This window comes from Crocodylus siamensis, chromosome 7, assembly GCF_052110815.1.
Source record: "Crocodylus siamensis isolate JL-2025a chromosome 7, ASM5211081v1, whole genome shotgun sequence".
Lineage (NCBI taxonomy): Eukaryota > Metazoa > Chordata > Crocodylia > Crocodylidae > Crocodylus > Crocodylus siamensis.
Window position 1 is genome coordinate 90,645,106 of NC_143401.1, and position 134,738 is coordinate 90,779,843.

Consider the following 134,738-nt stretch of genomic DNA (forward strand, 5'->3'; position numbering starts at 1 on the left):
CATTACTCGACTCCCTACCTGAAATTCTTTATACCGATGAGATTCACCAAAATGAAAGCAGAGCAGGGAGCACAGATTTTCAGCAGTTCTATGACATGTTTATCTCGTGTGTCCTGAACTTCAGCATACTAAATCAGAGCGTTTTCCTGGAAATGTAAAACATGCCTTGTTTTATGAAGATGATGCAAGACAAACCAGCTTTTCTGTGTGTTGAGAAAAGTTTGGATCTATTCAGTTTACAGGAAAATTAAATTACAACTGCAAGCATGTCATGGAGTAGTTCTAAAGATGGGCCTGCTACTAAGTCAAATGTAGGATGGGTTTAGGACTTCTAATTAGATTAATTCTTAATGTTCCATTGGATGACAAGAATCTGACTTTGTACTACACAAAAAAAAGTGTTTTGCAAAGTTTGCTGTCTTTCCCTCCCTCCCTCCCCATATTTCCATATATTAAAACAATAGGGGTTTGTTTAGGTGAGAGCAACCTAGTAGTAGTATATCATCCTTTAAATCCCAGCAATGTTCATGCAGTTCATCTTTAAAGCTAAGAGCTGAATGTGTTTATTTTATTTAGGATTTTGGAAGTAATATAAACATGCCTCTGGTGCTAACAATCAGAACTGGAAAGAGTTTTTTTTTAAAACATTTCTTCATAGAAAGGTGTCAGCAAACTCAGTAAGTTTTCTTTGCTTTAGTGCACTAATTAAAATAATCTGCATGTGGTACAGAGACTTCCTGATGGACAGTTCCTCACTATTGGGTTTACAACCATGGAAATCAGAGGCAGGCCAATATGGATTCTGGAGACTCCACATCAAACCCCAACCATCCAACCTATGCCTGTAAGTGGAAAAAGTTGGCAGTCTAATCAAACACTTCAGTTTAAACTTCAGTTTTTGTTTGTTGCTTGAAGTGGTAGACTTGTCTCTTTCCTTTCCTCCACAGCTCTTCCACTCCAGGACTTTTCAGATCCCACTTGATCATAGCAGAACTTCCCCTCCCCCCCTAACAATGAGGGGGAATTTAAGGCCTGTTCCTTATGTAAATCAATATTTATGGACCCTCTTGAGAGCAAATGATCTCAAAGCTACTCATAGGTCTCAATCAGGCCAGGAAAACAGATTCCCCTGTGCCAAGGGGCCCCATCTCTGACACAAAATCAGGATGATCACAGTATCTAGTGAACATATCTCACAACAGATATGTTGTCTCCACTAGTGGGCTGGATCCTCAGCCCCTGAGTAGAAAGCTCCAGGGTTTCTACGCAGCTCCCTTTTCTCCTGCAGCAAAGCAAGTAGTCTGCACAATTTCTAAAGTAAACCTTTCACATTTCTGTCAAGAGTGGGTCAGAGACAAAAACCCACATGTATTATCTTCCCTGTGTAATTAATGCTGGTAGTGAACAAGTGGGATGAAAAGATCAGAAGTTAAACCTTTCTTTGGTTTGTCCCCTGTGGTAGTGGCTGCTGGGGTCATTTTACCTAGAGGTTTTTGGAGCCCAGTGGCTTGCCTCAGGCACATGGTGATGGGAATGATGCCTCTCTTTGTACTGAAAGTAAGATCTTCACTCTTCAGGGAAAGATTCAGGCAGCAGTTAGGTGGGGTTCAGAGCTGAGCAGAAACAAACCTTTTTTTCTGCCACGGAAAGGAGAGTCGCAATGTGTGTGTAGGAAAGGAGGAAGAGAGAGTCTTTTTCACTCCTGTATTCTTCTGGCTGGTTCTATACAGTATTAGTGCCTAAGGAAGCACCTGAAGCCATTTTCCTAGATTGAAGGCACTTGAAGATTCCCTTCCCACGACCCTGCTGAATGTTAGATTAATGGTGACTCCTGAACTAGCAGATAAAGACCTGACTGGTTCTAGCACTCATTTGGGTGCCAGCCTGTTGAGGGAGCAAGCAAGCAACCCTTTGGGCTTTAAAGAAGAAATAGCAAGCTACTAAGGAATTTTTACCAGTATGCTTGGGCTGTACAGTTCCCCAGACCAGGGAGAAGTTTTGTATTACCTTTCTGCTGTGGACAGCTAAAATGAAAAAAAGAGAGACCTCCCACCCAACATTTCAAGGATATCTGATAACTCTAGCAATATATCTTGTCCCTCAATAATTTTTGTACAAGAACTCATTACTCCCATATAAAACCCTTCCTTTCTAAGCCACCCCTTTGCAATTTTTTTTATTTATGTTTTAGTGCTGCTAGTAATCCTCACAACAGGGCTCAGATTGCAAGTTAGACATGCAGGGTGCAGGTGGAAGTGACAGTTTTTTGGGTGATCTGGCCCTTGAAAGTGCACTATAGCCATGAATTAACATACCGGCATGGCTGCAGGGAGCTTTAAAAATGGCCAATTACACAAAAACTTAACCCTGGTTAAATCAGGTATTACATTAGGATGCTCAAAAGCAGAGCATCTTAGTGAACTTGTCTTCCTTCTAGGGTTTTCACATGGGGTGCAGGGCTGGGCTGGTGCCCAGGTCTGCCACCAAGGGTGTCGGGGGGGAAAGGAGAGGGAGCTGCTAACTGTTGAATGGCCAGAGCTGGGGGCTGCTGAGGGGAATGGAGTCCCTTTATCTCAGGGGCCTGACCCAGCTCCCCCCAGTACTCCAGCCAGGGTTGCTGGGGTGAGAGGCCCCTTTCCACTGCCCCCGCTCCCTGCCACTTCCCCAACTCTAGCCATTCAGCAGCTGGGAGCTCCTTCAGTGACAGCTGCAGAGCTGAGGGTGGGGGAGGATGGTTCAGCAGCCTCCTGGGAGGCTGCTGGAGCACTCCCACCTGCTGACCTGAGCCAGTGTAGGCTGCCTCCAGTCCTTCCCCTCCCCCTCCCCCACCCCCAATCCAACAGGTGAACATCTATTGGGTTGTGGCAGGAGGGACACTCTAACTCATGGTGCTTTATGTAAAGCACCATGACTTACAGTAGGGCCCTAATACCTGTCCGCACTCGCAATCACTCTATATTTGTGCTTTGTGCACCAGCTCCGACCCATTATTATACAAGTAACGGAAGGCATCCCCTCTGCTATCTTCAGCACTGGTGAGAGTTCCCCTGGAGTGCTGTGGGCCACTGCACTTCCAGAGACATAGCAGCAAACCTCAAGAAGCACAAAGGAGAGCAAACAAATTGTGACATGAGAAATTGTAACCACCGGGATTTAGTCAAGGGCACTGAGGGGGATTAGCAAGAGTTCAAACACAGAAAGGTTGGAGAAAATGGCTCAGTTGTTCCGTATATCAAACAAGGACAGGACAACTAATAGGCTTAATATTGCAGCAAGGGACATTGAGTTAGCTATTGGGAAGAACTTTCTAGCTGTAGATGTGGTAGGCCCCTTCTGCATGTTACAGGTATCACTCAATTAACTGGCTAAATGCACTATTACCTTGGGGCCAGCTAGACCTGCAAAGTGCCTATCATGCGATAAAAAGCTCCAACCAGCTATAAAGTTGTGTACTAACTTTATAGCTAGTTGCTATTGAGTTTTTTAATTTGCACATGTAGCAGGGTCTCCCCTCAGGCTGGGAGCCCTTCAGCTGACAGTGCTTCCAGCCACAGGGGTGCGCCATGCCCTGCCGGAGCTGAGAGTTCTGCCACCGAGGGGTCTCTCAGCCCCAGCAACTGCTGATGCTGCATCTTGGCAGCACGCACAGCGTCCAAGACCAAGAGTCCAATGGGCCAATGTGATCTCCCAGCCCCAGGGTACGTTGCAGTTGCTGCAATCTCCCAGCCTTCTGATATGTGAAACATGGTATAGCAGGATGCACAATGGTGTGTATCATGCATTAGATCCCATCATGCCTTTATCTGCATGTATAGAGGGGCACATAGAGCATTTCTCATGTCCTATCACCATGTTCAAATCTGAGTCCCAAAGCCAGTACATGCTATTGATTGATCTGTAGCTTTAGTAAAGTCCCTGATGACAGTTTACCCATACGTGGGAAGGTAGTAGGTGTTCTGTAATCTAAACATTTCCCCCTGCAGTTGTGTGTTAACTTAAGTCTTACTGGCCCTCGTTCAAAGCAGTTCAGGCTTCTCCATGTTGGCTAGTCAAGCTCTTCACCTCCAGGGAGCTATTCCACACTATTGAAATTCATCCTTACTCCCTCCTGGGTCATCTCTAGTCATGACAGCCACATATTTATTGGTGTAGCTGTCCATTCTGTCCAGCGGCTGCATCTGAAAGAAAAACTTTCGGGATTTTCAACATGGTCATGTAGTGGATGATGGATGCCTCTTATCTTCACCTTGCTAGGTGCATTTTATTTTGCTTGCTGCCGTTCTCCTGATGTCTGGTGGGACAGTTTTGGTAAGTGAACACTATTGACATACATTGGTTTAAGGTACTCAGAGCTGCAATGTGCAATACTTGGCAAACCTACTGCAGTTTCTTTTGCACCATCTATGATGCCTGTTGTAGTAATTAACTTTGAATTCACTAATCCATTTAATGTAGAAATAGTTGTGGATATGAATGTAAGCTGACTGCTTTGAATAGATGATATCTGGTCTGAGGTTCTGTTACTGGACTCTGCTGGAAAAACAGACAGTAATTTCAAAATTGCTCCACTTAATGCAGAGAAAACATCTTAGGAAACCACCTAGCAAAATTGTGAGCCTTCACAACTCCTCTGCAACACCTTCATTTTCACAGGTGATTTTAAAGCTGTATTTTGCATTCATTGTTGAAAGAGACTTTTATTACTCCTGTGAAAAATGGTTTGTTTTTGCATTTTTCATATTGATCTTTTGTCAGATGAAGTTTTCTAAATGTGCAGGGGCTTAATGCACATAGTGCTAGAGTGCTCCAATTAGAATGTGGAGCAGACTCGATTAATAGAAGTTAATCGAGTTAATTAATGCAGTCCAAGTAGAATCCCAATGAGCACTTATGAGTAGCATTTCTGAGCTGTCATAGACTTTGAATTTTTTGCAACAGAGGGATTATACGGGAGGGTTTTTTTGAGTATGGAGAAAGAGCAAAAGCTAAGGAGCTGGCATTTTGCAAAAGTTGCCTTGAGTTTAGAAGGTCAAGGTGTATCTAGATAAACACATCTTTATCTCCTTCCAGCCTCAGAACAGTTGCAGGCTCACTGTAGGCTCTGCTGGCACGCTAGGCATGAAGGGCTTGTGTACACACGATGGCTTTTGTCCTTTCATGTGCTGAAACTGTGTCTGCATGAGCAGGATGTCCCAACATTTTAAGTCTTTCTTGTGCATTAAATTAAAACTCCTCAGACATAGTTCAGTTTGGCTTACTGGACCTTAAAGCACTGCATCCATACATTCATTGCATGCAAACAGGCACTTAAAGATGTGTAATCTTCTTTGTCCACCAGATGGCACTGCAACTTCTTTATAGTTCACCCCTTTGAATTGCTATTGCTTTTGAATTGCTTCCACACTTCTTTTCCTTGTGTGGTTTGCCAGCTCCTGGCTTCCACAGCTGCATGGCAGGGCATGGGCACAAGCACAGGATGCATGGGGGCCACCGCTGCACCATCCCACTCTCCTGCAGCAGAGGCCAGGGACCTAGCTTAATGAGTTTGAAAACCTAGTGTGGGTAAATACAGATGCAATGCTCCAAAATAAATAAGTTTAAATTTTATAAGCCTGTGTTGTGTACAGGCACCCTTATTAAAAGCTGTATACTGTTATAAGATGCATCAAGTTTTAAAGCAGACTTCAATCTTGTGTCTGTGTCTTGGTAACTAGGTACCACTGGGCTAGTTATTAAATTCCTTTGCATAATGGAATCTTTCAAATCTGTATTATTTAATAACCTACGATTATGTCTCTTGCCTTACACGTCACTGCTTGCTACTTCCCTTCCATGAGTAAAGAAGAGTTTCATTAACTTAAGCTGCTTGTTGTGGTGTTGCTAGTTACAGAGTTGAACTCGGGGGTCGGTATTTGTAATAGCTCAGGTAATGCAACAATGCTGTTTGTTTGGTGTATCTGACACTTTCTGGTGGCTTGAGTTGAAGGGCTGGGCTAAAGCCTCCAGCAACTAATGTCCAGTTATCAGAGAAACAAGATATTTAATCTGGTAAGTAATTTCTCCGTAGGGCTCAAGGTAGGGCAGAGGGGCACCGGTTCAGAGAAGCTTCAGCTTGAACAAAGTGACAGTCGACTTCAGGCTAACACAGCTAACTACTTCTGCTCCATTGCTTTGCAGCCCAGAGTATCATGCTTACAGTAAGCCAGCTGACAATTGATTACCATGGAAAAAGCATACATCCTCATCTTACAAGTAAAACTGAACCCAGTGATAGGAACACCCTTTTGTACAGAATGTCAAAATCTGAAATTTAATAAATTTTATAACTACATCATTCACTTTACATACAGCAATAACCTTTATAGACAACAGCTAAAGTAGTGCTTTAGGCTTACTAATAACCCATCACTTTTCAACAAATATGGCCACTACTACTTTCAAGAACAACATCTTCAGCTACTGTGTCTCAAGTGGCTCAGCCCATTGTGCAGTCAAGTCATTGCAACTTCACTGACTCCAGGCAGCTCTAGTCATTGTGCTAGAAGAGTTAATTCAGGAAGACTAGATGTGAACAATGACAGAGGCCCTGTTCAAATTTAGGACTGGTAGACTACAAAAGTGTTGGCAAGGAATGAGACCATGCCAGACTTCCCAGAAGGCATAGCATGAACTTCCAGTATTTGAGACTCCTGCTCTGAAGAGCTTCAGGAGCGTGGCAAGCTCAGAGTTCATGGTGAAGAATTTAGCCTAGCTGTCAGCATAATGCTGCCTGAACAAAACAAACAAACAAAAAAAACACACACATGCTTGCAAGTTTAAAAGTTAATCTTCCAGCCAACAGCTTCAAAAAAGTTGAATAAAAGTAGTGGAGGGCAACAAAAACTAATATAAAAGTTTGAGGGGGGAAAAAAAAAAAAAAAAAAAAAGAGATTAAATGCTTTGTGGAACCCACTCAGTTGCTTTGTAGCAAGCCTTGCCATGGGAAATTAAAAATTTACTTGTGCCAAGGGAACCAAGCAACTCCAAAATTGCTTGGACTAGTTGCGTTCCCAAGAACATTTGATCACTAGAAGAATCTAATTGAAACATTACGCCTTCATTTATGGTTATAACCATAACCAGCTTCGTAGTACAAAAAAAAATTTGGAAGCGAGTCAAGTCCTTTGCTTCCTTTCCTCCCCCACATAATTTTTTGGGAAAAATTTCACATAAGAGTTCCTTTTGCTCCCCACTCCAGTTGCTTTGAGTAGTGGACTTACTGTCCTGAGGTTACTTTGTTATTCCATGGGAATCTGTAAACTTATTGAAAACAAGCCATCTTATTCTTTAATATTTGCATAGAGGTCTTCAATTTGAGGCTTGAAGTATTTAGTAAGCTCTGCTCTTTTTGCCTTCAGTGTTGGGGTCAAGAATCCATTTTCAATGGTGAGTGCTTCTGGGTGAATGTAGATATCCTTAACCTGATTGTAGGAAGAAAAAAAAAAAAAAAAGTGTATGCCTGAGTACAATAACATCCGAGGGTGACTAGAACCAAGTCAGAGTACCATATTTACTTGCATAATAGTTGCACTCCCTCCCTCCAGAAGAGTTGCCTTTCAAAGTTGGGATGAGCCTTAAGCAGGGAAGTAGATTTTGTGTTTCTGCCCAGAGTAGCAGCTGTGACCTCTCTTTAAGCAGTGCCAAGTTCATTGGCTTCATGGCCCATTAGGAGCTGGAATCTACTGGATTTCTGTTAAAAATAGCTCTTCACTAGTGATGTTAATGCTCTTTAGTGGACATCAGGACCACTAAAGCAGCTCTTTTCGTAGGCAGTTTTGCTGAAGAATTTGCCATACAGCCACTCCTAGTCTCTTCCCTCTTTTCACAGCCCTGCAGCCTATTTTTAACTCTTTTGAAAATCCTGGATCTGTCCTTTTCACTTGAGCAAGAAAAGGAGGGCAAGTTGAGAGGCTGCATACAACAGGGACAGCCCAACTAAGGGGAAAGAAAGGTGGGGTGGGGGATAGGATGAAAAGGGGAAGTGCTTATTTTAAAGAATTGGCAGCATATGCCATGTCAGAAAAGTACAGTATTTAAAAATCAAATTTTTAATTCTGAGATATTCTGCATTGACAGCATGCTCAGGAACAGCAAGAGCTGTAGCAATGCTGGCATGTACCATTTATCTGTATAAAAGGGGCAGCACTACTTTTGGGGTCCTCATGGAGTAGCAGGCATTAAAAAGTGGACAGCTACAAATGCAGCCGCCCCCGACCTCCCACGACCACCAAGGGGTTCCATTCAGTTGGGGTTTACACTGCTTTGATCCGACCAGGAGGGCCAATGGATTCACCCAACTCATAGTTGAACTACTCACTTGTTCAAAGGATTTAAGGCCAGCTTCTTTCCCCAGCTTGACCATATCTTCTAAAATAGCATTTTTTACTTCCTAGAAAGAAAGAACAAGGTCCAGAATGGGTTGATAAGGAAATCCACCATATTCAGCCAGCACAAAAGTGGAATGGAGACATAAGAAATACCTCCCTTCCATAGCCTATAAAAAAGGTAAAATCTCATTTCCAAGAGCATTTGCAGTCCTCAATCCCAGTTTATAAACTTTTGGAGCTTGAAGCACCCTTGTTAGCACCTTGAAGCCTTTGTTACCCCTGTACAGCTAGGGAAAGGCTGAAAAGTGCTTAAGGATCCCAGTGACTGTTAGGAGCCAAGATGAGACATCAGGACCTTTTAACACCTTGAATGCAGCATTTCATTACAGATGGTGGGCTTGATAGAACCAGTTTATTTAAATGGTTCAACTCTCCCTCGTTCTTGTGAACTTTGAGCGGAAGCCGAAAGAGCCTCTAGGTCACAATGCACTCAAGATACGGATGAGGCTACTTACCAAGTTTTTGCAGATTTCTTCATAGGAGCCTTTTATTCCTAATTTTCTGGCAAATCCTTCAAGCGTCTCTGGGTCAGGAATCACAATACCCACTACAGAGCACTATGGGAAGAAAGCAAGGAAAAAAAAAGTGTCAAAACATGCAACAAGGGGATATCAAGTGTAGGTCTATTAATATCCAAATCTAGTGTAGGCATCTTAGAAGTCCAGGCCATAAAAGAAAAAAGAGTAGTTACAGCTGTGCTAATCTGAAGTTGGGCAGAAGGCTGGGAATTGCACCTCTAATTCAGTTAAAGGTGAAAAAGCCACTGTGTACAAGAGTTTATGCATCAGATTCAGGTAGTCTATAAAGTGCAAAATCTGTCCCGCTTTTTGTAAGGCATCAGGAACGCTGCACAGCACAAGTTGCCCTTTGAGATCTCAATACATACAATTAACATTATCCTTAAAAAACAAGGCTTTTTGCTTCAGAGTGCTAGAGAGAGTTGCACTAGTCATGTTATACAATAACTTTACTATTTGAATGAGTGTTTTGGTCTGGTGCTAAACATTGAAGGTAGCAGTTTTAAGCTAGCCCAAAAAGTTTAGTGAAAGTTTTATTGCTTGTATCCATTGTCATAGTTCTGAAAGCCAGTTGGTTTAGGTGATATTAAAAAGTGATCCACAAGTTTCCAGGCCGCTTATCTCCCAACCTGGAAGGGCTGGATGTTTTTAAATCTGCAGGCCCTGATGCCCTCCACGCACAGGTGTTGAGGGAGCTGGCAGGGGTCATTGCTCTACCCTTGGCCTGGCTGTACAAAGTGATTGTGGTCCATGGGCCAGGTGCCTGGAGATTGGAAACTAGCCAACGTGGTCCCCATTTGTAAGAAAGGGAGAAAGGAGGACCCAGGAAGCTATAAGCAAATCACAATCTTGGGGAAAAATCCTTGAAAAAAATTATCAAGGAGCACATCTGTGAGGGGCCAGCAGGGGAGATCGTGCCCAGGGAGGAAAAAAATAAATAAAAATCAACGTGGGTTCAAAGACAGGTCCTGCCAGACCAACCTGATGGCCTTTTATGACCAGGTAACTAAAACCCTGGATGATGGTGTCATTGTGGACGTAGTCTTTCTGGACTCTAAGGAGGCCTTTGACACAGTCTCACCCCATTCTCAATAAGTTGAGAGACTGTGGCTTTGATGCCTGCAGTTAGATGGGTCAAAGATTGGCTGATGGGGCACACCCAGAGAGAGTGGTGGTGGACAAGTTGTACTCAACCTGGCCTACACTGTTCAACATCTTCATCAGCGACTTGGGGTGGAAAACAAAAACAAACAAACAAAAAAAAGCTACGCCACACAAGTTGTCCAAGTTTGCTGATGACACCAAGATGTGGGGAGAAGTAGACATGCTCAAAGAGAGGGATGAGACAGAGTCTGCAATTAGATTTAGACAGACTACAGAAGTGGGCGGGTGGCAACAGGATGGGGTTCAATGTAGATAAATGCATGGTGTTGCATCTGGGGAGAAGGAATCCACGGCACACATACAGGCTGGGGGAGTTCCCCTCTTGAGAGCACAGAGGCAGAACGGGATCTTGGAGTCATTACAAATCAACTCCAAGATGAACATGAGCTGCCAATGCCAAACCACAGCTAGCAAAGCCAACTGCACCTTGTCATGCATCCAAAAGATGCATCTCAAGCCGGTCTAGAGAGGTGATACTCCCCCTCTGCATGACATTGGTCAGGCTTCACTTGGAGTACTGCATCCAGTTATGGGCACCACACACTTTAAGGATGTGGCCTGCCTTGAGAGGGTTCAGAGGAGGGCCACCCACTTGGAGGGCAACAGGGCAGGTCCTATGAGGAGACCCTGAGGGACCTGAAACTGTTCAGCCTCAGCAGGCGGAGGCTGAGGGGGGATTTGGTGGCTCCCTACAAACTCATTAGGGGAGATCAGCAGCAAATAGGAAGGGTCCTATTCCCCCCAGCAGCACTTGGGGTAACAAGGAACAATGGCCACAAATTGCTGGAGAATAGGTTCAGGTTAGAGATTAGGAGGCACTATTTCACTGTTAGGGTAGCTAGGATCTGGAACCAACTTCCTAGGGAAGTGGTCATCGCTCCTACCTTGGGTAAACTCAAAAAGAGGTTGGATGAACACTTGTTTGGGGTAGTGTGCTCCCAGCATGTGCTCCAAACAGTGACCGGTGGGGGTGGGGGGGGTTAGACTAGGTGATCTATTCAGGTCCCTTCTGATCCCCAACTACTGTGAAACTACTACAAGACCAATGCAAGATATCTACTGTAGCGTCCATCAGGAAGAACGGGGAACCTTTTAGAATAAAGGCTAAAAGTCAGGTTTTGTTAGTGAGTCTATTAAGGAGGATGCTATTTGGTTTCAAGGAAGAGCCACACTCTGGGAATGGAAAGGGGGCAAGAGGCCCAAAGTATTTTGGTTCCAAACACTGTTGGAATAGTACTACACAGCACTATCAGAGCAGAAAGGCAGCTTACCCTCAGGCTCTCCCCATGGACAAAAACTTGCGACACAGGAGAACTTCTGATGTAGATATTTTCTATTCTTTCTGGTGCGACATACTCCCCCTGTGCCAACTTAAAGATGTTCTTCTTTCTGTCAATGATCTTCAGAGTTCCATTCTACAGCAATGACATTTCAGCATTAGGAAGTACACAGACTATGCAGAACTATCCGACAACCACCCCCAGCCCTCCCAAGGGAAGCTTGTTTTCGTGAAAGCTAGACCTAGGTTAGAATAATTCCATTTTGTAGTTGACTCTTCCTTGCCTTGCAGCGTTTTCTCCCTGGGATTGTGAAAAAGAGTCTGATAGTTCCTTCTAATTAGCTTAGGGCAAAACTGGGAAGCAGTTTTCTTTGATAGTTATTATGATCAGTCAAAGTGAGATCATAATTAAAGAAGTAGAATCACACTAAGTTTTAATTGTATGCCTGGCAGGTGTTGTGGAGAGCCTTGCTAGCAAATTGGTCTTTTGAGTATTGTTTCTCATTACATTTCCATCATAAAAAAAAAGTCACCTAGCTCATGGCTTGATCCCAGCTGAGAAAGGGTCCAATTTGGACAGACTCAAAATGCCTCTACCTAGACATCAAATGCTGAAGTAGTATTGGAACACACTTCAGTATTAGCATTATGCAGATAAACTTCTTTCAAGAAATGTTGTTTAGTTTGGTCTAGTGACACCAAGTACTGCAAGTCTTCAACCCGTCTCCAATATTCAAATAAAGTTCCTCCACCCTAGCAGTTTTAACATCCATGTAGTCTACATCTAGTCCAATTAGGCTAGCTTAACTATATCTGCTTTCACAAGTAGAACAGAAGAAGTGGCCAACCTGCATCATCGTATGCCATAGGTGGCATGGGCAGATCAGACAGGGGGGAAATAAAAAAATAAAAATCGGTGATACTCAGGAAGGCAGAGAGTTAATTTTCAGCATGCCTGCCAAAGACACAAGCCAAGCCAGACTGTCAGTATCCAATGCATCAAAAGCCTGTCTGCTAACATTATAAGGATTCTGGTGTCAAGTTCAGGTTGGGAGTGGGGGGAAGGGGAGGGCTTCACAAAAATACTTACCGGCATCCATTTCCCAATATCTCCAGTGTGAAGCCAGCCATCCTTGTCCAGGGCTTCTGCTGTTTTCTCAGGATCTTTCAGATAACCTTGGAATACATTTGGCCCTTTGATGCAAACCTACAAGTATTAAAAAAAAGGAGAGACTGTTAGTCATCTTGTTTTATGTTGCTGCATTATCCCAGACAAAAGCTGCATTGCTTTATATGAAGTGCCTACCTCTCCTTCATTATTGGCAGAATAATAGTTCATTTCTTCAACATCTTCTAGCTTTATAATGTTACAAGCCAGAGGGGCTCCAACATGGCCTATGGAAGACATGAGTTTAGGTAGATAGTTTTGAAGCATGAAGCATTAGCAGAATCCAGGTGTCAAACATACCTGAAGTGAGGTGAACTAACAGTAGAAACTGACTTAGCCTCAAGAACCAGCTAAAGCTTTTGAGGCCCTCTATTGCTGTAGGGTGGCTCCTTCCATTTGGGGGCAAAGTATGGAGTAGTGGCAGTGAAATGATGCTTTAAGCCTGTTCTCCATAAGTCTTGATTAGTGCTGGAAAGCAGATTAGCATTGCATTCTTCAATACAGAAAATCAAAGCTAAATCTTCAGTTACAGCCATTTGTAATTGGTCCTTCCCATTAGGTGGGAGAGCAATTCTGCTCATCAAGCATCTGCTGCTCACCAAGCTCAAGCTGGTGAAGAAGTTTTTACTTGAGCACTGTGCATGCTTCAGTTCTCCACCTGGAACTCAGGTGGATTAGGCATTTTAGCAAGCGTTTCAAATGCCTCTGGGTCAAGTTTATACAATCCAGGGATATATTAAAGAATTCAAGTTTAAATAGTTTCCTGGATGTCAAGAGGTCTTGCCAGGCTTAAAACCCTCAAATTTAGGACAGTTGACCAAAGCAAGGTTCTTGAACCCCCATGGCAGTGCCCTTTTAAGATGCCAAGATGAACATTGTTGCTTAGTAAACCAACTACAATGGGAAATGGGAGGCCTTCAGAAGAAGCTGTAGCAGTTTAGTGGTGTTCAATTAAGGGGACAGTTGCAAAAAGTTCTGAGCCTAGGATTTCAGTTTTGACCATTTAGTAAACCCCTTTATTGCTCTTCAAGATAAGTCTTCCAGTGCCACAGCACCTGCTCAGCAGTCTTTTGGAGGACAGGCTTTCCAGAATAGTAGGCATTCATTCCAGGGGTGGAGGAGGGAGATTCAATATTAAATTTGTGACCTCGCCATCAGTAATTGGTATCCCGCTGTGACAGTCTCAAGCTATTTTATGCTTTTTCCCCACTCTTACATGGAAAAAATCCAAGCCATTTACTAATACTCCTGGGAGTTGGGCACCCAACTTCCAACTGAATGGAGTTTGAGATCAGAATGCCATTTGAGCCTTGGAGAAATGTTTCTCTGCCACTGCATAGCTAATGCCATCCCACCATACCTGTTGTCCAGTCTCCAGGATTTGAGACCGTAGATCCAGCTGCACATTCTGTCTGACCATAGGCTTCAAAGATCTGGATAGGAGAACAAGCATTCCTGAGTGTTGGCTTAAGCCCTTAAAAGCACACAGTAGTGATTTGAGTGCTGTCAGTCCTCAATGTTACTGCACTCTTGACACCACAATGCAGGATGTTTGCCCACTGTCCTGTCCTGGCAGTCAAAGGTCTTTGTTAGTTAGACTAGTATTAGCCTGCAGACATCTGTTAAATATGTCCAGTTTGCTTCCTAGAAGGTTGCATCCCTCAACACCCAACAAATTACAAGAGGACTGCAAAATTTTACAGCATAAACAGAAGATGCCATGGCTCAAATTCACACTACCCTAATCCCGGACTCTTGGGAAATTTAGGACTTCGTCCCTTTATCTCCAGTTTCAGAGTCCCAAATGGCTTAGTTCTTTTTTCCCCCCTTTCCAAAACCACTTCCACCTTTACTCTTGGGAAAGAGGAGTGATGGATTCCTGCTGACAAACCTTGCTCAAGAACTTCTTAAAGTTCAGTTGCCTGACAACAGGACAAAAAACCACATACACCACCACCACGCAAGACTGTAACACATTCCTATGCTGCCTTGCAACCCAGAAGGCTCACTGGAAGCATCTCTCCAGAATGGAAGGAGTTATGCTGCTTTCCATAGGTTACTGATCAGCAAGTAAAAAAGAGTTAACCAAAAGTGTATGTTGAAGCTTGTTTATACAGCTCTTCACAGAAGAGTTAACAAAAAAACACCACACACACTCTCACTACAAATGTAGTTTAGTAGTTTTAAATGCATCGATTAGCAGGTTAGGTACCCCTGAGTTCTAGATGTACCAAGGTTTTATTCTCTTCTACAAAAAACGTCAGGAGTTTTTTCTCCCCATCTGCCAGATGAGATGACTGGCTGCTGAACATCCAGGGAAACAAACATGTATGGCTCATGCAGAAAGCCATAATCTCGCCAGCAGTGCCAATATAGCTCAGACTGTAAAGTAAAATATGTGATAAACATGTTCAAGTTTGCATCGTCCAATTCCAAAGTTACCTGACACCCCAATGCTGCTCGAAGAAAGATCATGACAGTGGGAGAGATGGGAGCTGCTCCTGTTACAACCAGACGAACCTGCCCACCCATGGTTTCCTACAAGGAAAGAGACAAATGTAAAGTAGGTTCCAGTCCATGCAGGCATCAAGAACTTGCAACATCCCCTGTCTGAAGTACAGAGATTCCCCATTTACTCCTCTCCTTTTAGGAATTACCTGTCCAAGGCAATAGTAATCTACATTAGACCTCAGACTAAGCTACAGAAAGCTACTAGATCCAGATGAAGGCGGCTTGTGAAGCATGTATGCTCTAGCAGATGAGACCAAGTGGAAGATTTATGTTCAAGTACAGCACAAGAGCTTCCTGGTCCAGGCCAGTCTACTCCCACATCATGGGGAATTTGGCAAGATTCTTGAAGGCTAAAACAAATTCAGCCATAATTACAAGTGACCCTAGGGAGACCATTGCATAGAATATCTAGACTTGTAAGTTGGAGGTAGCATTTTTCCCCCATTTAACAGGGACCAATATTAGGTTGAAAGCTACATTCAGCATCTACCAAGTACTTTTCCATCCATGCCTCCTTTATACTCATTAGGATGCTTTAGCATCACGTTAATTAGCTGACTCTTCAGTAGGTATCAAATCCTGGATTGATACGGCAGAACATTTACAGTCAGAAAGTGTACTGAGAAAGTCAAGTAATCTTTGTCACTGCATGACTGGCATTTTATTTCTGTCCTGTGCCATTGCTGTAGTCTTGTTGCAAAAAAGCCTGTATTCCTTTTCCCTAGTGCTACATAATCCCTCCAGCCTTGTACTTGGCCCAGAGAAGTCTTCTAGCAGTATAGCTTAAGACCCCTTTCACCTTTGGGAAAGCTCTTTGCCTGCCCCCCCCCCCCGCCCAGCTGTAAGGTTATCCAGCCTTCTTTGAACTTTGCTGAATAGCGCACTGGTATTTGATGCTCTCACACTGCATTACCTGGACTTTTTTAAAAATCAGTTTATCCCAGATGCTGTTGTTCCGAATGATGCCCTGCTTTAATTCAGCTGTTTTTGCAGCCACAGCAGCTGCTAGCAATAACTTCTTCAGTGAGCCACGTGCACCACTTTGTATCTGTAGAGGAAGAGGAATTCCATGAGTGTCACCTGAATCTTTTGCTTGTTAAGAATACAGGAGTGGGCCAGCATCAAAATCAAGACTGTCCATCTTTAGTTGGAGATATCATAGGACCCTAAAATGTTTTTTTGCTTAGCAATAGTTTTAACTGTGACCATAAGCAAGATAGGTCTAGGCTTTGGCCAGCTGGCAGTCTCCTTAGTGTGCTCCTTTCTTGGGCATGGCTATGTCTGCACATGCATACTTGTGTTGATGCAGTTGGGTGCACATCACCCGTTTCAGGTCTCATGCATGCAGTTGGTACTCCTACATTCAAGTCTGAATTATGGAATGGGCTTGCATGCCCAGTTTGAGCTAGTTTAAGCTAAAACAGGAACATCCTTATCCTTAAAAGGATGAGCCCAGCCGAGGATCTACATTTGAGCCAGTGCAGGACTTGAGCTCCGAATTCTGACACTGTGATGCTGTTTTTAAAAAGGAGGCTAAAGGGCCAATTGAAGTGGTTGCATTTTGCAGTAGTTCTGGTACTTCTCCATTTCCTGTTAGCTTGTCTACAGAGCAGCTTTGAGTACCTTGTCATACACCCTGTTGAGCAGTCTTGGCACCACTGGAAACAGTGTTGGCTTCAAGGCTTTCATGTCATCAGTTAGCAGTTTGATGTCTCCTTGGAAGAAACCCACTTTTGCTCCACTGGTGTACAATACAGTCTAGAAAGGAGACAAAAACCACACACCATGGGCCCAATCCTGCAAATCCTTATAAATTAATCTTAACCAAATTCACAAATTTTGAGAGGAGTGCAGATAGAACAAATCAGGAAGGCTGTACTTCTGCAGCACCGTTTGAAGATGAGGGAAGCTTCACCTTAGATGATTCTGTCCTCATTATTATTGGTTGGCATCTTAGCCAATACTATCTAGCTTCGGCCTAAATTCTTAGACTCGGTTCTATGCAAGGCAACATTAGAGACAAAGAAGGAGCAAGGCCTTGCTAAAGCCAAGCTTTAAAACCAAGCCTCAGAAAGTATCCTCAATTTCAGTGCAGTAGGAATAGTTCTCCTTATAGAAGGATTTGTAGGTAGACACGAGGATTTTACAACTCGACTCAGTCATAAGAAATGCAGTGTTCAGCCTAAAAAGAAGGTTTAATCCAAGAACAATGTGGAACCCAAATTCCTAGTAGTGTAAGTTAAGTGGAGTTTTTGAATGGGATTGTTTTGGACCTGGTCTGGAACATAACACCCTCTTTCAAGAACATGCTGTAGTATTCTTCCTTGCTTTCTTATATACTACTTTTTAATCCCACCCCCCCTTGTTATGAAAAGACTTGACCTAGCGTGCTAGCATATGCTTGAGCATCAGGTAGTGTTACTTTGCTTTAACAACAGGTTTGCTCCACCTACGACAGCTAGGAATTTATAAGCGTTTTTGCAGTACCATGGTATGATACGAAGGATGCATTAGTTTGTTTTCATAACGTAGCTAGGCAAGACCTCCAAGTAAATTGGAGAGGAGGTCTTTAGTTTAGAAAGATGACAGGCCTCACATATCTTCAGATTAAGTGCTAGGGGCAGGGAACCCCAACATCCTCAAATCAGTCTTCTCAAAAGGTGCAATAAGCCAGGGAAAGAATTAAAAATTAAAACAGTACATTATGCTTAGTTTCTCCTGCGTAACACCTTGTCAGACTCCTGGACACCAGGAACAATTCTGAGTCAGACTTGGTACTATTTCTGCAGCCAAAGGCTACTACAACGCTACTGGAAGTGGTAGGGAAAAGAGTTTCCTATTGAATGCTACAGGGGCATGAATTAGTAACACTTACCTGCACTACCCTCTCAAACATGTGAGCCAGTGGAAGATAGGATATTGAAATATCTGATTCTGTTATCTCACACATACCCTACAGGAAAATAGTAAAAACAGACAAAAAAACCAGGAAAATAAAGTTGTGTTGTGAGCATGTCCTTTCTGTTGAACCAAAGTAGTATTTGCCCACTTCACCCTTTACCGAAGAGGTCTTGGAATCCTCTCCTCCCCCCTCACTTAGCCTTAAAGAGAGCACTGAAATGAGATATGCTTATTAAGCCATGCATTTTTTTATTCCAACAGTGGCAAAAAAGCTTTATTAGTTTCCCCATATTGATGTTAGAGCCAGGATGCTCTGGAACTAGATGCAACTGAATTGTTTCAGATGTCTAGGGAAGCAGTTTTCTATTGGAAGAACCAAAGAGGTTTTAGGCATCACTTCAGACCCTTCAAGTAGTGGCATCTTACTCCCACTTCAGAGCAATTCCTAGACAGTCCTAGGTTCAATATTTGGAGTCAGGACACCTTTCCATTTTGAATTTGGCAACCCCCCAGGTTGAGAACTGACCTCAGTGGTTCTCACTCAGTTAGGTGTTACCACCCCTGCCACCAAGTACTTGTCCTGTATGCTTTGATTGAAGCCAGACAAGGAAGGGCCACAGCATGCAAGTGCTCTCCTTCCTCAAAGGTGGCTCAGAGAACTCTTCCCCCAGAAACAGAGGTGAACATGGCAGGCGGAACCATCTTGCAAGACTCTTTCCAGGAGGAGCGTGGGGTGACCAGACTGGGAAGGGCTGCAGCACAAGCTGCCTCTCCTACCTGCTTTAAGCTGGGTCAGAAAGGCTTGATGAAACAGGAGAATACACCTATGCTGCAGCCCATGCTGGTGTGACTGTACCAGGTAGAAGTACCCCACGCACCTGGCTGCTGCAACACCCTTTGGGGATGGGGTGGGGAACAAAACAAACCAAAACCTTTTCAGTACAGTGGTTGAGAACTACTGTTTAGTGGCATCAGTCCAGGTATTATTTGGGGTGTCCTTTGTAGTACAGAGAGCCAGGACTCAAGGGCTTTTCCCCCAATGTGTTGCAGGTCTTATAATGCAGGCCTGCCATACAACAAGCCTGACCTGTCCAAGAGTTTAAGCACCAACATCCTTTGCCCTTTTGCTTACCTGAATAGTTCTGATGTAAGCACCAGCATCTGCTATAACATTTTCATGGGTTATCATGGCTCCTTTGGGGTCACCTATAAGGGTCACAGGCAAACTTAATTGTAGCCACCACTCCCAGGTATCCAGACTAAAAGCTTTTGTTGCATTCAGCTTAGTCACTTGTGTAATACAAGCCTTGTGTTTTCACTGTTTGGGTCAGTCTGTCATGTTCCCATTCAACACATGAAGCAGATTTTTGGGTAAACCACTTCAAAGTGACCTTTGGTTTTGGGCAAGATACTTTTTAGATCTTTATCTGCATTCTTGCTGGCCATATTTAGCTTATCTAGTCTTCAGCCAAGGTGTAGCTTGTACATAGAGGTCAGAGACCTTCAGCCAGATTCAGTAATCAAGTCATATCTACCAAAATGGATTTATGCTACACAGTGTGCAGTGAGAAGTCTGGCCTATGGTTGCTCTTTCATTAAAAACCTCCTGATCTATAGCAGTGTTAAACTTAGTCATTGGTCAGTGCTCACCAAAAGTTTAAACAAACTTCCTAATGCCAAGCTCCAAACAGGAATTAGTTTTCATTTAGCATCTTTGCATTCAACAACCCTTTTCCTTGCATGAAGGAAGGCTAAAGTATTAAGGAACCTGCATGGACATTTCCCACCCCCCCCCAGCCCCCTTTTCAATACTTGCAGTTAGGGCTGCAAGTTTAAATGCAAAAAATGTACCTGTGGTTCCACTGGTGAAACATATAATGCAAAGGTCCTCAGGTTTGGGAGGCTAGAAGACAGAGAAACAAGAACATTAAGCTTGTGTGACCACAGTATCAGAGTACACTTTGTTCTTCCCAAAACCTGCTGCCAAGCATGGACCTCTCCTGGAAGGGAGTGGGCATATTCAAATGCACTGTGGAGTCCGGCATCTCAGCTGCTGGCTTACAAACAAGATGTCTACACCCACAGCAGCCGCCGTGCACATCTGCGCCCGTAACTATCAGCCAGTTTACCAAAGTGTTTAACTTACCTTTGGTTTCTGCCAGTTGTTTTTGCCCAGCTCCTGTATACAGAAAAAGATTAAATGATTTCAGTTAGCAGCATGTAAATGCTATGCAAGCAGGTAAAAGGCATGCTTTTCTTTAGCATGTGTTGGGGTCCCTTCTTTATACTTTCTGTTGAGCCCTCCTTTAAGGGGTTGGGTTTTTTCTGCCAATTCCACCAGGCTTCCTATCCATCTTTCACATAGTGTTCTTTATTGTAGATATTCCAGAGCCCCAGGCATTTGGGAGTCTGCCTAGCCAGCTCTTTGTAGCTGTGACAGACTTTCAGGCTGGTATTCCATTTTCTGCATACCTGGACAACCATGTTTTAATTGTCCATGTCCCCAAAGTGCTACTTGTGCATTATTTGGCATTCTGTTCCTACCTACATAACCCTCTATCTAGGTGCACAGATAGGCATTATATAGAATACCAACCTACACACAAGTAGAATTTGAGGGTCTTAAACAGCCATTTAAGTGATCAAGTCTGGTCAAGTGGGTGTCCAGAAAATGCCCTTAAGACTCCGTCTCCCTGTCCTCCCACTAAAGAGGGTACTCAAAGTTGACTGGCCCATTTATCCCCTGCACAAAATGCACGGGCGTGTCCATCCTAGCTATTTTTGAAAGCCTGTTGGATTCAAAATTTAGAGACTCGGTTTTCTCCATTTAGAGTCTGCTTCCTATAAAGGCTGGAAAATCCTCCCATGCAAAGTTCACCTCCCAATAAGTTGCCAGTTCCGAGTCTTACTTGCCCAGGGGTGGGCAGGAAGAGACTTAATAGGAATCTTGTGCTCAGACATTTAGAGTCGTAGCGGCTTACGATAGCATGCGACTGAGCCAAACTAGAGGCATTTCAGATCAGAGTTCTGATCTCAAACGAGCCAAATTTTACTCCAGCGAACAGCTTAATTATCAAGCCAGTGACTCCAGTGACAAAGATACTTTCCTCAAGAAGTGCATACTTATACAGTGCATTTCATTTAACCTTTAACATGGGCTATGTAGTTAGCAAAAAAACCTATGTACAAGTGCTTGTTAAGCACATAGAATTAGCAACCCCAAATATTGACTAAGGGCCTGTCAATGCCAACTCATTTTCAAGCCTCTTCACAGCAACTCTTGGTGACCGAAAAAAAGCCCCTTCACTATCTATGCAGTTAACTGGAACAAAGTTGCATTAGGAATTAGAGTCGGTCAGTCCCAGCATCACCATCCTTAGTCAGGCAATTATTAGTTGTTTGTTATGGAAGCAGGAGGCAAGCCAAGACTGGCATTGTGTGATGCAGCCAAGAGTCATGAGCAAGTACTGGAATGACCTTTCCCCAGGAAAGGACCATGAAGCATTGCATACCTCAACTTCCTGCTGCAGCAGAATCTCCACTCCCATTTTGGCTCCTCTTTCTTTGAGTTCATTGTCAAAGAGATCCATTAGGATGATAGTCTTCAGTCCAGGAGTCTTCCCTTGCTCACAGTTATCTAGCAGGACCTGTGCCCTTTCAGACTTGTCACAGATCACAGTGGTGAGGTCAGCTGCAGAAGAGACCCACACAACCCAATACTTTAGGTTTGTTCCAATCTTGAGGTCAGTCTTCACCTGACAGTGTTAGAAGTTAGAGGACAAGGGCCTATTGGCGCTTGAGTTCAGATTTGGTAGGGGCATACATTTAAAAAACACCTTCAAAGGCTCTTAAAAGTTATGAACACTATTAACATGGATCCAAAAAAATTCTCACAGAGGAGCACATGTGAACATGAAGATCTGGGCACAAGTGGATTCAACCCAGAGTCTGTACACATTTCTGTTGCATAAAAAGAACTAATTTACAGTATATCTAGAACTCTCATTAAATGCTTCCTTTTGAGTTTTTTTCCTCCTTAAATCCAAGGTTAAGAATTCCAGCAGTAAAACACAGCCAAAAACAACTAAAACTAGCATTTAGTTTTAGCCCTAGCTTCTGTATTTCACAGAAGCTTTATATGGGTTCATTAAATTGAATGTTAGTTCCTCATTAGTGTTCTGCTGCTGAGTTATCACAACACGTTCAGGCACAAGTTAACTTAATTAAATTACAGCTTTGTCCCAAGAGACAAGCTGTTGCAAGGTTTCCATTTGATCCAATTTTAGAATATTTATTAAAAAAAATCCTATACCCAATTAGTGAATAAATCAAAGGGTCATCATCTTTACGTTAAAATTTGACAGATTAAAAAAAAAAAAAAAGTTGTGGGAGGGAAGACTTCAAGAGTGGGGATCACAGGCCTTCTTTCATCACCTTTCCTCCTCCGCTAGACTTAATAAAATGACCTGCAAGTCCTTTAAAGCAAGTAGTACTACAGGATAATAGGGCCTTAAGTTTTAGGCTCATTTTCAGCCATTTGTTATGTACTCAGCACCAGGGGATTTAAGTTAACAGTTTAGCATTTATAGCCATAAAATGCTTGCTGTAACAGGAGAAGGATGCTTTACACAGTCAGACACTGATCAGCTTCCCTCCATCTCTTCCCTTTCACATGACGGAGGGGAGCTGCTGTCCTTTCCATCTAGATGAGTGACCAGGTCATAGTACAAAGTGCATGAAAAAGAAGAATCCCCATGGTACAACAGTCGTATTGTTGAAGTCAAACAAGTCTGAGAAAGCAGCATGGGAAACAGCTTGGCACTGACCAACTGAGGATTAAGGACATTTGCAAAGATAGAAGTTAAATCTAGGATTAGTAGACAGCATGGCCCTTCTGTTTTATTAGTGCAAAATGCAACGGTGTCTCCCTCTTAGGAGGGAGTAACTAATCATGAAGGGGGAAAAAAAAGAATATACCTCTGTTAACAATAAATACAATGGACTCTGGCCCCAGAGTGTCATAGAGTGGAACAGCAACCATTGAGTAAGTGTAGCAGGCATACTCCGAAATGATCCACTGCACAAAAACAAGAGTCATAATTGCTTAATTAGTGGGGAAGGGAGGAGAAAAGAAACCAAAAAACAAAACAATCCCCCCCAAAAGAAAAAAAAAAAAAACCACAACCAAAATATGCACTTCCCTTTAGGAATCTTAAAATTGGTTACAAAGTAGCTGGTACTAGAGCAGTTTACCATCTTGCAGATTTGCCTCATGGGTATACACGTTACAAACACGCATAGAGCCTGCACAGCAGTCATGACTTAGATGACTGTCTGTTCCAGGTGAATCAAGAGCTACTTGGACTAACTATAACCAGTGAGACTTAGAAAGACAGCAAAGTCAGTCTAGTTAGTTCAGATTGGGTTGGGCTTCAGCTGATAAAATATTTAGTTTTGAGCCACCCTATTTTATTGCTTTTGGCCCCCTCTGAATGAAGTGGGCAGGCTGTTCCCCAGTGCTTACCTCTGGCCTGTTTTGAGCAAAGATACCAACAAATTGGTCTGGTGACGATTTGCATCCTTTCTGCAAGAGCCCCGATCCCAGATATTCAGCTCTTTCCGACACCTATAGGAATAGCACAGGTGGTACTTATACCAAGAAAATGCTACAACATGCAGAATTCATCTGCTTAAGGAAATAAAAGTGGAACTAACCTGTTTGTAAGTCAGCCACTGATACGGCTGTTTTGGTTTTCTATAGCCCAAGCACGGTCCATTTCCTAGCATGGGAGTGGGGAAAACGTTACAAGCATTTCATTTAAGTCACATTGCATAACAGGCCATTGCCACACTTGATAGGAGGTTCTCAAACAGCAATGAAGCCACTGGAACATGCAAACAGAACTACTCACCCATTTGAATCTTTAACCCAGATGTAGCAAAACAAGACCTTGCAGGAGATTCGCTTCAAGTGCAGCGACATAACCCGAGAGAGGCGCTTGTGGATTTTCAGTTGGGTCATATTAGGCCAAGGCTTGTGCTGGACTCTAGCAGTTTGACTAGTACGTTTCTGAACATCCCAACAAGAGACTTTTGCAGCATCTGTTTCCTGCTTAACCGTTGCATCAGTACTGAAAGGCTTCTGCTTAGCTTGGTTATGAGAAGAGGTAAAAAGGGCAATCCAAGAGGAGTCCCTCACTGCAGCAGAGAGCAGTTGCATGCTTATTTCCAAAGTGAGAAATAAAGCAAGGGCATTTCCGCCCCTTAGTATAAAAATATTCAGGCAGAGCAAGTCTTGTCATGCAACTCTGGGGACTGTTCAAAGTGTATCTCAGTTGCAAAATTAATAAGCTGATAGTTGTTCCCATGGATTGCATGGGGAGGCAGAGCATCAGCTTCAGGATTAAATTTGATTAGCCTGTCTGTTAAACCTTCCACAAACGTTAAAAAGTTGATCAGCTATTTTTTGTTTATTCAGCCAGCTAATGCAGTCTCTTAAGTCTCGTGTGTAGCATTCCAGATACATTTTATTCGATAGTTCAGTAACAAGCTTTAAGTCCAGCATTCCAGTTAGATTTGTTTTTTGGAAGCTGTATTTTAAACCATGTTCTTGGACCATCTATTCTAGTCAGGGAGCAAGATTGACAATAAAGAGATGAGACCCTGTCTGAAGTCAGTAAGGGTGAAAGTCCTTTAAGGAGATCTTGATTAATACAGGCACATGTTTAGCCGGGCAAGTTGTAGCAGTTGACCCATCATTTCTGAGAGTTTGAGGCTATAGACAGGTTTACTCTGCTTTAGTGATTAAGATCACTATACAAGTCCCCTTTATCATAGGGGAGATGCATCATGCACTTCATTCCTTACCTGGGGAACTTAGACGAGCAGTTTGTGCTCTTTGTATGCATCATGCATAACTGGTGCCCTTGCTCCATAGGGAGAGTTCTGGCTGTCAGTCTTCGGCTCAGGAGTTAACCTGTTTTTATACTAGCATAAAAGAGTTCTCTCCTCTCCCTCTCATGCCTGTATTGCAAACAGTGGTCAAATGTCTGTACCAGCCAGGCATCAAGGATGGAGAATGACCATTTGACATTGTGAAATGGACACTTAGAGCAAATCTCTTGCTCAACACCAGGAGATTTGATGAGAGCATAGACAAATCTCAAAGCCTTCATCGTAGGGAAGGTCCAAGAAAAAAAACCAAAAAAAACAAAAAACCAGTTAGCCCAAGCCAGACTAGATCAGAATAATTCGTTCTAGCCTTGGATCCACAAGTTGTAGAAACATGCTGATCAGAATTGGACCGTATACACATGCAAGCACAGCTGGCATCTTGCTTACCAGATGCATGTAGCCCCCTTTGGAAGGCCTCATACAGGGTTTTGGCATCTTCATAGATGTAACAAAGCAACTTGTTATCTGGCAAGATGGCACTTCTTCTAGCTGCTCCCTAGGGATAGAACAGAAATCAATATTAATTCAGGGAAGCCAACTGCAGAATAAGTGCATGTCCAACTATTAATTTCTCCATTGCCCTCCCCAAGGCGAGCCTTTGATTAGATCCCAGTTTTAAATCCAGTTAGTGCTGGGGGGCACAGGGGATTAGTCAAATGCACTCAGAGTAATCATTCATATGAATATTATTATAACTGGATTTAGTTTAGACATGCCTCCTTTTTCTGTACCAAGCCATGTGGCCATGTTGTTTATTTACACACCAGCATCTGAAATATTGCTCACCTTGAGGTTGGCCGTGAAGTAGAAAACTCTTGAACCAACCAATTTTTTTTTTTTTTTACATTAAAAAGGAGCAACATCCCAGAAAGACAGTAACAGCCACCCTGGTAATACTTACTGAGCAACATTACTGCTCCTCTCCTGTTGGGGAGGTAATACAGACAATACTTACTGGCAAAAAGCCCGACATTCAGTGGCTTCCATGCCACCACTCCCCCCGCCCTTAGGGCAATCACATGCCAGTTGCAGAGATCAAACAAGCTTCCTGGAAGACCCAAGGCTTCCCAGTGCCTTGATTCAGTCCATCTGAACAAGGAAAATTCTTTAGTTCGAAAGAGCTTGACCCCAAAGAAAGATTCAGTTCCACTGAAAAGCAAAACTTTTTCTACCCACTGACAGAATGAGTTACCTCAATTCCTATCGACTGCTTGTTCAAGTCAACAGGAGGCATGATAGGTTTTGGTCTGTTTGCCACCCACAGGAACATCATCACTCCAAGGGTGATAAGACCAATTAGTGCCGGTGTTGGGAGTGGTGAGAACAAGAACTGTAGCAGCCAAATCATTGTGATCAGGTTTCTGGAGCTGGAAAGAGAAACAAATAGGTCAGAAGGAAGTACTAGCTTGCACAGTTCCCATAAGCACCTCCAGTTTTTGGTTCTTACTGTTTTGAATTTAGTTGAGTACTATGAACTTTAATATGGACTGCCTCAGAACAGTCTTGGCCCCATGTGTTCAACAGTGGGCCCAAAAATATTGCACACCACCCCCATTCCACTCATGGGTAGATCTAGTGTTATGAAGAGGCAGGTGCAGATGAGGTGCATCATTACATGCCAGACATTTTTCTCTAGGAATAAACTGGAAGCTTCACTAACATGCTAGGGGCCCAGTAGGCAAGTTCCTTGGATATTGGTGCTGTGAATATTTTTCTTGCACAGCATTAAACAGCCAAGAAATTCCTTTCTAGAGTTCTGACTCTAGGACAGGTTTCACTCTGAAGCGAAGAGGAACAAAGCAGGTTCAGTACGGTGAAGTGACCAGAGTGGACCAACACTTCCACTTCCCTGTTTAGATGAGAACCACAAGGCTTAGCCAGGTGTTCACTGGGGTGGAGAAGAGGGAAGCTAGCTTAAGCAACAGCAAGAGCTAAAGACTGCTCGTTTAAAAAGTTTAAACATGGAGCAGAGATATGCTGGGAAGGCTGAGAGGTTATAGGCAAGTTTCTGGTTACAGGGACAGGTCAGCTCAAGTCTTCAGCTAAGACAGAAAGATCTGGAGGAACTGCACATACCACATACATCCTCCTAAAGAGGAGATACACATCCTCCCAAGCTCCATCTTTTTCTTTGGAAGAAAGGATCAAGGGAACCTGGCGATTTGAGTAATTCACTAGCTGGAGTATCAACCTTAAATCTCCCTGCTGGATGAATGCCAGACCAATTATTCGTTGCAGGAGCATTGTGTTGAAAGCAAACGTAGATGAGAAAGTGTCTTGGCCAAACACCTGCTAGAAGGTTGATAAGGCAGTTGTCCCAAGACGAGTCCATGTCTCACAGCAGTGAGAAAGGATGCCAGCATGGCAAGTTGTGCCATGTGTTCAGAGTCTTTCAATAGCAGGGAGGAGAAAAAAAAAAAAAAAAAGGGAAAAGGGACTCTAGGACAGCAGTTCCACACTATAAACAAGACATAGGCTTCAAAGGAAACACTTCAGAAGCCGTCAGGATTATGGACTGGGAAGGACTGGGAGCCCTAGAGCAGCAGTTTCCAGCTTGGTAGCACAGGGTCAGCTCCCCACCCCCAGTGGGAAATGGGGGGGGGGAAAAGCGCAGAAGGAAAAAAAAAAAAAAGAGAGACAGCAATATATGGGAACAAAAAACAAAAAACAAAAAAAAACACAACACTTTGTCTGTTCACAGGCTAGACACTTACTCTTACGACCCATTAAAGAAGATACCAGTACAGGGTTAATAGCTTTCTGCAGACAATACAGAACGGCACAGCCACTGTTCGTTGTACAAATGCAAAACCTGCGACAAGGCTCTGGGCTGCTAGCAAGGAGACTAGTTCCTTTTCTCAACTGCCATTACCATGGGCAGGCAATTCCTTTATTTCCCTTCCCCTCCAAAACCCGCTCTATTAAAACGGGGACACTACTTCCCTACTCAAAACAATTTCTACGCATGCAGAGAGCAGCTGGAGGAAGGGCTTGAAGTCAGAACCCAGCTTATTTTACAGCAAGCCTAGATTTTGCATGGACAAGATCTCGATGTGGACCTACAAGTACCGCTTAGCCAGCACACTTTTTATGCAACACTTCCTTCAGGAGCAAAGTGGCCAACGTCTGATTTCTCCTGATAATATTGTGAAGTGATGCATGCAGTAACGCTTAAGGTAGGTTTGTTCCCTCAAGTATACACTACCAGCCCAAATTTGTTTTAATTAGCTACTAGCTTCTTTCGGCCAAACTCTTCCTGGATATTTAATTAGTAAATCAACAGGGTTGTACATAGCTGTCTTAGTATTTGGGGATTTGCTGCCATGTGCTGTCCTGTACTTATAAACAGCATCTAGTCTCCTCCTTGGAGAAGAACTCTATTAACAGTTACTCTCTTTTGGGTTAGCCCAACTGGGTGCCGCCAGTTAGTGTAGCACTGGTCTGTAGCTTCAGCACTAGAGTTTAAAATTACCTTAAAACAACAACCAGTAGCTTGGCTACAAGCAGGCAACTGTGGCACAATTTTGAAGGGTGCAGTAGCAGCAGCACTTCCTTGTTACATCTCTGAAAGCAGCTATTGTAGGGGGAGAGGGGAGACAAGAGTTTCAGACACATTGCTAACATGCCTACTGACAGGTTTACAGCCAAATCAGATGCATTTCAGAGGTGACGTGTTTGGCTTTCATCCTCCAACTTTAGGAGTTTTTACCCTAATGCTTCTTGGAGAATATTCCAAGCCTCTCAAAGCAAAGATGCCATCAACAGGCAGGCAGTTATTTCAGGTAGAGGGCCGCTTACTGAGTTTTTGGGACACCATCGAGGGCCGCATGACAGGCAGCCGGGGCAGATAAATATCCATTTTCTAAAGTTTTAGGGGCCCCACAGGCCAGATAGAATGGCCTGGCGGGCCGCGTTTTGCCCACCCCTGCTGGCATAAACAGAGGCATTGCTACCCTCTATTGAAGCATACTTTTCTTCTTTAAAATTGACAAAAAAGGACAACTTTATGTGGTCCTCCCTCCCCACCACCTGCTTTGAGTTTTCTAGTAGATGAGGAGGGTTATTTCAACATCCACACATTCATTAATGCATCTTGCACACATGCACAGTGTATGGTGGAGCAGGACTGAATATGGGGCAAGGCAGGAAGGAGGGGTGGAAGAGAGAGACCAGAACAGAGAGTCGCCACACACATTATTAATGTTGACAGCTCGAACACAACTGTCAAAATTTGATGGAACAGTTTTGTTTCAAAGCACTTATCAACCTGCACACGTCTGTAGTAACGGCAAATTTACATGTATGAACTGATTTAATCCACATCTTTAAGAATAGCACCCATGTCATGTCCCAATTTCATATAGTAGCCTGAAATTAAGTAATTGAGGTCATTAAAAAAGAGATCCTCTCGTCAACATACCCAAGCAAAAACCAAGTTACAGAGCTTACCCTTTGGGAATTTAGTCTTTCCAAGTTAGGGCAGTACTCAGTAAGTTACCTACCAGGGGCACGTCTACATGAAATGCTTAATGCACAGAAGACCAAATCTACTGCACATTATGGCAGCAGGCAAAACCCATGCCAATGCACAGTAGATTTAGTCTAATATGCATTAACATCACTATAAAAAAAAAAAAAGGCATCCATATATGCTAATGTACAGTAGTGCCAGTTACAGCACATTAAAATTGGTACTTATTGCAGGTGCTAAATTTAATGCAGTGTAATTACCGTGCATTAATTAATGTTAAGACACACCCAGTCATCGTTAAGAGTAATCCACTGCCTTTTATTCAATTAAAAGGAAGTGATTTAGATATTGTGTTTTTTGGAACAATGCATCACATTCTGGGTCACACTTGTACAATCGTATTAGAGTCAGAGGCCTCTCACAGGCATCACTAAGGGCACACTTCTCCAGTTGCCTTAGGCGGTTAATTATGAACACCAACCCAAGTCAGACTGCAGTATTAATAGTAAATAAAGTGGAAAAAAATGACAGTAGGACTAAATTTAGTCCTCCTACATTACAGATTTTACTTTTAATAAATACCAAAATCTATTGAAATAAATGGATGTTTGATCCCTGAATACCCAAAACCTTCACTAACTGTCGCTCTAAAGATACATTGAGAGGTTTCAGCACCTTTGCTGCTCAGACTTCATTCCTACTGACATATATTGGAGCCATGCCTATAGAAGGAATAGATATAGGACATTTTCTCCATGTCCTACTTTCACTACTTATTTCTTTGGGCTAGACTTCAGTTGCAGGATCCATGTAGGCTACTTCACTCTGGCTTCCAATAAAGAGTTGCTAAGTCTGCAGCTGCCTTAACGGGATCAAGAGGGAAAAAGACCAGTTTTGAAGTGCTCCAGATCAAAAGATTATTCTAAACCACTACTTATATTGTTTCCAGGGTAGGAGTAGGAAAATAGATTAAGCTGTTGGTTCAAGGAGCCACTGTTTCATATAAAAATAAATCAGGTATGGCAAGCTAGTGCTGATGCCAAGGCAGCTCTACTAGTCTAAGCCTCCACCAACTCCACCCCAGACTCTTAGCTAGGAGACTCAGACAGATTCTCCTTGGGGACAGAGGTATGTCCAGGCAGAGGTTAACTTTTAGCCCAATGCTGAGGCCCTGGGCCAGAGATGAGAGCACTAACGATCCCAGGAGTCATTAAAATATCCCTCAAGTGCATACCTGACAACAGTAAACTCTTCCACGCTGGTGAAAGCATACAGTCAGCTTACTTCAGGCATCATGCATGGAAGAGTTTCATCCCCAAGTAGTTTGGGTCTAGCAGAACCCATGTGTTCCCTACAACGCATCGGGTGTGTTGCATGGAAGCAGAATAAGTGTTCCTGCTCCCAGATCTCCCCCAACCCTGAACAAGGACTGCTCCCTGTCGTTCTGGAGGAAAAGTTTTGAGTCTCCTGCAAAACAATAAGCACTTCATTTTGTTCTAAAGTCAGCACAGAGAAACTGGAGGCCCATTTTGTCATTAGGGGACCTTTGTGGGGTTTTGACATCAGCAGCCTGACAAGCCTCCTGCTGCCTCCATGGTCTTCCTCCTCACCAGATACCTTATTCTCCCTACCACTTGCTCTTCAGAACAGTCAGTCATGATACTGAACCTATGCTAGAGTTAAAACCCCGCCAGCTATGTAGCAGTAGAATCAAAGCCTCTATGGGCACATGCCAAGCAACATTAGATGCAGTTATTATCTGTCAAGAATTAAAGGTCACAGGAAAGTCTTATGGAGATTCCTAGCAGGACAAGGATATGACCCTGCACAAGAGGTTGAGCACCTCGAAGTCCTACTGATTTTGACACGCTGTACATTTGGACTGCCAATCTCAGATAGCGGTCTTGTGCAATAAAGGTGTTAGACAGATAAAAGTACACTTGAGGTTGTCTGGACTGATCAATGGTCAGGGATATTGCTCACCAGAGTTGGAGTGCAAAGGCTTAGCTTTTATCAGCAGTATTATTACAGTTGTACCAGTTACAACAGCATTTACAGCAGTGCATGCTCCTTTGCAACTTTACTTCATTTTAAGTGCTTCCAAGGTTAAGAGAGTTGTACTCTAGATCTGGAAGCTTGCTTTAAATACTAGCAAGGTGTAGTTGGCTCTCCTTACAACACAGCGTGTTACCGACTTGTAACCATCCCACTGGTAGATACTGAATAAGTGGTGCAGGTCATACAATACCACATAAGCTACCAAAGGGAGTCTCTTCACCTTGAATTACAAGGGGTCAGAGGTAAGCATCTATGTACTTTTATTAAAATTTTAAAAGACAGTGAGAAACTTGTTAACAGAACAATTCCCTCACCCAGTAATCTCTTGGGCAACTTGAGCCTTCGTAGAATACCTCAAACAGGAATATCTTAAACTGTAAAACCATAGTCTCCGTTCATCTTGGATTGGCCATCATGTGGCAACACATATTTGTTCCCAGTATGAAGCCCAGTAATTCTGTTGCCTAGTATCAGGGTAGATTAATACTTAATAAAACAGCTACCTGTTACACAAGTTACTTTTCTCCATCCTACTACCACTTAAGCAGGAGAGACTTTCCATCATGAGATGCAGATTTGGTCCTATTAGGTTTCTAGTATCGGGGTGGTCATGGAAGTGTACCACCAAGGAGCTTGGCAGAATGAATACAAGACTAAGACTGAGGGAGCCATAGCAAGTAGGAGAGCAGTCATTTTGCTCACCGTCCGTTTCCTGGCTGTAAAGTGACTTCCACATGTGCTCCAACATGCCCCAGACCATGTGTATAGGCACCCTGCTACCGGATCAATTGCTTTTCCCTTGAAAGGCTAGAAGTGCTCAAAGTGCAGCAGTTAATAGAGAAGGGAAGCAGTTCCTCAGGCAAGGGGAGCTTAGCTAAGGACATTGCAGTTCACATCAGTATAATATTAGCCTAATGAAAGTAAGATATTTAAAACACTTGGTTATCTCCTTCCAGACCCTTTCCAAGAGTTTTTATACAGGAGTGTCATATTTAAGATCTTAAGTCATCCATGAGCCTACTCCCATAAGAGGCTTAAGTTACTCGTCACAGATCTTTGTACTTATGCTTAGACTCTTCTTTGCAGAGTAGACGTCCTTTGAATATCATCATTAAGAGTCCTGTAAACAGCTAGGGGTAGGGGAGGTCAATGCCACCCTAGCCTTAGGAAGGGTGTGAATGCCACTTTTTTTTTTTTTCCCCTTTTACTCAGAATTTTAATGTCTAGCCTTAAGTAGTTGAGATAGCTCTTGCTGTACAAGTGGGTGCCAAGCAAGACATCTTTGACTTTATATCTTTGGGGTGTTAGACTTCAGAGTGCTAGAATGGTGGAGAAGGTTACAATGCAGATATCTTAAAGATAAGTAAAGCAGAGTACCAAGAAGCTTAGTGTTGGAGGCTATGTAGAGTGAAACAGTTTCAGGCTGAGAAATTAAGTTACCTGACTTTGAACCATATACCGTCAGTAGGAAGCTAGATTGCATTCCTTTAAACTTCTTTTTACTATGAAAGTTTACTAGTATGAAAATTCAGGTAGTAACTCATATTAGTTGAAACAAGTTTAGCAAGTTTTTAGGTACCTGGAGTTCTTAAAGAGTTTGTGCACAAGTCCATATTTCCTGAGCTTGTTAACATTATATAATTGCCTGCAACATACAGCAGTACATTCCTAAATACTGTAGTATCATCGTAAGTCTTTAGACAAGAATAGCAAAGGTTGGAGCGTTATAGTTACTGATTTTTTTTTTTATTTGTTTTAAAGTCTTCAAGTAACAGATATGTGGGAATTGTAGGAGGTTTTGTGAATGAATGTAAGACTCGAGAGAGTAATAGAGTACCTCATTTATAGACATAGAAGGATTCCATAAACATAACAGCTATTAGACTTGCAAGGCTTTGGTGCAACAAGCTGTTTTATTTAACTTTTTCCAATATGTTAGGATTTAATCTTATAAGCATAACACTTAAGAGCTCAGATTTAACAGCATAAGATAGCTATACATCTGTGGGTTTTTATTTGGGGGGGAGGGAAGGTGAAGTACCCTTAGAGCTAATTATATACACACACAGCTATTATAAGTGACAATAACCAATCACATTCTCATTAACAGAGAAAGCAAAGCATTGCTTACAAAAAAAAAAGCAAAGACCTAGACCCAACTCTCATTAAAAAACCACATAATGCCTTTATTGAACAAAACCACTTACCACAAAACCACTCACCTTAAGACTACAGTTAGCTGTCTGACCCAAGTTTAAATAATAATCAATCAGAAAAGTATTCTGGGAAAGGATCTCATAAAAGGTTGAACCTGGAAGGGAGGAGTTTAATAGCCATTAGGTAATTGCAGGAGCATTTCCTAGGGAGGAGACTGAATTTACACAGTTCAGAAGCACTAGGTGACTAATTCACTGTTTTGTTTTGTTTTTTAATGCTTTGGGTATTTGCTAGTTAAAGTTTTTTTTTCCCTCTAGTACTATTTTTCATTGACAACACCTGTTATACATTTTGAGCCTTAATTTTCTGTGTTTAAAGCTTGTTTTCCTTGTCAGACATTATCAATACAACCAAATGATAGCCTGGCAGGAAAAAGAAAACTACTTCTATTGAAGCATTCTTAGCTTAGTGTTACACTGGAAGGCAGTAGCCCTAAGCATTATCTCCCTCTCTTCCCATCTATGCTGCTGAGACTCCAGGGAAAGCTTCTTTAATTTGGAGACTTGTGTCCTTGGTGTGCTTAAAAGCAGCTGCTGGGAGCACTTCAATGGGACTTCACTACTGCATTTCTGGGTCTGGCCCATATGAACAGGAACAGAGATGTTAGGTGTGGTTGGGAGCACTTCTCCCTGAACATGGCATAGTAACATCCTGGGGAATTACGAGCATGTACTCTAATTACCAGTACAGGTGGAAGCCTGTGTCCCTTATTGTTATAGCAGTCTGTACTTGCTCTGTGCGGGCTGTTCTTCTGTGATCACCGTTTCCTGGAGGTGAGAGAACCCATTTCCCCCAGGCTCTTCAACCAAATTATTAATAGCTTGCCCCTACACTCCACTGCAAAGTGCTCTCCTGCTTTTTAGGAGCTGTGCACTTTTGAACCTTTGATCTAGCACAGCACAATAACTGTTACTGAGGGGTGGGTGGAGGTGACCCAAGTGCTGCTTTCGTGGGTGGGGCACAGTAATAGTTGCTGTCATCAGCAGTATGGCAGGCAGGGTTGCCTTGGGCATTGCAGCTGCCCTACTATGCCTGTGGCAAGACGCCCTCTTCCCCGGGACAAATTCTGTGTCTTCAAAGTGAAAAGTTGGGCCCCGTTATCTTCCCAGTGTTACACCTACCCTTTAAGTTATGGATGCCCGTTTGTTTACTGCAGCCACAAGATGGGTGGGCAGAGGGCCGTTTACTGAGTTTTGGCAAGCCATCAAGGGCTGCATGATGGGAGGCCAGGGACAGAAATATTAATTTTCTAATTTTTTTAGGGACCCCGTGGACCAGATAGAATGGCCTGGCAGGCCGCATCTGGCCCATGGGCCGCATTTTGCCCGCCTCTGTGTTACAGCAGTGGATTCACAAGAGAAAATATACCCCAGTATAGAAATCCTTGTGTTTCGCTGCCTATTCAGCCATGCTCTTAATAAAATGATCAAGTCTCATAATGCTTCAGTCACACAGCCACATAAGGCAGTGGACAGATCTCGTTTTGAAGTGCTTCAACTGCTGTTCAAGTGAGCTGTACAAATGTACACGTACATTTGAAGCACTCCAGAATAGTATCTGTTTGAATGTGGCACTATTTTAAAACACTTTGCTGCTCCTTGCGCATGTGTGTGGTATGACAGGGATGGCTAGGTCCTCCTGTATCCCATAGTGCTTCCCCCCCACAAATCACCCACGCACATACATGGAGAGGGAAAGGGAGTGGAGCAGAGTGGAGTCCCCGTCTTGTAGCCGCAGTCAAGTAGGTCTCCACTGCAAGCTGCTTGTATCCCTCCTCCTCCAAATACTGGGATTGGTGATACCAGCAGGTCCCAAAGGCCTGGGGCTTCTGGCTCTTGGGGGCATTCCTAGGATAGTGCTGTAGACCCCATATTCTCACCGTCCCACTACAACACCCCACCGCTGGAGCCAGGGCCTGGATTCGGACTCTCTGCTTGGCCAGTCCTTGTGTATCCCTTTGGGTCCACTGGGGGCAGGGGAAGGGGAAGAGGGTAGTTTCTAGTCTTCTGGCTCTGGCCAGGGGAGGCAACGCTCAGGGCGAGCAGAGGCAAGCAGCAGACCAGTTTGCTTTGCTCCCCTGCCCTTTGAGGCGAGAGGGGAGGAGGGTTGGGAGCTGCAGGGCCCTCCTAGCAGTCCCTGGACAGAAACCATGCTGCTGCAGGCAGCTGTAGAGATTTTGAAGTGCTTTGGCCAGGGAGAGTGCGACAGGGCCGAAGGTATGTCTGGTGGCTCATAATGCTAGCTTTCGAAACGGCGTCAGTCCTGTTATGCTTGGAAATGTTTCAGATGTGATATCTCTCTGCCCTAAGAAGTGGCCTGTGCATTGCAGGCTTGTGTGTCTTCTTACATCAACCTGCTAGATAAGTGATTCTCAACACGGGTGATGCCAGATCTTTGCAAGGTGCTGAGCAATGTGAGGAGATAAGCAGATAAGCTAAGCCGCGCTGAGGCTTGTCTCAGCCTGAACGGTCTCTACCCCTACTAAGGAGATTGGACAGACACCTGGCTGGGGTCATCTGACCCCAGTGCTCTTTCCTGCCCAGGGCAGGGGGTTGGACTCCATGGTCTAATAGGTCCCTTCCAACCCTAATAACTATGATTCTTGTTAGCAAAAGGCGGTAAGCCCTGTAATATAAAATTACTGGAAAGCAGGTGCTGCTCCAGTCACAGAAGTTATGGATCCAAAAAGGTTGAGAACCACTGTTCTAGATTACAAACCAAAAAAATACATTGGGCCACTTTCAGCCATCCCTCAGAATGCCTAAGTGATCAATAAAAGCAGCACAAGCCCTATTGTCTGAACTTGAAAAATCCGTGTAAGAGCGCAAAGTGGGTCAGAGACACGGACACAAACCTTGGCCTTTCACGCTTTCAATCGGGTGAATAAAATACATACTTGTGTCCTTTACAGCTGCGTGCCAGCCTTTAAAATCAGCAACGTGCACTGTGTGCATTAGGAGAACAGCTGTCTAACAGACTGTCATCACCAGAAGGGAGGGGTTCATGCGAGGAAGGAAGCATGACTAGGACCAATGTTTATGCTAAGAAACTTAAGGACACAGAGCTCTAGAAATTCAAGCAGTGGGTTAAGGGTTGCTGCATTATCTACTTAACAAAAGCAAATAAGCCAGCAGGAAGTGCTTGCTCAGTCTGTAGTTCTCTGTCAAAGTTGTTGGCACGTGAATGTTTGTACCTGGCGTGGGGCTTATCCTAAATTTTCATAGTGACACACGTGTGGAACTGGCTGAGGCCCAATACTATTGGAAACCAGGAGTCCTTCACAAATTTGAATTCCCAATTTGGCGAAAAGCTACTTATTGCTGATATAAAATCTTTCCTTGCGTATTTTCATTTTTAAGCCAAATTGGGTATTCTCTCTCTGCAATACTGGTGCCTACATGGGCAGAAACAGAACTGCTTTGTTTCACTGTTGATTCCAGATAATTTCATTTCTTCAAGACGGCAAGGTAAATGAGGCCATGGGCTAGACTTGTTTGGAAGATGAATGTTTTCTTCCCCATTTACCTCTGACCTACTTGTTGATTTGGGGTAAACCACTTTCTCTAACTCAGCTTCCCAGCCTGGCAGATGAGCAAAATTATACTTCTGTGTCCTTTGTCAAACTCTTGACATCGTGATGTATGAAAGTACATGCTATAGGAAGCTACGTGCTTACAATCTCTTCCTGCCGCTCTTGTCACTGACCCTATGGTTTTGCGCATGACCATATATTCTCTCAAAAATGCTTTTTCTAATGAAGTTGGAGCTATGACTTTGTTTCCGTGTATGTTTATGATATAAATCCTAGTGTGATAGAAATCCTAGTGTGGGAGATTAGGGAATTGTAACAAATGCTGCTGTTTTTATTACATGATTTAGCCAGATATATTTATCTGTCACTGCACTTAAAAATCTTGCAGTCCTGAACGCTTGTGCATCTACAGCAGAGGTGGGCAAAATGCGGCCCGGGGGCCAGATGTGGCCCATCAGGCCATTCTAGCCACCCCATGGTGCCCCTAAAAAATTGAAGAAATTAATATTAATCTGCCCCGGCAGCCCTCGATGGCTTGCCGAAACTCAGTAAGCGGCCCTCCACCCCAAAAAATTGCCCACCCCAATCTACAGCAAAAGCAACAGGGGTTGTATTATAAGCAGTATTGAGTTGAAGCTGAATTTGAATGGGAGCACATTATGCACTTCAGAACAGATGTAAGAATCAAACAGCTGGGAGAATGGCTTTCACACAGATTGGAATCAGGCTTCTTATTCAAGCAGGCTCGTTTTATAGCTCTCCCTCAAGCTTAGTTTTAACTGCTATAAGTTTAAGCACACGATCAGAGGCTGAGCTATTGCTTTTAGTGACATATACTGCAGGCTATTGAAATACTTCCCTACAGGAATGGCAAGCTAGTTCTTTTAAATCCCTATGTTCCAAAGAAGAAAGAGAATATTGCAAAGCTTACCTTACTTCCCACTAGAAGGTGATGGGCTGTGGGTCAATGTTTATATCCTTTTGGCTTCCCGTGCAGCTCGTAGTGAACGTTCAAGACTTGTTTTCACAGGCACGGCATGTGACAGGACTGCTGCTTAAACCATCAGTTGTGCTGTTTTAATAAACTGGGCTCCAGTGCACGGAGGTAACCTTTGCACCTACATTGCAACAGGCTCAAAGGTAAAAAAAAAATATACCTAATCAATATGAAGAGTAACTTCGACTGGCTAGAAATGTCAATGCAGCAAAAGCTTCAACGTCGGGTGCTTATGCAATGGCTGTACAAAGGAAAAGAACTCTTTATAAAATTAACACCAGCCCAGAGAAAGCTGCACGCTTAGAGTTTCATTAGGGCTCTCCTTTGTCTTGAGGGCTTGGGATATTTTATCTGGAAGACTTCATTGAGACTGGGTCCTCTTATACCGCACTTGTAACGGGGTGCCAGATTATAATGGCCTTTCCGTTACAATGAAGTGAGGGAGAGGCATAAGCATGGTGGGCATATATTGCTCTGAGCTTTGCAGAGGGGAAGGCCTCCTCTGGAGCGGAGCCTGTGCGTTACTGTTATCAGGAGAGGTAATGTCAGTCCTCTCTGGCCTCCATTCTTCGTCCCCTCCAGTCGAGATTTTGGGGAAGTGGAGGAGGCCTGGCTGCAGTGAGAAGCTTAGGACCAGCAGCTCCATGGATAATTTTATCCAGATGCGTGAGGGGACCACTTTTGTCACTGGCTTATAGTGTAAAGGATGGGTGGTCCAATGGTTAGCACACTAGCCTGGGGCACAGGAGACTTGAATTCAGTTTCCTGTTTTGTCAGGATCCCTGTGTTGACCCTGAGTGAGTCACCTTGTCTCTGCCTGGTGCTCTTGGAACAGTGTGACCCATATCCTGAAGTTCTTGTTCAGGCACAGCTTCCTTTTGATCACTGATTTCAGCACTGACTTGGCAATAGCAATGTTATACGAGATAGTAAACTTCGGTTCTAGAGTAGTTTCAATGGGTCGAGGGTATTGGGTAGAGGGTAATGGAGGTCTTGTTGGCTCAGGCCTGATTTCAAGTCTGCTGCTGAAATCGGAGTTGTCACCCTATAACCATTTCTAAACCAAATTGATTAGTGACTACTAATCCTGTTGCACTTAGGGTCTTGGATAGCATTTCCTAAAACACCCATACAGATATGATAGTGGCTGCTCCTCACTTACATGTGGAGATGCAAGAGGCAAATGTATGTAGTCTACACTGTTGTGTGGTATTCAATGGGTGCACACAGGTCTGAATTGTCCAGATGTGCTGCGGTTAGATGTGGAAGAGCTCCTTAACTTCAGAGGAGTTATAGTGATCTAGCAAACTATTTGGAGTCTGAAGTTATCTTACACACTCCCCCCTATACCTCACTTCCATATAATGGAAAAAGCAATAGCAGGAGGACATCAGATAAAGCAAGCTGCCTATCCAATGCATACACATGCTCTTTACCTTAGACGTTGCATTTCCTTCTACACCCTGTTCAACTCTGGCATGCAAATGACTGCCCCTCTGTACATCCTTTAACGCCCAAATCAATACAAACCACTTTACTTTATCATCCTTACACTTACTCACACTTGTCTTATGGCAAACATACCCCATTGATTAGTTTCCTATTGAACAAGGCCATGGTGACCTAAGTAATTTGGAACTGTAAATTTGTCATCTCTTAATCATATAGGTTATGTCCTTACCTGATGAACTGTTTAGCTGAATTATTAACACAGATTTTTGTTTTCAGTTCCCGGTTTGTAAACAGGATGAAAAAAACCTGCCTGCAAACAACGGAAGACACTTGTGCTTTTATTCTACAATGCAGGGTCTTTTGTGTACACTATAACGTATACCTCGTTGTATCAGTGTGCCTTAGGCGGTGGTTGTATCCTCAGAACAAGCACTCAACTCTTATGCATGCAATATGAGACAGAAGATAGGCTAAACTCTTAATGCGTCTAATCCCTATTTTCAAAACTGACTCAAGTGCTTTGGAGGTGAGCTGGCTGGAAATCTGTTTATGAACACGCTGATGCGTCCAACCCAAAATGTTTTGAAAGAACACCTGTTTCAACAAACTCCTGAGAAACCACAGGGTTCGTCCAGACACACACGCATGTGCAGTTTGCAGCAACTTAAAACTTTTTGAGGCATCACAAGCTACACGTGGCACACATGCAACTGTTTGCTGTGCTGCAAATTTGTAGCATGGTGTCAAAAATTGACACTGAGAACTCCCAGTATAAACACAAAAAAAAAAACCTGCTAAAAAAATACAAACAGGGGATGGAGCAACTGGAGGCTAGGTCCTCCAAGAAGACATTTTGGCATGCATCTCCACTGCTTTAGGCATCCCCCAGCTCCTCCAATACCCCAGGAGCCGGGGAGAGCAGGGTATTGACGGTTTCCCTGAAGTGGGGCATTTTGCCATGCACACATGCAGGGGAGTGTTCAATGGCAAAAAGCAGCGATACAGAGCTGTGCTGCTATTTGTGCTGTAGCAAATGCATGCCCCCACATATAGGGACATGCCCATAGAGAGAAACCTGCATGATTTTATGCCACATTACCTGGATTCTGCAGTGTAAGCGGTCTTGAAATTAGTGACCTAAGGGCTGTCTGAGGCTTGAGAACCTGGAAAGCCTGGGAGCCCTGGCATTTGGGTCATGATTACCAGGCAGTCCAGTTATGCCAGCTGCCTGGGGCTAGAACCTCAAGTTCTCCAGGCTAGTTTAGTTTCTGGGCTGTCTGATTGCTGGGCGAGTTATTTTTTTTAAATATCATGGTGGGAAGGAAATTCAGTTTCCCAGCTAGCTCTACTTAGGAGTCCATGCCTCATTGCGAATCAGTGGGACTCAGACGCTGAAAGGTCCAGAGCAGCTTTAACAATAGGACAAAGGTTGTAAAGTCAATAAAGCCCTTTTGAAAATTTTACTCTGGGTCAGATGATGTCACCTTGGCCAAGGACAGACATTACACTTTTACCAGAATAAGCCATCAGAAACTGGTCTGTACCCATTAACAGAACAGAAGTTCGGAGCACAAAATTGCTCTATGCCCATAACAGAACAGAAGTTGGGTGCACACAGATTGTTTTAAAAATGGCAGAACCTAGCCTAAGATTTGCTGTCCCGCACCAAATGGCGAATGCGTATTCTGTTCACTTCCGATCAAAACTATACCGCTTACAGAAAACCACATAATTTAGATCAATTCCTCCTTGGGCTTTTTGAATGACTGCACCTACCCCTTGGGACTGTATTCTGTGAGCTGAACTTTAAATTTGCAAGCATCTAGCTTCTGTCATATGATTAGAAAGGCAAAAGCCACTTAATGATCATTTTGCCTGAATGCAAGTTCTACTTTCAAAACAGAAAGTTATGAAGTAAAAGAGAAGCAGCAATAAACCTAAATCAGATGACTGATTGATTAGAGATATGTCATCAGTAAACCTTTCAGTAAATATATCTTTGTGTTTTTTGAGAGGAATCTGTGGCGATCATGATATTTTAGAAATGTTTCTTCTTCAGTATTAATAGGGCTTTTTGCCATCTTCTTTTAACACATGCCCAAAGAAATGGGAGCATTGCTGAAGAAACTGCATATAAGGATCAAAATAAATGCATCTTCCATGGTTTTTTTCCAACTCTGGTATTGAAGATAGTATATGTATTTACTATGAATATGAATTATGAAAGAATTCATAATGATGGAGTGCCATCACATGCTGATCCAAAGCCACCTTGCGAGGCTGAGCTCAATTTAGAAAAACTCTATGGACCTCTAACACTATAATTAGAGCATATATGGCTGAAGCTTGATCACTGAAACAATGTATAAGAAAGTAGATTGCTTTAGCTGTTTCTTTAGTAGTCTTATGAAATCTCTGCAAATACAACTGGCTATTAAATGATTAAAAAACCCTAACCCTGTGTTGACTTAAGTGATAACGCTGCCTTTACAGCAATCATGATATAATACCGGTATTTCATAATTGTCATATCGCCACTACAACAAAGCCATCTCATAAAAAAGAACCACATGCAATTAAGTTGCCCACGTCAATTAGACTTTACACATTTGAATGTTTACAGGTGCATTGTGTGCATAAGTCCACCTTCTTAGCTGCATTGATACAACCTGGTTGATGACTAGCAATGCTGTCGTATAAAATTGGAGCGTCTCCTGTTGGATTGACCCTTTGTGTCCCCATGCTAACGTTGAGCATCTTCCATTGTCCTTGTATGGTATTCTCTTGAGGTCTTCTACTAAGAGTATCAATAAACCAGGCTAAGTGGCTTCAAACAAACAAGATGCAACAGCTCAAGTTGTCACTAGAGTTAAGTGAAGACTGGACAGCTGGGAACTGGCAGTAGCAGTGAATCATCAGGCAGGAACTGAAATGTCTCTGATATACTCCTCATCAGTAAAATTCTGGTCTTAATTCTACCAGTGTATCTGAAAAGTAACTCCTTTGACTTTAATCAGGAAATAGAGAACATTACTCTGGACTTTGAGTGATATAAATGATATCAGCATTTGTCTTCAAAAGACTAGATTTTCTGCCAAGTAAAATTATATTTTTTCTGGGATTTTGATAATCTTTGCTTAATCTTCATCAAACACAACTCATCCATATCACAAATCCAGCAAATATAACACTAACCGAGAGACAGCAAAGTGGCCATCAAGAACATGCTTGCCAGACTCAGTGAAAATGAAATTCTTCTATCCATTGCTTTATATCCCATTAGGAACAGCAGAAGAGCTGAAATAAGACTGGTGACACCTGAAAGCAGGCAGGCAAAGCTGCTGCCAGGAGCAATGTGTTCAGGTCCAATCTGCAGCAGTCAGGGAAGGTTGCACCAAGTTGCAAATGAGGATACCTCATGCCAACGTGGGAAGTCTCTGCTGAAACTTTGAAGGTAAGCAATCTTTGATTTCTTTTCTTTTTTGTTGTTGTTGTTGAGTGTTAACATGTGGCTTGACTGTGTTGCCTTGATTCCTCTTAAACTCACTCATCTACCGTCATCAGGAAAGGTGCTAAGTGCTGAAAGCTTCCATGTGAGGTGAAAACCCCTGGCATGCCCAGGAGGGATGGGTGTAACCAGATATGAAAGGGATCTTGGTCATTCACAACACACACTGAATATTAAAGTAGAAGCAAGTCTCTTCCAAGTGTAGACTTTGAGACCATTTGCTGATGATAAAAGGCCAGTGTTCAAAGGGAGCAATATCCATGTATGCAATATTTAGACGAGGAAGGTTTAAAGACCATCTGGAGTGTTTCAAGATGTTATCATATCACTGTAAATTTTGTGATAGTCACTTCTGTCCAAGTATCTTGCAGCAAGCTCATTATAATAGAGATGTCGACATCCCTACATTAGCTTAGCCTAAGTAAAACAAATCTAGCTTTGAATTTTAGATTCAAATCTGGATCCAAAGACCTGGGTTGTTCAGATCTGGAAATTTTGTTTAGACCACTTAATTTTTAAGAATGGATCTCCCTTCTCTTTTAAACTGCTGCAAACTGGGAATAACTCTATTGGTACCAGTGAAGGTACAGCATCAAAAAAACGATGAGAAGGAAGTTGTGTCATAACTGCGAAACTTTATATATTCACTTAAATTATCTGCTTCTGCTGAATTTGGCAGAGTTTGAAAGCTCCAGAGCACTTAAAGGTGCCACAAACATTATCTTTATTCTGTCCTTGAGCCAAGCTCTTGACAGTAAATCCACTGGTGTTTTGCCTGAGTGAATTTAAGAAGTTCAGCATTTGACCTAACAAAAGGCGCAAGGGCTTAGTACTTGCTGGGATTTACTTCAATAACTTTATTCACAGCTGCTGATTTAAAAAAAAAATAAAAAAGCTTTGGAGCAGATCCTAGACCCTTAGTAAATGATGTCTGGGTTGAAACAGTGAGGATTGCTTTCAAAAGCTTGTGAGATTACTGTCACAGGATCATGCAATGAGAACTTGATTTCTTAACTTAATATTTGACTTTACTATCCACACCTAAGCACCGGAAATAAAAATTCCCCTGTTTTCAAAGGTACTAGAAGGAACAAATCCCACCGAAGTTGCTCTTCTTATAAAGCCTAAATGTGGATTTAGAAGCTGAATATGTAGGCAGGTAGGTTTTATAAAGTTATTTAATTAATACTTACGAATTATTCAGGCTTTGTTCTCATGAAGTAATCACAAAGGAAGAGAGCAGCTAAGTACAGTTTTCTAGAGATGAAATAACCGGACTTCTCATAAAGGAACACTTTTGTTGGATCAAAATATCTGTATTTAACAATGCTAAGCACATGCTGCAGCCCAGGAATATATTGCAAAAAGAAAAAGGCTGATTTCCAATTTATGGGACTGGTGCTCCTTAATGCTGATGACCTGTAACCTATATTGCATGCTTATTAGGAGCTGATTGTAGAAAGTGTTTGAAATGGCATAGTTCCCATAGAATATGTTATTCCTGTTGCTTCTTGTGACCTGCTAGCTCCTACTACAGCACTGTTTAAATAAGCATGCTGCAATTATTTAGAGAGTATAAACTTAATGCAGCCTTTATTCATGCTCTCAACCAGGTGATCAAACTGGCTGACAGTAGGGATCATTCAATGCACATTTCAATCCAAAGTGCATTTCTGTTCTACACCTGCTTACATCAGGTCTGCATTGCTGCCCACACGTGGTCAGTCACGTTTGGTGTTGTGCACCTTCCATTTGTCTGATTAATGAACATATTTAAGTATAACTTTCCTACATACCTTTCGAGTTATGTTCTGGTTGTACAGTGCTACATGTTTTTCTATCAGCTATCCAGGTTATACCGATTCTGGCCATCCCAGGCTATTCTTGACCGGATTTCACGTGTTCTGATGCACACTGGTGTTTTCCACAGACCTTGCAGATTTTAGCTCTTACTGATCTTGACCTGTCTTATGGCCTAAAGTTATAATCTGCCTGATTAATACAGTGAACATGCGAGTTATTGCTGAATTTATGTGCGATATGATCATCTGCATGCATGTAGCTGTTGCCAGAACAGATCACTATCAAAGAGCTTACAGTATCTCAAAGTTCTCCAATTCCACTGGAATTCATCAGCTTGATTTTCCAACGACCTGCTTGCTACCAGGTGAAGTAGAGGTGTTGGACCGCCACACAATTTAGGGGTAAGTTAACTGATTTTAGTGTACTTTGCTGATGGAATGAGTTTGCCTCTATTATCATTAATATATTTTATGAGTTGGTGGAGGTTGGAGTTACAAAGAATGGCGAAAAGGAATTGCCATGAGACTACCAGCCCTTATGTGTGCATACTGAACTTTACCTGCATGAGTGGTTTCACAGAAATCAAAGAGATTACCAATGTGCTTGAAGTCAAGCATATGCATAAGTGGTGAAGCCCTGCATTTCCAGGAAAATTGTGGTTCTGGTGAGCAGGGATTTGTGGGGAGGAAATCAGGTTGCTTTGGATAGAAAAGAAATATAAGAAAATACATCGCATTTGCTGAGAAACCTGGGGGTATCCTTAGGGTATTTATTGTATCTTGTAGTTTTAACTGGAAATCGTCTTTTTATATTTTATTGATTGTTTTGGGTAAAGCTCATCTTTGCTAATACACATAGCTCATAAAGTTGTGCAACACTAGGGCCAATGATCAGAGTAATAGAGGCTGTGGATGTAGTTAAAAAAAAAAAAAAACTTGAAGGGATTAATAAGGTACTAAAACCTGTCCTGACTATTTCCTCAAAAGTCTTAAGGTCAGTTCCAGAACAGATATCTCTATGTAAATATAAGTTGCTCTATAAAAGCCAAAGACAGTTTCATTATGTGTGAGTATATCTGATTCCCTGCATTACCCAAGGGTGTTGTTTCCTGACAAAGGTCACTTGTGTATTAAAACAGGGTATAATGCAACTCCAGTGCAGCAAAATAAAAATCAAGTCCCAAGTTTGTGACTAAGGTCAAATGACTGATACAGTGCTGTGCAGAATTCGTAAAATAAACCTGTATAAGGGGGCTGGACTCGACGATCTCCCGAGGTCCCTTCCAGCCCTAATGTCTATGAAATAAGCGGAATTTAATTTAGGTACAGATATTTGAGGAGGTTAGATCATGTTAAAAACAGCCACACGATCTAACTTAGTTCACCCAGGTGCAGATCTTATGCCTAGATTGACCTAACTAAGGATGAGAGTGAAAGCTGTGCAAAAGTTCAGGAAGACTAGATCAGTCTGAAAATGGCCAACCTGATCTAAGTTAAACATACCCCCAAGTTAGGCTAATTTAAGGTACATACAGGTTAGGGAGGGGTTACATCTAACTTACCATATTTAGTCAAATAGAAGATGACCTGGATTATAAGACAACCCCCTCCCCCCATAATTAGATTCTGTATATGGAAAATGTATAAATGCATTATAATTTTCCAGGTATAGAATCTAATTATTGGAAGTATAGTTTGAATTTGTCCCCCTCCCAGCGCTACTGCAGGGAAAATATATCTGAGGAGTCAGTTAGCCCTTAGTTTTCTGCTTCCTCCCAACTTTTTCCCTTGGCAGCCCCTTCCTCTTTACTGTCAGACCCTGCTTTCCCTGAGCACATGGAAATGAGGAGCAAATTTGAAAACAACAACCTTGAAATTAAACACGGCTGTAGCAATTCATATGTAATACCCATGCATTTTGTTTATCCAGAATTGATGCACGTTACCTTTTTTTTGTTTAGTTTTGTTTTTTGAAACTGCAGCAAGTTTTAGCACAGATACTCCATAAACACACTTTTGAACAGTGTTTTGCCACCTACTTATATGCATATAAGCTCAGCACTGCTCAGTGTGCCCCCCCAGATGGACAACCCCATCCCTCCACAGACCAGCCTGCAACCTGCTTCCAATGATGGGAGCTGATGGAAGTTAGTTGGGGTAGAGAGTGGGGCAGGATGGTAGGTTCACCTCAGGGGCTGTTCATCTAGAAGTGTGTGTTGTGGGGGAGGTTGTGGACTAAAAAATAACCCCTGGGGAGAGAGGCCCCCACAGACCTTGGGAACCCCCCCCCGATCCTCCCAGGCCCCCCATTAACCCTGCTTGCCATACTGATCCTCCCCAATCCCTCCCGCAGACTCCACTTTCTCCTCCAAACCTGCTGACTGCCCCCTTGCAGACTCTGTTAGCCTCCAATCCCCTCTATGCCCCCCCTTTCTCCTGCCATCCAAATTTATCTTAGATCAAGTAGTCATTTTTAACTTGATCTAACCTCCCCAAGAGTGCAGAAGATACAATACACATCAGAATTACAGAACCACAGAAAGTGAGGGTTGGAAGGGACCTCAGGAGGTCACATGTAGTTCAATTCCCTGCTCAAAGCAACACCATCCCCAACTAGATCATCCCAGCCAAGGCTTTGCCAATCTGGGCCTTAAAAACCTCCAAGGATGGACATTTCCTAACCTTTCTAGGTAACCAATTCCAGTGCTTCACCAACCTCCTAGTAAGAAAGTTTTTCCTAATATCCAACCTAAACTTCCCTTGCTGCAACTTCAGCCCATTGCTCCTTGTCCTGTTGTCTGCTACCGCTGAGAACAGCCCACTCCATCCTCTTTGCAACCCCCCTGCAGGAAGTTGAAGGCTGCTATTCAATCCCCTCTCAGTCTTCTCTTCTGCAGACTAAATAAGACTATAGTTCCCCTATCTTTTCTCAGAAATCATGTGCCCCAGCCTCCTAACCATTTTTGTTACCTTCTGATGGACTCTCTCCAATTTGTCCACATCCTTTCTATAGTGGTGCTTTCTATAGTTTGCCTATACTTTCTATTCACTGCTGAAGCAAAGCAACACAGTACTCCAGATGTGAAAATTCACCAGTGCAGAATAGAGGGGAATAATCACTTCCCTCAATCTGCTGGCAGCGCTCCCATTAATGCAGCCCAGGATGCCATTAGCCTTCTCAGCAACAAGGGCACTCTGTTGACTCGTATCCAGCTTACTATCCACTGTAACCCCCAGGTCCTTTTCTGCTGAGCTGCTGCTTAGCCAATTGGTCCCCAGCCTGTACCGGTGCATGGGACTGTTCTGTCCTATGTGCAGGACTTTGCACTTGTCCTTGTTGAACTTCATGAAATTTCTTTTGGTCCAGTCCTCCAATTTGCCTAGGTCTCTCTGAATCCTAGGTCTCCCCTATCCTAGCATATCTACTACACCCCCAGGTTGGTGTCATGGCACACTTGTTTAGAGTACAGCCCATCTCATCTTCTAGATCATTAATTTAGATATTGAACAAAACTGGCTCCAGGACTGACCCCTGGGGCACTCTACTTGATACCAGCTGCCAACTAGACATTGAACCACTGAGCCAGCTTTCTGTCCACCTTACAGTTCATTCATCCAACCCATACTTCCTTAGGTGGCCTGCAAGGTTGTGGGAAACTGTATCAAAAGCCTTGCTGAAGTCAAGGTAGATCGTGTCCACTGTGTTCCTAGCATCCACAGAGCCAGTTACCTCATCACAGAAGGCAATCAGGTTGGTCAGGCATGACTTGCCCTTGGTAAATCCATGCTTACTGTTCCTAATTGCTTTCTTCTCCTCCAAGTGCTTAGAAATGGATTCCTTGAGGACCTGCTCCATGGTCTTTCCAGGGACTGATGTGAGGTGACTGGTCTGTAGTTCTCTGGATCCTCCTTTTTTCATGTCTTAAAGATGGGCACTATATTTGCCCTTTTCCAATCATCTGGGACCTCCCCTGACGGCCATGAGTTTTGAAAGATAATGGCCAGCGGCTCTGCAGTCACATCAGCCAACTCTCTCAGCACCCTGCTTGTATGTAAGCAAGAAAGCAACTCATTCAGTCCAGATATTTAGTGACCTTTGAGCACTTGTGAGTCACTTAAAAGTCACTTAAAAGCACTTGTGAGTCTCTTGTGAGTCACTTAGAAGTTTCACAGTCAAACACTAGAGATTGGTCCAAGTAGAAAACTTGGTAGCGGGATAATAGTTTTGTATCCTTTCCTAATAATAGCACAGTGCCCTCTGACATCAGGTGAGAGAGTAACGCCTACAGGTGCACTTGGAAAATCCTTCTGTCCCCAGATACAAGCACGCCTGTTCACTGGTGAAGCAGAGAGGCCTGAACTTCCCAACCACTTGAACTTTTTTGGAGACTGAACACCAGCCTTCACAGTAATCAACTAGACCCCGGTCCTCCATTGGGCATAAAATGAGTGTCCCCATCAAACTGTTCCCTCGCTAGTATGATGGTTGCTCCAATTGCAAAGGTGTCTCACCTATGTCAGCATGTCCAACCTTTGTGCTGTAGATAAATGCCTCACAGGATCACAGGCAGACAAGGTTCTTTGGGAGAATCTGATCTCTTTTATTAGACCATCCAGGAAGAGCACACACCAACTGCAAAGACTTCCTCAGCCTGATGAAAGGTTTTTAAACCTGAAAGCTTGCTAAGAAAATTTTTTTTCCAACTATTTAAGTTGCTGTAATGAAAGATTTCAGATTCACCCAAAGAGCCTTGTTCGCCTGTGTCCTTAGAGCAACACGGCTACAAACTACACTCTCAGCATCATGCACATTCATTCCTTAGGGCTGCTTGAAATATTCTGAGCATGCTGAAATTTTGTTCCCCCACACCCCAGTGGGAGTTGGAGAAGAGGGTAAAAATGTGAGAGAACTGTTTTCCCATTCCCCTTGCTCCCCCACTCCCCAAGCAACTCATTTCATTTCTAAACTGGGTTTATTACTTCTAGAGTGCCCAAAGGTGTGCTAGATATATTAAAACATATTAAATGGAATATACAGGGTCTCTGTCCCAAAGAGACATCTATTCATAACAAAGAAAGGGGAAGGAGCAAGACAGTAACAGTGAGCAGCGAGACATGCACACTCCTTGCTTTTTGCTTTTACTATTACTAACTTCCTTCTCTTACTTAGAAGATAGTATTATGCTCTATTAGACATACACATTTGTTTCCCAGGTAGGTCAGAGCCTGGTAAGATATGCAGGAGACAAAAGCTGTGTAATATTTGAACAGACCTGTCTTGTAGCACTAAAGTCAAAAGTAAGGATGCTAACGAAAGGGTTAGACTGGGAAATGCTCTGGAGAATGAGGTGTGCTTAATTAGCATGGTTTAATTAAAATTACGTCACCAGCAAAGAAGCTAGTAAAAATATAAAGAGCAATGAGAGGAAGAGCGAAATCACTGGAGTGCTAATAGTAGTACAGGTGAAGGGGCAGCATGGATCTCAGGCTAGCTCCTTGTTATGTACTCAGGCACAGTCTGAGTTTTTCTCCTCTCTGCAATTCTGCAGTGGTAACACTTACGGCTGCAGTTTTTGCTGATGCCATAGTCAGTGGGCTAGACAAAACCTTTAAGATAACTGTGGCATTTCAGGCCCCTTGGAATGCCTCGCATGCCTTGAGTGCTCAAAAGCTGGGTTCGGCTATTCAGATTGCCATCAATACCGTTAATTCAGACCCATCCTACTTAGGTAACTTCACCCTGGATTTTGTTTATGCTGATTGTGGCTGTGATGCCAAGAAGTCCCTTAATGCTTTCATTGACCAGGTCAAGAAGGAGAATGTGTCAGCCCTGTTTGGACCCGTTTGCTCAGAAGCAGCTGAGGTAGAGTATGACTTTCTCTTCCCTGGTTCTGCTTCTCTGGATTATATTATAAAGGGGTATAATTCAAAAACTTGCCTTGTCATTTTCAAAATGTCTGCGGTTTTGGTTTTTCATAGAACCCATGTATGATTTCAGTGCTTGGGCCTGAAGTAACAGCTTCCCTTTTTCTTTGGGAAGTGGCTGCTGGGCACTGAAACCTCAACTTTGCAACTTTCACCCCCTGCTTTTGATTTGCTGCAGCACATTGCTCAAGGCTGATTTGCTTTTCCGGGCTTTTCTGGAGGAGGCATTGATCAGAGGACATAGTTGTTAGTTCTGATGGACTTGGGAGGGTTTTTTAGTGATATCAGTCCATTTTGAGCATCTTAAGTAGGTTTGCTCAGGGACAGGCTCCTGGCGGAGTATACCCATCAAAAGAAACAGTAAAACTAAATTATTACATTTTTAAAAGCAAAGAAAAAGAATCAGCTTATCTCTCTAAATTTGCATTAAAAAAAAAGTTGAAAAATGTTGCCCATCTCCCACCAGTAGCATTACCCCTATTTTACAGATGTAAAAACCAAGTCACAGGGCACACAAGCAACTTGTTTAAGCTTAGCAAGAATATGAACGGCAGAACTTGAGCAGCTGCTTTGTGTGGTGTGTTGTGGTAGTGACACGCATCAAAATAGAGTCTCCCGTGTGGATCTGCGCTCCTCACTCGTTGTCTGCGACACGTGTTTCTGTTGTTGCCATCCCTGTTATGATAGTGCCCTGTGCTTGTGTGCACTGTCTGCTGTTGAGGAGTACCAACATTGTCCTGTAAATGTGATAGAAATGGGTCTGGGGGTCAGGACAGTCGAGGTCTTGGAACGTATTCCTATTTGTTACATTGTAAAGTGGGTTCCCTTTATGCAAATTCAAGTGATGCGCTGTTTTCCAGGAACGTATGTACAGCATAAAGCAAAGGAAACCTGTAGCTGCCCTTTTGCAGCGAGGGATGAGCAAGAGTGCACAGAGAACAACCAACAGGAGGAAGGAGGATTCAGGAGATGGAAGTAGTGTTGTAAAGCTGGGGTGGTAGGGAAGGAAGCAGGAGTGAGTGTGGGGCTTGGAGTAGCGGCTGAACAAACAAGTTCCCTAGCAGGAACAGGATGCTTGGCACTGCTTCGTCATTCACACCGATTCAAGGAAGCTTTGGGCTGGAAGGGACTTTGCAAGATCATCGGGTCCAGCCCCCCTGGTCTGGGCAGGAAAGACATTTCTTACCACTATGAGTCCACTATTAGGGAAAAAAAGCTTCTCTCTCTCTCTCTCTCTCTCTCTCTCTCTCTCTCTGTTGTCACCTATATCTTCCTATCCCCACATTTCTCAGATATGCTGCACATGGTGTACACTGCACACAATATAAACATTCCTCTGAACTTTTAAATAGCTTGTTTCTGCCTGTGTGTATGCAGCCATCCTACTGGCTGGCCATGCACGCTGAAGTTTAGGGAATGGGTTGCTTGGGAATGTTTAAGGAAGCAGCAAACCTCTGGGAAATGGTACAGACTATTCTTAGAAGATGAAATCTGCATTCGTTACCACTAGTACCCACCCTTGAAACCTCACGCTGGTGACCTGATCAGCGTGCTCTGATCCACATGACCATGCAAAGAGCTGGAGACTCCAGTTCTGAATGTCCGAGAAATACAGCCAGCCCGTAGGCTGAAATACATTGGTGAAAAACATCCACCCGTTCATTCTTTAGTAACCAGAAAAAAAAAAAAATCCATGGGATTTGTGATCTGTTCATGGCTGGTCTGCAAAGACCACTGGTTTTTAGCCTTTTTAGATTCAAGACACCCCTTGTTAGACTCAAGGCTTCCCTCAGAAAATGCCAGCTCTTAGCTTTTCCTCCGTTTTTGACTCTAGAAGAATAATAGAGCAATTCTTCTGTTGTAAAGAACTCGGAAAGACCACAACAGGTCAGAAAGGTTTTGACATTGTTGATTCCTGTTGGTTTTATCTTGTGAATCGTGGAGGTGTTTGCACACCTGCCCGTGCTAATATTGCATGGCATCAGAAGCATCTGAGGGCAGCCCAGGGTTTGGACTCGCTCGGCTACGGCACCCTGGTTGAGAATTCCTTGCAAAGACTAAAGCAGGCTTTAGTACACGAATCCCTGCAGCTGGATGCCATGCACCCTGATCACATTCACTTTGCACACTCTACTTGTCATCATCACCCCGTTGTGGCGGTGTACCTCAGGGACAGGCTTCTGGCGGGTCTGAGAATTCAGGCTAAGGCAGCATCTTTTCAGCTACTTTCCTAGGTAATAAGATTACAGGCTCATGGGCATTTTCATCCCAGGTGCAGACTGCAAATAGGGATGGGATTTCCTGATGGTACCAAATCAGATGCCTGCCTTCAGTGCAGAGCCTTGCTACTTGCAGTCACCTTTAGCTGATCATCATTTGTTCCTTCCTACAGTCGTCTGGAGAGCCCTAACTCAGATCAGGGACCCTACTGCACTAAGTGCCATGAGAGTCAGTGCCAGTCTCCAAAGAGTTTAAAGTTTAAATAGTCATAAAAATGGTGATGAAGGAACTAAAATTACAGAAATGATTTCTTTCAGAACCCACAACAAAGCTGTGAATAAAACCCAGGTCTCCTAAATACTCATCAGTGCCTGAACCATGAGATGGGGCTTTTTATCATTCTTCTTCTGTCGTTATTTATTTATTTATTTATTTTTTCTGATTTGGTTCCTGCAATACTCTTCATCACTGCTTGCTAACATCCAGCTTTATTTCACCTCTTGTGTTTCCCTTATCTATTAGATTTGCCTTGTTTGTTTAAAGGCAAACAATGAAGTCTGCCAGCCTAGATTCATTTTCCCAACGTGTATAATTCATGGCTCCACTTGCCTCTAGATATTCTGGTTTGTTTGGGTATTTTCCCCCCTCCTCTCCTCATCATTTTTGTTTCTTTAGTTCTCTAGGCTGACGCATTTAACTTAGTAGTTGTGTCATTGCCAGGATCTCCCTTCTTCCTTTTGTTGAAGGCTGACACATGAGTTGCTTTTCTCCAGCCTTATGGTGCCTCCACTGCTCTTCAGAAGGAAATGCCAGTGTAAACTCATTTCCTGTCACTTTAGTACCTTGACAGCCAACTCATTCAAACAGGTTGGTTTCTGTAAGTTCACATTACCTGCTATTCCTTTCCCTCTGTGGCCCCCAGCACAGATTTTTCAACCAAGAATACACCTCTCATAAGACATAGCGCCCCACACATTTCTTGTCTGTGGTCACTCACCACTTTCAGTAGACCTTGGAGCAGCGTCTCTAGTCTCCCTCAACCCTGCTGTTAGTTTTGCTCTTCCTCTTTGCTACTTCGTGTCTGCTTACTCCCACACTTTATATGCTGAAAACTACACCCTCTCATCAGAACAAGTTACATGTTCACCGCAGCTATTTTACCTGCCCACACACAACTTAAAGCAAGAAAACACAGTCCTAACGAGACACCAACCCATTCTTTACTGGGGGTCGCTCACTGCCCTGAATAAAATGTGCATGTGTCATTAAGTTTGCAACCTAATTTTCCTTAGCTCTGGGAGGGTAAAGTGGGTTGCAGCTAAGCTCCTACTGCCCTGTTATGCCTCTGACTGGGTAGAGTTACAGAAAGTTTTTTGGGTTTTTTTTTTTTTAATTCACCCCGTTAAAATGACCCATTATCAGAGCATTAATACACAGTTTCTACCTTGGGACTTAGGTGGCATAAGCTGTGGTCCTCTCCTGCACAGCTGAATTTCACTCTGTGCTTCTTATCCAGATGTAACTGCAGTCAATCTCTACATGGCCAGGGGGGTTGTGGAGGTGTGAGGGATTTCACTTGCCCAATCATTGGATGGATGTGCCCAGGCCAATTGCTCAACAATGAGGAGCTAAGGAATGCTGCTTGAGGAGTCAATCCTGTTTACAAGGAGGTTTCATTCATGGATCGTTATCCCTGTTTCTTTAGCTGTTACACATCCAGAGACAGAGATGAGAGCAGCAAAACCTGTAGGACAACTCGTGCTGGCAGCTAGAGCCACCTAAAACAAAAGCTTCCAACCCTTCCAGCCTCATGGGCTGGTTGAGCAGTATGCAGTTGGTCCATGAGCTGGGTGAATGGCATGGGGCCAACGTTGTGGGAAGAAGCCTGGTCTTGTGAGTGCTTGATTGACATCTTGGGAACAAGCTGTGGGTTCAGGCTTGTTCTCAGATGCTGCTGGGGCTCACTGCTGCAGTTCTCACCCAGGCAAGCAGCATCCCAGCCAGAGTCAGGGCTGGATCTGAGTCGTAGGCCACATGTTGGGACCCCAACCTAAAATGCTCCCTAGAAAAGGTGTTGTCCCCCAGTATTACAGAAGGAGCTGCCACTGGCAGAGGTGAGCTGAACAACAGAAAATCCTATAGGGATGGTTGTGGGAATCTTCAACGTGCAGTATTATATATTGTCAAGAAAAGTAAATTTTATTTTTGACTTTTCACTAATTTGTAAATGTCCTGAACTGATCCTGTGCTGGTTTCCTACATAAACTATCCAAGCAGGGCCCATGATTTATGCAACTAACACAGGGTGTATGGAATTGACTTAGTACAGCTCTTGTATTGGCTGCTAAATTGGGTTACTGGACAATCCTATCAATTTGACTGTGAAATGAGATTAGAATTTAATTCAAATAGCTTCTGAACCTGGAGATGTCTGAAATCCAAGGCAGGTTCAAAATCTGAATTTAGAAAATTCTTCCTGTCTTTACGGTGGGCTAAGCCAAGCCTCCTGTTTCTAACAGCTGAAGACATCAGGTTATCAGAATCACATATGCTCAGAATCCTTGTTAAAATTCCTGTTTTGACTCCTCATTGTGTGGCATGATCTGAACAGCAGGAAAAATTTAAAATATTTAAAATCCCCAAATTATACCAGAAATTAAATCAGGCCCGTGAAATATTAAATCACAAATTTGGGGATTAACAGGAGTTAAGAAGTAGGGGTGTGTGAAGTGGGCCCTATTTGATTTGGGTTTGGATTCAGCCTGAATCAGGGACAGTGATTTGATTCGTTGATTCGGATCACTGTCCCTGATTTGATTTGGCCAAATCTGAAGATTCAGTGCAGATCCGGAGAATCAGCTATTTGGACCTAGACGCCACTTTAAAAGTTTTTTCTATGTACCTCAAGGTACCAGAACAGCTCGTGATCATTGAGATGCTGGGGCACATGGAGCGTCCCACAGGAGTGCAGAGGGCCCTCTGTGTACTCAGCAGTCTGCCTGGGAGCTGCTGGGTGGCCCCCAGTCTGCCTGGGTCTGCCTGGGAGCGCGCTGGGTGCCCCCCCCCGCCTCCCTGGCTCAGTGATCAGTCAAAGACGGAACCTGGGTGCCCCCGCCTTACCCAGGAGCCACCAGTCACCAAGCCTGGGGAGCACGGGGGGCGGGGGGGCCCAGCATGCTCACCGGCGGACCCAGAAGTGAACCAGAACTGCTTCTGGTCCACTTCTGGGTCTGCTGGGGAGCCCCCCGTGCTACTGTGGGACACTTCGTACACCCCAGCATCACAGCATTCATGAGCCACCTGCTACCTAGAGGTACGTAGAAAAAACATTTAAAGCTGTCTCTATATCTGAATCTCTGAATCTTTCCAAATCTCTCCGAATCAATTCGGGGGTTCTGACTTGATTCAGGGAGATTAAAGGGTCCTCTGATTCAATTCGGAGATGCAGCCACCAAATCAGGCTGAATCTCTGCTGAATTGAATCAGGGACCAAAGCTTCGCACAGCCCTATTAAGAAGGCTTTTCATCTGTTTATGGAAAATATTATAAAACATGGCATTGCCTGATTGAGTCTTCCTTAAAACGGTGTCAATTAGGAAAACTTAGTTGAAATCTGTAGAGCAACATCTGGGTAAAACCAGTGTGTGTGAAAGAAAATGTAGATCCTAGAGTATGTTCCACAGCCTTTATTAATCAAAACAACGTAGTGCTGTATATTAGTTTAACCATTAAACAAGGACTAGCATTAAAAATAACACTATATTTTAAAAAGTCCCCTTTGTCATCCCCTAGGTTACTGGCTTATTGGCTTCACAGTGGAACATTCCCATGTTTGCATTTGGCCAGACTGCAAAGCTGGATAATACATTTTTGTATGACACCTATGTCAAAGTGGTTTCCCCTCTACAAAGGATAGGGGAAGTCCTCCATAAAAGTCTGGAATATTTTGGCTGGAAATATGTTGGTTTATTTGGAACTTCATCGGCTACCTCTACATGGGATAAAATGGATGAATTGTGGATGACTGTAGAAAATGAACTCCAAGTCAATATCACCATCACCGCTAAGGTTAGGTACAATACAGAAGAGCCAAGCCTCCATCAGGAACACCTCAAGTACATATCATCTGTTGCCAGAAGTAAGTTTTCTACTTCAAGTTTCTAGGTTGAAAGGAACTGTCTTAATTTATCAGAGCTGTGCCATATGAAGACACAAAATCACATACACTCACATTGTTTTGGCTTATTCTTCTAAAATCATGTCAGCAAGAAAAACTTTGGGGAGCAAAATGAGGACGAGTCAACCTAAAAGGATTTAAATATTCTCCTAACCCTATCTTAGAGAGAGGGTAGCATAAGATGTCACCTGATGTGCTGCCACAAACATTTTTATGGTGAGCAAATAGATGTCCCTACTCTTTGTCACACCACATCAATGGCCACAACAAAAGACAGTGTAAAATAGTAGTGCTTTATTGGGGTGGACTTCTATTTGCTCTTTGACAGGAGCAGCCTGGAGCTGCCCACACTCTCCAACCACCCTGGGCAGGTGCTCTGAGGACTTGAGGGCCCCAATCCTGTGCACCCCGGGAATTCCTAAGTTGGACCCCTCAACCACCTCATGCCTGTATACTGGGACTCACATCACCCTGTGCCTCTACACTGGTACCTGTACATGAGAAGGCACATGTGCCTCACATCAAGGAGGTGAGGGGCAGCACAGTACCAGAGGAATTCCCAGAGCCCTGCTTCTCCAAGCCAGCCCCTGTGCTGACTGCTGCCTCTCCGAGCATTGTGGTCAGTTTGGGGTTGGCATGGATGCCAGCATAGAGGCAAAGGAGACTAGGAATTGCCTGGATCCTGCACTGTTCTTGCTAGGGCCTGCACAGACTCGTGTTTCCTGTGGAGGCATAGGTTGGTGTAGGTCCCAGTGTAAAGGCATGGGGTGCCAGAGATTCCTTGGGTCCTGTGCTGGAACCCACACTAACCCATGCTTCTGTGGGGCAGTGAGGGGTCCGGGGATCCCTGAGGAAGGGGAACATGTTGCCTGTTGTTCTTCCCTGCCCAAAGCAGAATGAATGTGTATTTTGCCTATCACCACTTCCATTGGCTAAGTTTGTTTCTACCCAGAGAACCCACTGCCCTCAGGTTCCACTCTATACATTGTCTCACAAGGAAACTGAGTATGGCTATACGAGTAAGTCATATTCTCTTACCTTGGATCCCCGCCAAGTTATTCAGACTTCAAGGTATTGCCCTACACTCGCCTGCCACGTCTTGATGGTATTTGTCTGGGAGGATGGATGTTCTGGCTTGCACGTCCATCTGATCTCATCACAGATCCTTTGCAGGGCTCCAACCTCCCCTGCACCCTGCCCCTTTCCTCTCAGATGGATGTTCACTGTTCTCCATGGATGGTGAACAGAGACAGTCCAGGCCTCTCTCTCTCTCTGACCCTCAGCTCATGGTAGCTCCTCCGGATTCCTCCTCAGCTCATTTGCTCTGAAGAATCTCCTCAAATCAAAGAAGTGTTGTCTCTCTGAGGTCCCTTGGAGTTCTTCCCTTGTAGGTCCTGAGGCCTCTTCAATTATCCTCTTTGGGGCTTGTAGGTTCCTTTTCCCTTTTCCCTTTTCTTTAACTTAAATCAAATTGATGGGCTAAGGGTTCTTTCCCTCTCTCTCTTCCCTCCTTAGTGTGGAGGGATTTAAATCGAAAGCAGAGCACCAAGCTGGGTCCTTTCTCATTATATTGTTTTCTAACTCAAAATTAACCGGTACCTCTCTCAGGTCTCATCTCCCCCCTTCTGTGTCTATTTTGTCATTGGCAGTGTGTCCCTCCTTGGCTCTTCGCTTACCGGCAAGACACCTAGGCTCTATTCTTTACGCTAGCAGCCTCAGGGTAGCCTCTGTCCCAGTTTTGTGCTGCAACCAGTCCACTTTCATTCACTCCCTTTTCCTCCTTCCTTGGTGGGTTGGCCCAACCACTTCCCATGGGGATTCTTCCCCTGGTTGACCAGCCTGAGCTTCTGTGAGGACTGGGTCTCTGTCATTCCTCCTTCCCCTGGTTACTTATGTTTCTCAGGCAAAAGGCTTGATCTCTCTCTTGATGGCTTGTCTCACTCTCCACAGCTCTTGAGGGTCTGGCATGCTGGGCTGCTCCTCCAGGTTCCTCCTCTTTCCTGATGCCTCAGGTCAGGTTTTCTTCCTAGGAATGCTGAACTTTCCTCAGCATCCTCTCTTTAAAACGGCCCACCACCTGCTGCAGGCCATTCGGGGCTGGTTCGGGGCACTCCCAGGATTGCTGGCAGCTGTACTCCCCCAGCTGCTTGAGCTGTGCTGCATGCCCGGATCCAGAAAGGTGAGGTCCCCGGTGGGCTGTTTCCGCAGGAGTATGGCAGGGGCTGGGACCCTGTTCCTGCCACAGGCTACAACTTGTAATTAGTCCTTACTGCATATTAATTTTTACCATCACGGTAAGAAACTCTCCAGAAGCCTCAATCTGCTACTTCCTGGCATGTGTTTTGCTTTATTATTATTACTATAATTATTTATTCAGCAGCCAGGCAAAGATGGTCAAGGGCTTGGAAGGCAAGTCATATGAGGAGAGGCTGAAGGAGCTAGGAAAAGGCGTTTAAGAGGGGACATGATAGCCGCCATAAAGAAGAGGGAAAAGTGCTTAAATACTGCAATAAGGAAGAGGGAAAGCACTTTTTCTGTCTTGCTGCAGAGAGGACACCAATCAATGGCTTAAAGTTACAGCAAAGTAAGTTTAGATTGGTTATCTGGAAAAACTTCTTCACTGTGAGAATAGTGAGGCAATGGAATAGATGCCTAGGGAAGTTGTGGATTCTCCATCACTGGAGGTGTTTAAGAAGAGGCTGGACAGCCACCGCCCAGGGATGATCTAGGTGTAGCTATACCTGTTTTCTAACATGGATATTTCCCATGCTTCTAGGCTTTGCTGGTTGCTCCCCCTCCACCTGTCCTTTTTTCTGCTATATGTATCCAGGTATTTTTAAGCCTCCCCGGAGGCATTGAGTATTTGCTAGAGCTAAGGCTGGGGATTTCAACTGAAGTGTGGTATTTTCCTGCTTGAGGCAAAGCCAGAGGTTCCTAGCTAGAGGGTCTTGTCCTTCCACTCGGGGTCAGACCCATTGCCATATTTGGGGTCAGGAAAGATTTTTACTACGTGGTCAGATTGGTATGAACTGGGGGGGAGGAGGGTTTGCCATCCTCTGTAGTGGGGGGTGTGGCCCTCTACCTGGGACCTCTTGAGCATGCAGTGAAAATATTTTATAGAAGCAAGACATTGGCTGTTGTGGTTCCCTTGCTTTACCTCTCACTATCTATTGGGAAGGACACAGAAAACTTTATAAACAATATTGCATCTGTCTATGTAAATACAGGAAAGCAACTGCAGTGACTATAATTATCATCACGTTCAATGCAGTTTGTATCATAGTAACATGGGGACTCTGACATAGATCTTTCAGGCTAAGGTCATTAAAAATGTACGAACAAAAGATAATCCCTGTCCCGAAGAACTAAACAGTCAAGACACAGATGTGAGAGAGGAAATAACAACAACCCTGTTTTTGCTTGTGGGAAACTATCTAACACAGGTGAAGTGACTTGCCCAGTGACACACAGTATTTCAGGCATAGCCAAATGTTGACAAGATTATTCAAAAATGTCATTTCACTTGATGGCAGTGTTTCAGTGCCCAATATCTTGGGTTATTCGTACTACCACAAATGGGATATTAACTTCTATTTAATGTGGCTGAACTCTTTTTATTCTTATGTTTCGTTGTTGATTCAACCAAATACAGCCACAGGTCTACAGACAAGTAGCAAATAGGATAACTTAGAATACAGCATTGATTTTTTTATTTTTCTTTTTTTTCCCCCAGCCTGAAATGAAATTCATTGTAGTAACTGTCAACTACTGTGGGGAAATGATCTAAAAGCAGTGGACAACACACTGGTGACAATTTCTATGTCAAGTTTGCTTCACTGGCTCATAAGAAAAAACAGTTTATACAGGGATGTTGTTTTTAAGTAGCTCTTTGGCAGCTGGTACTTTTCCATATACAACAGATTTCTAATGCAGACCAGGTTCTTTAGGTAAGGGTTTGTCTACAGATTTCTCCCAGAGACAAAGGTTAAATCTGAATTTTGCAATGAACAGGGAATTAGTAGGGATGATTGGGAAATTTCTAACAAAATGTTTTCCCAAGAGAAATGGAGGTTTATCCGTGTTAAAAAAAAATGGAGTGAATGAATGGAATAGTTTGGGTCAGTGTTAACATTTGTTTCCTCCTGAAATTCCCTAGTGCCTTGTAGGAGATACAGTTCCGACTTTTTCATGCTCTTCTTCTCCCCATTGAACTTAAATGTCTGGCTGACTTGCTTCCCATAATATGTTCACACTCAGTTGCTCTGCCACCATGATGTGCCTTGGAAAGGGTGCCAATGGTGTCATAAGGGACCCCTAGAACTAGAGTCCCTTAGCAGGAACTGCAAGGACTGAGATGTATGCAGACGCTAATATGGGCAGACAGTGAAATGTCAGGGTTGGGGGCAATGAAACACCGCCATCGAGTGAAATGACACTTTTGAATAATCAAAGATTTTGGAGGGTTTTGTTTACAAAAAGTTTTTTTTCATATATAAAACTTCTGTCATTGTTCAAAAGGGAAGCAGATGTCAATATATATTAAAATATCTGATTACTTGATTTCTGATATTTCTTCTATTCTTCCCTTATGGCCCAGTCTTTTAGGTTACCATGTTATCTGCCCTTTTTGAAAGCAACCTCTTCCATGCATAGCTGCAACTCCATTTATTTGCATGCTGTTGTCTCTGAACAAAGTGTCCTTCCTGTCTATGGTCTAAGAGCCAAGTCATCCAATGCTCAGGTTAGTTACTTGAGCTGTCCACCGACAATTGGCTTTTCCTATATACGTAACCAAGGCACTTGAGTCATACTGTGAATTTAATTTGTTCTTAGCAATAGAATAAGGACTTACCCTGACAGTTAACAAACAGCCTCTGTCTTTAACTGCATCTGAAATCCTGGTGACAGTATGTTTCAGTACTTCCTTGAGGTACAATTAAGTACACTATATTCACTGGTTCATGAAAGCTCAGCCAATAAACATACATTTTCACAGGTAAGGGAAGAGGAGAAATCATTGTTAAAAAATTACACACATTTGAGAACTAGTTTATTTTTTTCATTGAAATAAATTTTACAAACACTTTTCAGAAAAAAAAATGGTCAAAATGTTCTAGGTTTCCTACAAGAATAATAATGGGAAAATGTGTTAAATAGAAGGAAACTGAATTTTAATTAAGACTATTGTGTTTCGAAAAATAGTATCTTATTGCTGTTCAAACAAAATTTTACCTAGAAAAATTTGGAAGACCAAATTTTTATGGTTAGAGTTTGAGAAACTGAATCACTTTTGGGGGATGAATTATGAAGGATTAAATGTTTTAAAAACCCATTAAGCCAATTAAATACATTTTTTATTGATCACATCAGTGTATCTGATGCAAGTTTTTTATTTTGGGAACTGTGACAGAGACCTACTCCAGTTTAAAACCTGCTGGCTAGAGAAGCATTGGATTTATGAAGCAAAGTGGATACAACATTTTTCTCCTTGTTTTTCCCTTCTGTGCCCAGGATGTTCCCGTAGATTGGAATAATTTAATAGCAGTCTGTGCTGGATCTTTAGAACAAGCTAAGGGGTTTGGGTGTTGCAGTTCAAGTATTTTCCTTTTCACTGGTAAGGGGATAGCGAGGTTTATCAAAGGCTGACATTCAGCTTCCACACCTTTACCATATAACATCATTAACAATGAGGAAGTACACTCCCTCAGGTAGGCAAATTAGATTAGAAAAGTATGGAAAACTGAATTCAGTTGCTGTACACAACTGTTGGCCTACCTACAGATTTCAGCTGGATAACTTCCATTCACCTCTCTGCATGTGCAAAGATGATCTTTCCGATCTTTCCTGTTATCAGTGCCCTTAGCCCCAAGAGCGTCCTGAAAATGTGCTCTTTTTTCTCCTTCAGAGTGCTACAAGCCAACAAAGTGTAGGGTAAGAACTTTGCTTTTATCTACTTGCTGTAGATTAGGACTTTGCTTTTACCAAAGAGATAAGTGTCCATACATGAGTTTAGAAATACAATAGACTTTGGCATAAATCCTGCTGACACAGGCCAATATATGCCTGTAAGAACACATGCCGGAATATGAAATTACTGCCCACTTTGAGCTGCATTGGAGATATAATTATACTGTAAGTTAGAATAAATGTACTTATCAGTAAAGGATGGAACAGTTTAATCAGGGTTGATCCTGCCTTAAGCTGGGAGGTGGACTAGATGAGAAAGTTTCAGCCCTACTTTCGTATGATTTTGGCTCCTTTATTGAGATCCATCAGCACAGGCAGCGGGAGGAGAGGGGGGCTAACAGGGCTTAGACCCCCACAAAAATGGGGCAGTGGTAGGGGGGAGGCAGCCCAGCTGTGGCCTTCCTGCAGCTACAGGAGGAGTGGGGAGGGGTACCTGCAGGCATCAGTGAGGGAAGGAGTGGGGCTATGGCTGGGGGAGGGTCAGGCACTCGGGGTAGGGCTCAGGACTGACCCTGGGATGGGGAAGAGGACAGGACCATTGTGGTGCCTACCGGGGCTGGGGCTGGCATGGGCTGGAGCCAGTGCCAAGGCTGGCATGGTGCCCACCGTGGCCACAGCCGACACAGGGACAGTACCCAGTGCGATGCCTTCTGGGGCCGAGGCTGGTGCAGGGATGGGACCAGGGTGAACCAGGGCCGGGCATGGGACTGGAGTGAGCATGGCACCCACCAAGGCCAAGGCGGTCAGAGTCAGCGCCTTTCCCCTCCATGACCCCTCCCCCTCCCCCTGCAGACTTCCCCCCAAGTCTTTGAACACCCCCCCAATTTTTTTAACGTTCCCCCCCACAATTTTTTTTGTTCCTCCATCTATGTCCATTAGATTGTGCCAATGTAAATCAGTACAGAAAGGGAAGAGCTAATTTGTCCTTCAAAGTGCTGCATGAACTAGGGTCAGAGTCAGAAAACTCTGAGGACCATCAGCATAACTTAAAGGGCAGCATTACATCTGTGGAAGTCTGCATGCCCCCAGATGCTAATTATCGGCATCTGGGAAGGATGAAGGATTCTGTTTGTAGTGCTCAGATTACCTGGCCCCGAACTTCTTGACAACATGCAGTCCTATAGATAAGTGACTCACATGTGTACGAAGGACTCCAGTCACACTTGATTATCAGCATAACTTAATAGTTGCTTTTAATGACATTTATAAAACCTAGTACAGTGTGCCTCTAGCAGTGTCCCAGATTTCTGGGATTTCCGTATGGTCAGCTGGTATTGAGAGAAATTCCTTCTTCAGCTTTGTGTCATCAGCAAACTTTGCCAATGTACTTTTCATCCCCACATCCAGATCATTGATGTAGCTGTTGCAAAGCACCGGTCCAAGGACTGAACCCTGGAGTTGCTAAACATTCAGAAAATGGAGGGGGAAAAAAACTAGAAGACAAATAACAAAATCAAAGAATTAAATGAGAAAGAATATTTGAAAAGAGTATCCAGGTGTCCAGGAATCGGAACTCGTGGTAGTGGTGATGTCTTTTATTAGATTTTGGCAGAAAAAAAATTCTTTAATTGCAAGCTTCCAGGCACAAGCACCCGTCTTCAGACATAGGAGAAAAGATTGTAAAAATTCTCCCAGGTAAAAGTGAAAGTTCATGTTTCATAGGAGAGTTGAAGGGGTGGTCAAATCTCCTGTTTGGAACAGTTCATTTATATGTAGATTAGGCTCAGAGAAAAGTTGAAATAGTCTGTTTGCCTCGAAGTTGTTTCATGGCAAGCATGCTATAGAGTCATATTTCCTTCTGGCCATGATGTTTCATATTTCCCAGAAGAGTAAAAAGATGGAATGCTCTTCTAGGCAGGATTTTCTTATGTGTTGAGGTGTCTCTGAGCTCTGATGGTGCAAATTACCCCCAACAAAGGCAGGAGCAGGGTTTTAGGTTTCAAAGGGTCGAACTTGAAAAATTCCTTGTAAAATTATGAAGATTTCATGTCAGTTGTTTCTCAAACTGATTGCAACAGGGTTACTCACATGAGTAACCAGTAGATGAAGGGAGTATAATTTTTACTCCTTAATTTCTAGCTACCTTTGAAATCTTCCAAATTAATCAGGTATGATTCACTTGTTCATCTGACACACAGTGATCTAAAAGAAATGTTCTCCATAGGCATGTTCAATGTATACACACAAAACCATTTAATTCAACTGATGTTTAATAACATCCTGGATAATTGCAACAAGTCCTTTTTATTTTGTGATGCAAGACTTACGGAAGGAAAATAACCACATGCGCCAAATATATTTTTTTTCCCCTTTTGCAGTTATTGTTCTAATCTGCAGCTCTGCAGACGTCGGGCCAATTATGCTAGAGGCTAAACGGCTGGGATTGGTAAATGGGAAGTTTGTTTTCTTCATTTTGCAGCAGTTTGAAGTTGACATCGATGTGAGTATTAGTACTTTGATCAGATTTTTATCATTGACCGTTCTCAATCGGGGAGCTGCTGTCACAAGGGATTTTACATCACACACGTTGTGCTGAAAAAAAGAAAAAAAAAACATGACCCTGACTGCATCACAATATGCAATAATTTATATGTATTATTGGGGTCAATAGCTACATCTTGTAGAAGGAAAATCATTATTTTAAAAATTAGCTGCTGCTGCAGCTGCCTTCGAATAATTTTTCTCTTTCAGAACAGTTTTTTGGAAGAGGCACTGAGTGACGAGAAGAACGGCAGTGGGCTGGAAAACTACCAGTCTGTATTTCTGATTGGCCTCCGCTCTTACAGAGGACATGCATTGTACGTAGATTTTGTGAAGCAAGTGTGGGAAAAACTGAAGGAGCAGCCTTTCTCCAGTTCACTATCTTCAGAGGAAAAGGTTTGACGTGATGGTCTCTAATATCTACCTGTGGCCAACACTGGGCTCAGTTTAGACCAAATCCCAGCCTGCCGCCCTCCTCCCCTACTCCCCAAATCCCCCCCCCAGGCTATTTAGATAAATGGCCTCAAATCGTGACTATTTGGGCCACCCAGTTATGAGTTTCCAGTCCCAGTGATGGGAGTGCTTGAAGTTTAAGATAAGTAGGACTTGTTAGTGTTTTCCTTTACTCTGATGGCATCATGTCTGGACTGTGTTCTCGACTGATTGAAGATACAAAGTATCAAATTTATGGTTGTTATTTGTAGGCGCAGATCTCACTGCCGTTACTGGAAAGGTTTAAGGAAACTGAATTTGGCATAAGAAAGTTTGGTGAAACTGCTCTAGCCAGTTTTCTACGCCAAACATTATGTTCCTTCCCTAGGGATAGGGGCCCTTCACAGCACTGCATCCTGAAGCACAGCATTTTCATTTTTCATTTTTAAGGTGAGTCCTTATGCTGCCTACCTGCACGATGCAGTCCTGCTTTATGCCTTGTCTCTGAAAGAAATGTTAAAAGAGGGGAAGGATATCCGTGATGGAAAAGCACTTGTCACCATTTTGAAAGGCTACAATAAAACCCGTTTGTATGGTAAGCTGCTGGGGAAAGTTTCCCAATCATATGTAAATGATTTAAGCAATGAGAAAATACACTGAAGGTGTGTCTGTGCTGCATTTGGAGGCAACATTGAAGTTATGTGTGGGCAAGCTAGTGTAGGCATACTTAAACTAGTTTTAATTTAGTGATCTTGGGTACCAGTAACACAGCTTCAGCACAGTTTTGCTACTTCAGTCAGTATTCGGGGTCCCAGCTGACATGTTTAGTTCATGCTTGAAGCTTTTTTCCACAACAGTTTTATTGCTTTTAGTACCCAAGTGTTGCTAGATTAACGCTAATTCAGGTATGTCTTTACACCCTTCAGTCACAAGCTCCAAATGCAATTAAATGTGGCTTTAGGAGGAAGATTTCCTTGATTTCCATTGTGCAATGTACAAATTAACTTCTTTGTGCAAATTACTTGCTTTGAAACTACTCTATAATGCTAATGAATTGTAGTACTCTTGCAAAGGTATATAGAATTTAGAAGTAAATGTTGCTCTGTTATGATAGTATAAGTGCAGATATATGCATCGAAGCTGCTCCTCCACATGTTACAATTCGAGAGCAATCCCTGGGTAAAGAGTAAAACAGTAAACAAAGATGACAATATTCAACACCAGATAAAATCTTCCAAGCTGCCTTTCGACATCTCCAAAACCATGTCTTAAGAGAACATGAACATCAGGAGTCAAACCACACTTCCCTACCTTGTATGGGTGTGAAACTTGGACAACATCTTGGAAGCACCTTGAATTTTTGGATCGTTGCCTTCACTGATGTCTTCAGAAAATGCTCCGTATCAAGTGGAAAGACAGAAGAACAAATAATCTAGTCATAAAATGTTGGCATTCTGGCTTAACTTAATCCAGAAAGCCAGAGATAATATGCTGCTATTTTTGCAGTAGTGGCTATTTGACTCTAACCATTGGCTTTTCTTATGCTTTAGCAAGACATCAGATAATAGCGACAAGCCAGAGTGCCACTTAAAATTACAGTTTTAATGCTATTCAGGGTGGGCTTGAAAAATTAACTTTGAAAAATTTTGGCTAGGGATGGTCAAAATATTGCTGGGGGGGGAACCTTTAAAAGTTTTCTCTGAATATTTTCTATTTATTTTATTTTAAAATTTCAACAATATCTTGAAATTAAAGAGATAGTGACCTGTTGTACCTCGCCCAGCCTTCCCTTCAGCAGAGAAGTGCCTGGTGGGAGGTTGATGTGTTGATGAAGGTGCAGAAGGGAAAAGGAACTGATCTGAATAGCCAATAGGGTGTGTAAGCCACAAATTAAGGGGACATATAAAAGTTGTCTGGCCTAGGTAGTGACATTCATTCTGAGTTAGACTTGAGCAAAATCATCTGATTTTAGTTTACTGTCCTGGATTGATATAAAAGTAGGCAAGCACTTCCCGTTAACTAATAGCACCAAGAAGTCAGCTGGTTGGAAATTTGAAACTCTCTAGGAAAAACAAAAGTTGTCTCCTTTCAGTGGCAAACCAGTATTCAGTCTGGCAGGGGAAATATTATGATCACCACAGTGGTTTCCCCAGGTACAGGGGATAACCACCTTTCTGGCATGGGGTAGCACCCATGGAGGTAATGTATAGTTATTCTCCCACATTTATTGCCCGTGGGAAGATGTTGGCTTTATGCCCACTTTATGGAAATGCAAGACTCCTCCTTAGCTTGCTCCTGCTGCTGTATGGCTGAGGGTGTGCAAAACCCAAGGGCATCCAAACCCCAAGCCTTTGGGCTTGGGCCCACATGTAGGATGCCCACCAAATGATTTGGAAACATCTTAAAGCCCCAGGTGGGGGTGGAGGACGTTTGTGGATTTGTAGGGCCACATATGGTTCTTGAATGACTCACAGATTTGGAACTGATTTGGTTTGCAACACCAATATTTTTGCATTAAAAAAAAATTCAGCCCATTGTCAAATCAGTGTAGGTAAGATGGGGATAAGGTTCCAAGTGCATTAAAATAGCTCTGAAGCTAGACATATTACTCTCACCTTTTAAACAGAAGTGATTTAAAAAAAATAATTGAATTTTACCCACTCTTTTACTCAGCTGTCTGCCGCTCTTGTGTCCTGAAAAATATCAGTCCACCTCATTTCCATTATTAGAAAGTTTTCCTGATGGTATTTAAGCACTTCAAGGAAGGAAAGAATCCAGATTTACAGAAACTCCATCAAATGAGTCTGATTTATTTTTAGGAGGTTCAGGAGAAAGGTCCCTCTAGAAGGCAAATAGAATTACACCTGAGCCAAAAGTGGCCAGACTTGCTGATCTGGGGATATGACTACATTTATCTTTCCAGGGGTTACTGGCCTGGTGTATGTTGATGAATCAGGTGAGCGGTGCATGGATTACTCTGTCTACAATCTGCAGAAAGCTGGGAACTCATCACGTTTTATTCCTGTCCTTAATTATGATGGCAATGGAAAAACAATCAGGTACTGTAGTGATGATATGGTAATGAAAATGACTCATGGGTGATAAAAGTTGCCTTTGTGGCACTGAAGTTGTGTTTAACTCCTCCAAAAAGACTTATGCAGTGTACTGTCCTAGACAAACTATGCAAAGGATTGAATTTCACCCCCAGTGATCATATCTGCCTACTGGCTGATGCAAACCCCTCCATTTCCAAGACTCCTGCTTTACAACGCAGATTTCTGCAACGATCACTGCAAATATAACTTTGCAGAGCTCAATAGTAGCAAATAAGTTGCAGCACGGCTCTATGTATGGTGCACGTAGCATATTTAGCTGAACTATTTTATGATCTCTTATTGAAGTAATGAAATTAGCTTCTTTACTACAGTGTTGGCAATCCCCACGTTACAGTTACATATACGTGAATACATGTTATGGGCAGGGGCCTATGTAAATCACGTTTTTGCGGATTTCACGGAAACTGCAAAATCCAGGGTTGCCTGCGAAAGCTAGAGCTGCCCACAAAATCTTGGGGGGGGAATAAAACTTCATAAAAAGTTTTATAAAGTCTTCCCTTCCTCAGCATGTCTCACAGCCCACGTAGGAGGGGAATGCGCCGGCTGGTGGGGCAGCGGACAAGATAGTGGCTGCCGCTCCTTCTTCCCCTTTCCCCCGCCCTCCAGGGCCTCTCCACCAATCAGCGATGAGGGGCACAGCTGGATGAAGGGCAGCCAGCAGTCAAGAAAAAATGACTTTGTTTTGCCATGAGTTAAGTAGGTTATCGGCTACCAGAGTGTGTGAAACAAGGGTCCTTGTTCCCACATGGTATGTCTGGTACATGCCTTTTTTATTATGGAAGACATGATTAATATAAACTCTTTTAATACAAGCAGAAGAAACATCGCCGGAAGTGATAGTTCTGCTGCTGGGGAATGCTTGCTGGTCTTAAATAAATTAAACAGATGGCTGACTGGCATGTTCTGGATTTGAGCCTGTTGTTAGCAAGTATTTGGGGGGGGGGGGTTTGGAAAAGGCAATATAACATTCCCTCCCACCCGACCCCATGATAAACAAGCTTTTCTTGAAAAAACTTGATTTTGAAAAATATTTTGAGGGGTCTTTTTAAATGATTCATTTTACTGGTAGTTTTCCCTTTACTTTCTGACTTTTTTTCCCCTCAATATTTGCCAGCTGGAAAACATTAACACAGGTCAGAACTCACTCTGAAGGTGTTACTTTCAAAACTTTGATTGTGGGAAACCATAAGACAATTTTGGAAAGTAGCAGCAAATCCCTAATTTTTCAGATCTTTTTGTTGTTTAAGACCGTAACATTTGCAAATGTGTTATAAACGAGGAAACTGTAGATTCTCACCACTTTTTCCTTTTCTTTTCCTTGTTCTCCTACAATTATAAAAAAATAGGGCTCAAAGGGACCCCCTGCTTAAGGCAATATAATCCCAGGCCACTCCAAACAAGTGCTTGTCTAACCTGCTTTTAAAAGTGTCCAGAAATAGAAGATTTCACAACCTCTCTAGGTGATCTGTTCCAATGTTTAACCACTCTCACAGTGAGAAAGTTCTTCCTAATGGTCAATCTAAATGTCCTTTGTTGCAATTTAAAAGAGTTACTCCTGGCCCTGATGCCAGGAGCAATGGAGAATAGTTTATCATTATCCTTTTTCTGACCATCATTTTAGGTATTTGAAGATGGTTATTAAGTTCCCTCTCAATCTTCTTTTCTCTAGACTAAAAAACCCCAGTGCTCCTAACCTTTTTTCATTCATTATGCTTCTGAGTCCTCTTTCATTTTTGTTGCTCTGTGCTGGACTCTAATTTTCCCACCTCTTTCTTGAAGTACAGCGACCAGAACTGGACACAATACTCTGCATGATGCCTCACTGGTGCCAGAAGTTAAAAAAAATAAAATAAAAAACCCTTTCCCCTCCCCCCCCCCCCAAAAAAAAACCACTCCCTTTCAGAAAACCCAAAAACATAACTATATTTGGTGTTGGGTTTTTTTTTCATTGGTTTATTTTATGCTGATTAGAAACAAATGATTTTTGTTCTATTCCCCTTAAAAATAAAGTTTAATTTATAAATCCCTAAAGACAAACTTTTTTTTTAACTAAGCATTTCAGATGTTCATTTTTTGGGTGAAAATGTCTTTTGGGTACAGGAAATATTATTTTCTGGCCAGCTATGGAATTGGTAAGTTTTACACATTATGATAGTTTTGTTTCCCTTGGTGGAAAATAAAATAAAAGCCAAGGAGAATTAACGGCAGAATCAGTCAATTATATTTGTGTGTCTCCATCTACAGCCCAACAGAGGAAATTACCAACATCAGCTGGCTGGATAATTGTCCTCCTAAGGATAGACCAGACTGTGGATTTTATAATGAACAGTGCAAAGCTTCAGTTACAAGTGAGCATGCTCATACACGGCAAGATTAGCGCTTTCAGGCAAGTTGGAAGGGGAGAGATGCACAAAATATTTTGCTCTTCTTTAGCCTCTTTTATTCAAAGATCTGAAAGCTTTTTTCCAACCCCAGTTAGTGAAAGCTAATAATAATAATGCAGAATGACTGTATTAAATTGCCCATTGTGTACCCATTTTACAAGAAAATGAAGGCATGGAGAAGCATTGCCACAAGGCTGAGATATCGGAAAACAGCAAATAGTTGTTGCTATTGTTTTAAATATCAATTGTGCACCTAAATAAGTGGCTGAAAGCAGCTTAAGTTGATACCCAGGATTTTAGGATCAGGCTACATATAGTCTAGGTTCTTGAGTTGAGTTGCCAGTTTTTGAAAACACAAGTCAGAGTTGTCTAAGATGTCTGCTGACTGTTGAAGTTTTTTCATTTGGGGGTTTTCAACCTGAGACATTCTAGGCTGATTTTCAGACATGCTGAGCACAAAGGTACAGACATCATTAGCAGTGATTATTCAGCTTTCCTAAAATCTATATAGGATGGAAATGCTATGACAGCACTACATCTCCTAAGGATCCTCAAAGGGCTCTTTAAACTAGTGTTACAGTTCCTTTGTGGTGCAAAGGAGTTGAGGCACAGTGAAGCCAAATGACAACGTGACCCTAAAATGATCAGCATGGTGGTGTCATCAAGGTATTTCTCTACCACCTTGCACCTGGTACCGTGTTTTTTAACAGGTGTGCCTGTGATTGTTCTGATTGCTGTCCTGCTGGTGACAACCTCAGGAGCTGCCAGCACTGTGGTGTTTCTAAAGATCCAGAAAGGGAAGCTAGAAAAGCAAGTGGATGACATCTGGTGGAAAATCAACTATGATGATATCATTGTCCTTGGAGATCAGAAGGTAAACTAGGATTAGTACAAGTTGCAATCCACAAGATTTTGTTGTCCTCAGTGATTTCCCATGCTTTTTCATGCACTTACAAACATCTACATATTAGAGCCGTGATCCAACAACACACTCAAGCAACCTTTAAGTACTTTTAATCTCGCCGAAACCCACAAGCCTACTGGCATGCTGGAATGCTTTTTTTGCTGTGTTGGCCACTAAGGCCTATACCCTATGTTACACTTAAGATGTGATTAACCAATTAGTAACCAGTTAATCACATCTTAAATTGTAACCCAGCCACCCATTCAATTAATTAATAGTATTATAAAACAAGGAATAAGCCACAACATTTTTCCACCCAAAAGGCGAAATAACTTTGTGGCTGGTTCCTATCACACTGTTCATTGAACATGGGGCCAGGTGAGCCCCTGTGCCTGGGAATCCTGTTAGCCGATGGGGCTCCCAGCCATTGGAGAGCACCAGTTGCTCCAGTGGCTGGGAGTCCCATCAGCTGATGGGGGGCTCCTGGATTACCTGCAGGCTGCCAGCTACAAGGATGTACCATGTGCATCTGCAGCTGCAAACCCAGGTCATGGTGCACCCCCCTAGTGAGAGCCCTGTCAGTTGAGGGGGCTCCCAGCCATGGGAGCTTGCTACTTGCCAGTGAAGAGGGAGCCCGAGTTTGGGATCCTGGGTTTTCCCTGCACAAGCAATAAGGCTTGATGGGATCTGCCATGTAATCCCACAGTCATGCCTCCCTCCATGCATCTACGGCACAGCAGGAAGTGGGGTTGCAGCCCACCTTTACCCGCACATCTGGCAGGGACCTAAGGAATTAAAGGGTCAAACTGTGCTCCTGGTTCCACTCTTGTATATTGACATTTGTTCCACTGAAATCAATGGGAGTTAAAGATGTTCGGCCTCCAGAAATAAATGTCCAGTACCTTGCATACAAGATCCTTATATTGTGACTGATGTGAACAGTGTTTCCCTGTTGGTGTTATGTCAGATCCATTTTTTTCCTCAAAGGACTTTGAAAACATTTTCCCAACTAATGAATTAGAGCCAGAGACTTAAAGAAGTCAGGCTGCAAGGGACCTTCAGAAGTCATCTACGGGTTTCTATGCAGCCCCCCTGCCTGAGGCAGGATCATGTCTATCCAAACTATCCCATACAACCAAAATCTAAACTCTGCATAAGACTGCCCTCCACCTTGAGGTAGCATAGACTATTAAATTGAATTAAATTAAAGTCACTGCTTGGCAGACAGACGTGGCAAAAGTTCTAGTTTAGCCTTAAATCCTCTTGGAGATTGCCTGTGCAAGAACTATGTCAGATGGTGAACTTACACTTAATAGAATATACTTTTTAGACATGGGCTTAGAAGTGAAGGCCAGGGCCACACAATTCCCCATTAATACATCAGATGTGCTATTTTGTCTCTCTTTATTCTGTCTTTACCAGTTCTGGTAGGCACTGCAGGGAGCCTGTTAATGGGTTTCATGCTCATCTGCGTGTCTTTGTCAATATGACCAAGTCTCAGGCTTTCTAACATTTAACTAAGCTATTATTGCATTTTTAAAAACATTGTGTCTCTGGCTTCCTCTCTTTAAGAGGCATTTTGTAGTATCACAGACCAGCACACCAATGCCCAGAGGGCAGGAAAGCGCTGAGTCCAGCTTGATTTTTTCAAGGAATCAGCCCTCGGTTTTGAAGGACAGAAAAGAAGTCGTTTATACAACAAGAGGGCTTTACCAGGTACGTCAGTAGATTAGATGGGCTCCGATACGTGTGCATTCTCCTGTCGTATGTTGAATTTGGTTGGGCCCTTTCTGGTTGCCTTTGCAAGGGCGGGGAGATCTGTACAGGGGAACAGGTCTTAAAATTCTGAATAAAAAACCCACAGAAGTTCTCTGCTGCACTGTCTGGACTGCGATGTTGTGGTTTACTAAGGTCTCTGGTACCCATGCTGCTCCCTGTTGTCAAAAATGGAAGATTGTAGAACTGAAGTTATAAACGTTATGCATTTTTACAGAGGGAGCCATGTTTTTTAAGCATCTAATTGGCCTTCCAAAAACACGCCATATCTCTTTAGTTGTAAATCACTGCTTATATTGGAGCCATTGACTATATCACACAGCATTACTATTCAGGGTAACATCTCCATTCATACTTTATATGACTCCCAGAGAGTTGTTTTGAAAAATAGGCCCATATCTATATGTAATACAATAAGGTAGCCTGTTATACAAAGGAATCTAAATTAAACCCACTGCTTCTCCCTATATTCTCTGATGCTGTTATTGGTAGGTCTTTGACGGATAGCACAGGCAAGGATCCTGTTAGCTAAAAGAAGCCTTAAGTTTCTCAGAGCCTGCTCTATTTTCAGATAGCTGCCTGCTTTTCATGCAGATTTCTTCCAAGCAGTCTGTGTCAAAGTTAATGTATACTGGATTCGACCTCTCTGAATATTTGTTCCAGGGAATTCTTGTTGCACTCAAATACATTGATAACCAGACAGATGCCTGGGTTAAGAACCAGTCAGTGCTTCATGAGGTCCAGTTGGTAAGGTTCAATCTCACTATGATCCTCTTTTAACATATAACAATTAAATGCTGACTTTGTTGCTGATATATTATGGGTGCTGCTAAACTGGGCAGCTGATTTGATTGGATTATCTTCAGTAAGTTGAAAATCCTAAAACCCTGTGATTCAGAACGTGACCTGGAGTCATCTAGTCCAGCCCCACGGACTAAAGCAGGATGCACTATTCCTAAGCCATCCCTCTTAAATGTTTATCTGGGCTTTTTTTGAAATGCAGGATATTCTACAACTTCCCCGGGCAGTTTGCTCCATTAGTTTTTTGTGGATATTTTTTTTGGGGGGGGGGCTGTTTTGTTTGTTTTATGCTTGCTTTCTTCTGGGCCTGGGAACAAGTCTTCCCAAAACAATGTAAATCCTTCAGTGCTGATATCCCAGCCCATCGGCGTGATCTTACCAAGTTTTCATAATGCTGAGTAAGTCTTAGTTTTCTTTGCATGCTATGACTTTTAGTTCATCCTACTTGTTCCCCGTGCACCTTATATTTATATACATCATATTTTGATAGTGCTGAATTTGAGAGAAGACTAGATTCTACTTAGGGTTCATTAATGCAAAACATTTTGGTTCCGGAAACTTCTGCATCAGAAACCATGCACATGCAATTTGACTGCCATGTGATAAAAGGAGTAGGGATTTCTTGAATGCCAGCTGCTCTCTGGTAATTGCTCATATGATGCCCCTACCCTATAGCAGATGAAATCTCAGCTATTAAGACTCTTTCATTTCTCTTATTCAGAAATACAGAGGGTACCTACATGAGACACTGAACTTTGCATTAGCATAGTTTACTGCGAAACAAGCATGTGTGTCTACATGTGCACTTGTTTACTTCACAGTAAACCTCCCTAACACCGAGTAAATTTGGTACCTGAAAATGCAAGTAGCAGATTTACTCAGCATTAGTAATGGCACCGTAGAGCTCGTGTAGGTGCAAAATCTGACTCCCAGGGAGGACTATGTCCCCCTGCCCCAGCAGCAGGGAACTCCAAGCCCCCTGCCCCCAGATCATGATTGAGAAGTGGGGGGCTGGGAAAAAAGTGTCCCCCAGCCCCATGACTGCAGAGCTTCGGCTGGGAGATCCTTATCTCCCAGCCCAAGGTCATAGAGGTTGGGCTGGGAGATAAGAGACTCCCAGCCTGAGCCCCGTGACCATGGAGCCTGGACTAAGAGATGAGCATCTCTCAGCAGCGGCCCCATGGTCCTGGAGCTGGCACTGGGAGCACCGTGCTGGTGGGGGCTGAGGAGCACGTTTCTCACCCAGCTCCACAAGCACTAAGCTGGGGAGGTACAAGCTCCCCATCCCCTGCCCTGTATGCCCGTGTGGGGACTATGTCCCCCACCCCAGCAACAGGGAGCTCCCCAGACCCCGCTCCACAATTTCGATTGCAGTTGAGGAGCAGGGGCTGGGAGCTTCCTGCATGGGGACTGTTCCCTGCCCAGCCTGAGGCTGGCTGAGACCTGCATCTGACGGGGAAAGTTCCCAGCCACGCAAGAAATCACATGCAGCCTGGAGGTGGCTGGGCACTGTCCTGTTTCAGGCAGTCCCCAGCCAGCTCCGGGCTGCACAGGCAAACTTTCTCGTGCAGCCTGCGGTTGGCCAGGAACTGTCTCCATCAGGGACAGGTCACAGCCCTGTGCCCCACTTTGATGATTGAGTCACAGCGCTTGGAAAGAGCTGCAGGGGGGAGGTAAGTCCCAGCCCCCTGCCCCGATCCACCAGTGGGGCAGCTACCAGCCCAAGTTCGCTGCTAGCTGCCCCACCAGTAGATCGAGACAGGGGGAAGGGGGTTGGGGGCTGGGACCTGTAACTCTTTCCAAGCCCGTGCCGCTGATTGGGGAGCCAGAGCCAGGAGCTCCCTGCTGTAGTGGCAGATGAACATTATCCCCTGCCCAGTAGCAGGCAGCCTCCCCTCCCACAACCCAGTGCTCCCTATCAGCCCCTGGGCTAGCACCCAAGAGGTGCCTGGAGTTCCCTGCAGCAGCAGCAAGAACCCATTGAAGGGCTGCGGAGAACTGGATGCAAATCTTCATCCTAATCCCTGCATATGTAGACACCTACCCAAAACCCCTTACTTTGCAGTAGTTTACTGCACAATCTAAGCTGGAGTAAATGCATCTGTAGACATGCTCACAGTGTACTTTCATAGGACTGGAGTATCAGTACTAAAGTGTAGTTCCTGAACTAGCCAGTTTGGGTTTATTTAGTGGTTTTTCTTTTGGTTCTATCTTGTAAGAGTTTCATAAGATATCAGAATTAAGAAACCCACTGAAGGTGCTCTGGTCATCTAAACACAATGAATTGACAGAAACTGATTTACTTTCAGATGCGTGAGCTGAGACATGAGAATCTGGTGACTTTCTTTGGCATATGCACTGAGGCTCCAAATATTTGTATTGTTACCCAGTACTGCAAGAAAGGAAGCCTACAGGTAAAGCCTACAGCATTGTTTGCGACAACAACAGACTTCAGTTTTGCTTCTTTAAGAGAGTTGGCAAAAGAGCTCTTTGGAGCTCTTTTCTGGTCAGGTAGGGTATGATTTTCTTCCTTTTGTTCACTAGCCATTTTTGCTACTTTCTGTTTTTTTAGTGGACGCGAAGGCTTTCTTGGCATCTAATTGCTAGGACTTAGAATCCCCATATGTCTTCTTGTTCCTGCATCGTCGATGCTTTAGCATTGCGTTGTTTTTATCTGCCTCCTTTCTTGTAAATAATAGAACAGAAAGAGAGAACAGGACTCTGCAGAATAATTTAAATACTGCTGCTGTTATCAACAAAAGAGTGGATGCATAGAGATAATACACCATAGAGGCAGTGAATATTAGACAAGTCTTTACTCGGCTTCTTGTCTTATAAACTCAAAAATGTTTATGCAAATTGAATCAATTTTGGAACTTGCATTTGCTGGACACTAGCATGTGGATGATATCAGCAAAAATTGATCATTTGGAGACCAAATATATAGGTGTTAAGGGAAAGTGACTGGGAGAAGGACACCCCATGGGAAGGCTAGGTCCACTGATCACAAACTCTTGGAAGACCCTTTTAGGCTGGACTTAAGGGAAAATATCTTTATTGTCTGAGTCTCCCAGGCCTGGAATAAACTCCCCCCAAGGATGGTGCAGGCACCTACTCTGGATTCCTTTCAGAAACACTTGGATGCATATCTTGCTGGGCAGACAAGGTTCTTTGGGTGAATCTGGTATTTATCTTGCTGGGATCATTTAATCGCTTGCTGACTGCCTGCCTGCCCTTTGGGCATATGTACTGAGGCTCCAAATATTTGTATTGTTACCCAGTACTGCAAGAAAGAAAGCCTACAGGTAAGGCCTACAGCATTGTTTGCAACAACAACAGACTTAGTTTTTGCTTCTCAATTCTCTGCACTCAAAAATGAGTTTAAGACTTTTTAGTGTTACAGGCTAAACCTTCCTTTCAATAGAGTTGCTATCAGAAGATTTTGGCAGTGCCTGCAGTGATATTCCAAAGTACTTCTATTTTTTAAAATAAGGCTACATCAATTTATTATCCAGTTTGATACGTTAAAGTAATATCCAATTTTCAATGACTCAGTAAATAGGATCTAATTTCACTTTTAATTCGTTAATCTCAGCTGGTAGCAAGTGGTCCTGGTTCACTGCTCAGACACCTCTGTCAATCACTGATCTAAACAGAGTCACTCCTGATATTGCACTGACATGAACATCATGGGACAGAGAAGTCAGGTCCTACCTCTCTTTTTAATTGCATTATCTGGTGTTAACCCATCCAGCCTGACACTTAAAATAAAGTTTTATTGCATCCCAGCCTGTTGAGTCATTCAAAGGTAATGTTTCTGTTTTTTCAGGATGTTTTGAGGAACTCTGATATCGAATTGGATTGGATATTCAAACTCTCTTTTGCCTATGATATAGCCAATGTGAGTATAATGTTAAGTTCTTTTCTAGTAGAAAGACTTATCACACAAGCCAACAGGAACATACAAGTGCTCATTTTTATTTGAGTGAAAATAGTACACTGTACCAGTAATCAGGCTTCCATTTACCTGGATATACACCAGTGGGAGTGCTGTGAGATCTGATAGGGTTTCAAGAATAATTATTAGATCAGTATATATTTTATTGTCACAAACTGAACTTGAGGATTTAGTTGCAGTCTCTTGTGCTGATAACATGAAAAAGCAAAAGATGGAAAAGCGGGGGTGGGGAGGAAGCCCCAAATTTTAAAACTTTTAAAACAGAAAGCTTTTTGAGACAAGTTCTCCTGGGTTGGGTAGTCAGGAAAGGAAAGCCTAAGCCTGTCCTTATCTGCTTATCTCCTTACACTTCCTGTGGCACTCTCCAAGGCTCTTGCGGCACCCCTGGATGTCCCAGCACCCTGACTGAGAATCACTGCCCTAACACAATGGAGGTCTCACCTGACTGGGGCCTATAAGCTCTGTTGCAACATGAACAATAATAAACCATGGGCAACTGGGGTGCCTCCCAATACTCAGGAGGCACCCCAGCATTGAGGATGGGGCTGGCGAGCACCTGCAGATGCCGCCAGAGGCAGTGGAGGCCAGGACAGCCCTGTCTGGGGGGGGGGGCACATGCCCCCTCACCAGTTGCATATGTAATAAACTCTACCTTCTGCTTTAACATTTTTCTCTCTTTAGGAAGAGATTGCTTTCCAAGGCAAGAGTATTTCATTTAGAATAGTTTAGATGATATTAGATAGTGGAGGGCTATATAGAAAGAATCAGTGTTGGGTGGCACGCTTGGCCATCTTGATTTTGTTAGTAGAGTCTGATTTTGGCATGTGGTGGTTAAAACAAAATTGAAATGTGAGAGGGTATGTTTGGGGGGCTGGCGGGAGAGAGAGAAAAAATTAGCAAATACTTAAAAAAGGCAACTTCTACTTGATGCTTGTTCAGTTACAGAAAGATGCTAGTATTTAGGCCCATGGTTCACATGGTCATTTTTGTAACATGGCTTTATTCACTTGGCTTTGGCAATATTTCTGTCTGTTTGGTGGCAGTACAATGGTCACTTTGTTGCTGAAGTGCTTTTAATTGTCAAGTGGACAGGAAGGGAGAGGTCCACATCTAAACGAGCAGGATTTACTATCTGAAGAACTCAGTTCTGTAAATTTTCTTCTTCAGTAAGGCATCAGTTGGTAAGAAAAGTTTAAATTGATTAGTTTTTATGAGAATCATTTGTGAAGGGCCTCACTCTGGCTGGTGCTCCCTTGTGTTAGAAATTGAGAAAACATACAACTGAGTCCTTTTCCTGAAGAGTTTATAGTCTAATAACTTAGTTCAGTGATTGGGACACAAACCTAGCACTTTGGAAAATGTATTCCCCTGCCATAGACTTTTCTGTATGACCAAATGCTGTCACTTAGTCTTTCTCTACTTTTCTTCTCTTCTGATCTGTAAAATAGGGAAAATAGTTCTTCCCTATTTCACAGGGCTATTGAGGTTGAATAAGGTGTAGACTGTGAGGTGCCCACATACTACTGCAGTGGATGACCCATAAATACCTATGAGATCTACACAAACAAGTCTCAATCCTGCAAGCTGTTCCACAGTGGGGTACTTTTCTGTCTTTAATAATGAGGCATTAGCCTGTGCAATAGCTTCTAGGATTGGGGCCCATCCTAAGAACAGGTGCCGTAAGCGAACAGGACAACCAAATGAAGCAGGAGTGAGAGAGAGGACAATGATAGGAAAATATGGCCACACAGACAAAATGTGGGCGTAGCTGGCATACTTTTTATTGGGTTTGGCCGGGAAAAGAATCACAAGGACATATTGAGCAATATATACACAATGATCTTTTTGAACAAAAGCCTCGATATTTCGTCAAATCAAAACAGGGCTAAGGGCAGGTTATATTTTCTAGTTCTAGAAGTCACAACCAAAACTGTATTCTTCCGTTCAGCCCCAGAGATTTCAGTCTTCCATATACCTGGTGCTAGGACAGCAGCCATTGTAACTTGTATTCTCTTAGCCATTGTAAATTCTATTATAATGTTTCTATTTTTGTAGGGGATGCTATTTATTCACAGCGGCCCACTGAACTCGCATGGAAACCTGAAACCTGCCAATTGTTTGGTGGATAATGGCATGCAAGTAAAGCTGTCTGGATTTGGGTTGTGGGAATTTAAGTATGGAAAGAAATGCCAAGTAATCACTGAGAAAACCACCAAATATGACGGTAAGAGAATTATACGAGAATTACAAACACAGTGAGTGTTCCGAAACAAAAGGATGAAGTGACTACATAAGCAGACACTTTCCTTAATAATGGTCTTCAAGCACATTTTTATCTACAGGATGTCATTGGATAGCACATATTTCAAACCTGCTTTAGAACTTGCCCAGGTTTCTTTATTCTCGTGATGCTGCATGTTAGTGAGCCAAAAGATGTCAGCAAATTATTTGTTTGGTCAATTTTAGCCTGTTGTTCATTGGTGCCAAGCAGCTGATATGATTTTGAGCAACTGATTTGCGTGAAAATGTTTGATGCATAATTTTGGTGAATAATTCTTGTTTGGTACCCCAGGCCTGGATTAAGTCATAAATACTAGTTACACAGTTACATGAGAACCTCATCTTTTATCTTCAGCGTGTTCCTAAATTGTCAACAGTAGAATTTGGTGAGAGAGAGAGAGTAAGTTTCTATTCTTCATGGTTGCACAGAAAAGCTTGAAATCATGAACCCAGTGCAGCCAATGTAGTGGTGATTGCCTGAGTCTGCTGATAGTCTCTGAGGAATGTTAACTGCTCCTTGCAACTCAGTGGAGTGTTAACTCCTGGGTCCCCTGCTAAGAAGGGCCAGGGACAATCTACCCAAAACTGTGTGTGGGCCTAATCTACCTGTCCCCCAAAATGCACCCAACTGCTGGAAAAGCCCAGGGACCATCATTCTATTCTCCACCCCTGTTGATACCAGAGTCCCCCCTTGACTTTCTTGGGGGCAAGGAAAAGGGCTACATTGCTCCCAGAGGGATATTGTGAACACATATATGAGTACTTGCAAGTCACACTGAGAGCCTCAGAGGAGGCCTCTGGAAGGCATTGCAAAAGCACAACATGTCCTATAATATGTTGTAGGGGATTTTGAGCTGCTGACTAACTGGTCTGTTTTTGTAAAGAATTGCAATGAGCTTGATGCACCTTGAACACAGTCTGTCCTGCTGTTTCCTGTTTTGCCTTGTAGAGCTCTACTGGACAGCCCCAGAACTTCTCAGGCTTGAAGAGTATCCATTCCAGGGGACCCAAAAGGGGGACGTCTACAGTTTTGCTATAATTATGAAAGAGCTGATTTATAACAGTGAGGATGGCCCTTTCCACGACCTGGACCAGGAAGCAGAAGGTATAACCTGAACAATAGTTCCATGCTGATTTCCTAGCTCTACTTTAATTCCTGATCACTGCTTTTCATTGTTTCCAGTGAAAGACGTTTCATCATGTTTCAAATATAGCAGTGATCTTGTGATTCCTAACCCCTTAGGATCCTTGCAGCATATTACTTACAGGAAAATCTTGCTTTATTGTTTTACCTTCTTTTTATTTAAGTAAATTCAATATATTATATTTTCATAGATTCATAGATTCATAGATTCATAGATGCTAGGGTCGGAAGGGACCTCAATAGATCATCGAGTCCGACCCCCTGCACAAGCAGGAAAGAGTGCTGGGCCTACATTACCCCAGCTAGATACACATCTAACCTTCGTTTGAAGACCCCCAGGGTAGGTGAGAGCACCACCTCCCTTGGGAACCCGTTCCAGACCTTGGCCACTCGAACTGTAAAGAAGTTCCTCCTAATATCCAATCTAAATCTGCTCTCTTCTAGCTTGTGGCCATTATTTCTTGTAACCCCCGGGGGGGCCTTGGTGAATAAATACTCACCAATTCCCTTCTGTGCCCCCCTGATGAACTTATAGGCAGCCACCAGGTCGCCTCTCAACCTTCTCTTGCGGAGGCTGAAAAGGTCCAGTTTCTCTAGTCTCTCCTCGTAGGGCTTGGCCTGCAGGCCCTTAACCATATGAGTGGCCCTTCTCTGGACCCTCTCCAGGTTATCCGCATCCTTCGTGAAGTGCGGCGCCCAGAATTGCACGCAGTACTCCAGCTGCGGTCTGACCAGCGCCCGATAGAGGGGTAGTATCACCTCCTTGGACCTATTTGTCATGCATCTGCTGATGCACGATAAAGTGCCATTGGCTTTTCTGATGGTTTCATCACACTGCCGACTCATGTTCATCTTGGAGTCCACTAGGACTCCAAGATCCCTTTCTACTTCCGTGCCACCCAGCAGGTCATTTCCTAGGCTGTAGGTGTGCTGGACATTTTTCCTCCCTAGATGCAGCACTTTGCATTTCTCCTTGTTGAACTGCATTCTGTTGTTTTCTGCCCACTTGTCTAACCTGTCCAGGGCTGCTTGCAGCTGCTCCCTGCCCTCCGGCGTGTCCACTTCGCCCCATAGCTTAGTGTCATCTGCAAACTTGGACAGAGTACATTTCACTCCCTCATCCAAGTCGCTGATGAAGACATTAAAGAGTATTGGTCCAAGGACCGAGCCCTGCGGGACCCCACTGCCCACACCCTTCCAAGTCGAAACCGACCCATCCACCACGAAAACCGACCCATCCACCACATTTTTGTTGGGGAGTTCCACTATCCCCTTTTATTCATCTTCTCTTGGAAAATAAGTGTATTTGGAATTTTTCGGGTCAAGGAGGAGGCCAAACCTTTGTATGCAAAGAATTAAATTGTGATACTTAAGTGAAGTGGGGAAGAGTTGCCTCTGTGGGCACATTTTTCTCTCAGAGTTTCAAGGAGTTATATGCTCTCACCTGTGGGATGTTGCTGCCATGTCTGATGCCAGTCAGCTCTTCAGAACGCATGGCAGGAGCAGACTTTTGTCCTCCCTTGGGTGATTATCTTTGGTGTGTAAGGAACAAAAAAAAGATACTTCTCTCTTCCCTTCCCACCTTCTCCTGTATTAAGGGCGAGGGTTATGTGGTCCAAAGAATGAGAAATATTAAAAACAAAATAAATAATGGACTAAAAAATCCTGAAACATTATCATTGCTGTATTTAGAGATCATCAGTAGAATCAGGGACCCTTCTACACACTTCCCTCTGCGGCCTTCTCTCTCAGGGGAGAAATGCAGTGAAAGGATCATCACAATGGTGAGAGCTTGTTGGGATGAAAACCCAGAGAGAAGACCAACGTTCTCCTCTGTGAAAAGATTATTAAGAGAAGCAAGCCCTGAAGGGTGAGTTATTCTTACTTGTGTAAGAATGATACCATATATGTCTTTCATCCAATAAGACCCAAGTGTTTCATAGACTACAGTCTGGAAGAATTGTTTGCTCACCATTGAAATTCAGCTGCTTCAGGTGGGAAGCAGTACCTGTTTAATAAGGTCAAAGGACGTGGTCATCATGGGTGACCTGCATTTTCCAGACATCTGCTGGGAAGAGCAGTCAGCCAGGTCTGACCGCTCACATAGGTTCCTAGCCAGAGTGCAGGACCTCCATCTAACCCAGGAGGTGCACAGCCCCACCAGGGGAGATACCTTATTGGACCTGCTGCTGGCCCTGGGTGATGACCTGGTGAGGGGGCTGCGGGTACTCGACCACCTGGGTGACACTGATCATCGCCTGCTGGGATTCACCACCCAGCACAAGGTGGCAAAGGCCTGCAGCAAGGCATCAGCCCTAGATTTCAGGAGGGCGGGCTTCAGTGAGCTAAGGAGAATAGTCGGGGAAGCACTGAGGTCCCGGAGGGGAGGGGAGCCAGGTGTCTAAGGAGAGTGGTCACTCCTTAAGGAGACGATCCTCCAGGCCCAAAGGGAGGTGATCCCAACACGGATCAAAGGGGGGAAGGAGGGTGCAAAAGCCCCCATGGCTCACCGAAAGCATCCGGGAATGTCTCCTAGCTAAAAGGGAGGCGCACACCCAATGGCAGGGAGGGGTCATCACCAGGGAGGACTATACTGCGGTTGCTCAGGGATGCAGGGGGGGCGGTCAGGAAGGCCAAGGCGGAGATGGAACTGGGACTAGCTTCCTGGATTAAGGACAACAAGAAGTCCTTTTTTAAATACACAGGGGGCAAAAAGAAGGTTCCGGGTAACGTGGGGCCCCTGCAAGACACGCTGGGAAATTTGGTCATGACACCCGACAACAAAGCTACCATATTTAATGATTTCTTTGCCTCCATTTTCCTGAGCAGGGACTGGAACAGCCACTCCCCCCCCAAGCTCCCCTCAGACCCCAGGGGAGGTGCACCCAGGCCGAGGGTTAGTGAGGGACTAGTCAGGGAACTTCTGGAGGGACTGGATGTATTCAAATGAGCTGGTCCAGACGATCTCCACCCCCGAGTGCTGAAGGAATTGGCTGAGGTCATTGTGGGGCCCCTGGCACAGCTTTACGAGCACTCATGATGCTCTGGTGTGGTGCCAGAGGACTGGAAGAGGGCCAGTGTGGTTCCCATCTTCAAAAAACAGAGGAAGGAGGACCCAGGGAACTATAGGCCAGTCAGTCTTACCTCGATCCTGGGCAAGCTTTTTGAGAGAATTATCCTGGTGCATGTCCACGAGGGGCCAGGGGGGAGATTATACTGAGGGGCAACCAACACGGGTTCCTCAGTGGCAGGTCCTGTCAGACCAACCTGGTGGCCTATGACCAGCTCACTAAATCATTAGACGCAGGGGTAGCGGTGGACGTAGTCTTCCTAGACTTTCGGAAGGCCTTCGACACTGTCTCTCACCCTGTTCTCATTCAGAAACTGGGGGGCTGTGGTGCAGACACCCACACAGTCAGATGGGTCACCAACTGGCTGGAGGGCCGCACTCAGAGAGCGGTGGTGGATGGGTCATTTTCGACCTGGAGGGAAGTGGGCAGTGGGGTCCCCCAGAGCTCAGTCCTTGGGCCCACACTGTTCAACATCCTCATCAGTGACCTGGACGAGGGGGTAAAAAGCACCCTGTCCAAATTTGCTGATGACACTAAGATGTGGGGGATGTGGGCACACTAGAAGGGAGGAATAGGCTACCATTGGACCTAGACAGGTTCCAGGGGTGGGCGGATGAGAATAGGATGGGATTCAACACTGATAAGTGCAAGGTGCTGCACCTGGGGAGGAAGAACCAGCACCATACCTACAAGCTGGGGAACTCCTTCTCGTCAGTGCAGAGGCAGAAAAGGATCTTGGAGTCGTCATCGATGCCAAGATGAACATGGGCCGGCAGTGTGGGGATGCAGTCAGGAAGGCCAACCGCACCTTGGCATGCATCCACAGATGCATCTCGAGCAGGTCCAGGGAGGTGATCCTCCCCCTCTATGCGGCACTGGTCAGGCCGCAGCTGGAGTCCTGCTTCCAGTTCTGGGCGCTGCACTTCAGGAGGGATGTGGACAACATGGAGAGGGTCCAGAGGAGGCCACTCGCGTGATCAGGGGGCAGCAGGGCAGGCCCTATGAGGAGAGGCAACGGGATCTGAACCTATTCAGCCTCCCCAAGAGAAGGCTGAGGGGGATCTAGTGGCCTGTTACAAACTAGTCAGGGGGGACCAGCAGGCGTTGGGGGAGTCCCTGTTCCCCCAAGCACCGCCAGGACTGACCAGGAATAACGGTCACAAGCTGGCAGAGGGGAGATTCAGACTAGATATCAGGAGGCGTGACTTCATGGTCAGGGCGGCTAGGGTCTGGAACCAACTTCCAAGAGAAGTGGTGCAGGCTCCTACCCTGGGGGGCTTTAAGAGGAAGCTGGATGAACACCTTGCCGGGGTCGTTTGACCCCGGTACTCTTTCCTGCCATGGCAGGGGGTCGGAGTAGATGATCTGCTCAGGTCCCTTCCAACCCGACCAACTATGAAACTATGAATAGCACACTTTAGGATAGGCAGTTGAGAGGATTAATATCCAGTTCAAATCATGAGGGGAGGCAAGGCAATGAATAAAAAGTAAACCTGAAATCTAATCCCTTCTTAGAAAGAAGAGAACTTATAGTTGTTTCAGGCTTGGCATCTGCCTTGGACCCCTCCCTGCCAAATTTCTATTTTTATTTTCTGTATATTAAGCATTTTTCTTTCTTTTACTGATGCATGAAGGACTTGCACAGGAGAAATGATTAAACTAATTATGTGTAAAAAAACAAAACCCTAAAAATTAAAAGCTAGAGGATTATTTTCTTGAATCTTTCTCAGTTATGGCACTTGTAGGTGTTTGCCACTGATAAGTACGCTAAAAAACTTGGACAAAACTCTAATGAAGTTTTAAGTAGCTATCATGTAATTTTCCAGAATGACAAATTGTAAGGGAGGTTAGGTTCTCAAAAAGTGATGGAATTTCAATTTTAGCATTTTGGCAGTATTTTCCAGCAGCAATGCATTTTCCTAAATTATTCTAGGTCATTGCTTCAGTTCATTCAATATTTCCAATCTCGTACATAGATTCTCTAAGGCTTTTGCTTATCCAAATACTACTGTGATCAAACCAGAGAACAAATGAAACGGATCACAGCAGAGAAGAGCCAAGTAATCAGTACTCCTTTCCCCCAGTTAAATCTAGCAGAGGGAGGGAATTTGCAGTCCTCTGAAGGAAATGGAAGTGAAATACAGTACGTGTCAATAGTCTGTGTCACTTCGGAGAATGCTCTAAGTAAAAATAATCTGCTTGAACACTTCCATAAGCCATGTCAGTATCTTGGATAATATGGTGAATAAACTGGAAAAGTATGCCAATCACTTGGAGGAAGTCGTGGAAGAAAGGACAAACCAGTTGACGGCAGAGAAGAGAAAGACAGACAAACTATTGTCATCGCTATTGCCTAGGTAATTAAACATCTTCAGTGTGTTCCTAAATTGTAAACATAGGATTTGGTGAGAGAGTGAACCATACACATAGAGGCTACCTCAAAGCGCTCATGTAACATATGCTGACTATACACTGTTTTATATAGCTGAAAGTGGCAATCATTATATGCTTAACTGTGGTTCACACTCACAGCAAAGGTCTTATACTGTTGAATGGCTTAGGCTCTGGTACTAATGAAACTATAACTGTAGGATAAGAAAAGGTTGGAAAGGGACCTCCTGGAACATTGAGTCCAATCCTTTGCTTTTATGGACACCATAAGCCCTTTAATACCTTTATTTGAATTCATACTTGAAGTATTTTTTTAATGTCCCCAATGCCCCTTTTGGAAGGCTGTTCCACAACCTCACTATTCTCATGGTTGATAACCTCCAGCCTAAATTTATCGCTGTCGATTCATACCCAATTTTCTTGAGCCAACATTGCCCTTTATCTTAAATAACTTTTCACCCTGCACTCTTCAACTGCCCCTAATTTGTTAATTATTAACCACTATATGTGATAGTGCCTTGTAGCCCCAGTTATAGACTGGGACTCCATTGGGCAAGGAGAAGTAGAACCATATATATACATAAAGAAAAGATGGTGCTTACCCCAAAGAACATATGGTCAGAAACCAGAAATAATGGGTAGGTAGAAGAGAAAGGCAGGAGGAACAGGGAGAATTAATGAGGCTGTACTGTTCAGCCAATGGCCTCAGTAAACTGGCTCTCTTTACTCCTCAACAAGTTTTTGTTACTTTGCTTTGAGAGCGCTCTTCTGGAGTGTGGAAGCTGGAGTAAAATCCCAGCTGCATGTGTTTTAAGGAAACCTTGGAAATGCTTTAAACGGTCTCTGCAGCATACTTCCAAATATTTTTTATGGTGAGGTGGTAAGAGGGAAAAGACACGAAGGAAACGAGAAATTTTCTTTCTTTTTCTAGTTTCATTGGAGAGCAGCTCATTGCTGGGAAATCAGTGGAGCCGGAGAGTTTTGATTCTGTGACCATCTGCTTCTCAGACATCGTTGGGTTCACGAACTTGTGCTCTCTTAGCTCCCCCCTGCAAGTGGTCAGTCTTCTGAATGACCTGTACAGCCTGTTTGATAACATTACTGAGACATACGACGTATACAAGGTGAGGCACCTAGCTTCCTGTTTGTTAGACAGAGAAAGGGCCAGGCCAGATCCAGCAGCACCGGGTTTGCTGAGCCTCCATTGAAGTCAGTGGAAGCTTATGAAGGTAGAATCAGGCCTCCTGTTTGTACTTACATGGGGGAAACTGCTCTTTAGTCAAAAATCCATTACAATGAGTGGAAGTATGCCCATGACTGGATCATTGCAAGACACCATGAATAGAAGTGCACATGCTCAGGCTAGGTGCAGACATTGAGGGAGGTTAGATCATGTTAAAAATGGCCAGGTGATCTAACTTAGTTTGCCCAGGTGTGGACCATACACTTAGATCCCTAATAAGGTCAATCCAAGTGCAAACTGTATAGAAACTCAGGAAGGTAAGATCAGTCTTAAAATGGCTGACCTGATCTAATTTAACCTGACCTCAGAGGTAGTCTAATTAGATCGGGTCCAGTGAGACCGATCTAACTGAACTTCTGTATGTGTTCCCTGTGCAGCCCAGCAGCTGGGAAAGCCCAGCCATTGGCCCCAGCCCCACGGAGGCACCTTTTCTACTTGCCCCAGCACTGGGTTATTTTTAGCCTTCTGGCCCCTTGCTCCACCCCTAGATGGACAACCCACCTTCACCCCAAGCCCACTAAACCTGTCATCCTGTAAGCCTTTCCCAATGGTGATGTTACCAGCATTTGCTGGTGCCAAAAGCTGGGGAGGTAAATTGGGGTGGGGGGAGGAACAGGTGGGATGGTGGGATTGGTTCACTAGAGGGGGGTTGTTAACCTGGGGTGGGGAGAATCAGGGGGCTAAAAATAGCTCTTGGGCTGGGGGGGTGGGAGCTTCCCCCATCCTGCTAAAAACCCCCCATGGAGCTGCCACCCCTGCGATCCACCTGCTCTTCCCCCCACCCCAACTCTCTTCAGTGAGGCACCTGGGACTGGTGAATGCCAGTAAAACTGCCCCAGGAGAAGTTTTCAAGATTGGGGGTGCTTTGGTGGCATTGTGGGGTAGGGGTCTGAGGGGATTTGGCAGGATCAGAGAACCTCTCTGATCCTTTCAACCCCTACCTCAATCCCTCCAGGTCTCCCTGTGGACCCTACTTTCCCCCCTGATCCCACCAAACCTTCCCAGACCACAGCCACCCCTTGCAGACCCCACTAGCCCCCCTCCCCAACCCCCCATGTACCCGACAACCCCAATGGATCCTGCTTGTTGTAGCTGGGATTTGATCCTCTATCCCACAGTTGCATTCCCTCCTATGCACTTGGCATGGCAAGAGGCGCGATTGTTGGGATTACCAATCATACCCCATCGTGCCTTTAACCAAACATCTGTCAGCAGCCTGCTCTTGGGGAATTTTTGCTATGGATGCTTAACCTCCTTATTGATTTCTCATTGTTCCAGGTTGAAACCATTGGAGATGCCTATATGGTTGCCAGCGGCCTCCCCACCCGCAATGGGATCAAGCATGTTGAGGAAATTGCTACATTGTCTTTGCACTTCCTCAGTGCAATGATCCCTTTCAAGATAGGGCACATGCCTGGAGAGAAGCTGAAGCTCCGTATTGGCCTTAACACTGGTAAATAATGTGAGACTAGTCTGGTTTTGAAACCTGGATTTGCTCTCCTGGTTTTCCTGTTCATTAGAAATTAAGCTACTCATCCACATTTCGCGTTTGGCTCAATGGATCAATTATCCTCAGGATGGGCAAGGTATCAAGTTACATTCAGATCAAATTTTGAGGGGGGTGAGAAGGGAACCTGATTATCTGAGTCTTCTTTCAACAAAATTTCCCTTGACTCACATCACATGTTTATCCATTATTAAACTGAACTCCAAAACTTTGTTCTTTCTTTCATCTATGGAGTTAAATTGTTACTTCATTCAAGGGTACGGGTTGTACCATGTTGGTCTAAAGAGATAGGCAGACAAGGTTCTTTGGGTAAATCTGGTATCTTTCATTAGACCAACTCAAATAATTGGACAAAATCTTCTTTGCAAGCTTTTGGGTACAAATACCCTTCGTCAGGCCAAAGAAGCATCTGCAGTTGGTGTTTGTGCTCTTCCTGGATGCAATGAATAGTAAAGAAGCCAGAGGCTGGTCTGCACGCAGGTAAAGCAGTCAGTAAAGAAGTAAATTGAGGAGCCAGTGGGTGAGAGACGGAGTGGGGAGGGAATAAATGTAGCTGGTTAATAGTGGAGAGATACTTAGGGAGTTGATCTAATAAAAGATATCAGATTTACCCAAAGGACCTTGTCTGCCTGCTTCATTTGAGCACATGCAGGTGGTCGCAGCATGGGACAGAAGTTGGTGATCATGCATTCTGTTTCCACCTCTGTCACGAAGAAGCCAACTTCTGAGCCTAACTTCCTAATACAAAGGAGGCAATAATATGCTGACCTCACAAAGCTGTTGGGAAGATTTATTACTCTTTTTAAAGTACTCTAAGATTGTAGGTTTGAAAGGTGCTTTAACTGTAGAATGCAAAGCTAGAAATGCTTCCAGATACCTTTAGCGATACTTGTAAATTGATGGTGTTATATAGAGGTTGTCCAATGGTAACAGTAATTTTGGGCCTCTACTGTAGTACTCAATTAAATGATGCCTATGTTCCCATTCAGTGCTTCCCATTTCCTTGTGGTAAATATTGGCATAGCTTTGATCTGTGCTTTGCTTTGGGGAAAAGCAAAGTGCATTGGAATACCTGCAGTACTTTTCAGGAATTAATTCCAGCAACAGGACTCAAAGTAAGGCTTGACACATAGTGAAGAGATAGTGCAGACTGAATATAACATTGACTCATACATTTAGGCCACCAGCGTCAAAGTTACTCTTGGAGTCAGATGGACCTAATGATAAATTAATGATCTGATTTTAATAAATGAGGCCAGCATTACATGCCAGAAGAATCTGGGTGTTTTGGGATATTGTGCACATTTCGGGATGGGAGGACTCTGGTGTTGTTTAATGGTGGGCTAAAAGATCTGCTGGATGGAAGGTCCTGCAAAGATGCACGTGCACATGAAAGCAACCCGGTTTGCTGCTGGGTGTAATTTTATTAGCTTGTGTAACAACCCATACATTGGTTACAGTATGACAATGAGACATTGCATGGGAGGGCAAGGCAAGTATAGCTCAATTCACACACAAGGAGTATAGCTAAGAATAGGAGCATGGTCAAGTCTGGATGGGAGGTGACGAAGTGGAGAGTTTCACCAAGCTTATCCCGTGACTATGCCAGAAGCCCAGTTGCAATGAGAGGGGATTTCTCCTTCCCCGTGCCATGTGTCTGCTACCCACAGCCAGCCTCACACAGTGTCCTCTGTGGTCTTTCTGTAACTTTCTGTGAAGCTACCAGTTCTGATCACTGTTGGACTCGGGGTATTCTCCTGAGTGAACTGTTAGTCTGGTCCAGTGTAGCAATACCTATCATCCTTTTTGGGGGGATGGTTCAGTGACAACAGTAACCATTACAAGCCGAGAGGGATGGAGATAATTGTTGGAATAATCTGACATGCATCAAATTTTCAGAAGCTCTCCTAGTAGTGCAGCTACAATACTTAGCTTGTTAAAAGTCATTTCTTACAGCTCTGCTGGCTGTTAGGGGTTAGTTCCCATTTTCAGAGCTGGAGAAAGTTATGAACTGCCTGAGTCAACAGAAAGAGTCAGTTCAAAACTGGCTTATCATTGAGTTTTCCGTGCCTTTGCACCTGAACTCTGGTCTGGCTCTGAGACTTTGGCACTTTCTGCAGTAAAAATGATCCTGTCCATTTGGGATGGATTTGGATTAAATCCAATTGACTTGAATCGTGATTTAATCCTTTTTTTTTTTTTACAAAAAGTATGTTCTTGTTGTTTGATATAACCTTAATACATATTATTCAAAACTCTAAAACGATCTTCATGTAAGTTTTTTTTTAAAAAAGCATCTTAACAAAAAAAAAAGTTTAAATACAAATCATCTGATTTTAAATGAAAAAAATCCATTTTTTTAAATGCTTCATTTTTATCCACCCTGCTTCCATTCCTACAGAGGGCTTCCAGCACAATCCAAAATGGTCTCCAATTCATTAACCTCCTGATTTGCTCTTTCCTTTGCCCTTTAGGCCCAGTTGTTGCAGGAGTGGTGGGAATCACAATGCCACGGTACTGCCTGTTTGGAGACACTGTTAATATGGCCTCAAGGATGGAAAGTACCAGTTTGCGTAGGTAGCATTTATGTTGGTTTTGTATTTGGGATGCACAGGAGACTTAACCTCAACGGGGCATTGTTTAGCTCAGCTCAGTGCTACCTAACTGATATTTGTTAACTGTTTCATAATCAGGTAAATTGAACCTGGTAGGTTTTTTTCCCCTCTGTGATCATCGTTGTCCAACAAAAGTTGCCCCGGGGAGGTAATGTGTAACATTTCACAAAGAGTAAGAAACCCCATAAAGAATGACTATGCAAATATGCATGCGTATTGGCTTTAGACCAATGCTATTCAGTGTCATTGCCCTACGTGGCTAATAAAGATCTCCTTTATATTGCAATATGCTAGCGTATTTTTTTTTCTCTGCTGTTGTCATGAAGCTCAGAATGACCATGTTGTGCAACACAATGAAGGCTGACATAGCCACAGATGTTACAGTCACTAATATTCAAAGAGAAAAATAAAAGTTTAATTTTGGTACCCATATGCTTTCCCTATGGAGAGGATTCGTCTGAAGTGATTTGATTTGAAATGGGGTCAAGTCAAAACCCACATCCTGTTTATAATACCTACTGAAGACAGGAAGAGTCAGCACAAAAGGAAAATACAGCCCTCCAGCAGAAAAATACTGGGGTTTGAAACAAGTTGGAGATTTACCTGTAACCAGTTCATCTCCTGTTTTACTCCGGACAGCCTATACACTTATATGTAGTAATTAAACAGATCTGTTTTGCTGTAGCTTTTCGAATCCATGTGTCCATGACCACTGCTAATGCCCTGCAATCCATCGGAGGTTACAACTTGCAAGAAAGAGGCACCATAAAAGTAAAGGTACAAATATCAAAAATGTAGTATATGAATGCAGCATGCAAGGTGGGCTTAGATCTAATGCACTAGACATTATCTGAATAACTCCATAAGGATGACTAGTGTGGGCAGATGAATGTTTTCCTGAATATAAACTAAGATGAACAGCAGTGCCCTGGTTTAAATACACATGAACACATCTGATATGGATGTTTAATACTAGGGCAGTGGTGCTCAAGCTTCTGGGGCCCAGATGAGTAGCAAGGGGCCAGTCTGCATACTGGACCCCGCTCATGGGCTCAGTGTACTGGGTCGGTCCCCAGGTGCAATCAGCATGTGGCTCAGCCCTGTGCACTGGCCTGAATCCATACATGGCTCAATCTTGTGCACTGGATCCAGCCACTTGCCAGCTTAAACCTATGCGCCAGATCTGGCCACGTGACAGCCTGACCCTACATGTTGGGCAGTTGTGTAGCTAGGGGTGAGAGTGTAGCCCCGGTCCTAGTTGCCAAATTAGGAGCAGTGTTGTCCCAGCAGCATACCCATGCCGGACACTCCAGAACAGTCCCTGGCTGTGCCACTTTGAGAGCAATAGCTGGGGCTGACAGAGCATGTGCACCAGCAGCTCAGCTGAGACTGTGCCGTTCCCAGCATGCCCCTTCTCTCAGGCCCATGCATGCCCCCCGCCCTCCGCTCTTGGATCCTGTGCCCCTCTCTCTCCCACTCTTGGATCCAAAGCCCTCAGCTCCCAGGCTCAGAGCCTGTGCCCGTGCCCCCTGCCCCCACAGGGCACCAACTCTGCTTGTTATTCACTGACTTTAGCTCAACCACTTGTGCTATGTGCCTTATCCAGGTATGTGCCAATCTGGCCCCACCACTTCGGCCCCGCTGCAGGCTGGTGTGATCTAGCATGGAGGGCCCCATCATCTGCCCTGTAGGGCCCCCCAAAGGTGTGGAAATTTGGCAGAAAGGGAGCTGCAATTAATGCTACTACTACTCCCCCACCACCAAACTTTTGGATTTGTGGGAAGACCCCTAGGCTGGATGACATGATCTTAGAGGTCATAGGCTGAGCATCCCTACGCTCAGATATAGTCCAGACAGGCTCCATTATGGTGCACACAGTAACAGCTGCCTCACTCAGGGTAGCATTTGCAAAAAAATGGAGGAGAATAGAATTAAGCTTTCCAGAACAAAACAAGCTAAATCTGTGGTGTATTTGGTGTTTTTTCCTTCCAGTGACTCGAGTGAGCATTAAGAGCTCTCAGAACCTGATGTCAGCGGATCCTGTGCCTCTAAAAAAATCTTTTTGCATTCTTTGTTAATAATATTACTAATTATAGTTATTTATGCTGCCTGGCCTACAGCCCTATTATGCCTAAGCACTGTATCAACATAACCAAGAGAATGGTCACTACTCCAAAAAAAATTACAGTTGATGATATTTTTCCCCCCTCTTAAATTCTTTGTATGACTCTACGCTGTTTTTTTCTTACCAGGGCAAAGGGCACCAACAAACTTTTTGGTTAAAAGGGAAATCTGGCTTTAACATGCCTCTACCAGAGTTCGGTGATAACAAAGAGGGCAATTTGCAGGGGCCTTTGCAGGTAAGACTACTTAAAATGCAGGTGGAAAAGTTTACTGTCTAGAGAAGGAGCTCATATGGTGGGTCTTGCTGAACTTGCTAGATTGGGCATCGCCTCTTGTTGCAGCATAGGAGATTTTGGAGGGATTAATTACCCTTTGGGTCAAACCTCAGCTGTTATAAATCAGCATGACTCCACTGACTTCAGTACAGTTGCTCCCTCCTACACCAGCATAAAATCCAGCCTACAATGTTATCAAGAGAATGTAACTCCAGTCTGAGTGTTCAGTAGAGGCATAGTAGTCCATTTTCATATTGAATTATAGCTTGGAAGTGACCCACCATGCTAAGATGGGGAGTGAGATTAGACTTTACTAAAGAGTTTCAAGCCATGATATTTTCCTTTTTTAAATAGGTTTTTTGAATGTATAATGGTAATAATATTAATCATAATAATAAACCTGTGTGAAACTTCCTCTCATTCCAGATTCTCTGTGGGTCTGCAAAGCCTTCAACAGGATCTGCATTGCTGTAAGGAACATTGCCAAGCCAAAAAAATCCCACAGAAATGTCTTCTAAGGGGTACCTTTTTAGAATATGAAATGATCTGGAATAACTTAAATCCATCTACCTACTCTAAACCCAGCCTAGAATAATCTGTCCAAGACTCTCCACAGTAGTCTATAAAAGCAAAAAACAAGTGTTTAGACTGATACCGTCATCTCTCAAGTCAACATGGCATATTGTGTTTGTTACCTTAACCCTGGTTCTAGGAGATTTCACTTTAAGTTATTTAACCACCTTAGCTCCTTTCATCTGATACTTTAAACCTAAATAGATTAATATACCCTGAGTGAAGGAGAGAATCTGAAAACTTTGGGTACACTGCATGTAGTATCATCTGTGGTCTTCAGCAATGAATAAATCAGTATGCAAAGGTCTCAGTCAGGCTACAATTCACTGTCTTAAGCCCTGTGCAAGCACATCATTCCCAGCACCTCCTTCACTAAAGGAGTCAGTTCAAAACGAGATGCAACAGGACTTGTACACACGCAGCCTGGAAGGGAGGAGGAAGGAAAAACAGAGGAAGGGAAAACATAATTGATTGCTACGGCATCAGTCACAATAATCTCAAAGATGAAATGGAAAAAAGGTGAATACATGAAATGCCAGTTTGTAAAGGACAATACTAATGTGGGTAATAACCAAGATTCAGGGAGTGACTGTATGCTTATAAAAGAATGAGAAAAGAAGAGAGAGATTTAAGCAAATGGAGAGAGCATTAGAAGGAAGATAGAGCCTCATGCTTCAGGGTGGAAGTGTAGCCTCTGACTAGTGTAAATTAACGTTACAATGTCATACAGTGTTCATCTCGGTGGCACGCTGTGGGAATATTGGCACCTTCCTCTGAAGGATCAGGACTGCTGGAAACTGGCTTGTGATGCAGTGATTGTTTTGTTTTTATTTCTATCATCTTCTAGCTGTATCACATGCATAGATGTGTGTAAACTGGGCACCTCCATTAATGGAGACAAATAAAGACATAAACATACCAAGCGTGTTCCTTTCAGTCTCCTTTATCACAGATTCAGAAAAATTGATAGAAAAAGAGCTATTAGATCATCCATTCCATCTCCTTCCACAATGCGGGATTGTCCCCTACTGGACCTTTCTATGGATTTTAAATGTCCAAAGCACAGGACCTTCCATCATTTTTCAGTGAAGAACCACTCCAGAAACATCTGACTCTCAGGGAAAGATCATGTCTCCCTCTAGCAGTGGTTGATCAGTACCTTCCAGATACTGTTTGTTTAAAGTTGATTGTTTTGTCGCTACCATTAACAACAATTTATATAGCACCATTGAACTGAAATCAGGCCCCACTGTACTGGACACATGTATAGTCAGTCCCTGCCCCATTTTTAATTCTTGTCTAGTCCAAGTGGTAAGGATTGATTCTTTTGGTGCGACTGGTCTTCCATTTGATCCCTGCTGGTAATTAGCAAGATCTATATGTATGCAGCCAGGGTAGATTATATACATCTACTGGTTTATTGAAGCATTTTTAGTAGTTAATGCAGTTCCATGGACAAGTTAATGCAATATTTCTGATTTCACGAGAGCAATAGGGGAGGACATTTCTTGTTTAGCTCTTGGTGGGTAGGGTGTACAAGATAGCTACGGGCTTGATCCTATCAGGGCTGAACACTTGGATCTGATCCAGTGAAGCCCTTAATCAGATGGGTATCCCTGTTGACTTAATTTGGGCCAATTTTGAACTTAAAGTCAAGCATGGATTTAAGAGTTTTGTTGGGCTGGGCTGAAACATTCAGAATTTTGCAGGATCTAAAATGAAATGGGGAGGCCTGTAGCACACAGTAGGGCTAAAATGGAGCATAATTCACTTCATTTTTGTGGGGGAAGGAGGGAGTGAGGTTGGTGTATATGTATCCCTGTGTATATGTGTTGCTTTGTGCCACCACAGTTCAAAGGGGAGAATCCAACAGCATATATAAGTGCTCACCTTTGACTTTTATCAAACAGCTGCAAGGGTTGAGGAAAGAAAAATCAGCATCATTATTCCCCACTATTACAGAAACAAAAATCAAGGCACGCATCATTTACTTTCCCTGTAATATGATGCAGTTTCTTTTTATCTGAGTAAAATAAACATCTTTTTTAGTAGTAAAGTGTAGTTCCAAACAGGGACGTTAGGTAGTGCTGCGGGGCAGTGTTTTATAGTAGAACAGCACACATCCCAATCATGAAGATTAGGTGAAAGAGAATATCTGCAAGTGAATCACAAAGAGAAGTAGTAAGTACTTGGCTGAAACTTCCAGCTGCCTTTTAAATTCTGTTCAGGTTTTTATCCTATGCCCGTCACCATGGGATCTGTGCTCCCTAAAGCGACTCTGTCAATGTGTCAGCTTTAACAGATAAACTCTGAAAGAGGTTTTGCAAGTCCTACTGCATATACAAATGCTTTCATGGTGTGTATTTTAATGCAATGGAATCACAGTTTTGCTTCCCTGTTTATTTTTGGAAATCCTAACAGAGCAGCATCAATCTTATTTGCATGCGCTAGAGAGTGTAATGGACAATTAACAGTGAAGTGCAACAGCCTACTTCCATTGTCCAAGAGGAGTGAAGTCCTGCAAAAGTAAGTAAAGCACACACATACTGAGGAATCAAATGTGATTTAGAAACATTTCATTTGTGGTAACCCCATTTGCTATTAGGAGCAGAGTTTACAAGGACTTTTTTATGCTGACAGAGTCACTTCAGATACAATTTGGGATGGTTATTGCTGGCGTCTATTTTGTCCCTTACCTGAGAGGTGGCTAAGACTGGATAAACCTTTACCTGTGTAAAATAAGAAGAGAGATCATTTGAACTGACATGTTCAAAATAAGGCAAAATACACCAATGTGACTACACACAACAGGCTGAAAAACACCAGGCAGGCATTTGACCCATTTGGGGTTAATATATTTTCTCTTGTGACATCTCTTTTGTGAACCTGCAGCTGGATGGGGTGGGGGGTGAATCCTTTCTCTTCTCCATGGTTTCACTTAGGTGAGAAGAAGTGTGCAAATAGGGATACATTCACTGACATCACTGGACTTCCACCAGCATCAATGAGAGGAGAATTCTCATTTGTACTAATGCCCCTTCGTTTAGCTCTGGAAGCAGGGAGGTCCTGTGCAGCTGGTGTCAGGATCAGTGGCATGGCAGTGCAAAGGGCTCTTAGCAAAAATGCAAATTCAGACCAGATTGTTCAAAGAAACCAGACTGCAAACTTGTTGGATTCTGCAGACCTGCATCTGCCTATCGAGTAACTCTGGGGCCCTCCTTTAGCAGTGCTAGGCAGAGGAATCCATGGAGTCTTGCTGGAAACGAGAACAGATTTGAGGGAACTGAACTGCATTAGTGTTGAGGCAGGAGGATTCTTGGGGACAGGGTCCCTTGGATCCACAGCTGTGCAGCTCCACTAGCCAGAAGGATTCACGGTAAAGACACCTGCGTCCCCTGGCAGAGTACATCTGCTCTTCCATCTCAGTGGAACTTCCCTGCAAGCAGTCTCTAAGCTTAGGTTGCCTGTATTTTGCAGGATTATGGTCTGAAAGCTTTTGACAGCTTAACCTGAGTAATGATTGCAGGACTGGTCCTTCTCCAGCAAAAACGTGTTGTTCCAAAAGGCCAACAAGGTCCACAAATTCGAGTACTGCTAATATCCCCCCTTCTCCATCAACGTTCAGGATCCACAAAACTAAAACTGTTTCTAAGCATAATCTTTCCGGTGTCACGCTTCCTGCAAGAAAGAGGGGGACTTTTCCAAATGGAAACCGTCTACACTTACTGCGCACTGCCAGTTCCACCACCAAAACTCCTCCCGTTTGTTCCATACGTTGTTTTCGTTTTTCGCACATCTCAAAAGGACAAAGAAAAAGATGTTTGAATATGAGGCTGAACATCGGTGGCTTTCCTTTTGTTAGAAAACGAATCCCTAGCAATCATTGTGCTTTGCATTTAGAAAAGAAACATGACAGATTTCAGTTCTTTTCTCCACACTTCAGCAGCGGGAGGGAAAAGAAGGGACAATGCTCACTTTGCAAAGACATGCTTGCTATATATCTGCTGGCAATTTGGGAGGGAGTTCACCTGGACCCAACTGTAGATTTAAAACTGATTTTCAATTTAATGTGCGGCTTTAAGGTGGTGAAATGATAGCACTCAAAACTACAGGTTTCCTAACCTAACCCTTCCCATAATACCTTATAAGAGGAAGCAAAGTTAGTCCCTATGTCTGCTGTCAGTTATTGCCTGGATGATTCGTGGCCACCAGGGAGTGCTCTGGATCCTATGACTCCAGCTGACTTCCTGCCCTTTGGGTGGGGGGCTGGACTTGATGATCTTCCAAGGTCCCTTCCAGCCCTAATGTCTGTGAAATCTATGAATCCATTCTGTATAAAGGTCCAAATCTAGCACAAATGGCTTCTGGCATTGCTGAAATTGAAATCAGTGCAATGCAAAGCAAAGGCTCTTGCTAATGTTTTTCATTTAACAAAAGCTGCACACTGTAATGCTGATTTTAAAAGCATTATATTGTCTGCAAACCCAGAAATGATAGTGCTTAGGGCAGTCTCCGGGGCAGGAGACGTTTGAGTATTTCAGCCCCTGCTGAAAGTGTCGGGTGAGAGAGTCTTGCATCAAAATGTTGTAAGTAAGGCATGGTCGACTGGGGAGGGGCTCTCCCTTGTGAGGTGGACAGTGTAGGATTGAGCCCTTTTGGGGGCAGGATGGACTTGAACACAGGACTCTACATCAGAGGTGAAATGCTATGGGTTTTGATGTTTTGGCAGGTTTGGGTCAGATGTCTAAACTTCAACAAAGGTACTTAAAACATGTATTAACATAATTTTCCAAGTCCTATTTAATGCCTCTGTCGCATGACAGCTGCTCCTCCAAATTCATCACTTTGGCTCTAATAAGATCATCTTGGACTCTAATATGAAGATGGCGATAGGGAAGCATCTCTTAGTAGCAAAAAGTTGGATTTATGGACCAGAACTATAAACCCCTCAACACCTTATACTTAAGGTCTTGGATATGAATTTCTATCTTGAGTCTAGTTAGATGAAGAACTTACCACTGGACAGGAGAACTTTTCACTGTCACATATATGTGTTTCACAGTGCAGCCAAACCTTGGATAGTTTGGGGATATTTCGGAACCGGAAAGCGTTAAACTGGAAGGTGGCCCGGGCAGCTTTCCCATTTTCATGTACTAAAATGGAGTCATCTGTAGGACAGCTGAGTTGCATAGAAAAAAAGCAGCATAAAAAATGAATAGCTGATCACACTTGCCTTTCGGCGCTGTGCTTTCCTTAGTGACCTCCATCAACATTGCTGTGGCATTTTAGCTATCTGAATGGCATAGGCAACAAGAGCCCATTTTGATGGTCATTGGCCCACATTTTGCTCCCAGTCTCTGTATCATGTAAAGTCGCAAGCGAGCTGCTTGGATGCAAGTGAAAGCAGATAGAGATCCTCTTACAGCTACATCAGGCAACCCTCGATTGCAGGAACCAACACTTGCCTTTGGTATCTGACTGATATAATCATGTGGTGATGCTACACGCTCTTCCAAAACAGGAAACTAATCACAAACAATTCTCTGTAAACCTACACGGGTCCAAGTTGTTCCTGGACCACAACTCCCAGGCTGTTTCATAACCTGTGAGACTGCTCTCTCTCTTTTTTTGCATTATGATAGAGCAGGGGTGGCAAGATACAGGCCAGGGGCTGGATCCAGCCCATCAACTACTTGTATCCGGCCCACCGGTGGACAGCCACAGTGTCGTGGGATCTGGCCTGTGGACAGCTGGCAGCTCTGGCTCCTGTGTGCTGCTGGGTGGATGGGGCTGTTTGTGCCATGACAGGCAGGTGGGTGAAACTGCTTCTGCCCAACGCTGATGTGGTGGCATAAGCTGTGGACCTAGGCAGATGCCAGGTCCCCACCCAGAACCTGCCAGCTGCATCCACAGCTGATGCCGATGCCCGCCTGGGGCTGCTGGTGTGCTGGGTGGGTCCTGGCATGAAGTGTGGACTTAGCCGGCATGTTCCAGGTTGGGATGGGGATCGGGGCGTGCTGCAGCTCTGGGTGGGGTGAGTATTGGGGTGTGCTGCAGCTCTGGGCAGCATGGGGATCAGCAGGAGGAGGGAGGGACAGAGAGAAAGAGAAGTGTGCCCCTTGGCTTAGGGAGTTTTGGTGAGCTGCTGTAGGATGGGGACAGTACTGACCTGGCCTAGCAGGGGCAGAGGGGTGCTGATGTAGCCCACAACAACTCCCTAAGTGGCTCTCCAGCCCAAACAGTTGCCCACCCCTGTGATCGAGGCTAACACGGTCACTCAAATGACCTAAAAGGACATGACTTAATGGCTAACATCTTCTGTTCAAAGAAAACATCCTTTGGCTTGAGTCTCCCCGCTTACCTACCCTTTTGTAATCAGCGGCCACTGGATTTGGTAGAAATACTCTGATGTAGGCGTTGCCCAGCAGTTGTTCAGAACTACTTTAAACCTGGGGAGAAATGGAGCAACACCCAGACATCAGCCACAAGCTGTCTTATCCATGACTGCTTCCCCACCCATATCTTGCTGCCTTTCATACCTGCCACTTAACCCTTTAGCTTCCACTCCAGCAAATACATCTGAACCAATTTCTGAGGTTTCCACAACAAATGGAGCTTCTTTCTTAGTTGAAAACTTGGCGTTCTTGGAAAGAGAAAAGTACAGTGTATTAATGGTGTTGCTTCAAAGCAAAGGCATGGGCTAATTCTAATGGTTGCCTTTAATGCAGAGTCAGATGGGTCTGACACCCCTGCTTTAAAGCAGCAGGCTGCAATACGTGGCTCAGGTGTATTCAGACACAGAGCTAGAGTTAGGACTGTGTTGAGGCAAGATTATACTCATTTGCCTTCGCAACCACTTTCCCCCGTAATGACACAACATAACAGGCGCTGATGCAACTGAGCCTGTGCCTTGCTAAGGGTTCAGTGTGACCTTCTTTTTTTGCCAGAAAAGGGCTTTGCCAGCTACATTATATTTAGGTCAAGGAAAAAAAAAACTTTGCAAAAAAGTTAGTTGCAAAAGGACTTGTGCCAAACTGACCGGCCTTTAGTGCAGATATCCAGGTAAATTCTGTGTCTGTCGCACCCTCAACTGTACTGTTTATCAGGTGGTGAAATCTTAAAACAAAATCTCAATAGAGACAAGCATTAGAAAGAAAAATCCAGTGTCCCCTAGAGATCTCAGGGGAGCATTAAGCATCCACTATGCTGTATCTGAGTGTATGAGAAGACAGATTGGAAAATTTCAGGAGGGATGAAAGGGACTCTTCTTAGCAATGCTGGCTGCAGATTTATGCCTGCCTTTGACTAGGGCTACAAACAAGTATGCCTCTTTCTTATGACACCACTAGAAGCTGCTAATGTATTAGAGAAATGAACTCTAAGCAAAGCAGCCTGTATTCTTATGGGAAATTGCCTCCTATAGAAGAGCAAGTGGCATGCATCTGTGCTGTTCATGACCTCTTTACCTCTTCATCTTTTAGAAACAAGACACCCTCCAAGTCCTATGTTATCTGTTACATGATGACGGTGTGTTCAGCAGTGTACAACACAAAAAAAGAAGTGTTACGGCCAGATTTCTTCCCACTTGTGTCAGTTTAAAGATCAAATAAATCTGAGATCAGCGGAGTCACAGCAGCATGAAGACGCTTGCTACCTAAACACTGGCGATAAGGAGCACTTACGCTGTAGAAGTTGAGCGATAACTGACTTTCAAATGAGCCGGAGCTCCCATTCTTGACATGGATTGTTGCCACCCTGGGCAAGGGAAAAAAGAAGGTATGAATGACAGAGATCATTGGCAAAGGACCCCGGTACATGCCAAGATGTGAGACTTCAGGGGCAGTAGATAGATTTACCTTTGATCGAAGGCAGCCTGGTTCACCAAGTAGTTTGCGCGGTAAGTGCAGGTGAAGGAGTAATTCACAGGCTGGCTCTTCACAATCACGGTCGTGTCGTTGGACACAATGGAATTATAGAAGTGATACAGGGGGCTCTTAAACTGCAGTAGAGGGAACACACAGAGAAACCCCCCTGCAATGAAAGTGTGGGGCCAACAGGGACTTTGCTCTCTGAAACAGGGAGAGTCAACCCTGTGATGGAAGCGGTGCTCAGAAAAACAGTGTCATGATTCTGCAGGAATCAGAACTCATGGCAGAGGTGATATCTTTTGCAACCAACCAGATATTTGCAAATTCATTTGCAAGCTTTCAGGCACACTCGCCCTTCCTCAGGCATAGAAGAATGCAAAGATTGTAACATTTCTCCTGCAATCTTGCTGGGTTTTTGGTTGTGGCCATGCTGGTCTAAGGACATAGGCAGGCAAGGTTTTTTGGTAGATGTGATATCTTTTATTAGACCAACTGTGGAGTTGGAAAATATTTCTTTGCATTCTCCTATGCCTGAGGAAGGGTGAGTGTGCCCAATAGCTTGCAAACAAAGAATTTTTTTGCAAATATCTAGTTGGTCTAATAAAAGATATCACGTCTGCCACAAGTTCTGATTTCTTTTGCTTGTAGACCAATACAGCTACAACCTGTATCCCTGAATCATGTTCTTCATAGATTTGTGTGACAGCAGTGTCTCAAGGCACCATTGCACTTGGTGTTGCGTACACATGGTAATGAAAAGACTGTCATAATGGTACGTGTACAAACAGGAAGAGATAGGAGATCTAATTCCACAAAGGGAATTGCCAGCTTGGCTTTACTAGGGATGAACAGTTTGATTTCTCACATAAATACAAATGTTTTGCGCAGCTGAAAAGTTTTAAAGCTTTTTTTTTTAATGCCAATTTATACCCTCCCTTTTCCAGGTACAGCCTGAGATCCCACTACAGCTAATAGGAATGCTTTCACTGACTTACATAGGATTAGATGTATTCTCCCATGAAAGTAATATTTATGGTTGATGTACGTACCTCTGATTGGGTCCCACAGTAGGACTTGTTTTTGGGTGATAAATCTGGGATTGTGAATTGGTAGTATCCTGAATCATGGATTCCATTGTAGCAAACACCTCCAAGAGCCAGTTGATTAACCTCCCATCCATAGGGACATTCAGGGATTCTTGTAATGATAGTGTTAGGGTAGCAGTACACCAGAACTGCATCTGAAAGGAAAATAACACAGCTTACTCGGTTGTATTTCCTAGCACGAGAGGCTGTGCTAAAATCTGAACCTTTTACAGGAGTGTTTGTGCTAAGAATTTGCATCTTTTTAAATATCAGTAGCAGCAGGTTGCAGTACAGGGCTGGGATTTTCAAAGTGCCTGTAGGAGCGATGCACTGAAATCCTGTTAGAGGTGTATCCATAGGGATGTACCTGGCTAACCCCTATAACCTTTTTGGAAAACCCACATCAAATCTATTGGAAAATTATAGTAAGTTAAACTCTTTGGAGGGAATTCTAGTCTCCACTAGAGTTGATGGCCACGATGTGGCCATATCGCCTTTTGTGCAGGTTTGATGGTAAAAATGTTGATCTACGAGCAATAAAGCTGTGAAGGACAAAAAAGTAAAATATCACAACAGTGAAAATCATCGTGCTCGTTTGCATTTGGATAAAGGCTGATTTTTAGCTGATTGAAGCAGTACTGATTGTTCTGAATATAATCTGGGCGAGGTAGCTCGGTTGCATCAGTGGCTTTAGATCTGTCCACTGTGGCTTGAGATCTGGGTCATGCTATTGCTAAAGGTTTTTATAGTGACACTCTGGATGGCGGTAGCTGGGCCAGCAGTATGGCAGCTGCTCTTTTTGCACAACTCCCAACACAGCACCCAGGACTGGTGCCCCACTTGCCCTTCCCTGCCCTCACCCCCACCTTTAGTTGCATTGCTGCTGACTCCTGTTACACTGATCTTTGGGTGCCAATGTGATCATGTTTTATTAAATCAAAAGGGAACATGCAAATATGAAACGGATCCCCCCACTTTCTTACTAATGATCAATACAGAGCACGTACCCAAATGTGAAGTAAAGATTGCTGTACAAATTTTACACACAAGAAAGCTTTAGGGCTATTTTACCTGGTCATGGCGGGAGAGTGAATCTTATTGAAATAAAATCAGATTTCATTAACTTGAAGTTACAGTATTGATTTTGGAAGGCAAAGGCCGTTTTAATCACCAGTGGAATGAAAATTGAGATTAGACTACCAGTTACTTCCCAGCACGTTAGACTCAGAAGCAAGGTGTCTTTCCTAGGTTGCTATGACACACACACAACTTGATCAGATATTCGTTCTGTCGAGCCTTGTGGATTCTCAAGGAATGGATGATTGAAAAATTTGAGTGGCTACGTTAATAATAAACCCTCAAGCCCCACAGTCTGATTTTGCCTATATTTATGCTCTTAATGTAGCTCTGCTGTGTTCAGGGAGATGGTTTGTGTGGCTAAAAGTACACATGTGTGTAAAGGTTTAGGAGCCAAGCCTTTATGATGTAGCTAAAATGAATCAAAAACTCGTAGGAATAATGTAGGGCAATCTATTTTATGACCCAGTGTGAGGTCAGAAACGTATTGTATTGAGACAGAGATACAATGGGTTATTTATCCATAGGCCAGTTCAACAAACTATTTCATGCTGGTCGTCAGGCTGTAGTCAATGGGACTACTCACAAACTGCTGGTAGGGGAAGGATCCATGCACACAGAATCCAGAAGTTAGTGTATTATATTACTTTGTAGTTGTTTTTATGTTCAGAAGTTGTTATACCCTGATCCTGCAAAGGCAGACATGCATCTATGACTACCACGCTTGTGAGTCTCTCCGGCACTGGGCATTCGTTTGTGCTCTCCTCTCGTCGGTGCTAGCTAAGTGTAAAATCAGACCAATACATTGGGGTCAATTTTTTATGTGCAAAAGCCTCTTCATTTCAGTCTATGAAGGCTGATGTTTCATTTTTACATAAGCAAAAACTCTCAGCTGCTTAATAAATGCAGATAGAAATACAATTAGATTGAAGCGGCTTTACCTGCTTTATTTGGATTGCAAGGTGGTGGTGCATAGGCTCGATGACTAGCCAGGATGACCAGGAAATAAACGGCTACAATCACCATTTCTTACAAGAAGCTCACTACACTGGTAATAAAAGCAGTTCACCTATCAAAATGCAAAAAGAAAAAAAAAAAAAAAGAAATCCAATACAATCACACAACTGTAGCAACCTTTAATACTGGGGCAAAGAAACTACATTGTGATTATAATAATGTCATTATTATTCATTATCTGGCACAGCTCCAACAAGAGGTCACATTTACTGACAATTTCTGCCTCTTTTGTCCCACTGCTGACATTTTCATCTCAAGTCTACTAGTGCATTTTGTACCATAGCTAGGTTGTTTTACTCCCGCAAAAAAACACAGAGCAAAAGGGCTACAAATAATTGCTGTAAAATTTGAAATTACAAGAAGGGGGAGTACAGTACAGACCTGGAAAAAATAAAGCAAGAGAATCAGAAAGAAGGAAGAAGAAAGCTAGGAAGATGCACAAAATGTAGGTAAAAGTGGATATTTAGACTTCACAGCATAATACAGAAACTGTTTTCATATTTAAGGCACAAAGTAACATATATACCCTCGCAAAGCAGTTTTGGTGAAGGATGTGGTTTTTCCTTTAATGTTAGGCATTGCAAAATAAAAGCATGAATTCATTATCGACTCCTTCAATCACAGGCCTCCAAGCTATTCTAGAGGTGTGCAGGTATATGCTACCACAGAAAAATGGCAGCATCCAGACTAAGTTACTGGTTGTTTTTCAGGTTAGGGGCTCTTAGGGAATTCACACAAATTACTTAGTAGATAGAAATGACGAGTGAAAATTAGCCAGTAAGGTGCCTGGTTAGAAGGAAAGTTTTCGTTTGCAAAGAGTAGTGCCCAGCACAAATAGTCTGTTTATACATTTTCATTCAGTCTGGATTTAAAAGATCTATATATCTATATATATATATAGATATATATATGCTGACCATCTAAGCGATTATTCCTTTTAGAAAGAATCGCACCCTGCAAGAAGTTAAAGGAATAATACCTACAAGACAGGAACAGGGGACGTTTCAGACGTTCATTCTCTCTGCCTTATTCCACCAGCTGCGTGTCTGTTCTTCCCAAGATGTCCTCTTTTCAAATGCACCCAGCTGGTATTATCTCCAATTTATATAGGCCATCTTGTAAAAGAAACCCATCTCCAGTTAAATCTCAGTGAGCCAGTATTGTCCAATGCAGGAGGGGAAAAAAGGATTGTACAACATAACAGAATAGAAAGTTCAGTCCCTGTAGCGCAGACTAGACAGTATGAATGCTATTTGAGTTATTTTAAAAACTTTTTGTATGCTTTTATTCTTCAGAGCTGTTTAAAAAAAATCCTCAAATAGATTTCTTCTAAAGGTATGTAAATGGTACTGGCCGTATTTTACATGGAAGATAATACAAGGAATTTTTAGAGGCAGAATGCCAAGTACGTGCTAACTGAGGTCAGGTTGCTCAGAAGTGCATTTATAAATGAATTTGTTTGAATGCAGGTAGGGTGAGACTTTCAACTGTGCCTCGGAGAATGAAGTGCCAAGTGTCTTTGTCAGTAAAGAAGAGCCAGGTGCCTATCTCTCCAAGATGATTTTTGAAAGTCCTACCCTCTAATGGTACCCAGATGAACAGTGGAGACAATGTTAGATGGATTATTTGCCATCTTGGGGTTATTTTGTGTTTCAGTAGTTTGTTTTAAATTCATTGTTTTGCACACATTCATCTTGATGTAGCCTGGAATATTTGTTCATAGGCAGGACTTGTCCCTGTCCCAGAAACAGGAACAATCCATCTCTTTTCAGGACCCCAGGACAAAGCTTATTTACCGTGCAAGTGGCCAGCTGTGACCGAAAAGATGTGCAGGTAGCGACATGCATAATCCTTTGATGCAGACCTAAATTGCTACTTTAGGTGCTCAGAGCCCTGGCTTAGTTGCATTCTGACCCTAACGGTACATACGTTTCCTAAGCTGCTAAATTTCCACCAGTGTAGCTCTCTAGCTGAAAGCACTAGGGTTATTTAGTCTGGACAAGACGAGACTGACAGAGGATTTGATAACAGTCTTCAAGTAACTGAAAGGCAGTTCCAGGGAGGTTAGTGATGGACTTTGCTCTGTGGCTTTAGGGGCAGGACGAGGAGCAATGGCCTAAACTGCAGCACAGGAAATTTAAGTTGGGCATTAGGAAGGACTTTGACTATGAGGGTGGTCAGGCATTGGAACAGGCTCCCTAGAGAAGTGGATTTTCCATCCCTGGAGATTTCCAAGAGCAAGTTGAACAGACACTTGGCTGGGATGGTTTAGTCAGGGATTGATCTTGCCTTGAGCAGGTGGTTGGGCTAGATGACTTTTTTTTCCTGTGACCCTAATTATCTGTTGCTGAACAAGTGTGCACTACCCAAATCTTGGTCACATTGAGCTACTTGTTGACTAAGCCACAGCAGGATTCACAAGCCAAGAGTCAGGTCCTATAGATATTTTCAGAGCATGCCTACCAGTGTGCCTTGTCCAAAGTAATGGTGATGGTGCTTTGTGCACCCCCCCCATGGTTAGACTACTCACATGGGAGGAGCCAGGATCAATGCTTTAATGTATAAAGGGATATTTTAATGCATGTTACCTTTTTTGATGCAGCATGGTATATTGTGATTGGCGTTACACTTTTTTAGTCTCATTCCTAAGACAGTCTTCTCACAAGTACTATAAAATGATTGTACCGCAGGAGAACGTTGTGTGAAATGACGTCCAGTGTGATGTGCAGAATACAAGAATGTGAGCATTTGCTCGTAATAATAACTAGTTGGGGAGCCATCTCAGTTTATTAGTTTTATAGAGTGCTCCATTGATTTTGTTAGTAACTTACAATTTGAGTGTATTAGATGACTGTTGGTATTTTAAAAAACTGAAATGAAAACATAAAACCAGACCTGACTTGTTATTTCAAACAATAAGCTCTGGCACTAGTTGCAAAAGAATTGCAAAATTAGATTGTTATATATTAAACAAGCTCTGCCTTTTGCCATCTGGAGCCCAATCCTGCCAACTCTTATTCATTGGTTTAAATGAGATTACTTGCACATGGTCAGCTATGCAGGCTCAGACCAGTTGATCATAATATACTTTCAACTAAGTTAAAGAATAATCCATTGTACCAGAGCTCAAAACCCAGATCCAGTTTTAATCTGCAATATCCAAACCCCAACATTTACGTATTTCTTTATAGAAATACAACTAGAATGTATGGTATCCAAGGCTAAGTACAGACGGTCAAAAAGCTGGAGGCTGAATTGATTCAGCTCAGCCCCTGGGGGTACTTTGCGTGTTAGTCTAAGCAAGGGAACGCACATTCACTTTTGATTCTGGAATGCAGCCACATGCCTAAATTGGCCCAGGCCAAAAGCTGGGGGATGCTAGAACATGCCTCCCTTTTTGACTGGAGCAGACACCTTGGGCCAAAATTAGCCGGCTCACCCTACAAGGGAGGGGTTCGCAGGGAAGATGCAAAGCGTCCTGGGATGCTGGGGGACTGTGAGGTACCTTGAACTGGGAGGGGATCTGGGACAGAAGTTCAATAGACCAATTTAACCTAAATCAGTTAAGTTTGATACTACATCCATCAGGTTTATCTTAAACCAGTTTCAGCCATTTTGAAAGAGGTTTACACTTTTGACCCAGTTTCTGATCACTTATATCAGTTTATGTGCAATTTCTGTCCCTAGTCCAAAGGACTGCTCACCATCCTTTTTTCATAGCTTTTGTAATTCTCTCTGCTTCCTAGTTTTGTCTGGGCCTGGGAACGTAAGTGTTGAAACACCACCAGACAAACTGTTCTCAGGGTTCCAGCGCTCCGTGCATAACTAGAAACATCCTGTGAGAAAACCTTGCAAGTTGGCCCAGCCCAACGTTGCAGCTCAAAGGGAACCACTTTGGACCTGGCAGAAGTGAAGGCAGCTTGGTTTCAGTGGAGTTGGACCCACTTGCTGGTTTTATCAGGAGACGTTCCGTGAAGTTTGGATGAACAACTTCTTGGTTGTAGGCCTAACATAAACACATGGGAAAATATATAGAAAGAAGCATGTATATATTTGATTGATCACCTACTGATATTCATTTTAAAAACCATTTAAAAAGTGTCTTTAGCTACATCTACGGCTTTTGATTTGAAGCTGGGTAATGGGAAGAAAATTGTCCCTGGTGTAACCCCACTGTCTTTGATGGAACTACACCAGGATGGATTTAGCCCGATCATTTTAGGGAGGAACTAAATCTCTCAGAATCTCTTCATAGAAAAGAAGCCTCCAGGTATCTGATACCCCTTTGAGGTGAAAGGTGAAACAGAATGAAATCCATGAAACAAATTGGGCTACAGTTAGGACTGGCCTATAGATGATTGCATTTGCATAAGAAATAAGAACTGCACAAAATGTACTTAGGCCAAATAGTATTTGATACCTGTACTGATAAAAGGTTAGGACTTGGGGGAGGTTTATATTTCTCTGAGTAATTACAAAAAAAAAAGGAAGCTCATTAAATAGCAAAGTACACCACTGAGACTCATTGCATTTCCCCCGCGCCCTTCCTAGCCCATAGCAAAATCTTAACAATCTCAGTATCTGTGAAGACCTCAACAAAAAGTAAATGAAGGCCTTATTGTGAACTTAACCTAAAAGGGCAGTCTGTCTCTTTTACTTTGTTCCCCTCCTTGTGACTGAAAGCTGTGCAAACATCTACTGTCTGGTTCTTACATGATTGAAACTAGTTTCTGCCGTACAGTGAGCTGATGAGCCTTCATAACTGCATGCGGTGATCTTATAGAAAAGTAGGGCTGGGGATTAACCCATTCAAATTGGATTAACCGTGGAAATGGTCTAATTCAGAGGTTCCCAAACTATGGCATGCATACCCCTGGGGATATACAAGACATCTCTGGGTGGTATGCGAGAAAAATTGTGTAATGACAGATTTCATTTCCATTATAAGAATAAATGCCATTTAAAAGGTTAAAATATAAAACATATGCTGGTAAGGGTACACGGGCAGCTGGTGAATCTGGAAAGGGCTACACAATAAGAAAAAGTTTTGGAACCTCTGGTCTACTTGATTGCAGTGGGAACTGAATTTACCTTGGTTTGGTCAGGGGTTTCAAAGTGCATTCTGGACAAACTGGGCCCAGACTTGAAATAATTAATTTGCCTGAGACATAGGTGGCTTGTTAAAAGCTGATACCTTGTTTCACCTACCCTTATTCAGGAGAGTCATTAGACTAAAGGGAAGAGGAAAACAAACAACAAACTTATTTTCATATTTGTATATTAGGGGTGTGTGAAGCCTGAATCAGGGACAGTGATTCGATTCGTTGATTTGGATCACTGTCCCTGATTTGATTTGGCTGAATCTGAAGATTCAACGCTGATTTGGAGAATCAGTGATTTGGACATAGACACAGCTTTAAATGTTTTTTCTACATATCTTGAGGTAGCAGGCACAGCTCATGATCGCTGTGATGCTGGGGTGCATGGAGTGTCCCACAGGAGTGCAGGGGGGCCCTTCACGTGGAGGTACTTCCAGTCCACTTCTGGGTCTGCTGGGGAGCACACTGGGGGGGCCCCTTGCACCTCCCCGGCTTGGCGATCAGCTGCAGGTGGACCTCAGGTGCCCCCCCTAGACCAAGGAGGCACCAGTCACTGAGCCAGGGGAATGGGGGAGCCCCCAGCATGCCCCCCGGTGTACCTGGAAGTGGACCAGAAGTGCTTCTGGTCCACTTCCAGGTCTGCTGCTGAGCATGCTGGGGAGCCGCCCGTGCTCCTGTGGGATGCTCCATGCGCCTCAGCATCACAGTAATCAGGAGCCCCTGCTACCTAGAGGTATGTAGAAAAAATATTTAAAACTGTGTCTATCTCCAAATCTCTCTGAATTGATTCAGAGGGTTCTGACTGATTCAGAGAGATGAAAGGGTCCTCTGATTCAGTTCAGATTCGGAGATTCGGTCATTGAATCGGGCTGAATCTGCGCCCAATTGAATCAGGGACCAAAGCTTTGTACAGCCCTATTGTACATTGCTTTGAGATCTTGAATGAAGCGTTTGTGGGGGTTGCATCCAGTTGCCCTGGTTATCAGCCTCACAGGAAATGCCATTGCTGTGGGGGCAGATGGGGAAGCGGGGGCAGGGGCAATATACAGGGGGTTAACACAGGCCCCCTATTTCAGTCCCTGCTTGTTGCTGCTGAATTCAGTGTCATCAACTGCCAGTGGCAGTGGGAATTGGTGTCACTGGGTGTTGGGGGTAGCAGTGGCAGCTACAGTAGGACGCCACAAAGGATCCCTGCATGAACCCTATGGCTGCTGGTTATGGCAGTAGGACCTTACAGCAGCAGCATCTCCCACAGGGGCAGGGAAAGCAGGAGGGCAACACAAGGCTGATGAGGAAACTGTGGGGGCTCCTCAGACACAACCTCCATGTTGTCCAGTGTGTAAAGCTTATCAGTTAAAGGTCTACGAAGATCCCACTCTCAAAGTCTTGAAAAGGTTCCTTAATACCGACTCAAGCTGAGTTAGAGGCTTTAGGCTGTTGCTGGTCTGCCTCTTTCACTATCTAGTACTCCTGGGACAGTGTCCAGAAAAAGAAGTTTACTGGAGCAGTAGCTATTGTGACAGTGCTGGCTGCCAACCTGAGAAAATTAGTCAAACTAATGACTGATACAAAGGACCCATTCTCCTTTCCTCTACCCCTTCCACTAAAAATACCCCCCCACTACTAAAAGATCAGGACCTGTTGTAGAGATAATGAAAAGTAAAAGGCTTACAAGGTGTTGTACAGGAAATTGCTTAGTTACCTACTGTCCATTCCTTTACTACAGAGACAGGCACAGATTAAAACCACAGACTGGGCGCATCTACATGTGCAATTAATGCGACTGAATATACTCCAGCTTAATTTGAACCTGAGTAAACTAGTCCCAATGTCACCATTTAACGTATTTAAGTGCAGTAATTTACTGTGGCATAGGGTAATACCTGTGTCTGATGGGACTATCCTAAAGTAAATTAATCTATTGCACACAAATTGCACTGCACATGTAGATGGTGGTACTTTACTGCGCATTAAATTAGTCTAATGTGCAGTAAAGTGCATGCATAGATGCACCTAGAGTGGCCTAGAGCTGGGGGAGGGGAATTTTCAGAGCCAAATGGTGGCAGGTTCTTGAAGCTTTCATCTGGTATGAGGAGAGAAATACCAGATTGCCTCAGTTTCCGTTGAACACCATTCCCATATTTTGCCACATACCTTGTGACCTGCATCAGCCCTATTGGTCAGGGAGGGGAAAGTTCCAAATTCCTAACGCGCTGCTCTGTTTCCAGTAGCAGAAGAATGGCAAATACTGACTAGTAGACTTTTTCACTGACTTTGCTCAGCACCATTGGGAACTGGTCAAAACCAGCTGTTGATGTTAATGTAGCATGTCAGCATTCCAACGGCTTTTCAAAGACGGTATTCAATCTCCTTGCGTGGGGGAAGAAAATGAACCCTCAAAGCCTGTATCTTCCAAAGAAAAATCAACAGGCACTCAGTTCAGGTGCATGTTCATAAGTTTCATGAAGTATCTGCTTGCAGGCCCTTCGATTTTGAGGTGCACAAGTGGAGGTGTTTAAAGGACCTGAGCATTGGCAATGCATAGGGGGTGCACGCAGGTGCACGCACACTGCCTGAGACCAGCAGTGCACCCCCTGGAAGCTCCAGCCGTGAAACTGGAAGTGCCGGTAGGAGTGTACTTATGGTTTTGCTGCTGGGTTGGCATTTGGCCACCAGATCCCCCTCAGCCTTCTCTTGTGGAGGCTGAACAGGTTCAGGTCCTGTAGCCTCTCCTCATAGGGCCTGCCCTGCTGCCCCCTGATCATACAAGTGGCCTCCTGTGGACCCTCTTCATGCTGTCCACATCCCTCTTGAAGTGCGGCGCCCAGAACTGGACGCAGTACTCCAGCTGCGGCCTGACCAGTGCCGCACAGAGGGGGAGGATCACCTCCCTGGACCTGCTCGAGATGCATCTGTGGATGCGTGCCAAGGTGCGGTTGGCCTTCCTGACCGCGTCCCCACACTGCCGGCCCATGTTCATCTTGGAGTCAGTGATGACCCCCAGATCCCTTTCCGCCTCTGTGCTGACAAGAGGGGAGTTCCCCAACCTGTAGGGATGGTGCCAGTTGTTCCTCCCCAGGTGCAGCACCTTGCACTTGTCTGTGCTGAAACCCATCCTATTCTCGTCCACCCACCCCTGGAACCTGTCTAGGAGAATGAAGTACAAAAGGTTTGCAAAGAACAGATCGCAACTGAGAGATTGCTTTGGGGGCTAGAATTCCATCTTTCTGAAACTCCTATTTTATCTTGCTAGAGGAAAATATATGTACAATTGGTACTAGATTATTTCAAAGCCTTCCTTGTTTCTTTGATCATGCTTGGAGCTATAATAATTTAGTGTGATTCTCTTTTAAAATGAGGTTCTTCAGTTTGTCACACTACAGCAAACCAGCTCCATTTCTACACTATTTCTACTTTTCTCTTTGCTGGTTAGTGGCTAGGTTTAGGCGTCCTCCACAGCTTTTCTGAGATTACCGTCAAGAAACCACTGCTCCTGTGCTGTGTGTGTTACTCTCCAAAAAATGTGTGGTGCTTTTTGAAACACAGTCAGGGATGTGCTCAGGATCTCAGCCTTGGGTGTGCTCCAGAGAGTGGTGCCAAGCATGCTCAGCTCTGCTCTAGCTCCAACCATGTGACATTTTTTCAACGTGTAGCACAGGAGAAGTGGGAGGGACTTATTTCTTGGGGGTAGTTTTGGGATTGCCATAGAAGAGGTGCAGATGCTCCCTTTAATTTTCATTTATGTCCTTCTTCTAGCTTTAACCTTCCTTCCAACTGAAAAACCCCAAGTGCTGGAGGGCCGTGAGATGCAGCAGTGAAAAGAGCAGGTGAAGAGTTGTGGGTTCGCTTGTCTGCTCCAACACTGATTTGCTCTGTGACCCAGGGAAGGTGACTTTGCCTTATTGCCTCTGTCCACTCCCACCCTCTAGCTGTCCTTCTTATTCAGATTGCAAGTACTTTTAGGAGGGAGGGGTATTTCCTTATGGGTATGCCTTCTTTGCAGTCTGAGGTGTGACATGCAGTTAGACATTTCTGCATTCACTCTATTTGGGCTAGCTCCAGTGTCTGCATCACACACAGCCGTTCTCTATGGTATAAGAGTGGAGGAAAAATGTAATGTTGGCTGCCCCTCTCACCACCTTCTCCACTATCCCAGCCCAACCGTATCCAGTGAGGCCAGACAGCACCATACTTAGACTCCTGGTGACCCTGGGTGAACATTGAGTATTAGGCCCTCTTTGCCAAAAATAATGATAATAATAATAATAACAATTATTGCAATTTTTCTGAAATTTATCATTTTCAGGCCCCCTTTCTGTCTTGGCCCTGGGCAGCTGCCCAGTTTGCCCATGCCCGTGTCCAGGTCTGAGGCCAGGTTATAACCTCATCAACAGTGACCTCTGACAAACAGGCTGTATCTGAGTTTCTAGCTATAGCCCAGAGATGGTTAGACATGTTTGCTTGAAGACAGACAAAATGCAGGGTAGGGAGGCACCTTGGAGACTAACTAGTTCAAAGAGGTATGAAATTTGCCTATGACAGCTCATACCTCTCTGAACCAGTTTGCCTCTAAGGCAGTGGTTCTCAACCAGGGTGCTGCAGCACCAAAATGTTTAACACTATTTGGTGTTCAAACATGATTCACAAGATAAACCCAGAGATTTCAAACAGGAAGGCACAGTGTCAAAACCATTTTGAGTTCTTTACAAGAGAACTGCTTTATTATTTTTCTGTACTGAAAAGAAACAAGTGAAAACTATGAGCTGGCATTTTCTGAAGGGAACCATAAGTATTACATTTCCATGGTGGTATGGCGCTGTCTAATTGACCCCTGCTTTGTGATGAACTGGGTTCTCAAGATGAGCTCCTAATTTTTAGTACTAATTTTATTAAAATATTTTATTTCATCTGTTAGGCCGAAGTGCCTGGAAGTGCCAGGGACTCTGGGCTGTATAAACTACCATGTGAGGAGGTTGGCTGGTACCTGCATGTTGAGGACTTGACCTGAGGGAGATGCCCAAAAACAGTTAATATTATAAGTAAAACTCTCCTTCTAAGACTAGGGTTTTTGTTGAGCTGCAGTACTAACTTTGTTAGCATATGATGCTTTGAGATGATTCAGTGGAAGATCCTATTAGCCAGTTCTCATCTGAATGTGAATTTATCACAACAGAATATTTCTTCTTTTCTTTTCCTTTTTTTTGAAAGCCCCTAGGTCAGGAGTGGGCAAAATGCGGCCCACTGGCCATTCTATCCAGCCTGTGGGGCCCTTAAAACATTTAGAAAATTAATATCGATCTGCCCCTGGCTGCTAGTCATGTGGCCCTCGATGGCTTGCCAAAACTGAGTAAGTGGCCCTCTGCCCAAAATAATTGCTTGCCCCTGCCCTAGGTCTTATCACCATGTGAATACAACATAATCTCAGCTTTTATTTTAAAAAAAAAAGTTTTTATCCTACCTGCTTGACAATATGAACCTTAATGTCTCAAGAGCCAGAAAGCAAATAAACAGGACTTCTAATGTGCTATTTTTAGGAAATTGGCTTAAATATCATGAAGTCTTATTTTTAAAAGATTGGGGCTGGTAGTTTTTCTGCTTCTGGACTATAAGGTACCTATGTTATTCTCAGTCTTCTTCCTGTAATACCCTCCCTTGGAAGGGTTAAAAATCCAATTGCTTGCTGTATGAAACAATCTTCCACCAGTAGCTATAGCCTTGCCCTCTCAAATCACTACTTGTATAAAATGTAAACGCAAACCTTTGCACTCCCATCAATAGCAGGGGCCGATTAGAATCAGACTTCTTGTTTTCCAGGCCACATAATCTCACCAGTTCACTCTTAGACCTACTTTTATTAACACACTGTAACCATTATCCATGTGTTGTCCCAATTTGTAAAAGTTAGCGATTTTTCAGCAGTCTGATAGCATCGCGAACGGAGACAGTCTCTTATTCAGGGGGAGGGGGGGAGGAAATGAAGGGGAGGGCCTGAGAAATTTGTTGTTAAGCACTGAGGGTTTTGAGGGCTTTTCCCCTTTCTTGTCAAATTTATACAGTGTACATAACTAGAAATATGTAGCTTTGCTTTGCTAGGAAGGTCACAATCATACTTAGCTCTCATATGGCTCTTTTTATCATTAGACTTCAAAGGAAACCAACATTGTTACCCCTGTTTTACTGATGGAAAAACCGAGATGCACTGAGGCAAAGAAACCTGTCCGGGGTCACCCAGACTGGCCAGTGGTAAAGCCAGAAAAAGAGCCCAAGTTTTCTGGGGTCTAGTACAAGGCTATATCCAGTAGGCCTCACTTTGAGCTCCAAGACTGGAGTTATTTTCTAGGAAGGCACCTAATAAAGTATGGATACCTCCATACAGCACATACGAAATGGTTTTATATAAAGCTAAATTTAGATCAAAGCCCATCAGGTGAAAAAGGCTTTGGTTTGGTTTTACTATTTATGCCAGGCCCAATCTCCTTTTTATCCCTTTTTGTCCCTCTAGATTTTCATAGATTTCAGACATTAGGGCTGGAAGGGACCCCAGAAGATCATTGAGTCTAGCCTCCTACCCCAAAGGTGGGAAGTCAGCTAGTGTCAAAAGACCTCAGCAAGGTAGACCTCCACATGTTTGTTAAAAGAGTCCAGAGTAAGTGCTTGCACCACCTCTGGAGGGAGTTTTTCCAGGCCTTGGGGGCTCAGACAGTAAAGAAGTTTTTCCTTATGTCCACCCTAAAATAGCCTTGGAGGAGTTTGTGACCATTTGACCTTGTCATCCCATGGGACGCTCTGGTGAATGGGCGTTCCCCCAGATCCCGATGCACACCCCGATGTACTTATAGGCTGCCCCCAGGTCCCCTCTGAGCCTGTGCTTCTCCAGGTTGAAGAGTCCCATGACTTGCAGCCTCTTTTAATCAGGCCTATTCTCTTGCCTCTGATCATGCGCGTGGCTCTCCTCTGGACTCTCTCAAGCTTCTCCATGTCCTTTTTGAATGTTGGAGCCCAGAATTGGATGTAGTACTCCAGCTGCAGCCTCACTAAGGCCGAGTACAGTGGGAGGATGACATCCTGGGATTTGCATGAGAAGCATCTATGGATGCAAGACAGAGTTTTGTTTATTTTACCATCTGCAACATTGGATTGGTGGCTCATGTTCATCTTGTGGTCAATCATGACTCCCAAGTCCCTTTTGGCCGTAGCGCTAGTGAGCACTGCCGAGCTTGTAAGAACGATGCGGGTTTTTTCCCCCCGTGGTGGAGTACCTTGCATTTATCAGTATTGAATGTCATCAGGTTTTTATCTGCCCACTTTCTAAGCCTATCAAGGTCAGCCTGGATCACCAGCCTATCCTCAGGTGTGGACGCTGTACCCCAAAGTTGGGTGTCACCGGTGAACTTGGCCAGTCCACTTCTGACACCAATGCCCACATCATTACTAAAGATGTTAAAGAGTACAGGTGCAAGGATGGAGCCTTGGGGGACATCACTGGTCACGGAGCACCACAGTGATTGACTTCTGTCAACTACCACTCTCTGGGTCTGACCTTGGAGCCAATTCCCCAGCCATCGGACTGTGATGTAGCTGAGGCCACAATTGGCCTACTTTTCCATGAGGAGATCATGGGATACCAGATCAAAGGCTTTTTTAAAGTCCAGATATATGATGTCAATCTAATCTCCCTTGTCCAGGTGATATGTCACTTGGTCATAGAAGGAAATGAGATTGGTCAGGCAACACCTACCTACCACAAACCCGTGCTGGCTGCCCCTCAGGATGTTGCCATCAGGCAGCTTGTCAAGAATGGTCTTTTTGATAATTTTTTCTAAAATCTTCCCAGGGATTGAGGTCAAGCTGATTGGCCTGTAGTTCCCCAGATCTACTTTCATCGCGTTCTTGAAGATAGGTACCACGTTGGCCTTCTTCCAATCTTCGGGTACTTCACCCAAGTGCCACGAGTTCTCGAAGATCCATGCCAGGGGATGAGCTATGATGTCTGCCAGCTCCTCGAGTACTTTGGGGTGCAAACTGTCAGGACCAGCTGACTTGAAAGTGTCCAGCCTCTCAATGTGTTCCTTTACAAGGTCTACACCAATGCTGGGTATAAATTCACCCTCACCCTGGCCATCCCACATCATGTTTGGCAGGGTGGTCCCCTTGGGCTGGTTAAAATAAGGTGCAAAGTACCCGTTAAACAGGTTGGCTTTTTCCTGGGTGTCAGTTGTCAGCTGTCCCATTTGGTTTAGCAGGGACCCAACGTTACCCTTGCTTTTCTTCTGACTCCCCACATATCTGGAAAAGGACTTTTTATTGTCCTTGGTACGTGTAGCTAGTTGGAGTTCGGTTGCAGTCTTGGCTTTCCTGGTTCACTCCCTACAGGTATGGACAAGTGCACAATACTCTTCCTTAGTAGTGATTCCTATCTTCCATCCTTTATAAGCCTCTCTCTTTAGATGTAGGAGGTCCATGAGTTCCTTGCTGAGCCAAGGGGGTTGCTGTACCCTTTTGCTACCTTTCCTCCGAGATGGGATGGGCATCCCTTCTGCTTTCAGGATCACTCCCTTAAGGACCAGCCACTCATCTTGGACTCCCCTCGCTGTTGAATCAGAGCCCCTTAGGGCCTTGACAACAAGCAAGGCTATTGCAAGGCCTAGTGAGACTAGGGGTTAAGTAGCCTTTTGCTTGAGAGACACTGTTTGAGTTTGGGTGGCTGCCTATAAGTCAGGACAGGTTTGTTCACATAACTGCTTTCAGATGGTCATGGTGCAACTCTACCTTGTCTCCTAATTGGCTTCAAGCTAACATGGCTACTGATATATCTAAGCCCAACGTAGCCAGGCAGGGAAGAATTTATTTCCAGGTAGGTAAATTCTGCCCTGTCTGGATACATTGGGCTAAGAGATGTCAGTTGTCATGTTAGTCTGAAGTCAATTAGAACTGCTATTAGTACCTCTACACTAGACCTCCTCCCCTCCATTCGCCAGCCCTGCTGTGGGGTCTTTTGTGTTGGAAGCAGGGTAGGGGTGGGCAGAAGGTTTTGCTAGGAGGTATTTGAATCAGAGAGATTTGGGACTGGTGGCCCAAGTTGCAGGAGGGGGGAGGGCAAGGGTGGTTTCTTGTTACCTTTGTGTCTCCTGCGGCTGGGCTATGCTCATTGCCCTCCCTGCCCGGAGGTACTGTATAGGAGCTCTCCCCATTTCTTTAACCAGCTTCCATAATGAATATAAACATGGGATCTGCCACTTCTTAGTATAGTCTGACTGTTTTCTGCTTGCAGTTACAGTAACAGGAATGTAATACGGTAATGTATATGTTTGGCATTTTAACTGCAGGAGGATGGTAATTTTAATCCTGAATAGCTCAGAAACATTGTGGTCACCCAAAACGTATTTATGGTTATCAAAGCCATTAATTTATCATCCCCTGCCTCAAGAAGATAACACTTTACCTTTTCTGCTGCTTATCGAGGTTCTTTTCTTTCATTAAAATGCCAACGCAGTTCAGAATATGATTAATTTCCTGAAGTACACAGTGGGTTACTATCCTCACACGCTCCTGTTAGTGCCACAGGCCAGAAACTCTGCGGGTCAGATTCTGATCTTGGTTACGCTGATGTTGGTCCAGGGCAGCTCTAGGGCAGTGGGGGTAGGGTGCTTTACCTGAAATAAGAGTCTAGCTGGAATAATTAACACATCGTCTAACACATTAGCACACATTATCTGCTTCATTTGCAAGTCTTACAAGCATCAATAGCAATGTCAAGCTAGATAGACACCTATCAGTTAAGAATTTATCCAAGCAACAATGTTTGAGTCTGACTCTGAATTGATTGCAATGATGCATTAGCAGAGCATTCATTTCAGAGCTGACTGTTGTGTTCTTGTGTAAATCCATCCATGTGGGAGCATCATAAATGTTTAGTTGTTAATTAGGGCCCTTCTACATGTACAGGTAAAGGCGTGATGGGATCTAATGAGAGATGCACACAGTCATGCCTCCTGCAACTGTGGGATTGTGCATTAGATCCCATTGTGCCTTATTGCTGGTGCTGGGGAGCCTGATTTTGGGCTACCCCTGCACCAGCAAGAAGCAAGCTCCTACAGCTGGAAGCCCCCTTAACTGCACATGCCCCTTTAACTGCGTGATCTCCCAGCTGCAGGGCACCCCACACACTCCCAGGGCTGGGAGATCACAGCAGCATCTCACGGTGCCAGGATCCAGAGTCCCACAGCGGTGGACCCTGGGGCCTGCCAGAGTACTGTGGGGCTCTGCTGGAACCCAGCACCTGCAGCTGGTGGGACCCAAAATCTGCAGCTGCTGGGTGCTGCATGGCTTCCAGCCTGGGCTGTGCATGGTGCACCCCTGTGGCTGGGAGCTCCCTCAGCTACTGGGGCTCCCAGCCACAGGGGCAGAGCCTGCTCTGCCTGTAAATTAAAGCTGGATAGCAACCAGCTATAAAGTTAATTTTTGAGGTCTAACTTGCAGCATTTTATGGCATGATAGACATTTTGCACATGTAGCTTGTCTCTGTTAATTGTGCAGTTAACTTATTAATTTCATAGTAACTGCAATGCGTAGAGGGGACCTTAGACTCAGGATCTGAACTACTGCTTAAGGATCGCAAGTGCTTAGAAAGTCTCTGTTCCCCTCTGCTACATGGTACTGAACTGCAGACCGAGAGGAAGGCAAGGGATGCTCTCTGCCCCACCTGTTCAGCCACCTTTCTACCCTCTGGATTAGCAAGCTTCAAAGCTGTAAGTCACCCCATTCTTCCACGGCCAGCTGTTACTGCTACCTGCTGCTCGAGCAGAAAGGCTCCCTTGACTTATTATATTAGAATAGTTGGGAACAAATGCCTAGCAAAAGGCTCAGAGTGGAGAAATGAGGGAAGAGCTATTCTCCTGGTTGTTCTCTCCTGGCAGTAATGCAAAAACAGACTGCAATGATTTCTCTCTGTGGCAGATTCCTCCAGGGGTTTTTTGCTCTGCAGTAAGGCACAATGGGATCTAATGCACAATCCCACAATTGCAGGAAGCATGATTGTGTGCATCTCTCATTAGATCCCATCACGCCTTTACCTGCATACGTAGAAGGCTGTGAGCAGATGGCTGGTGTTCACCAAGCTCAAGACAGGACAGCCTAGACAAGGGTCACACTGCTCTGGCTGCGAGGAATATTTTGCACTACATGAAGCGGACAGGCTAAGTTCAGCAAGGGAGAACTTTCTCATTCTTTCTGACCATTATCTGGCTCTAAGGAAAACAGGCTTTCCCTGTTTTCTGGTGGCTTTCTTTCACAGAGAGGGCAGCAAAAAAGAGCTGCGTTTGCTTTGGAGCTGGAGCGTCCTCCGCGCCTGCCGCGTTTCCCGCCGCTACGCCAAGCTGATGCGCTGCCTCATGGTGTCCGACACCATCCGCTGGTCCCGCGACATCTACGTGGAGACATCACGGGCCACCGCCAGTACATCGACCCCTCCAGACCAGCCGCCGGCGGACCGGACCCGGAGTTCACCGCCGCCTGAACCGCCCCCCCACCGCTTCGCTTCGCGTCGAGAGGACTTCGCCGCCACGGACGACCCCGCCCCACCCGAAGAGGACCCCCGCGATCGGACTCTATGGACTGAGACGCTCACTCGGAGCCACTTCCTTCAACATCGCGGACCGCTGTAACGGGTACGTGTGTATCTATCTCCTTTCCCTCTCAGCGTCGTGACCCCCCCCCCTCCCCCTTCCACATCCCCCCACCCCCGGGCTTAGTTGGCTATCATTGTATGGTATGTAACCTAGTCCCTCTCCCCCATCCCTCGATTGTTAGTCCCTCGCTCGGGCGCTTTGTATTTCCATCTCAACTTTGTCATCTTTTTCCTGGATTCCCCATCCAAAACATCTACTAATATAAGTGGGACTGGCAAAAGGGAGCTTGGCACGGCATCGTTTGGTGAGGGACAAGAGCCTCAGGGACTCCAAGTGGTGCCCTGGGTACCACCAGAAATTCATAGGTCCCTCAGCATGTTCATGTTTTCTCAGTGAAGATCTCTTTTCTATACCTCTGCCTGTGTGCTGTTTCCCATCCTTTTAATAAAGCACATGCCTTATAACAGGAATGATGTACACCCGAGAAAGGAGCAGCTCCTTCACAAGGTATACCTTCCACCCTCTCATCTTTTTCTTCTCACTCTAGGGCCAAACATTGTCATTCATGACATTGATCTACATCAACTAGTGTCTTTTCTTTCTTTAATGATGCCCTCAACCTCTTTTTCCTTTGTTTTGCTGTGCACTTGTCAGGTTCAAGGTCTCGGTGGCATCACATTCATAGTATTACATGTGGGGCCGCCAGTCAGTCTCCAGCACTCGTGGTCATCTTGTCTTATACTAGCCTGGTCATTCCTAAGATAAGATCAACAAACTCCTGCCACATTCGGGTTGATGTTTCTGCCAAGGAAAAATGAGATTTCCCTCCAGTACATTTTTCTGAAATCACTTGTTACCTGGAATTCCCATCCCCTAAAACCTGCCATGGCCGTTATGTTGCCTGATTTAGAGAATTCCTGCTCATCTTTTGGATGCTTTATAGCAGAGTTGGCAAATTCACTTGTGCTCCTGATCCAGACAAGGGATCACACGATGGGCGACTGGTGCCTCCTGAGTCTGGGTGGGGCACCAGATCGCTGACGGGAGGGGGCGCGGGCCAGCAGCTGATTTCGGTTTTGTCGCTGGCTCTTCCAGGAGGTGCACAGCCGATCTCAGGGGCACAGGGGGTGCACGTGCACCCCCTACACATCACCAGGGAACCACACCAGGGCCAGTTTGAAACCTGGCTAGAGTCGACAATAAGCTAATTGTCGGCGCCAGCCCTGACCTACCACACCTTCAGTTTAAGGTGCGATACGCCCATGGCAGGGGGTTGGACTTGATGATTGGCTCAGGTCCCTTCCGACCCGACCAACTATGAAAGTATGAAACAAACCAGCCATGAAAATGTTTTACATTCTCTGTGGGATCTTGGGGATCAGATCCTACGACACATTGAAATGAATACGTGCCAGAGGCCACATTTGGGTTCTACACTATTTGTAGAAGATTTTTATGGCTGGTTTGTCATGTTATGGTTATTATTTTATTACATTTCCAGCGCAAACATGCCAGTTATCTCTAATTGCCCGCATTCTGTAGGTCTTTTGTAGGGCTGATGTTTAGGTCCTGAGCTAAGGAGGGAAATCAAGATTCCACGTACAAGGATTTGTGCTCTCGTTATAGAGTCAAAATGAATAAATCTAGACTGCAAATACTGTTGCATTTTGGAGTTTTACACCCGAGCTCTTTACTGTTCCTGTGGGTTACTGCCAATATTTGAGGGCTTAATTCAAATCTTCTGGATCTATTACTTAACTCTGATTACTAGCTATAAAATTCAGCTGTTTTGAATTCACCCAGAAAGCTGGAGTACACTCTCCTGTTTTGGATACCACATTAAGAAAAATGTAGAACTGGAAATAGCTCAGAAAAAAACAAGAGTGACAGAAAGTTTAGAAAATGTGACATACGGGGAAGAGGAGAAGGAACTGGGTTTGTTTAGTCTAGAAAAGTGGAGGTTGAGGAGGGAATCTGACATTATTTCAATGGGAAAGGTATTTATAAAGAAGACTATGGTCAGTTGCTCTTCATATTCATTAGACAACAAGAAATAAGCTTAATTTGCAGTGGAGAAAACTTAGTTAAAAAGTTTTTTTTCCTAATATGTAATGTAAAATGGTAGTAAAGCATATGAAAACATTACTAAGAGACTAGCTCCTTCATTAGAGGTTTTAAGGGACAGAATAGGTAAACATTTTTTGAGGATGGTCAAGATATAATTGTCCTGCATCAGAGACTATGATAAAAATCACATGGATACAGTTGGATTCCAAAATACCATGTTTACAAACTTTGAATAAAGATTTGAGGACTAGTTCTGTTGGGTGATTTCTGAGACTGAAAACTGGGGGACCCAACAAAGGGTACTACCTCTTTAAATGGTTTGGAAGCAGAAATTCTATCAATACAGTAGCTTACTAGACCGTAAGAGCAATATATATAACCCAAAACACCTAGTGTGGAATACTATTTGGCAACAAATTTCCCTCGGTGAATAATAATTTGGACTTTTATCCTTTTACTATAATTACAGATTAACAACAAACAATAAATGAAAACCTTACAAAGAAAAATGTTAACAATCCCAATATAGGTATATAATTATATTGCTCCTCTGTAGCGAGTAGGCTGCTAACCAGCTTCACTATCCCTGATACTCCTCATGTTCTGAATCCGATGATCAGCAGATTAAATCCACATTCTCTGGTACCTCTGGATGGAGCCAACGTGTTTGTGTTACTTCTTGCTCCTGGCAGACACTCAGAGCAAGACGCACATCTCTCTGGATGAGAAAGAAGTCATCCAAATGTCCCCTCACCCTCCTTCAGTTCCTGGGATGCTGGGAAGATTTGTTATCCCTCTGCTAGCAGGAGCCAGAGTTCACCGAGCCCTGGTGAGTCACTGTTTTCAATAGGACAGTCCATTTCAGTCTACCAGAAGTCTGCCTTTCTTCTCTACCGAGAGTCCTCTTAGACTCTCCTCTGGCTCCCCAGCTGACACACATTCCCAAATCCGGTTGTTAGGTTAAGTATTTTCCTCCCCTTGACTTCAGTGGTATATGCAGCATGGCTGCTCTCCACCACCGTATTCCCACTGAGCATGACCAAGAGGGTCTCACGGGCCTTCCCCAAATGGCTACATTTTGAAAAGTTTCCTTCTACAGTACAAATGGGTTACAGTAATTCTTTATTTAACTGAAGCATTGTATTGTGCATGGGCAATACCCATTTTTCAATGGTTTATAAGATAAGTAGGAAAATTTACTGGGGTAGGTCTATGGTGCAGTGGCTGCATGCGCCAGCTGGGACACCCTGTGTATGACCCATCTACCTGCTCTTTCATGGTCCAAATGGAAACATGCCAGTGAGGGCCTTCTGGGGTCATCCCCAGTGGCTGTTTCCGAGCACAAATGAGATAGTTGTCTCAAGACCAGCCAGAGAGGGATGCCTTAGAGCATCTTCACATGCATGTGGGAATGGGAAGGTGAGGAATATCCCAGCCAGGATATATTTCCACTGCAGTGTAGACATATCCCATGCCCACACATCTGCCTGCATAACATAATTAGCAGGGTTATGTGTCCGTTCCCTCCGGTCCCATAGAAAATTTCCCATGTGATTTCTATGTGGTTGAGACTCTATAGGAGTGAAAGTTGGGTTGTGACAAGTACAAAGCTGTAGAAGAGAAGTAGTCAGATTTAGGTTTTACCACTGAATTGAAGGGCCGTGAAATTCACACTGGATGCATCTACATGTGCCATTAAGGCAACCTGATAAGCTCTGGCCCAGACTGCTCCTGGATACAGAGCATCCCTGGTCTGGCAGGGGGCCTAGCGGGTCAGCCCTGGGCTCTGGGTAGTGACATGGAGCAGTGGAGGGGCTGACTGAGGCATGATGGTGCTAAAGTGTAGGGCCAGGTGGCTGGCAGCCCTCACACTTTAGCACGTTCATGCCCCAGCCAGCACTGATTAGTTTACCATAGGATTGTACTGTCCCCAACAGAACTATCCTATAATGGAGTTAATGAACTTACTGTGCTCTAATACTGGTGATTGTGCAGACAGCAATGCTTTACTGCAGAGCTAATCAGTCAACTTTGTAGTAAAATGCACGTGTAGATGCACCCACTGATGATCTTTTGCCAGATGTGAAAAATTAGAATGCAATGGTCTCTTGAGTCCTTGCATCTGCATTTAAGGTGATTATTTTTCAGTTTTCTGAAGGAAGTTCATTCCAATAATTTGCTTGAAGTGAATTACAGGTCGTTTTGGTTATACACAGGTATTGTAGTGAACTGCCCTTTTATGTTAACCTTGCGGGCATATAACATTTTCTGCTTAGAAAAGATGACATCAACTGTTTTAACTGGCTCCTTTCCAACTCTTGGAAAATAGGAATTTACAATACAAACACCAAAACACCCTTAATTAAGCCATAGGGGATGCTGCTGTAATCACAACAGATTTGTTAGCTTGCAAAGTGTCAACAGGAAGAAGAGTCTGTAAAAGTGCTCAGGTCAGCTGCTGATGCAGTAGAACATGCAGAGAGCATCCTATATTTTGTATTTCACAGGACAGCAAAACACAATGCAATATTGCAGTCCTTACCTCCACTGGGCAGACAAGGGCAGAAAATTCCTAGGTAATGATTGCCTGGTTGATTCTGCCTCTTCCAATAATACCCTTAAGCACCCAGAGCTATGATTTAGCTGTAAAGATGACTGAAGAAGAGACTTGAATTCCTTCCTTCCTTCCTTTCTCTCTTTCCCCAAACCAAAGCTAAACCAAAAAATAGCTGACTGAGCCCACCAAGCAATTAACCCATATTGGATCAGTAAACTGGGTGAGGTTGTACAAAGGTATTATGCCAGAAGTAAAGTCTTAGATTGATCAAAAGGTCTGGAATTCAGCTGGAGCATCTGTTGATGAAGGGGAAAAGATGCTGCCAGAAATACTGGTTTGGCATTGCCAACCATTGCCTAAACCTATGATTACTTTAAAAAACCCAAAACCCTGCTTCTTTCTTTTGGTGCTGCTCCACATACAACTGATCATTCAGCCTGTGCGAAATGGCTGATATTCACTTTGGATTCAGATTCGGTCGATTCGGAGGACAGTGATTTGATTCGGTGATTCCAGTCACTGTCTGAATTGATTCAGCTGAATCTAATTCAGAGATTTGGCCGCTGCCAAATCAGCCGAATCTCCGAATCACACAGGGCACATCCCCTACCTGCTCTCTCAGCCCCGCCTGATCCCAGCTCCTGGCTCTTTGAGAAAAAAAGCCCCCATTCACTGGCTGCTGCCAGGTGCGGGGGGTGATCACTGCTCCCCCCCAGTGCCCCACACCATGTGGGAGGCTCTGGGACCCTCAGCTCCTGCCTGCTCTCCCAGCCCCCCCATGGCTGCCTCGCCTGCCCCAACTCCCGGCCCTTAAAAAAAAAAGCCCTGACTCACCAGATCCTGCCAGGCAGGTGTGTGGGGGGTGTTCTCCACTGCCCCCCCGCACTGCCCCTTGCTGCATGGGGAGCTCTGCCACAAGCTTCCAGAAGCCCTGAGGCCACTGCAGTAGCCAGTGAGTGTAGGATCTTTTTTTCTTCTTTTTTTTTTAAAGGGTCGGGAGCCGGGGTGGGAGGGGCATCCATGGGGAGGGCTGGGAGAGCAGGTGGAGGGGCATTTGGGGGGCTGGGGGGAGCAGGCAGGGGATGGGACCTGGCAGGGGTCCCCCCATGGACCCCTCCCCCCTCCTCGGTCTTCCCTCCCTCATCCCCTACTTACCAGCATGGAGTCTGGGTCCAGCTGTCTGCTTCAGTGAGCAGGGACTGCCTGAATTGCTGAAGCTCTCCAAATCTTTTCTGAATTGACTTGGAGATTCAGACATTTTAATTGGTCCCCTGATTCAATTCAGATTTGGAGATTCGGCCACTGAATTGGGCCAAATCTCCTCCAAATCGAATCAGTACCCAAAGCTTTGCACAGCCCTACTGAGCATACAAGAATGGTAACCGCATGGGTTTAGTTAAGGGATGATCAATTCTTTCATTTACAGAGAGTTTTATGGGGCAAACTTGAAGTCTCATACAAACAGTAATTAAATGGGACTCACAACATCCTGCAACGTATATGAGTATTTATTTCTTCATTTATAAGTACAATAATTAATCTTTATAAAGCTTACAAATTTTATAGCATGTTTCATCTAGGATGTTTATGCTAGGTATTTAAACAGGTATTTTTTTCTTAGCTGCAGTAAACCAGGCATACAAAAGTTAAGTCACCTGTCAATGGGCACAAAATGAGTCAGCAAAGAGTAGACCTTACAACACGTGACTTCTAAACTAATGCTGTAGTTCCTAGGAATCCATTCTTTTTATGTATTGCTACTACTTTACTCTGTACTTCCAGTTTCCTGTTAACTTTCACTTGTGTCACTCATTTTAGATCCAAACAGACCAAGGTGCCATACAAATCTTTGCCATCTCACTACCTGATACAGAAAATTAACAAGATCAGAAATATATTACATATTTATTTTGAAAGGTGGTTCCTCAAGAAGACCACCTTTTTTATTTTTATGATTGTATAAGTCAAAACCACAAGCCTAAACCATCTGGAAATCAATAGCCAGTCAGTGCTTATCCTGGACACCTTCAGTCACATGCCTTTGGTGAAATGCATAGTTCAATAAACAAGCTGCCCAATTCTATTCCATCATCCGCTTACCAGCTGATAAGAGGTATAACCTCTTTAAAGACCACATTGCTATAATTCAATCTTGAGGTGGCAAAGACATAGGCCACAGCTGTAAGATCTTCATTCAAAAGAAATAGTTACAATTTTCTGAACAGATATAAATAAGAAAAAGATCTTCCTGACACTGGTGCTATATGATCATTGATCATCTGAAGATTCAATGGTAATTGTAACATATTTTTATTATTCCTACCATTTTCAAACACTTGAGAGGTAAACATGCTCTGGTGACTGAGCCATATATAGCTGGCAGTAGAAGTGCATGCTGTAGGGACCAGAGACTTATAGAGTCATAGAAAATGAGGGTTGGAAGGGACCTCAAGAGGTCACATCTAGTCCAACCGCTGCTCAAGCAGGACCAGCCCCTACTGCATCATCCCAGCCAAGGCTTTGTCTAGCCAGTTTTTGAAAACCAAGAATGGAGCTTCCACCGTCTCACTGGTGGTAGAATCCAAGTTCAATGGCTTTTGAAATCCAAGTTCAATGGCTTACTCTACTTTAGACTTCAGAATGACCTTAGGCAAGTTTCTTCACTTCTTTGTATGTTCCTGCCCCCTAGAGGTGCTGTGAAGGTAAATTGTGAGGTACTCGGTTCAGATGGTAATGGGATCATAGACAGTATGAGGTTGCTGTAACAAACCCTCCTCAGGTAAACCGCACTTTAAAAAATCCTAACAGCATAAATCAATTGTCTTCCATGTTATGTCCTCTATTTTTATAAAAAGTCTTTTTTTTAATGAACTTTTCTCCTGACCCCATGAGGTCTGTTCTAGGTACTAATGAAATGAGGTTATACCTCATAAATGGTAGGGGCAGAGGGAATCCTTGCCATGTCTTCTGGCTGTTTTCCCCATACGCCAGCATCAGCTCTGCTTAATCATGTATCAAGCTTCAGACAGCTAATTTACATTTTCACATCTGCCTTGCCCAGAGAGCAGATCAGGCATTCATCAGCATTGCCTGTATGTGATGAGACACTTTTTTAGTTGCTTTTTCAGATTTCTAAAATACATTGTTAGGTGCTGATATAATGCTCTGCGCTTTCATCTCAGGAAGTAAACATTGCACAAAATCATAAATCAAAAGAAATTGTCTATGGATACAAAGGTGTGGGTGCCAGAGGTATACTGAAAACATAGCAACCCATCCCTCCTTTTCTCCAACATCCAACGGCCTTGTATGCAGAGTGTAAGGCTCTTTTGGGATAATATGTGACTTTCCAACAATAATATCTAGGAATACCTAGAAACAAGGAGGATTCCAGCTCTGGCTACCTATACTCAGCTGGAGTGTTTGGTAGCATCTCTAGAGCAGAACGGTATCAGCAGGAGCACCTGATCTTTCCTAAATTAAAAAAATACAGTTGAATTAGGCTTAGATTAGTACCTAGATGGTTATTAATTTAAAGCAACCTTATAAAACCATTATGGATGACTGAAAATTGAAAAATAAAGTAAAAAACCCATAAATATTGGAAAAGTGAGGATATTGTAATAATAGGATTAAAAAAGGAAATCTCAGGAAATCAAGGAATATTATAAAAAGGTTCCATCACAAATGCCCAAACTTTCTGAACTGGAGCCCCAGTCAGAGGGCAGAGTAGAAGCCCCAGTGAGGGGGCGAGGTATTGGACACAATGAGGGGGCAGGGTGAAAGTGTTAGGCTGCATAGAGTAGGGTCCGTGGGGCGGGGCTGAAGGACTGTGCATAGGTTGGCCAGAGTAGAGACTTAGTAAGGGGCAGAGACCAAATGAGTCCAGTGTGGATGGAATAGTGGACCTAGGATGGGTTCAGAGTGACTATGTGGCCAACAAGCCCAGAGAGTGAGGACAGTGTTTGGAGGGGCCCAAGAAGGTGGGCCCATATTGGGGAGAGGGCTAGCTGCTCAAAACCTAGCCAGAAAAACCTTGGCTGGCCCATGCTGGGACCAGAACCAGAACAGTCAAAAGGCAAGGACACCCTCTGCGAGGATGGCCAGAGCCTGGAGTTCCAACTGGTCTAGAGGTGAGGCCAGATCCTGTGAGGCCAAAGGTCCCAGAGTGAGCCACTGATGAGTGGGAAAGAGGTCTAGTGAGTTTTGCAGCCCAGAATAAAGGCAGAGATTGGGTCGCGTGAGCAGGAGAGATCCAGGTTAGGTCTGAACATTAGGCGGGCATATAGTTAGGCCCAGTATGGGGCTGAAGCCATGTAGTGATGCCATCTGCAAGGCATGGGACACAGTGCCATGTATTATGCTACTATTTTTTCTCTACTCTGGCCAACCTATGCACAGTCCTTCAGCCCCGCCCCACGGACCCTACTCTAATTTAATTGGGCATTAAATGGGCAGCCCGCCACTTAAAAACAACTTACGAGTTACATCAAAAGCATGACAGGCAAGGCAGATGGGCAGACTGCTCTAGACAGGTGGGTGGGCCAATGATTGGACTGACCTTGAGACAGCCCCGTCACAGCCCACATCACCCACCTAGTCCATGGAGCGAGAATGTTGAGCAGCACTGGCATAAAACAACTCTGCTCTTTAACAAGAAAAGTTTCTAGTTCGTAAGACAATTATGTGGAAGAATTAAGGTTTATCCAATTAAGTCTGACCCTTAGGGCACCTTGTAATCTCTGAGCTTGATTACTATTTTGATTATTAGTCATTTTATCAAACTTTTTAGATACAGATGACAGTGGTAAGCTGTTTCCTCTTTCTATGGCTGTGGGCAAACAAACCAAAGACATGGCTTTTTCAGTGCACTAGTTATGCTAAGACTGGGAGTGAGGAAAATAAATAAATTGCTTCTAACTGATAGCCATCCATTCTTGCCTGCAGAGTAGGTGAATATATCCAGATACATGTATAGAGATATGATATGTCATAAATTCCCTGAGAATAGAGCAATCAAGGCATTTCATGATCTGCCTGTTATAGCCAAAAAAAAGAAAGAAAGACCAGAGTAGAAAGGGGATGGGGGAGGGTTCTCTCGAGAGGAAAAAATGAAAAAATCAGTGAGTTATAAGGAGTCAAGTTCTCAGGTAATTCATATAGCTTGTCTTTTTGTTTCGGCTGACTTTTGCAGTGATTGGATGGGGCTGCTAAATTAGTGGCTCAAGTGTTTCCAGAGATTGAGACTTGGTGAGAGAGAGGCTTTAAGATGGGTTATAAAAGATCTCTCTAAAAATAGTGAAGGAAACTAGAAGCAAAGTTGGACTGCCTAAGTCTTGTCAGGATGTGAAAAAGGAAAAAAATCAGAGCTTTTCCCCCACTAGCACTGCTGTTCCCTTTGAACAGATAAAATGTTTTGAGATAACCAGCCTCCTCTCTGTATATTTCTACACCCTGAGCCTGCCTGCCTGTAGGATTTCATTTCATGTTACCCCTTTCTGCTGTTATTTTTGCTCACTCAGATCAGAATGAAATAGCCATGTTAGTCTGAAGTCAGGCAGAAGGCAGGGTAAATGGGTGCACATTCAAATACAATGCCTGAGAGCAATAAACTTACTGCTTCAAATTAATTGCACACGCCGATGCACCCTCAGAGATGTATAGTGTAAACTTTCTTCATCAGATGCTGCGCATCAGCCACTCTCCCTATGGAGCTTCATGTAATACTCCTAAATGAAGACAAGGGGATGATGCCCTGCATTGTTTCACATACCTTGCTAAAGAGGCAAGGATTTCTTAGGCTGATATCTTGGATTGATCCAACTGCCTAGTTGGGATAGAAATAGATAAGCTTTAGAAAGCAAGCCATTCTTCATCAGGTCTGAGCAGTGAAAGCCAGCACAGCATAGTAAGAAACCAGTTGTAAGGAGGTAGGGGGGCAAGAAATTCCCAGGGATAACTAGCAAACAATTAGCAGAAGAAAAGAAGCTGATTACTGGGAAATCAAGACCTATCAAAA

General features: G+C 43.8%; 3 protein-coding genes across 3 annotated transcripts; 1 reads left to right on the top strand and 2 right to left on the bottom strand.

Moving 5' to 3' along the window:
• Positions 1 to 6,342: 6,342 nt before the first annotated feature.
• On the bottom strand, positions 6,343 to 38,230 carry ACSL5 (acyl-CoA synthetase long chain family member 5). Its single transcript, XM_090056872.1, has 22 exons — positions 38,131 to 38,230; positions 33,673 to 33,761; positions 26,114 to 26,288; positions 25,309 to 25,417; positions 23,683 to 23,747; positions 23,492 to 23,593; positions 22,945 to 23,044; positions 21,480 to 21,658; positions 20,114 to 20,146; positions 19,819 to 19,870; positions 19,100 to 19,173; positions 17,942 to 18,019; positions 16,690 to 16,824; positions 15,980 to 16,114; positions 14,998 to 15,093; positions 13,916 to 13,988; positions 12,694 to 12,782; positions 12,478 to 12,594; positions 11,380 to 11,523; positions 8,882 to 8,983; positions 8,357 to 8,428; positions 6,343 to 7,460 (listed from the first exon to the last, which is right to left on the bottom strand). Exons 3-22 carry the CDS (start codon positions 26,267 to 26,269, stop codon positions 7,320 to 7,322), a joined length of 2,052 nt encoding a protein of 683 aa, XP_089912998.1. The 5' UTR covers positions 26,270 to 26,288; positions 33,673 to 33,761; positions 38,131 to 38,230; the 3' UTR covers positions 6,343 to 7,319.
• Positions 38,231 to 44,152: 5,922 nt separating this feature from the next.
• LOC149860120 (guanylate cyclase 2G-like) lies at positions 44,153 to 97,235 on the top strand. Its single transcript, XM_090058222.1, has 23 exons — positions 44,153 to 44,315; positions 45,001 to 45,360; positions 56,896 to 57,241; positions 65,566 to 65,687; positions 65,939 to 66,124; positions 66,611 to 66,755; positions 69,084 to 69,219; positions 71,521 to 71,624; positions 72,371 to 72,534; positions 74,137 to 74,280; positions 75,004 to 75,087; positions 77,451 to 77,555; positions 78,971 to 79,042; positions 81,155 to 81,323; positions 82,329 to 82,484; positions 84,216 to 84,393; positions 87,811 to 87,951; positions 88,917 to 89,109; positions 90,507 to 90,681; positions 93,210 to 93,308; positions 94,036 to 94,127; positions 95,603 to 95,710; positions 96,176 to 97,235. Exons 3-23 carry the CDS (start codon positions 56,932 to 56,934, stop codon positions 96,221 to 96,223), a joined length of 2,931 nt encoding a protein of 976 aa, XP_089914348.1. The 5' UTR covers positions 44,153 to 44,315; positions 45,001 to 45,360; positions 56,896 to 56,931; the 3' UTR covers positions 96,224 to 97,235.
• Positions 97,236 to 98,424: 1,189 nt separating this feature from the next.
• On the bottom strand, positions 98,425 to 108,404 carry TECTB (tectorin beta). Its single transcript, XM_090058159.1, has 11 exons — positions 108,353 to 108,404; positions 107,294 to 107,421; positions 105,240 to 105,430; positions 104,179 to 104,321; positions 104,005 to 104,077; positions 102,862 to 102,965; positions 102,688 to 102,771; positions 101,339 to 101,501; positions 100,049 to 100,118; positions 99,019 to 99,051; positions 98,425 to 98,477 (listed from the first exon to the last, which is right to left on the bottom strand). Exons 2-11 carry the CDS (start codon positions 107,376 to 107,378, stop codon positions 98,425 to 98,427), a joined length of 999 nt encoding a protein of 332 aa, XP_089914285.1. The 5' UTR covers positions 107,379 to 107,421; positions 108,353 to 108,404.
• Between the last annotated feature and the right edge of the window lie 26,334 nt (positions 108,405 to 134,738).

Bases quoted from the DNA above. Each gene is read 5' to 3' on its own strand.
- ACSL5 (XM_090056872.1), bottom strand. From the start codon at position 26,269: ATGATTTGGCTGCTACAGTTCTTGTTCTCACCACTCCCAACACCGGCA. The intron at 21,659-22,944 runs GTATATTCTTTT...TCTCTTCTGCAG, and splicing joins TGTATTTATTGTTAACAGAG to CTGACCTCACCACTGTGATC. The intron at 15,094-15,979 runs GTAATGCAGTGT...CTTTCCTTGTAG, and splicing joins TGATTTTTAAAAAAGTCCAG to GAAACCATGGGTGGGCAGGT.
- LOC149860120 (XM_090058222.1), top strand. From the start codon at position 56,932: ATGTTTGCATTTGGCCAGACTGCAAAGCTGGATAATACATTTTTGTAT. The intron at 66,125-66,610 runs GTTTGACGTGAT...TTCATTTTTAAG, and splicing joins CACTATCTTCAGAGGAAAAG to GTGAGTCCTTATGCTGCCTA. The intron at 75,088-77,450 runs GTAAGGTTCAAT...ATTTACTTTCAG, and splicing joins TGCTTCATGAGGTCCAGTTG to ATGCGTGAGCTGAGACATGA.
- TECTB (XM_090058159.1), bottom strand. From the start codon at position 107,378: ATGGTGATTGTAGCCGTTTATTTCCTGGTCATCCTGGCTAGTCATCGA. The intron at 105,431-107,293 runs GTAAAGCCGCTT...TTTTCCTTTCAG, and splicing joins TTGCAATCCAAATAAAGCAG to ATGCAGTTCTGGTGTACTGC. The intron at 102,772-102,861 runs GTATGAAAGGCA...ATTTCTCCCCAG, and splicing joins GCTAAAGGGTTAAGTGGCAG to GTTTAAAGTAGTTCTGAACA.